The sequence below is a fragment of the Leopardus geoffroyi genome, chromosome E1 (assembly GCF_018350155.1).
Source record: "Leopardus geoffroyi isolate Oge1 chromosome E1, O.geoffroyi_Oge1_pat1.0, whole genome shotgun sequence".
Classification (NCBI taxonomy): Eukaryota; Metazoa; Chordata; class Mammalia; order Carnivora; family Felidae; genus Leopardus; species Leopardus geoffroyi.
In genome coordinates, this window is record NC_059330.1 from 60048771 (window position 1) to 60186115 (window position 137345).

The following is a 137345-nucleotide window of genomic DNA, read 5'->3' on the forward strand; positions in this document are numbered from 1 at the left end:
CTCACAGGAGCGGCGTGGACTGAAGGAAGCCAGACACCGAGATTAAGGAAGAAGCAAAGGAAATCCACGCGCCACGAGGGGCAGATAAAAACTGCAAGGTCCCCGTGGGGCACCTGGGAGGCTCTGTCGGTTGAGCCTCTGGCTTCGGCTCAGGTCACGATCTCGCGGTTCGTGGGTTCCAGCCCCGTGTCGGGCTCTGTGCCGACGGCTCGGAGCCCGGAGCCCGCTTCGGATTCTGTGTCCCCCTCTCTCTCTGCCCCTTTCCTGCTCGTGCGCTGTCTCTCTCTCTCTCAAAAATAAAAAACATTAAAAATTAAAAAATATACACCAGGAAGACCCTGAGGTCGCCCCACAGGGTGGGACTTGCTCTGTCCTCACCCAGTGCACCTTAGCGTACGTGTGCTGTCCCCTGATTAAGACAGGACCCCTCCCCCCAGACCTCAGGCTGGGGGGATGCCTGCTGGACAAGGGTACCCACCTTCGGGTCTGGGGAAGCATGGGGACGTGGATGCTGTCAGGGCTTGGGGGGCATCGGTGACGCTATTTGAAGCTTGGCCTCAGACACCTCCCTCTACCTCTCTGAACAGTAGTTTCCCCAACTGTCAAGTGCGTGAGGACCTGCCGGCCGCACGGGCGTGTAAGGAGTTCTCAGCCCTCACCCCCTCTGCTCCAGGGGGAAACCCGGCTCCGGGGTGAGGGGCCAGGGCCAGGTCAAGGCAGGAGGCCAGAACCAGCGTCTACAGACACGCCTGCACTGGTGTGCCCACGCGTATGAACGTGTGTGCTCGTACGTGCACGAGCGTCAATGTATTAATTGGAAATCGGCGTTGGGGAAGGGGAGACGGAGGCCTTGGCTATCACAAAGGCTTAAATTCTGTGTGTGTGGCTCACAGTGTTACTGCGGACGGCCCTGCTCTGCGAGATGCGTCAGGGGACAGCAGCCCTTCTCCAGAGAGAAAATCAGTGGCCGCTCAAACCCAGTTGGAAGTGCCCCGGATTCCAAACTGGTGATCTCCAAAATCAATCAGGCGTCACCGTGACCTAGACCTCTCTGCCCACCTGTCCCAGCGGGTCTTGGGATCCTGGTCCTTTCCTGACCGGCTGGTGACTGCTCCCCAACAGCACATGCTCCCTCCGCCGCGGCTCTGCCCAGAGAGGAGCCCACACCCTCACCTGCCACCCAAGATCGGAGGAGCCGCCCGTGGCCAGGGACAGCATGGGGGTTGGTGTCGTGGGACTGTCAAAAACCAATGACCACAAACCGAGGCTTAACGTAGAGGAAATGTATTCTCCCAGCTCTGGAGGCGAGAGGTCCAAAATCCAGGTGTGGCAGGGCCTCGCCCCCTCGGAAAGCTCCAGGGACACATCTTTCCCATCTCTTCTGGCTTCTGGGGGCCCCACGAGTTCCTCGGCATGTGGCCGCGTCCCTGCAGTCCTGGCCTCTGTCGTCACACGGCCTCCCTAAGTCTCCCTCTGCCTCTCTCTTACAAGGACACGTGTCATTGGGCTTAGGGCCCACCCTAATGCAGAATGACCTCATCTCGAGGTCTCTACCTCAGTTACATCTGCAAAGACTCTTTTTCCAAACAAGTTCACTTTCATAGGATCCTGGTGGATTTGGCTTCTGGGGGCTACCATCCAGCTACTGCAGTAGGGTGCCCAAAATATCAGAGAGTCGGGGACAGAGCTCTCCCGGCCGTGTGGTTGCAAAAGTGGGGTGTGGGGTCTGAGAGCTGTGGGCAAGTCTCCAAGCTCCGTAACCCAGACGCCACGTGAGAACAAGCCCACGTGGGTTAAGGCCCTTATGATGGTGGTTCTGACGGTGAGGACACAGGCAGCCATTGTGCACGGACACTTGCCCCCAGGCTTCTCCGTTGTCACTTGGGACCACCCCACCGTCTGCCTCTCAAGTCCCCCCCTACAGAAGGTCCTCCCCGGGATTGTGGGGGACGTGACCTGCCCGGCTCAACCGGCAGTACGTGGCACACCTGGGTTTGGGCCCGGGTCTCCTGAGACCAAGGAGGCACACGTCAGCTTGGCGGTGGTGGTTCTGCAGCCCTCGGTGAACCAAAGCAGGTGCAGGTGGGCTGGAGAGAGCTTGCAGGAAGTGAAGGGTCATGGGGGACTTGGGCCCCACGAATGCTAGGCAGCCCCTTAGAAACAGGAGGAAAAGGGAGCTCGGAAGTGCCCCCAACAGGCTCCATTTCTGGGGTCCAGGTCACAGGATGGGCCTGTGGGTGTCTGGTGTGGTGTGGGCCCTGGGTGTGGCCTTGCATGGCGTGTGACAGGGGACGGGGCACTGGTGTGGGTGCACAGCGGGCTGCAGGTGGCCTAGGCTGCCAGAGACACGTGGGGCTCAGGGGGCCGACCTCCTCTCTGCGCGGTTGGCCGGGGCCTGTCTCAGCCTCTGTCCCGGAGCGGCGCAGAATGGCTGGAGATGAGGCCAGGGAACCTTCGTGACATTGATATGCCACTCAAACCTTTGACCTTTGTATCTCGGGTTTATATAATGCGAAACACCCAACAGGAGGAAGAAACAGGCACTGGCCTCTGCCTGGCCCCCTACCTGTCCCCTCAACCTTGGGGCCGGGCCTCACCCTTCTCTCCCAGGCACCCCCACCTCTGGCTCAGCCCCTTCCCCACCAACCCCAAGGCCGGCCTTGCCTCCACACTCCAAGAGGCCTTTCCAAGTGAGGAAATCACCCAGCACCTGAGCCCAAGTACAGACAAGCCCACCTGCCCGGCCCTACCTCTGTCTGAGGACAAGGGGAGCTGTGTGCTTCGCGGCCACCGGGGACCGAGAGCTGGGCTCAGCCAAGGACGGGGGCAGCTGTCCCCGCTGAAACGCTCCACAGAGGCTCCTCTGAGGTTGCTCATCAGAACCCAGACCCTGCGTGTCTCTGGGTTTTCAGGGCTAGAGCTCTGACTGAGGTGAATGGCCTGGGTCCAAATACTGGCTCCCCCTTCCCGCCTGCGTGGCCTTGGCCGGGAATGGGGGTCACCCGCTGGCTGAGGCTTGGCCCTCAGGAAAGCTCCATTCTCCCTCCTGGTCAGCGGTGATGGCTGGCGCCCCTCGGCCTAGCTGGCAGCCATGCCCATTTCTCTTCCTTCCCACCCCCCACTGCAGATTCACTGTTTTCACTCTGTTGGGGGGGGGGTCTCTCCTGCCCCCTCCCGGGGGCCCCAGGACTCCGGGCACCCCCTCACCCCAGTGTGTGTGAAGTCAGAGATTCCTTGCAGCCAAACTCTCACCCAAGCAGCTCCGCTGAAAATGCTCCCGCACCCCCACACCCAGCCACCCTCAAGGGGCCTCCGGCCCATGGCCCTTGATCCTGGAGAGGGGGCAGGGCAGATCCACCGACAGCCCACAAAGCAATCACTGTGGTGAAAACAGGGGCAGGCTGGGTGAGGGGCTCCAGCCCCTCTGCCTCCCTCAGCCGGGAACCCTCTGCAGGCAGGGTGGGGCCACGGCATTGGCAGGGGGTGCAGGGGGCCCAGGGATCTCACTGGGGATCCAGAAGGAAGTGAGCTCACCCTCGCCCACACCTGAGGCATCAGGAGGCCCCACACATGGGTGTGCCTGCAGCAGAGGACCCTGACCCCTGGGTGAGCCTTTCCCCAGGCCCTCGACGGGGTGAGGGAGGCTGGCTCAGCCCTGGAGGACTGGGCCCCATATGCCCCGCCGTCGTGCGGTACCTGGCGCCTTCAGCCTTGGCCGTGGGCCTCCCACGAGCAGGGGTCTGACTGCCCAGGGCTCACTGTCCTGTGGGTGTTCAGGACACAAATGCCCAGTCACCGGTCACATCCCACCTCTGGGGAAGTGGGAAGGGCTTCTGGGGGCTGGTCTGCGTCCCCCCTGGACTCTGTGCATTGAGGGACCGGAGCCGGAGCAGGCCACATCTGCCCTGGGTCCGGCCGGTGGTCTCCACGGGGCCTGGGGGTGGTGGGTGCAGGGCAGACTGAGGCTCCCCAGGGCGCACAAACCATCAGGGAGCCCGTGGGGCAGGGATGGGGCGGAGAGGCTCCGCAGAACCGCGAGCACCCAGCGGGGGCAGTGAATTCACGGGGCGGCCAGGAGAGGGAGCAGGGTGTCCCAGGGCTTCCCAAGAGCCTGGCGAGGGGGCCGGGATCTCGGGGCCTGGACGTGTGTTGGGGGGTAATGTTGATCATCTCGGTTTTCCGTGATTACAAAATGAATACATTTCAAAAGCGAAATTTGAGGAATTTAGGAAATGGTAGAGAAGAGCCTCCCCAAGGCTGCCTGCGCAGGGGGAGGAGAGAGGCGGCGGGTGGTATGGCCTGGACCGGGGACGCAGCAGCCCTGGGCGCTCCAGTGCCCCTATCGTCTAGCTCGCTGGGCCTTCGCCACCCGGCCTTTTACTAAGAGAGAACAATGCAAACTCACAGGGAGGACCCCATTTCCTGGCCCAGACCCCCGATTCGAGGCCTGCGAACCACCCTCATCTACCACCTCCCCACCTCAGTCTGCCCTTCCTTCCTCCGGGAAGCCCCTCCTGACTGACTCCCACCCGAACTTCCTCTGAAGTCACCACAAAGTCCTTGGGTTTCCAGCCAAGGATGCTTGGACTCTTCTCCCTGCTGAGGCTGGGTCGCCTGGGTCTCCCCATCGTGGGGGCTGAGATCTGGCAGGGCTGAGGGATGCCCACGTGGGACCCACTCTGCATGACCAAGAGCTCTCCAAAAGTGAGGTGCATGCCAGAGCCAGGCCAGGGCTGGGGCGCCATCGGGTTGGGCTTCTATTCCCAGATGGGCCGGACTCAGGAAGGGGGTTCTGTGGGGAAGGCTGAGTCCGTCTCAGAGTTACCTCCACCTGGATCCCCTCACCCAGGGCCACCCTCTCATCTTCCCCAATGGCCGCGGCCGTTGAAATCTAGAAAAAATTGGGTTTAACAACCCTGTTTTGAGCCTTGGACACTGACACCAATTTTTACCCTTCTCCTGCAAGCCCCCGGCCCCCAAGCACAGAGCTGGGGGAAAACCATGCCTCCGACACCCACTCAAGGGTTAACTGAGGCCAAAAGCAGCCACTGTTGTTCCGAGGCGCGCCCCCAGCCCTGATCCCTGGTCCCGTGGTGAGCACGGGAGTGTGGGTGCGGACAAAGCTGTGTTCATCCAGCCCTGGGTTTGATGATAGCCACACAAGGACCCCATTCTCCGGCGTCTCCAGCTGTGTCCCCTCCCCCAGTGAGCCTGACACCCCGGGAGGGCCCCCAAGGGCACAGGCTCAGCTGCTGGGGCTCTGGCGAGATTCACAAGGGGCCTGCGCTGGGGAGCTGGCTCTGCCTGAACAGAGCAGACAGCTGCGAGTCGGCCCATCACGTCTTCCGCGGGAAACTGCCTGCGTTTTTACAACTGATTTTTGAACCTAAAAGTGGAGGTTCATATCCAGCCTGTTAAACATAATCTTATTGGTTTCAGTCCAATGTGACCTTTTGGAATCTGGCTTCCAGATTCTTGCCATATATTAGCAGGTCTTCCCAGCTGTGGAGATGTTGACCTGCCTTGCTGAGTCTTGCTTCCAGTGACTCGGAAAAACAGGCCGGGCTGGCAGCGCCTGCAGAGGGGGCTTCCCAGGGAAAACGGGGCCCCGGTGGCGTCCTTCTTGTGGGTGCTGTGGCCCACAGCGTGGCGTCATGAGACCCATGTTTTTCTGCTGTTCATCGAGAAGCATAAAGGGCTTGCACGGTCTGCCATGTCCAAGAGTCTTGGGGCTGCTCGGGACCCACAGATCAGTCAATCTGGTTTTGCAGAGTCTGGGGCCCAGATATGCAGCCCTTGGGTGAGAACAGACCAATTATTTACTGTCCGGGTCGCAGTTTGCTCATCTGTAAAATGGCATGATCATCACGCCACCTGTGTCCCAGGCGGTCCAGAGGACTAAATGAGTGTCTAGGACACCACCTGGAACCCAGATGTCCATGTTCTCATTGAGGCCACAGAGGCCGACCAGTGGAGTGGCCCAAAAGGCTTGCCCTCTGGATCCTGGTCTGAGCTCCCAGCCAGGAGTGTGTCCATCCCCTGGGGCTGCCCCTCACTGGCCAGAGGGCAGCTCAGTTAGGCTGCCAGGTTGCCCCACTTGGTGTGTGTGTGTGTGTGGGTTTGTTCTCTCTTGAGCACGTGGCCCTTCTTTTCTGCAACTCATTCTCCTTCTGAGAAGCACACCCCCTCACCGTCACTTGTTGAAAGCCGGATCCTTGGCCCCAGCTGTGTACCCCAGCAGGACTAGGCATCTACTGAGCCCCGGCCTCCTGCAGGCCTCCAGCGGCAGAATTTCGCCCCTGGGCTGGAGAAGGGGATGGAGGGGGGTGGGGGGTGGGGAACAGCGCCCCGCGCCCCCTGGCGTGACCTTCTCCGCACGGACAAAGGCCGGCAGGGCGGGCGGCGCCTTTAAGGACGCGGCGCGGCGGGGTCGGTGCCAGGAGGCGCCGGGCGCGCCCCGGGGGAGCAGCGCCGGCAGAGGGGAGCGGAGGGGAGCGGAGGGGAGCGGAGGGGAGCGGGCGCTCGCCCGCGGCCAGCCCCGCAGCCACCCCAGGCGCGCCCCGCGTGGTCACTTGCCCTTTTCCCACTCACTCGGGCGGGGACTGGGCTCTGCGCGGTGGGGGCGGGGAGCTCCTCGCCGGACGGGGGCCCCCCGGAGTTGGGGAGCCGAGCGAAGGCCAGGGGCGCGTCGGACCGGGGTGCGAAATGCGGCGGAGAGTCGGAGGGCCGCCGGGGGTCGCGGCGACGGTCTGGGTGCTCCCCTCCTCCCCCTCCCCCCCCCCCCCACGCCCGCCGCCGACCGCGCAGAGCTCGGGAGGGAGCTCCGGGCGCGGGGCCCCCGGAGCGCACCAACTCTCGGCGACCCCTCCCCGCGTCCGGTCCCGCAGCCCCCTCCTCGAAAAGCGAGTAGAGCCGGCGTGGAGGGTAGAGATTAGATTCCGCTCTTCTCCCATCAATTTTCCGTTTAATGTCACCGGGCCCCATTGTGGGAGAGGGAAGCACGTCACCCAGGCCATAAATTTGCGATTATGGCGCCTCCAGCCGCCTCCCCGCTCCCGGGACCGGGCGGGCTCCGGAGAGAGCAGGTCGGGACGGCGCCGCGGCCGCTCCCGGAGCGGGGATCCGGGGCGGGACCCCGGCCCGAGCCGCCCCGAAGCCGCCGTGCGGTACGTGCACTTCTCCCGACGCGGGCCGCTGCGCCCCGCGCCCCGCCGCCCGCCCCGCCGCTCCTTCCAGAGGGCTTTTGTTTCCAGCGCGGAGGTCGGGGCTTCGCTCGGCTCCCACCCGCCTCGGGCGGAGGCTCTTTGCCTCATAATGCCCGCTACTAAAAAATACTTGTGCAAAGAAAATCCATTTCGGTGGAAAGAAAACTCCCTGATTTGCGCCTGCGCTTCCCGGGGGCAGAGCGGGCAGCGGCCGCCGGGCTCTGAGTCCGCGTGTGGACACCGACCCTGCCCGCGGGCCCGCGGGGGCAGAGGCCGGGCCCGGCAGCGACTTGCTCCAGAAGGCCCCGGCGGAAGTGGCCGTCGGGCGCCGGCGGCGCAGCGCTGACCCCAGGTCAGCCTCCTCTGCCCATCCTGGCTTGCCCTGTTGGACTAGGGAGTTTTCGGGGGAGTCTCCCTTTGGGACCCTTTCCCGGAAGCTTCCCACCCCCAGTGACCACCTGCAGCCGATATTGATGCATCATGAATTGGGACGGAATATATGTTTGTGCAGGCCAAAAAAAAAAAACAAAAAAAACCAACGGATCTATTGAATGATTTTTAATTAAATGGGTCTACTGCCCTGTTAACAAAAGAGGCGGTGGGCGGGCGTGCTCAGATCAGGCCCCAGTGGTGGTCCTGTGGCTGCGCCTTGGCCAGCCCCACTGCTTGCCTCCGAGCACGGAAGGGGAAAGGGCTTTGCCACAGGCCCCGGCTGCTCTATGGGAACTTTGAAGGGAATTAATTTATTTCTGGTCCATATACGCTGCAGGTAAACAGGCCAGCACAAGAAGGAGGGGAGCGGGCGGATCTGGTGCCTTCCCAGCCCTGGTTTCTAACCAGAGGCAGGCCAGGGAGGGAGCCTCCAGCCTCGGGCATCTGGCTGGGAGAAATGTCCCAATGGCCTCTGGACAGGGGGTGTGGGCTGTGGCTCAGAAGAGGAAGTTGGTGAGGTGGGCCCACCGCAGACAGCTGGGTCTGGGGTGTGAGTGTGGAGCTTGGCCAGCAACAACTTTACAGCAGGAAGAGAACAGGAGGGCTGGGCATGTGACCTTGCCAGACTGAGCCGTCCAGGCCTTCGTTTTTTTGTGTCAGAAGCCAGTGTGAACAGGCCGTAGGCAGGGTCTTTCCCAGAGCCCGGTGCTGGGGCAGAGGTAGGAAGGGGCGACTAGCAGCGGCTGGGGCTTTTCCACCTTTGGGAATGTGAAGAAACCCAGCAGGGAAGCTTGCTTCGAGGTACCGTCCGCCCTGGAGCCTGGGGTGGGAGGTGGGAGGGGGCAGGTGCCATTCCCCCCCCCCCCCCCATCTCAGGGCCCTTCCCTCCCCTCCTGCCTGAGCTCCGTAACTGGTGCTCCGAGGAACTTTGTTGGACTTGAGTTCGGCATGGGGGCTGATGGGCTGCGGCCCTGAAGACGGGGTCAGCCTGGCCCCAGACTCCTCCTCTGGGTTTTACTGCTGACCTTGCCGGCCCGTTGCAGCTCTGCCTGGGCCAGCTGGATTTTATCAGAGGAAACCCTGACACCCCAGCCTGTACCCCTGTCTGAGGGCCCTCCCACCAGTGTGAGACCAGGCCCCCGGGAAGTCCGGCCCCAGAGACCCTGTCCAGACATACCCTGACAGCGACATGTGTAAACACACCCAAACACAGCCGTGAAGGAGGGCTTGCAGCAGCTGCTTACCGGGCACTTCCTCTAGCTGGTCTGGGAGGCCTGGTCTGGGAGGAGGCAGGTGTCCTTCCAGGGAGCGTGTACGGCCAGCCTCCGGCGTCTGTGACGGTGTGTGTGCCCGGAAGCGGCACGTAGCTGACCCCTCGCCAGGCCCCACCAGAGTTTCTGTCCCCCAGCAGGACGTGTCCAGCCACTAAGCCACCGGCCTCCATTCCCATGGGGCTGTGCTCTGTTCATCAGTAGGGTCTTAGGGGAGGGCAGCCTTGCACACACACTATTGATTCCTTTACAGATTTCCTGGGGGTTCCCCTGCCTTTTTCCAGCTCGTATGAGATAGTGGCCGGGGGTGGGGAGGGCAGCAGGCAGTGGGGGGCAATGAGGGGCTCCCTCTCCCCTGGGGGGTCCCAGGCCTCTCCCCAGCCCCTTCATCCTCCTTATCAGGCCACCAGTCATGTTCCCACTAATAAAACATCTGGGGGGGGGGGAGGGGAAGCTGGCTGATGGGACGCTTCTGCCCTTTTATGAAAATCACTTCAATTTAACCCAGATGGGTCTCCTGTTACCCTCACACAAGCAGCACCCTGAATTATACTTTACGTGTGAACACACTGGGTTATATTTAGCCGCAAATTACGCCTCTTGTGTTTAACAAGCACCTTCCCTGCGCCGAGGGGGCCGGGCAGCCTCCTGACCTGCTCGGACCAACCAGCAACAGACTTAACCCCCCAGGAGGGAGGGGCCCTGGGAAGGCCTGCTCACCCAACTTCAAAGTCTGGCTCCCCAGCAGCTCTTGCTGCCTTTTGAAACTCCCAGCCACATCCCCAGGTCTGTCTGGGAGCCTGTCTGTGGCCTGCAGGGGTCAGCTGCGCCTGGGAGGTGGGGGAGGTTTCCGAGTGAGCAGGCCCCTGGCTCAGGAGCTGGGATCTGGGAGGGATTCGGCCCAGGGCACAGAGCCTGGTGATGCTGGAGGAAGACTTCCTGGGGGAGGCGTGGCGGGGGACCATCCCAGCCAGACCTGGCCCCAACTACTCTTGTTTCTGTGTCTGCTGCCTCTCTCCTGTCACCAGGCCCATTGTGACTGGAGGCACTGTTTTCTGCGGGAACAGCATCCTTCTCTGGGGGACGGGAGTCCTGGGGATTTTCATCTTTCTCTCCACTCCAAAGTGGGCTGCCCCAACAAAGCAGAAGCCCCAGAAGCTGAAGATGTGGCAGCTAAGGCCACCCTCCAGTCCAGGCACAAATTCCTGGTGCAGCACCTTGGAGTGGACCTCCTGGGGTCCCACCCACAGCCAGGGAGCACCTGGGAAGGCAGGGATCCCAGGGGAGTGCTTAGTGAGGGAGCCACATTTGGGGGCTTCTCAGGTGGGCTGGATGGGCTGCCCTTCCCCCCACACCCCTGCTCCCTCCAGCGCACCCCCCCACCCACCCCACCCCATAACTGGTAGAAGACCTCCTTCTGGAAGATGGTGTTGGGGCCCAGCCCTGCTTCCTGGAGGCTTCAGTGGTGCCTGGGGAGCTCCTCCAGCGAAGGCACTTCTGGGAACAGGCCTGATTTTTTTACACCCCTCATGTACTGTCCTTGGAAAGAGAGTGGATGTGCACCGCTCTCCCGCTGAGGGAGGGTAGGGGGTGCTGGGTCAGCTCACCCTCCTTCCCCCTCATGCCCAGTGCAAACCTGTGGATACAGGGCCCCCCCTTCAGGCAGGCCTGCTTGCCTGCCCTCTGGACTTGGCCCCCTGAGCCTGGCAGGGGGTGGGGGCGAATTAAGAGTCAATTTTTGTCAAGAAATTATTCCTAATTTGCCCTTTGACTAATGGCCCTGGGAACAATGGAGAGACACCCGGCACACAATTACGGAGCGCGCAGCTCTCTCTCTGCTGTTCTCTGGCCCAAGTAGGCATTTATTTGGAGCAGGGACTAATTCACAATTTTATGTAACTCACCCGACACCCCCACACCCTTGTGTTAAAAAAAATGATTATTTCATGATTTCAGGCAGAGCAGGATCGTGGTCTTTTGGGAGCTGGGAGCACTGTAGATGGAACTCCATGGCTGGGGACAGGCTGCGGGGGGATGTGTCAGGGGCCCCCAGGCTGCGTGGGGCAAGGCAGGTTCTCCAGAACGCTGGGCCACGTGTAAACATGGGCCGCTATGGGAGATGAAGCGTGTGCACGTATGTTTTGTGCACATGGGAGTGTAACGTGCTGCGTGGTGCTCAAGGGTGCAGCCCTGAGTGTGATGTACGCGCACGTGCGTGTGAGACGTACGCGTGTGCACAGGGGCGGTGTGTGCGCGAGAGTGTAGTGTGGATGTAAGTGTGCTGAGAGAGCACGCCCAGGTGTCAGAGAACAGCTGGCTTCTCGGGCATCTGTTTACCTTCTTCCCAGGCCAGAGGGCAAGCCAGGAGGGGTGTCTGGCAGGAGAGGCATGTGGACGCAGGGGTTCCTGCAGGGAGGAAGCACGTGGAGGCGAAGGACGCCTCTGGCCGTGGTCCAGGCTGGGGCCAGGCCCGCAGGCGGCCAGGGTGTGGGGGTCCCTTCCCTTGTGAAACCGCAGGCGGCTGCAGAGCCCTGGACACCCCGGCTCAACCTGGCCTCCCATCAGGACCCCTTCATTTCTCGCGTCTGCCCTCTCCCTGGGTCTCTCCCGCCCTAGTGGAAGGCGAGTCCTCAGATCCCTACACCATGTTTCTCTAAAATTAAAAACATTTGTTCGCTCTGGGCAGCAGGGAGAGTGAAAAGGAAACCGGAGGTTTCCTCGTTGCTGATAGTGCTTCCAGCCAAACAGGCCCCGGCCCGAGCCTCACGGGGGAACACGGGCAGCTTATTTTGGTGGTAGTTGGGGAGCTGCCTGGCGGCCCGGTGCCCGAGCTGGGAAGCTGCCAGACCCTGCCGCATCCAGCAGGCCTATCTGCAACTATTTGCTGTAACAACTGTTTTGAAACAGCATTGGGGGGGGAGGGGGGAGCCCACTAGATTTGTTTTAAGTGATGCTGGGGGAAGTAGGAGGGGGTGGGGTTGGGGGGGGCCATAGCTAGGCAGGGAAGAGTGAGGCCTAAGCACATCCAAGGCCTCTAGGCCCTCCCCAGGCCTGCCGCCTGTCTCTGGATGCAAGTCAGCAGGGGCAGGGGACAGCACTGGGGATGGGGGTCCTGAAAGCCAATTCTCACCCCCTGAATTAGTAATCTGGTGAACGCCAGCTGCAACCCGCAAGGGCAGGGAGGTCCCAGAATCGTACAGTTCTCTGCGGTCTCGAGCAGCCTGCAGGCCTCCAGTACCGCTAGGGTGGGGCCCATCGGCCAGGCTCCAGGACCTTCAGACAATCTTCTGCCCTCCGAGGTGGGGAGCAGAGAATGGGGATTTCCCAGCGGGTGCCTTTCTGCGCAAACTGCGGGATCCTGGAGACTGGAAGCCCCTTGGTCTCCCCCACAGGCGGTCAGAGGGCAGGAGTCCCCTCCTGGCCCATGGGCATCGGGCCGGGGGCGCAGCTCTGGGAACTCAGAGAAACTCCAGGGATTCCGCCGGTCGCCAAGGTGTTCTTTCCCTTGGATGGAGAATCTTTTTCTTATATGTATTTTGCTCACGTATATATTTCATTTCAAACGGAACTTTAAAACTCAATCTTACATTAAAAAAAAGAAGGTTCCTGGGCCGGGAAACAACTCATTGGAGAATGTCAGCAATGGGGTACTCCGCTACCAAACCAGAGTAGGCAACGTGCTGTCAGCTAGGGGTGCTTTGCCGGGGATCTAGACTTCAAAGTCCCGGCTGGAGAACTGTGCCGAGGGGCTGCGGGAAGCTGGTGGGGGTCCCAGGGCTCACGGACCGAGCAGCCTCCGCGCACCAGGCCACCGGGGCCAAGGACGCAGTGTGAGCCCGGCGCGCTCCGGGACGGCGCGGCAAGCCGCTTCCAGCCCGAGCTCCGGCCTCGCCTGGCCCTGCAAGGGGTTCCGGAGCCCAGGCTGGAGGCCGTCCCCGCCGACCCACTTCTAGGTGAGAGCGATTTCTCCCCAACCGGGCCGGCTTTCCAGGATGTGCGTGGGAAGCGGGGGGCCTCCGCACGCACCCGTAGGGGCGGGACCCAGAGGAAGTCCGTCTCCCCAACACACGCCGGGGCCGTCACTGCGACTCCATCCTCCAGAAGCCACGGGCCGAGCCCGGTGGTCCGCGTCAGCCACCCCCCACCCCGATGGTAGCGCCAAGCCCGAGCGGCCCACACCCCCCCCCACCCCGGTCCGCAACCGGGACCTAATTCAATCGCCCACGGCCTAATGAATAGCCGCGCGCTAATCGGATCTCCAGGCGCTTTATGGATTTATGCAAGCTGCCTCTCCTCCCGCGGTTGCCGCGCGCCGCCTGGGGTCGTTTCCGAAGGCGTCGGCCTCGGGACTGGCCAGAGGCTCCGGCAGCTGGGGTTTTATCTCTGCCGCTGCGTCGGGGCATCGCCGGAGCCTCAGCTCGGGACCGCGCGCCCTGTCCCGCGCTCGCCGTGTCCCGGTGCTTACCTGCCAGCCCCGGGCTCTCCGGAGCCGCCCCGCCGGCCACGCCGCCCGAAGCGGGCGCCCAATCCCGGAGCCCCCGCCCGCCGCCCAAGCCCCCACCCCAGGTCAGAGATGCCCGCGGGGGAAGGCCGGCCCGGGCCGTGCGCCTGCTTCCCCTTTCTCTCCGGATTCCTTTGATCCGCAGGCTCTGCGGCGCACCTCGGCTCCCGGGCTGCTGAGGTCGGCCCGTGGGGGTCCTGGAAACTGTCCCCAGCTTATCTCCTTTCATCAAGCGGCCTTGGGCGCCTTGAAACCGCGGAGCCAGTAATTGCTTTTTTCAGGAGGCCCTGTGCGGACTGGACAACAGCCAATCAGCGCCTTGTTTACACTCGGTGATTGACAGCCTGCTGGCAGCGTGCCAGCCAATCCCGGCGGTCCCGCGGGAGCGGGCGGGGGGGGGGCGGGAAAAGGAAGGAGACAACAGAAGGCCTCAGGCTTAACCCCTTCGTGTCCCTATTGGAATGAGCCGGTAGAGAATTTCCAATGCGTGTGCATGAGTTTGTTAGCATCTAGTTTAAATATCCTTTTTTTGTGTCTCCCAGAGGGGGAGGCAGAGATTCACAAGGAGAAAGAGGAGTAAATATGTATCCATCACTACTAAAACATCACCTTGACTCCCCGGGAATAAATAAATACAATGTTGTTGGGAAATCAAATTCTAACAGAAATATTTGTTGGGAGAATATTTTTAAAAGTGCTTTAAATCCAATAACGATAATTGTTCAGTGGCTCTTATTAATTGTGGGGAGAATTTAGTTGATATGCAGGAGACTGGCTTTGAGAAATGCAAGGTTTTCGCATTGTGCATTATCAAGGTGAACATACTTTAAAAATCTAGTTACAGCTGAAGAAAAGGGCAATCTTTGTCTCAGCTATGAATTCCGGATTTTCATTTTGATTGGTGCTCCGTTGCAAAGTATGGCCAAGAGAGATAAAAATGAGAGCTGGTAGATAGATAGCCAGAGATGCAGGACCATGTCCCTGAGGTCCGATCCGCAGGGCAAGGGACAGGAGGGGACCAGGCAGGTGACTCTGGGGCTTGCGCTGCCCTGGCCTCGGGAGTGCAGGCATTCCTGAGGTCGGTGCGACCAGGCCAAGGTCCGGATGATGGAAGGACCAGGCAACCCGAGAAGGCTTCTATGCTTGGAGCTCGGGCCTACTTGTGCGGGGTTCAGCCACCTGCCAGACATCCCAGGTATTAAAAAAAAAAAAAAAAAAAAATCTGCTTTAACGGGTGGTTGTTTCTTTCTCCCGGCCTCTGTTGCACCAGAAGCCAAACGTTAGACCTGCTGAATTAATTTTAAAAAAAGAAAGAAAGAAGGAAAAAAGAAAGAAAGAAAGAAAAGGAAAAGAAAAAAGAAAAGAAAAGAAAAGAAAAAGCCTCCCCCTATGCGCGGACACGCGCTCCCACTCGCCCTTGCTCCCTCTCCCGCCCTGCGCCACCACATTCCCATTCAACAGCAACGATCTGCGCAGAGGAGCTGCGCAGTCGCCAGGCTTGAATTAGGCGCCATCGGGCTCAGTAGTAGCCCTGCTGCTCCCTGATTGGCAGCTCTCTGGCCCGGCGCCAGCCTATTGGGAGGCCTGTTTACGCCGAATGAGTGGCACGAGCTCCCGGCCGCGGAGGGCTGCGCGGCCAATCAGCGCGCCGGCTGCTCGGGGCTGAGTGGCACGAGCTTATTAGTATGCAGGGCCCGTGGCTCGCCGCGCCGGGCTGCAGGTTTGAGAGCCGCTCTGGATGGGCTCGCTAGAGTCGTTGTGGTGGAAGCGGTGCATTTACAGTGCAACAGTCAGCACATTGAAAATACCAATAGGAATACAAAACAAAGTCACATTTACTGATTTAATTGTATTGCATTCAATTGTATCCAGGAAACAACCTCCAGTAAGTAACTGAAATTGCTTTCATTTTTTTTTTTGTTTTTGTATTTTTATTATTATTTTATTTTTTATTTTGGCTTTGGGGATTTACATTTTTTTCTTTTTAGCAAGAGAAATTCAGGGTTGTGATGTTAAGAAATATATATCTTCCCTTTTTAAAATTCCGTTATAATGTGGAGTAGGTTTTTTTTTTTTTTAAAGATGGTCTAAATAGGAGAGCGATTTTTTTTTTTCCTCTGAAAAATCTTATCGATCGGTTTAAAATTCCCCCCGTAATGCGTCCTTGCTTTGCTCTGAGCGCTTGTTGTCTCGATCGACACCCAGCATTAAAAATAAATAATCGCGACAGGACAGGGACAGCCAGGCTGCGTCCAGCGCGAACCGCGCGGGCGGCTCCGGGCGGACCGTCGGCGAGGACCCCCGGACGCCGCCAACGAGCGCCGAGCTCCGGCTGCACCACGAACGAACCCCGATTGTTTGCCCCCCCATCTCGCTCCCTCCCCCGAGCAGCCCTGGGTCGGCCCCGCCCGGCCGCTCGGCGGCGCTGGGAACGGGCCGGCTCGGGGTGGCCTAGGCGGCCCGGGCCGCTGACCAGAGGGGCTTTCCGGCCGCCGGCTGGGTGCGGGCGAGGGGCCGGGGCGGGGAGGGGTAACGCGAGTTCTTCGGGTTTCGCTTTCCAGAGCCTAATTCATTGCAGAACATTTCAGAAATTCTTTTCCTGGGGGGTGGGGGGCGCTGAGGATGGATGAGGGGGGCAACGAGGCCGGCGCAGCGGGGCGTTTTCACCGCGCGCGTTCCGGGCAGCGCGCGGGGCTCCGGCCACGGCCAGCGAGGCGGGGTCTGCGGGCGAGTGCGCCCCGGGCCGCGGGCTCTAGTGCGGCCGGGCCCTCGGTCCTCTCCCGGGGGGGCGGGCGCGGCCGTTTCGCAGGGAGCGGGTTCTGCGGCGGCGCCCGAGCAGTCCGCGCCCCGGTGTGCCCCTGGCCCCAGCCCAGCCTGCAGGCCCCACGGCGCGCGCGCGCGCGCGCGCTGGGAGACGGGCGCCGGGGGAGGCGCACGGGAATGGGTGCTTTTAACCGGGGGGCGGCCGAAGCGACGGTGGGATTTTTAGTCCTTTAGTTACAACCAAAGCAAACCTAAAGGAGCCCCGCATTCAGGAGAGCGTGAGCCACGCAAAGCGGGGACGGCGGCTCTGGGGACCGAGCCCCGCCAGCCCAGGGAGGAGCCGAGCGTTCCGAGGTTCGGTTCTTTCCAAAATGCCCTTGTCATCGTTTCTCCGGCCGGCGCGGGGTCCCCCGTTCTCCGCCGCTTTCCCTCCCATTTCCTTCCTTAGACCGGCCAGGCCTGTGGCTGCTGTGCTGTCCTCTGCTTCGGCCTCTCGAGCAGCTGGGGGGAGGGGGCTTGGAGCCCTGGGACTGGCGGGTGACGGCACGGGGCCTTCGGGCCCTAGCCGCGGCGGCCGCGCCTCCCCGCCCCGCTCCCTCCTCGGCCTGGGTTCCGCAGGCCGCGGAAGCCGCTCGCTGGCGGCCGAGGCGGCGCTGCGCGGCCTCTCCTCCGGAGCAAAGAACACAAAGAAAAGTCCTTCCAATCCAGAAGAATCTCAGTGGCACGGACGGGCGACGATAATTCACCCCCAGTCTGCGTAAAAAAACTGGCGGGCTGGTGAACCCGCGATCTGCCGGCCAGGGGTGGAAGGTTAAAAGTGCTGCTAGCAGCCGAGCCCGCGTCCCGAGAATCGCGAGCAGCTCGCGCTTTCTCGGCAGTTCTGAAATCTCGTGCTGGAAAAAAAGAAACCCCCACAGAACAAAAGCGTAGCACACACGACTCCCCGGAGGCCGCCGGGAAGCCTCGCACCCCCGCGGGCGCAGCCGCGGGCCCTCGGCGCCTTTGAAGCTGCAGGTTCCCGACCTCCCTCCCCTCCTTCTCTCCCTTTGTCACTCCCCAAGCCCCCCCCTCCCCCCCAAACCCTGGCCCGGGCCGCCCCTCCCCTGACCCCGGCGCGGGCAGCCTCCTCGCCGGCGCTGCCCTGGCCCCGGCGGCTTGGCGCTCGCTTTGCAGGCCCGAGCGGCGGCGAGTCGAGTTATTTGTTAGACCGGGGGAGAGAGCTGGCGATCCCTAGAGGCGAGGGAACCCCAAACCTCTTTGTATGAAGTTGAGAGACAAAGAGAATTCTTTGTCCAGGTCCCGTTTATTTACAATGCAAAAGTTCTCCGAATAAATATTAAAAAAGCTTATCAGCTGAGCAAATATGTATTCACTTAATACATTGTGTTTTCGGTTATAGATTAAATCAAACACCAAATAGTCTGCAAATAAGACGTTGTAGAATTCGTAGCATTAAATATAGCAATTTAAAATGGTATTCACGAGATGGAAAACATCTTATTCGTCCTCTCCTCACGGTGGGACAGCTAAAAAAAACCCCAAACAAACCAGGTTTCCTGCAGGGCTCACAATTAACATTGAGCCTACCCATCTCCCTTTTGTTGGAGGTGATAACATTAAAACAATGCAGGTTTAGGAGGTTAAGAGCGATATGCAGGGTGGGAGAGCTGCACACGCTCACTCACAGTGGTGCAGTTTGTCCCCGGCTCCGTGGCTCCACGCTCAGCCCCGCAGTGCACTCCCTTGGTTGGGTGGGGGTGGAAAAGAAGGGAGGTGGGGGGTGTTTCTAAGTGTCCCTGCCGGGAGGTGGAAACCCATAACTGAGTCCCAGGGTCTGCTGGGGCCTCAGCTGGGAGGAAGGGTGCACGGGGCTGGCCGACTTTCCTCGCCCAGAGGGCCGAGCTGGCTGCCACAGACCCTGCTTGCCCCGGGCTGCCGGCCGCCGGGAGACCCGGGGCAGGCGCTGCAGGGAGAAATTCTATGGCCGATGTGGGGCGTTAAGAGAAAACAATTTCTGACTCTCAAAGCACCCCCCCCCCCTAAAGTCCCCAGTCCGCAGAGGCAGATCCTGGGCGAATTTGGGGGGCGGGGTAATTGTTCCAGCCTCGCCGGGAAGCTCCCGGCTCGGGGACAGCAGGCCGGGCACTGCGGCGTGGCCGCCCAGGTGACACGGCAGCGGACGCAGACTCCTGGGACTCGGGGAAGCTGGCCCGGGGTCCCTGGCCCAGGGTCCCCGCTTGGTGCTGGGGACGGGGGCCTCCTCCCGTTGAGGGGGGAGGGCGGCAGGTTCTAAAGAATGGGCCGAAAGACGCATGGGGGGATGGGAGAAGGGGAGAAAAGGAAGGTTATAAAAAAAAAAAAGTCTTGGGTTACAATCAATAAAATTACTCGCTTAATTAGCATGGTTATTCGGTTAAGCGGAATGTAGTAAAAGCTGGACCTCGGAATGATGGGGGAGAGGAAAAAGGCGAGCGTGGACCTCGGGCCTTTTCCTCCGAGACACCTCTGGGCAGCGGGGGAGGGGAGAGGGTGTGCGTGTGAGTGAGTGAGTGTGTGTGTGTGTGTGTGTGTGTGTGTGTGTGTGCGTGTGCGTGATGGCTTCGCAGATTTGGGTTTTTATCACCCAGCGGAGCCAGCAGCCTTTTGCCGCGGCGCCCTCGCCGCAGGGACCCGCGGGGACGCGGAGGGGAAGCGGCGAGCGCTGCAGCCGGGTTCCCCCAGGCTCCTCGGGGCCGAGCGTGGCCGGGACGGTGCGTGTGCGCGCGGGGACCGGGCGGTCCGGGGGCCCCGGCGCGCGCGTGAGCGGCGGGACACGAGCCGCGTGCCCCGGGCCCGGCCGCCCGGCCCGGCCCGGCCCGGCCGCGGCTCCGGCCGGCGGGCGGGGCGAGGACCCCCAGGCGAGCCGAGCCCCCCGAGTCACCGAGTCTCTTGTGCTTGCCTCCGCAGACTATGGACCCGCACGGCGGCCGCCGGCTCGGCGCGCGGCCGCCCGCCGAGGAGCCCAGTCCGCCGGCGTGCTGACCGGCCCGCCACCCCGCCGGTGACCCCGGACGCCGCCTCCTCCGCGCCGCCCGCGCGCCGCCCGCGCGCCGAGCCGCCCCCGGGCCCCGGCCGCGCTGCTCCCCGGAGGCGGCGGCGGGCCGGGGCCGGGGCCGGCGCCCGGCATGGATGGCCGCGACTTCGCGCCGCCGCCACATCTGCTGTCGGAGCGCGGGAGCCTGGGCCACCGCAGCGCCGCCGCCGCCGCCGCCGCCGCGCGCCTTGCCCCCGCCGGGCCCGCCGCGCAGCCCCCGGCGCACTTCCAGCCCGGAAAGTACTTCCCGTCGCCGCTGCCCATGGCTTCGCACACAGGTCAGTGCCGGCCCGGGCGGGCGCGGGAGAGGAGGCCCGGCCGCGAGGTGGGCGCGGGCCTGGGGGAACGGGCGCGCGCCCCCTCCGCGGCTCGGAGCGCTTGCGGAGCAGCCTTCGGTTTCATTTCCCTGCACGGGCACCGGTGGCGGGCCCCGAGCGGGGGCCCCCCCGAGCCGGATCATCGCGGTTTAGAGCGGCCTTCCCCGGGGTCTCCGGGGTCTCGGAGGGGCAGCCCCGGAGCCGGCTAAAAATAAAGCCTTTCCCCTCCTGCCCCCCTCCCCCACCCGTTCCTGCAGAAGAACTAAATTCCGCGGAAACCTCATTTCTGCATTCTGCATTCACATCCTTAAGACATTCTGGGGCTGGGACAACGAGGCACTTTCTGCGGGAACAAAACGGCTGTTGTGACTGGGGGGCGGGGTGGGGGGGCGCCGCGGCCTGGCGGATTAGGGCGGTGTGCGCGCGGGGTGAGCGTTAATAGGGACTGCCGGTGTAAGACGAGCAAATCCTGTTTCTATATAAAGCCTTGAAGTGTCAGGGTGAGAATGGGTTTGCAGGGGCTGCGTGTGCTTTCACAAGTGCCTCTGGTATCCTGCTAAAGCCGGACAAAGCGTGGCCAGAGCGCGGCCCAGGCTGGCGGCCCGCGGCCCTGGGGGAGGGCAGCGCCGGGCGCCGGCCGGGCTGGGGGTGGCGCGGGACTGCCTCCGTATTTCGGTGCAGGCGAGTTCGCAGCGAATTTGCTCCAAGAGGAGGGAACTGTGGCTGCCCGGCGTTCCCGTCCTCTGGGATCCCCTTCCGGAGAGGGCTGGTCCTTGGCAGGGCTGACCCAGGCCTCCGGAGCCACCCTAACCCTTCTGAGGTGGCTTTGATATTACTGTTGAGCAAGGTCAGGGGAGAAGCAGAGCCCGGCAGCCAGTAGCCGAGGGGCAGCTCCCTCTAGGAGACCCGGGGGTCACTGGCCAGCGGCCACAGAGTTTGCAGGAATGGTTTGGGGCTTGGTGTGGGGGTCTGCTGGTCACCCTTGAAGGCTGGCTTGCTTTTGTTTACAGTTTGTTCTAAACATCAGAAATGTTGTTTGCCGCTTTTTTTTGTTTGTCAATTTGGCAGTAACAGTTATTATTGCTAGCTTGATGAACTGTGAATACTAATAAAATTATATCTGCTTTAATGGGATTACAATTAGCGTGTGGATTAAAGCGGATGGAAGAGTCGAGCTAGAAGGGAAAAAGTCAGAAGGGAGGGCAGTCAGAAAGGAAAACATAAATTTCCTAAAAAGAAAAAATATGAAAATTGCCTAATTACTAATGGGCTTTTAGCATTTACAACATGAAGAGATTCGGAAAGTTAGACGAAGGCAGGGAGTGGAGGGGCTGGGCTCCTGTGCCCTCCTGGAATCAGCCCCGTGCCGTTTCCTGCCCCAGCGCGAGCCTTCGGCAAGGCTGCCCTTTTTTTCTCTTCCTCGCTGTTTCCTCTTTCTATCCATTTCTTTCTTCCCTCTCTAGATTTATAACTCAAAAGAGGAAAAGTACTTGCTTGGGAAATGGGTGATTTAAAAATATCCGGCCAGGCTGTCCCTGAAGTTAAGTGTCCCTCCTGCCCCTGCTTTGGAGGTGCTGCCCACCCGGCTCAGCCCACACTGGGGGGCTGCGGCCCAGGGCTCCCGGTGGCAGCAGGGACAGCACACCCCCCTACTAGCCCCTTCTGCAGGCTGCTGGCTTGCAGCCCCTGCCGAGGGTGGGAAGGCCGAGCCTGCAGGCTGGGGGATGGGGAGAGAGCAGCTGTACTCACCCCCCCCCCCCCCATATGCCAGGCCCACTAGCCTAGCAGGTAGGTAGTAGCATCACAGAAAAAAACGAGGGTCTGGAAGGGCCCCTGACACTGAGGCTTCCCCAGGGCTATCCCACTCTGGGGAGGCACAGCCAGGTGGGATTCCCCGTCAGTTCAGATCACCGCTGCCTCTTCTGCCCCCACTCATCCGCCCACAGCCTAGCCAGGTCCTGGTCAGCCACCATGTCCCTTTTCTGCTGTTTCTGCCAGATGGAGGCACCACCAAATCAGGTGGGAATGCGGCGGGGGTGGCCCGAACCATTGTCTTGCTCTTTTCAAGTTTGACCACGTGGTTCTTGGAGCAGAGGCCGTGCTGGGTTTGGGAGATACTGGGTGGGCGCTGGCCGGGTGTGTGTCCTTGACCTAGACCCAGCCCGCCTCCCCATACGCAGGGTGCTCTAGAGGGCGCTGGAGGTCCCCAGGGCACCCTCAGAGGGGGGCTGAAGGGCCACGTGTTCCCTGTTCCTGGAGGCCATTTCCACCCCCCTGGGGGACCAGAGAGACCTATTGTGCTTGGAGGTGTCCGACCCATTAGTGACGGAAAGGCCGGCCGAGCGGGCATCCAGCAAGAAACATCTGCTGCTGAAAGCCTTTTGAAATTGCTGAAAGCCAGAATATTGTATTGGTTTTTAAAATTTAGCTACATCAATTTTTTTTTAAAGGAATTATACACCAGATCACTTTGCTCTGGTCTGTATCTATATATGATCTAGTTTAGAAAGAAAAAAGTATAATTAAGTTAAAAAAATTTTTCCCCATCTTGTGCACGGATTTCCAAATGGCTAGTTTGGCGGATTCTTCTTCCCATTTCCGCAGATGGCCTCGGATCCGCAGGCCAGGCCAAGGCTGCCGCAGCCGGCCGCCCCTCCCCGCTCCGACCGCCCCGCCGAAAGGAGAATTGTCTGAGCTTCTTGCTATGTGCAGGTCTGACGGGGGAGTAGGGTCCAGTCACCTCGGCCACCCTGGCCGGGCCCAGGGGCTCCGGCCACCAGGCCGCCACCCGTGCTGCCCCACCCAGTGTTTTCAAAATGTCAGCTTGAGGACCCTGACGGGACGTCAGGTTTCTTCCATTGTTTTTCTAAAAATGGAAGTGCCTGTAGCTTTAGAATCGGGCTGTACGGTTTTATGGTAAAGTGCTGTTCCAGTAACCTTGTCACCAAAAGGTGCAATTAAAATGTTTGGAATCATTATTTTTAGTGCAGTGTTAGATTTTGTCTCTAATACAGATGGTCCGGAGGCAAAGCTGTGAAATCTGGGGGGGTGGGGGGGGGAGGAAAATCAACAACGCATCAACCCAAGATTTTTCATCAGCACTACTGCCCGGAGCGATTGGGGACCGCGCCTCTCTCGGAGCATTTAAAAAATTGGCAGCCTGGCCTGGGAGAAGCGGGTCTCCACCGCCTCTTCCGGCCGGTCAGCTCCAGGCCTCCTGTATCCTCCTCTGCCCATACGCCCTCAGGCCCATCAGGCCCAGCCTTCAAGAATCATCGGGCCTCCAGCCGAGGTAGGCGGAGGTGCCGAGAGTCTTGGTTTCAGTAATCTGGCTGTGGGTTGGCTTCTCCTCTTTACCTCTACTCTCTCTCTCTCTCTCTCTCTCTCTCTCTCTCTCTCACTCTCGGGGTATAAATGGTATAAATGGCCCGGCCTGGAAGCCAGGTGCCTGGGGCCTGGGGACGTTGGGAATAAATCGGGGCGGCAGGTCCCTTCTGCTGGGAGTGCCGCAGACTCCTTCCCTGCTGAACGGGCTTCTGATTGCCAGCCTCGAAAAGAAAGGAAGCAAAACACACTAGAGGAAAAAAGATAATTTCCTAGTGTGAAAAGACCCCATCAAAGGTTCCCCCTCCCTCATCATGTGATATTTTTTTGTAAAGAAAAAAATACATTTTCGTAAATACCTCATTAACTCAATGACACGACGGAGTGTTTCTGCAACAGTTACCAACATTAAGTAGGTGTGAAAAGAGTTACTTTCTGAAGACTCTACCCATCCTGCTCTGAAAGTGACAGAACCAGACATGAAAGCTGCCGCCCAGCCGCAGAGCCCCGGGAATCCCGGCGGCCGCGTAGACCAGCCCGGCTGTGGCCGCCCTGCCCGCCCCACCGAAGCCATTTTTGGAATGTGGGTTTTTTCTCAGTGGGGCTTGTGCTGCCCATGTCTGATTATTGCCTATAAGGATATTCCTATAGGAATATTCAGGTCACGTGAGTAATAAAGCAAATTAGCCAGCGAGGCAGGGAGCGGCCTCGTACAGATAGCACATCTCCCCTGGAAAACACACGCCCCCCCCCCCCCAAACGCTCCCCGGTTATTCTTAGAAATCTCCCTCCTCTGCTTCGAGACTGGGTTCAACAGCCCGCACAGACAGGACCGAACGCATAGGAGTCTGTTAGAATAACACGGATGAGGCTAAAAATACCCCTCAGAAACACACATAAAAAAGCCAAATCCAACAACAGAACGGGCTAAAAATATTCCAGGCTTTGGCAAAGAGCACAGAGTTAAATAAATTATACAAGAGCCATTCATGGGAGCAAGTTGACTTTCTCTCTTACGGGAACTTGGTTCAAGCTAATAAAAATAATAATTTACTGGCCACTGAGCTTTGCATGAGTTTAAATTTAATTGGTGGGGCTTCTGGCGTTTGTCACTTCTTGGCGATTAGTGGGCTTGTCCTAGCCTGGGGCAGGGTTGGGGGGGGGGGCGCTGGGCCTAGGGTCCCTGGAAGCACAGGACGCTGGAGCAGGGCCTGGGTGAAAGGGTGGGGTGCCCAGGAGGCCGGAGGAGGAGGGAGGCCGCGGGGTGGGGGTCGGGGGGGGCGGTCAGGGGAGGCAGAAAAGAGACAGGCAAGGTGCGGCTATTTTAATTTGATAAATGATCGTACACCTTTAAGAGTGTGTTTTAACAATCAAGATACACTCCAGCAAGTTGATAGGATGTTCGCTGTCAACTTACATATGTCATCAGAGCGGGCTGTGAGCGTAAATAATGTTCTAGAGCGTGCGGGATGCGTCGCAGCCTCTCCTGGAGCCCGCCAGGTAGTACCCCTGTCCTCTGGCCGGCGCTTCTCTCTCCTGGTGTCTGGGGTCAGTGGCCAGAGGAGGGCAGGAGGTGGGGGGGGGGGCACTTTGGTTGAGGTCTTTCCTCTCTAGGGAGTTCCCGGGTCTCCCCGCCAAAATAAGAGCTGGGTGGGCTTGCTAGAGAAACCAGCACGCAAGGGCCTGGGGCGGGAACTGCAGCATTGGCTGGTATCTAAATTCAGCCGTTCTCAGGCATGTTAAATTTCCCGCAGGGATTAGGGTCAGGTAGTCCCCTTTGCACCCTCCTCTTCTTCCGTGGTTCCTCGGTGGAACACCCCCAGAAATCCCTGCAGGCCTTCCTGATCCCTAAAAGACTACACTTCCCAGGATGCCCCTGGGTCAGCTCCAGGGAGTGGGGGGGGGGGGGGGTTCCCTAGCACAGAGAGAGTTCAGCCAGTGCCCCTGGGAGTGAACTCTTTTCAGGTGGGTGGAGAGGGGCCCTGGGCGCCCCCGTCCCCCGCCCCCCCAGCCATCTTTCCCTGCATCCTGGAAGAGGCCTCTGGATATGGGCCCCCAGCAGATGGGAGCTGCCCTCCACCCCCTGGATCCTGTGTGGCCGCTGTCTTGATTGGCGTGTCCAGAGTCCCTGGGGGTCCCCACCAGGCCCCCTGATTTCAGCCCGCTGCCCGTGCCTTCCCTCGGCGTGGTCTTCTCAGAGGGGTCCGGTCTCTACGCGAGGGCCGGCGCGGAAGGGACGTGAGGCCTCTGCCCCGCATCCGGGCTGCTCTCTGTCACCTAGTGCCACGAGAAAACCCCTCACAGCCGTGCTGTCGTGGTCTCACGTCCTCAGACAGCAGCTGCCTTGCCTATCAGCATCCACCCTGAGCGACTTCTGGCAGTTTCTAAGAAGAAAGCTTCCCCCAGGACAGGCCCCTGTGCAGGAAAGCCTGGCTCATCGTCACCTGTCCAGAGAAGGTTCTCAAACCAGTCGCCGCCCGCAGCCCACTGGAGAGGTGACCCTGCTGCTGCCCGTTCTTCCTGGGGCCTTCGCATCACACGACATTCTCCACGCTGACGTGGGGCTTTGGGACGCAGAGCTCACAGCCTGTCTGGCAGATAGGCGACTTGCTCTGCTCTTACCCCCCTCCCCCCGCCCCTGACTCATCCACTAGGGACCAGCTCCCGGGTCTCCGGCCCCCATTAACCTCTGGGGTCTCCGTTGTCGCACCAAAGACTGGGTACCACAAGCAAACCACAAAATCAGAGCCAGCATGCGGCCTCTAGAAAATGTCCCGCAGCCTCCCGGCCGCGCCGACCGAGCTCGGGCCTCGGGAGCCCATGTGCGTGGGGCTGCCGCTCTGCCTTGGCTCTGACGCTCTGCCCGCTGACGTTTTTATGGGATAATATACCGTTTAGATCACGCAGGTCTATTTGTCAGTGGGCCGCCCCTGTTTGTTGTAATATATAATATTACTGCCTCCTGTGGCCCTGTGAACAGCTGCCTCCGGAGGCCAGGCGACCGGTGGGAACGGGGCTACGCCCGCGGGAGGTGGGGGGTGCTGGATTTGCCGAGGGCCTGGCGGGGAGGCGTCCAGCGCCCAAGCTGGGAGCCAGCCGGGCTGGCATCCGAGGGCCGCTGCAGCTGTCTAGACGATTAGGTTCCAGATTGGATCAGCCAGGAAGAGTTTTTCATTCTGACCTGGGGTGGGGGGAGGAGGAGAAGGGAATAAACAGGTGGGTTGGGTTCCCTGCCCCCTGTCCGCTCCCAGGCCCCCCAACAAAGAGTCCAGTGTCTCTCGATGCAAATGCTTTTGAGGCTCGGTGGGGGGACCCACTGTGTGCCTGGAACCGGATGGAAAGATGAAGCCCCCCCCCCCGCCCCCCTCAGGGCAGGAACTTGGTTTTCCACTGGAAATTTCCAGAAATGGGGGAGGGGAGGAGAAGATGGGTGTGCTGTCCGCAGGAGCCTCTAAAGCAGCAGGCTGGGGTCCCCGAGGGTGGTCTGGGAGCAGTGCCTTCTTGGGGCACCCCGTCAAGAAAGTGAGTCCTGAGGTGAGTTGAATAAGAGCTCAACCAACCCCGTGCCGTCCTCCCAGGAAGGTGGGTCTCGGCCGGGTCCCTCGGCCTGTCCCTCCGGGAAGCCAGGGGCTTTCCTCCGGGGGATGTCCACACCACAGGCAGCGCTGGGGGAGCGACCCAGAGAAGGCCCTCTGGGGGCCCCAGGAACGGAGCCCAGGGTGGGGACAGCGGTGCTGGCAGTGGGTGGGGCTACACTGCCCGCCCGGTGTCCACCCAGCAGCACTGAGTGACAGACTCCATCCCAGGCACAGCCCGTGTCCCCTTTGTGGACAGAGGCAGAGGCCCACCCTGCGGACCCCAGTGGGCCAGCCAGAGGGTAACTGGCTGAGCTCACCTGTGCCCCCAGGGCCCGGATGCAGGCCGCACCCTGCTCACCTGTGCTCAGGCCACCGGACAGGTCTCACGCTCACCCACGAATTCTGCGCCCACCCGAATTCTGCGCCCACCTGCCCAGTGACCTGAATGTGTGCGCTGCTCTGTCTCCCGCCACCTGCTCCTGGGCCCTTGCCGGGGTGGAGCCCCTTCGGGGCCCTCACTTACGGGGCTTGGACCTGGTGAGCTGCCCACCTCATTTTAGCCCTTCCTGCCCTCTCGCTGTGGACCCCGGAGCCCCTGGCCCAGGCCCCTGCCTGCCGCAGGCTGTTCTCATGGCCACTGCACTGCCCCACGCACCTCTGCTTCCCTACCCCCCACCCCTCCCGGAGCCACCCTCCAGCCGGTGCCCAGGCCTTGTCCCCCGCCCTTGTTCTGATCCGCAGCTGGCCCTAGAGGGTCCCAGCCTCACGCATTTCCAGAGCCCCAAGTGATTCTGCCATGCAGCTCTGCCCAGGCCCCCCAGCCCCGAACGTGCCCCCGGCTCTGCTCGGACTCCCCCTGTCCTACTCCGGAGGGCCTTCCTGCGCCTGCAGCCCACCTCCTGCCCCACGTGCTCCGTGGCCACCCCAGCGCAGCCGCCCTGACCCGTGGCGGTGGGGGTCCCTTCCCCAGTGGACGGCAGGGGCCTGAGTGTGGGGTGTCTGTGTCCTCTGTCCCCGCGGCCTGCCAGAGCTGGGCCACCCAGGACGGGGGAGGCCGTAAGGGGGGTGTGTGCCGTGCTCGGGCGGCACGTGTGTGCCCGTGGACACGAGGTCTCTGTCCTGCAGTGTCACCCCCACGCTGGAGAAGAGGGCAGACCAGGACCCTCTCTGGGGGAACCGACCTGGGGAGATGTGCCAGGGCCTGCACTGGCCCTAGGTCTCCTCGCTAAAACCAAGCTGCCCCGCCCCCACACCCGAGCACGACGCGGGGACGCTTGTGCTGGCGGTGCCCTCCACATGTCCCCAGCCTCTGCAGCCACCTCCCAGGGGCCAGGGCAGCATCTCCTCACCTTCCAGGAGCATCTTGTGTCATTGCAGAGGCTCCCAAGCTGTGCCACATTCTAAAAGGTGTCGGAGCTGAGCAGGTTGGCACAGTGAGCTCTCCCCTGTGTTAGTATCACAGCTGGCGGCAGGGGTCGGGGGCAGAAGCCAGAGGCTTCACCTGGGTCACAGGGCGCTGGTGGGAGGGGAGGACATGCCCCTCCCATCCCTGGTGGCCATGTGGGTGGCTGCGCCCGGCAGTGGGGTCACGGGTGGGAATGGGGGGGGGGCAACCAACCAAAGGAAGATGAGAGCTGTGGAGGGAAAAGGGGGCAGGGAGAAGGCAGGGGTCGTGGGTCTCACCCCCTGCCACCGTGGTGTCTCCGTCCCGGGCAGGCAAGCCTTTCACGCTGTGCCGCTTTGCTTCCTGGAGCTCGAGCCCTGGGAGGTGTGCATGGCGGGACTGGCCGTGCCCAGGCTTTCTGACAACCGGCAGCCCCGGCTCTGTCCCTTAGGAGCCCGTTAGAGCTGGCTGGACACATGCTTGTACACAGTCCTGCCCCAGGATGTGCCCGGAGGCCTGGAGACAAAGTGACAGGGCCCTGGGTCTTGCAGGAAGGGCTGCTTCCCTGGGGACAGTCAGGCAGACCTTCACGGGTCATAGTCCCCCCGGCCCTTCTCCGTGGTGTCTGTCTTGAGGTCCTGTGGTCTTGGGGCCTTAGTCTGACCACAGAGTTAGACAAGGGGTTCTGGGGGCGCCCGAGGGGCTCAGTCGGTTAAGCGTCTGACTCTTGGTTTTTGTCTCAGGTCATGACCTCACGGTTGGTGGGTTCAAGCCCCGTGTCAGGCTCTGTGCCGATAGTGTGGACCCTACTTGGAATTCTCTCCCTCCCCTGCTCCTGCTCCCTCCCCTGCTCCTGCTCCCTCTCTCTCTCTCAAAACCAATAACTGAACTTTAAAAAAAACTTTTAAAAAATGCATTCTGGCTCTTGCGCCCCGGCACTGGGGAGGTAGAGACCCAGGTCTGGGCCAAGCGGCCTGCAGGTCCTAGAGCCCGCAGCGTGGTGTGGGTGGCCCTGGGTCGGTAGATGGAGGGGACACTGGGGATCTCTCTCTGGAGCCCACAGGGAACTGTCCAAGGTCAGAGGCAGGATGGCCCCGGGAGGCTGGGCAGATGACCCAGGGCAGGCCCCGGGGCCCGGAGGTGCAGGGCTGCTCTCTGCCTGGGGCAAGGGAGGCTCTTGGGGTCACCCTTGGGCTCCTCAGCCTGGGTGCCACTGCATCCTGGAGGGGCCCTGCCTGTGAACCGACCCTGAACCCCCCAAGGCGGGTCAGCAGGGAGAGATGCATCTGTGGGCACCTCTTCCCTCGTGAGTGTGCAGAGATGCGGGTGGTCGCGGCCCAGGACTCCGGCCTGGGGCTGTGAGTGGACCTGCGTCTCTCCTCTCCCGGCCTGTGTGTGTCCCGGGCCTCCCCGAGCACGTGTGTACCTGGCAGGGCCTGAGCAGGACTCCACAGCCAGCCTCCTTTCTGCTCCCCCTTTTCTACACCCCCAAACCCTGGCCCCAGACAGGCACCTGGGCCCAGACTTGTAGTCAGTTTGGGCCAATGAGAGCAAGACTCAGCAAGACCCCGGGGCTGGGGACACTTGCCAGGGGGGGAGGTTGGGTGGCGGCCACTGACTGCCAGACGGGGAGGGTCACCCAGCCACAGCTGGCTGGCTCTGTCCTCTGCCACTCAGGTCCTGACTGAGCACGAGAGGCCTGGAAACTCAGGTTAGCGCCTCCCTCCCTCCCTCCCTCCCTCCTTTCTCCCCGTCCTCCCTTCCTCCTCTGGCTCTCCAGCCGGGGGCTGCCCCGGGGGCTGCCCTCGTCTCTCTCGAGCCGAGCCTGTGTGCTGACCTGACCCAGCACACCAGCTGGACTGCAGGCCACCCCAGCCTGCGGCTCACTGAGGTCCTTCCCCACAAGCCCCCCTGCACCTGCCCCTGCAGGCCCTAGTCACTCTTCCCTCCCAGCCCCTCGCTCCTGTCCCTGTCCTGTCCCTGTGCGTGTGCTCAGGAAGGCACCTTGCACTCCCCTGTGGCACTAGCCCGGGTGCCTCCTCCCTTGCACTCCCCAGGGCCCTGGCGGCCAGCAGTTGGTGGGTTCAGGACCCAGACATGGATGAGAACGTGGTGAGGGCAGAACTGGGGCCCCCAGCTGCCTTCTTTTTTTCTTTTTCATTCATTCATTCATTCATTCATTCATTCATTCATTCATTTTTGAGAGACAGAGACAGAGCACAAGCGAGGGATAGGCAGAGAGAGAAGGAGAAGCAGAATCCGAAGCAGGCTCCAGGCTCCGAGCTGTCAGCACAGAGCCTGATGCGGGGCTCGAACTCACAAACCGTGAGATCATGACCTGAGCTGAAGTCGGACGCTCAAGCGACTGAGCCACCCAGGCGCCCCAGCCCCCAGCTGCCTTCTGGCCTCAGCGGCTTCTTGTAGGAAGGTGACAGCAGATCCCTTTGTCCCCGGCCTGTGGGCCTGTGGGCCTGTGTGCCCGGCCCTCCTCACCCTGCACAGGTTGGGGAGGGGGAGGGGCTGGACTCCGGAGCCTGCAGGACGTGTCCTGTGTCCCCATCCAGGCAGCCCACCACGTGCCCCAGCCACCCCGGCCAGCAGGTCGCCTGTGGGCAGTGAGCCTGAAGCTGGTCCCCTTTTTGAGACTTTTTGCATCCCTTTGGGTCTCCTAAAAATAAGGTTTTAATTTATTTTAAATTAACATTAGAATTAAATCTAAATTAAGTTGTAATACATCTTTAGGCCAGCTCTTGAGAAGCCCCAAACGTGTGTGAATACAGATAAGACCGAGAAAAGTTGGAAAGGTGCACGTGCGGCTGCCTCGTCCTTCGTGACCTGTTGCAGATTTGATGACAAGTAGCGGAAACCCAAAACGATGGAGTCCAAAGGGCCCTCGCTTGAGTGGGAGTTGGGCCAGCACGAGGAGGGACAGGACGAGACACCTCGCAGGGGCCTCGCGGCCGCTTGCGCCTACGGTGCTCCGGCTCTGCTGGAAGGGAGGGGGGGGCACCACTGTGTGGCCGGGCCGGGAGGCTGCCAGCTGGCCAGGGCGGGGCTGGGGCGCTTCCCACATAAACCCGGATCTCTGGCTTGTCTGCAGAAGCAGATCTGTTCCCTGAGTTGCCGACTCCCCTCCTGATCCTCCCTTCCCCTTGCTGAAGGTTCCTTCTCTGCTCCGGGCTCCACTGTAAATGCGACAAAAACCCTCTGCACTTGGGTTCCAGGGCTTCTCTGTGTCGTAGTTAGCTCCCGCCGTGTAACGGATCATCCCAAACTTGGCCGCTTACGACGGCAAACGTTTATTGTCTCTCTGTGTCTGTGGCTCAGGATTCTAAGTGAAGGTGTTCGCCCGGGCTTCAGGCATCTCAAGGAGCTCCCCCTCCCCCCCGACGTGGCTGTCACAGGCCCCAGTTCCCTGTCGACTGCTGGCTGGTGACAACGGTTCCAAGGGTGGTGAGCAAGGCGGCAGCCATGGTCTTTTTATGACCTGATCTCCAAAGGGCGTTTTCTGTTCGTAGAAGTGAATCTAATCCTGCCCACGCTCAAGGGGAGGGGGTTCCATACAGGGGTCAGGGCTCGTGCAGGGCCCCACTGGATCTGGACCCCTCCTGAGGCCATAACTGCCCCAGCATGCCAACTACTCCCGGGTCCCCTCTGCGGCCCGGGCCCTCCTCCTCCAACTGCCGGCCAGCCGAGGCCCCCGCATTCCCGGGCTCCCTGCGTGTGACCCGGCCCAGCCGCTGGAGAACTCCCTCCCTCTCGGCCCCTGCCCCCTCCTTGCTCCACAACCCTGTCGTCACTTGGTCACGGGCTCTGGCCCGTCCCCTTTAAAAGCCCCATCCCTGCTCGTCAGAGGGCCCTCAGACAAGCGTGGGCCTGCTTACCCCGCTGGCCGGGCGTGTTGTCCACAGAAGCACAGCATCGTCTTCCCAAACCTGTGAGACGTCTGCTCCCAGGGATGCCACCAGCAGGCCAGCAGGCTGGCCCCCAAAATAGCCTCGAGGACGGTGCGGGTCACCGGGAGATCCAAGGGCCACTGTTGGAGGCCAGGGTGCCTGGCCTGCGGCTTCCTCGGATCCCAGGCGGGGCCTGGGTGAGGGCGGGCGACCCCGCACTTTGCGGGCACTCGGGAATTGTTTGTCTAATGAATGAGCCTGGTTAGAGTTTCACCCTCCGGACGGAGCCCGGGGTCCAGGCTGTGGCTTGGGTGACAGGGGTGTCGCACCGCCAGGTCTGGGCAGCACTTCCTGCTGCTGTTCCGGAACCAGCCGCCTGCTCTGTGCAGGTGCAGGTGCCCTGGGCTTACCTGGGCCGCCCCCTGGACCACCTGCAGGCAGTGCAGGCCCTGGGTCCCCCTGAGGGGAGGGGAGCTGGCCCCGGGCTGGCCACCGCACAGGCAGCCAGGGGTCATGGCACATTTGTGGCCTCTGACCCTCGGAGGCTGTGTGTGAGGTGTCCTCTGGGGGGCCTTGTCCTGTCTGGGCAGCCCAGCGCAAAGCCCCCTCCCCTCCTTTGCACAGGACACTTGCTGGGAGCCCGGGGTGTGAATTGGGCGAGGGGGACCGCCCTCAGGCTCGGGGACGAGTCTCCTGGGGCAGATGGGGTCCAGGTGACAGAGGCTCAGTGACACCACTGGTTTGCCCTTGGTCACATTGGGAGCAATGCGGGAGCACAGGCCTCCGGGCCAGAAGCCCCGGGCTGGTTCTCTGCCCACGTGCCTCCTCCCTGGACTCGTGCAGCCCGCCGCCCCCCACCCCAGCCCCGGCCCCGGCCCCGGCCCCAAGCGGCTGGGCAGCCAGGGAGCATTGGGCAGGGTGCCAGGTGGCAGGTGAGCTGGGATGGGGGGTTGGCTGCTGGGTTTTCTGTCATTTGGAAGCCCCTGCTGGGCTGGCCCTGGCCTGGTCCCCCACGGCCTCCCCTGGGCTGGCCTTCAATCTAGCCCCATTCCAGAGGCCTCCCCTCCCACCTCAGGGCTACTGCTCTGTCCTGGGGGCCTCTGGATCAGTGGGGTGCAATTTCCCCACCCCCACCTTGCCCTGCACCCCAAGAGTCCCCAGAAGCACCATCGTTTTACCTCTGAGGAGTGAGTTTTCCTTCTACTTATGCTGTTCTTTTTTTTTTTTTTTTTTTTAACGTTTATTTATTTTTGATAGAGATACAAAGCGTGAACAGGGGAGGGGCAGAGAGAGCGGGAGACACAGAATCCGAGGCAGGCTCCGGGCTCCGAGCTGTCAGCACAGAGCCCGACGCGGGGCTCGAACCCATGAACCGTGAGATATGACCTGAGCCGAAGTCAGACGCCCAACCGACTGAGCCACCCGGGCGCCCCGTATTCTGACTGTTCTTAGAGACTAGAATATCTCATCTTGACACGTGTGAGGGAATGGGGTGCTTCGTCAAAGTGGCCTGGCTGCAGCAAGACACGGCGAGGGTGCGGAGAGCCCCCGGTGCACACCCGTCCCCTCCCCGGGCTGCCCTGCGAGCCCTGTGGGCCAGGAGGGGTCTACACCCCCAACCAGGAGCCAGCAGGGAAGGGGTGCGGAGGGACGGCCCCTCAGAAGGTCGGGCTGCCCAGAGGTCTCGGCCAGGAGAGGCCCGGGGCCTGGGTCACTCGGGACCCCGTCTGTTGGGAACGTTGGACACGGGTGCCGGGCAGGCCCAGATCCAGGCTCCCCCCAGGGTCCCCTTGGGGATTTGGTCTCACGCAGGCGTCTCTTGGACGAGTCATATTGGCTCTCTTGGCAGGATACTGCCAGGCCTCCACGCGGCCAAGGGCATCGGCTTGGCGGGAGCCCCTGCTCTGACCCCCGCCCCCCCACCCCTGCACGGTGGTGCAGTCTGAGAGAGGAACGGCATCTCTGGTTCATTAGACCCCTGCCTCTTCTCCACCTCCCTCCCCCGGCCCTCGCATCCCACACCCTGCAAAGCATTTGCGGGCACTGCTCTCAGGACTTCTGTTCCTTTCCGCGTCCCCAGGCTCTTCTACTGTGGACATTTGCCCCGGGTTTCTCTCTGGCACTGTGCCCTTCCTGCCAGGTCCCGTGTCCCCTCCTTCAGGACCCCCCTGCCGTGAGCAAAGCGCTGTGGGCCAAGAGACCCTTCTGGCCCTGAGGGCAGCCTTGCGCTGACTGGGCCTGAGGCAGGACCAGCTTCTGAGGGGCGTTGGGGTCAGGTGGCCTCACCCTGCTGTTCCTCAGCCCGTCCCTGCTGCTTTCTGATCTCTGTTCTCCGTAGGGTTGAGCTGCTGGGACCCTGGACTCACCAGGGGCCCGTGCCTGGCAGCGGGCCTCTCCCTCGGGGCCCCGATGGGTGTTTAGTGCCTGGACGCGCTGCCGGGTGCCGAGTGGAGGGCTGGGTCGGGCTGGGTTTCACGGAGGAGGCCAAGTGCACACTGAGCCTTGAGAAAGAGGCGGGAAGGGATGTATTCTAGAAGGGGCAGCCCTAGAGCATGAGTCCCCACGTGGCTGGATCGAACCAGACCTAAAGGAGGTGGCTGGGAAATGAGGACAGAAAGTCAGTACTGGCAAAAAAAAAAAAAAAAAAGGAAGGAAAAAGAAAAGGGGCATGTGGGTGGCTCAGTTGGTTAAGCGCTGACTCTTGACAGGCTGGTCCATGCAGTGACCCGTGGAGATCTCGGTGCCCCTTCTGGCCCCACTCCAGGACCTCGCAGCCCGAGCCAGCCCCGTTCTGGGAGTCAGGCCCTCGGTCCCCGGTCCTTCTCAGGCACGAGGGAGCAGAAGCTGACCTGGGTCCTTGCAATGGCCAGGCAGAGCTCTCCCAGCCCAACATGGTAGCCGACCGCATGGCCGGTGGTAGTGACCCCAGTGCTCACGGCCGTCCCTGCCCGCTGCCCCACGGCCACAACTCTGCTGGAGCTCGCTGACGCACACTAGTGTCTCTCCCGCTTGGCTGTGGGCACCAGGTGCCTGGTCAGCCTGTAGCCTCACTAGGTGTCTTTGGGAGGCGTCTCCAGACCCCTCCACGCCCACCCGAGCCAGCCCAGCTTCCAGGCCTTGTGTCTGGACCTGGGCTGGATGTGGGGTGTCGTCTAGGATGTTCCTCACACCGGGGAGATGTGGCGTCCCCAAGGGCCCCATCCTGAAGCTGCCAGGCTCCGGGCAGGGCAAGAGTCCTGCATTTACTTGGGGCAGCAGAGGGGCTTACGAACCCAGGCTCAGTGATGCTTTAGCTCGGCTCTGAGTGCCGAGAGAACCGCCTCTGTGGCCAGCAGGCTAGGGTGATGGCGTGGGGAGCCTGTGCCCCCGACAGCTGCGGCGCACATGCCTTCCGCTCCGGGGCCAGCACCCAGGTGGGCGTGCAACAGGGGTAGCCTCTGGGTGGGGGCGAGGGGTGGCAGGAGAGGGACAAGTCATGCACCTTGATCTGGGGGCGGTAGGAGGGATAAACAGGTGGAGAAGCGGATAGATGGATGGGTAAATGGAGGGCAGGATGGACGGAGGGAAAGAGGGAGAGAGGGATCCACAGGATGGGGGATGCACCTGCCCCCCACCCCTCAATTTCTCCGGCTGTGCTGGCCTCGGGGCCTCTGCCCAACGCAGCCAGTGGCGGTGCCTTCGCGAGGCTGGGGTGGCAGGAGGAAGATCATAGTCTTTGGGCCCCAGTCCACTGCCAGGCCACACAGGACCCGGTGTCTGGTCCTCCTGGCTGGCAGCGCAGACTCTCCGCCCCCAGGCATGGAGCCTTCCCATCGGGACCCGCCCATCGCGGTCTCCATCCCGTGCCGGCAGGACCAGATCAGACCAAACCCCGAGAGCAGACCTGCTCGGCCCTCTCCACGCCCCCCCCAGCCCACTCGCCTGCCCTCCGGAGTGTCCTGGAGGGGGACGTGCTGGCTGCCCCGCCGGGGAGAGTGTGCAGGGGAGGAAGGCCGTGTGAAGAGAAGCGAGGGGGCGGCCCTCGGCCGCTGCTGCCCAGACCCCCCGGCCGAGGGGCCCTCTGAGTCACTCTCAGCCCCGAGTCCGAGGGCGGCCCCTTCTGCCCAGCCAAAGGGCTAAATTTACCCTTTTAATAAGAACCAGACTTATATCTGATTTTCCTTTTCTTTTATTAGTTCTGGGCTGTTGGTGGTTGGGCCTCCCCTGTCATCTTGCTTCCACGTTTGTCGGCTGGGTGGCTCAGCAACCACAGAATTTTCCTATTATGGCCTGAGAACTGCTGCCTTTGGGCCAGCCGGGGCTTCTGGAAGGTTCTCCTGGGCCAGCGGAGAGGGGCTTCCCATGTGACACACGCATGTTTCTGGGCTGCCTCCACATCCTAGGGCTGGGCCGACCAGGAGGTTCACCCACGGCTTCACAGTCCTGCCTCCTCCACCCGTCCCTCCTCCCTCCCTGTGCCCGTCTCAGGTTCCTCTCGTCCGGCCAGCGTCTCGGAGTCGTGGACGGCAGCCGGGATCCTTGGGAGGAGCCCTCAGGGACTCCTAGGGGCCGTGGTAGCAGCAGGGCAGACCCGGTGTCTGGTGGGACGGAGTGAGGGAATGGGCCAGACAGGCCAACATCTGGGGGCGGCCAGCTTGTGGCCGGAGGGGACCGCCCCAGATCTGGACGATGCGTGGGTCCTGGATAGCCTGCCCTGCGGGGGGGGGTGGGGGGGGTGTCACAGATCAGAGGGGACTTCATGCCAGTCTAAGCTGCTTCTCCACCGCAGAGCGGGGTGGGCTGCCTGTGGGGAGGCAAACTTGGCCACGTGGCCGGCCAGCTGTCCCCCAGAATCCACACGACTCCTGGAGCCACTGTCAGGTCCGGGTGGCTGGGGGCTGAGCAGCCGGCCTGGGGAGGGGCCTGCTCCCGTGCAGCAGGGGCTCGGGCTCGGGGGTCTCTGGTTTGGTGCAGACGACAGGCGAGGGTCCCCTTCCAGCACAGGTGAGCCGGAATGTGCTCCCACTGCCCAGGGCGGGGGAGGAGGTGGGCAGGGTCCTGCGGCCTGCGGCCCCTCCCACGTCACCCCGGGAGCACACGGAACCAAAGGTCGGGGGCCTTTTCCGGGGCCAGTAAGGGGACCAGTCTGGTGGGGGTCTGACCCTGGGAAGCGGGTCTTTGAGGCCCCCCTCTCGCAAGAATCGGGTCAGCCACCTCGTGCGTGTTCGGGGCCGTGCCTCAGACACGTGTGCACATCTGCGTCCTGTGTGCACGCCCGTGGCCAGCACGTACACCCGTGGCCACGAGTGCGCTCCCGGACACGCCCCGTGAGCGCCCACACATGGTCACTGTGCTGCCTCTGTGCACGCGCACACGTGTGCCCGGGCCAGCGGTGGGTTCCAGCCGGGCCGGGACCGTTCTTGGGTGGATCTCCCCCCCCCCCCCTTGCTTCCCAGCCTTTCCATCTTAGTCCAGGCAGGACCAGGGCTGAACGCCGATGGACACTCTCCTTCCTTGTCCCCTGTCCTAGAACAGGAGGGGTGTGGCCAGGTCCCTGGGGCGGACCTCCTGCCTCCTCTTCTCTGACAGCTCCCTCTAGGCCTGGCTCAGCTCAGGAGGGGCACTCTGGCCCCCCAGGCGGACTGCCTGTCCCTCCAGTGTCTCAGCAGCCTCTGGTGTCCTGGGGGAGACCCCGGGTGCCCCCCCGCGCGCCCAGGTGGGCCCTGCAAGGCCTGAGGGAAGTGGGGAGCCTGAGCAGGTATGAGCGGGAGGGTGGGAGCTGGGGAAGCCCCGCCAGTAGCCAGTCAGCTGGGCTTCAGGAGCCTCAGGAGCCCTGAGAGCCCGGGAAGGGCTTGCATCTCGGAGGCGGCCGGCAGCCATCTCGGTGAGGCCTTTCCTTCACAGCCCGTGTCATGGTTTCCAGAGAGGGAGGACGCCGTCCCCGTGGCTCACGTCAGACACAATAAGTGCCCGTTCTGCCCAGCTCTCGGAGGCCCTTCTGTCCACCTGTCTTTCCCCGACTCCCGCTCCCTCTGCCCTCTGCCCTCAGCCTGGGGTCACGGTGAGGAGACAGGCTTCTCAGGAACCCCCACCACCGGACAGCCTGGTGGGGAGATGCGGGCGGGGGGGAGGGCACGGTGGGCACCTGGCACCTCAGACTTGGGGTGCACGGCACAGGGCCACCCGTGTTGCCGCCAGTCAGGCCCGCGGGGGTCTCGGTGGCCCCTAGACGGTAGGCTCTCCCCCGGGCAACACCTGTGCTCTGGGGCAGGGGCGTCCTCAGCACCTTGGCCATGGCAGGTGGGCCTGGCAGACAGATTGATGGAGGAAGACCCCGTTCTCCAGTGTTGCCCGGCCACGTGGTGCCCCCTCTCCAGCGGGCCAAGGCCGGACTCAGTGGTCGCTGGAGGTTCCTGGGGTGTCCGGGGCATTCCAGCTGGGGCAGCTGCGAGGGGCCGGGTCGTCTGGGCCTCGGGGTGTGGGGTCAGATGGGGCTCCGGGGTCGGGGTCGGGGTCGGGGCCGTGCCCAAGGACCTAGGTCGCCAGAGGGTGTCAACCAGGCCTCCCGGGCATGCTGGCTTCCGGAGCGGTTTTCTCAGCCAGCCGGGCGCCCAGGCCAGGCCTCCGTGGTGCTACAGCTGGGACTAGAGCCCCGTGTCTGGCCTGGGCTGGCGGCACGGCGGGCCATGCATGACGCTCAGTACACGGCGGCTCGCCTCTGGCCCTGCTGAAACGTCACACAGCTTCGGGTCCCTTCCCCGAGCTTATCGTGAACGTGGGACGTATCTGTGACGGGAGCTGACAGAATCTCAGGGCAGTGGCCACCATGACCGCTCATACTGGACGGGGCAGCCTCAGGATGGATAGGCCTCGTTCAGACCTCCGCTGAGGCACTGGGGACCCGGGGTTCAGACTAACGATGCCCCGTTCCTTGGTCAGCCCCGTGGTGGCCCGTTGTCTGGGACTGCATGAAAGCAATTAGTGTGAGGCTTGTAGAGCCCCTGGTCTGAGAGGGGCAGTGTGAGTGGCTCCAGGACTGAGGACTAGAGCTCCCAGCCGGGGCGGGGGCGTCCAAACCAGGAACCCCTCTGGCCTTCCCTACTGCTCAGGCTCCCACCGTCCCTTCCCAGGCTGGTGACCGCAGCGCTCCGTGGGCAAGGACCTTGCCAAGAGGAAAGAAGCCTTCAGCCCAGTTCCCGGCCAGACTTGGCCTCGAGGCTCCGGCCCTGGCCCTGGCCCAGGCCGCCTCTGCTCACGCTTTGTCTGGGGCTGGCTACTGGTTGGCGGGAGGGGCTAGGGAGCTGGTAGCCAGGTCTGCCCCAGGCCCCTGCTGGCCAGGCACGCTGCCAGCTACAGACTCCTTGGAGGTGGAGGTGACGATGCGAGCCGGCTGGGGGTGGGGGGGAGGTTCCAGGGGCCATCAGCCCTCTTCCTGCCACCCGGCCCCGCAGCCCACCTGGCAAGGCCTGCGGCACCTTTGGCTGCGTCCACACCTCTAGGCCAGGACGGTGGGGAAGAGACCGAACCGTTCAGAGCAAGGACCGTGGAGCCCGCCGCACAGGGCCCAGGCAGGGGGGACGGGCCTGCAGGAAGCGGGGGGCGGGAATGGGAGCCCCTGGCGGGACCCAGCGCTGCAGACCAGGGTTGTAGGAGGGAGAGGCCACCTGGGTCCCCGCAGGAGTCTCCCACAGCGGCTCAGGGCACGGGGTGTCTGTGTGTGCAGCCGGGGCCGGCCAATGCCTCTGTGACGCTGTTGGGCCCAAGAGCACTTGTGGTGTGGGGGCGATGGGGTCTCCAGCGCCCTCTGCTTCCTTCCCTGTGTCATCCTGTTTGCATGACAAGCCCCTTCTGTTTTCCAGCTGAAAGGAAAAGAGTGGAGAAGGTTCCCCAGGTGGATGTCTGAGTCAGCCACCAGGCCAGCGGGGCAGCCCCTCAGTTAGCAGGGTGGGCAGGGGCAGCCCCGCCACGGGCCGGGGAGGGGGGCTGGGCCGGAACAGTGTTTCAGCATTTCCACTACGTTCCCCACACTGTGGGGCAGGGGTCCCCTCCCTAGACGCAGAGAAGCCAGCTCTCTGAGGGCCCCCGAGAAAGTCCCCTGCGTCAGGAGACGGGCGGTGTGGGGCGAGGTGGGCCCCAGGCTTGGGGTCTCTGGCCGAGGCGGGAAGTGTAGCCTGTCTCCGGTATGTCCCCTGCTCTGCAGAGCTCAGACCAGGGGCCGACTGAGCTGAGGTGCCACCCTCCTAGGCCCCCGTGCGGTGGGACCCCCTTCTGGGATAGGGTCAGAACAGAGCACCCGTGAGTGTCCCCACCCAAGTCCAGGATCAGTGTCCGGAGGAGGGCATGAGGTCCTGGGACCCCCAAGCCAGATTTTAGCCTAGAGGTCCAGTATTGGGCCTCAGGCCCTGCTCCCCACCCGCTGTGGCCCCAGATGGCTGACCCTTGGGGATGTGGCAGGGGGGTTCCGCAGAGGCCAGACCTCTGAGGCCAGAGCCTCAGGCCCGGGAGACCCTGCCCGGGACCCCCCTGGAAGCTTCGGCTTCCCTGGACCCCAGGGCCAGGGGGCCCCGTGGGACCCTGAGCTGCATTTCCTGCCCAGCCTGGAGCCTGGCCCGCCGCTTCGCCCCCGCGGTGTGGGAGAGCTCAAGGTGTGGGCTTCTCAGGCTGAGCTCCTGGAGAAATTCATTATCCAGACCCGGCTTTTGGACTGGGCTGCTTCCCAGTGTCCCGGGAGGAGCAGGGTGGGAGGGACCTTCCTGGGAGGGTGCGGGGGTGGGGAGGCCTGGGAGGGCTGGCCTGGGCGAGGCAGGAAAAGGCCTGCTCATCCTCCAGGCATGGCCCCCCCCCCCAGGTCCCTGGGGCCCAGCAGGGGCCGCCCTCCCACTCCTGCCCCTCCACCCGCAGCCCCCGGAGGCCAACACTTCCCTTCCCAGCCCAGAGTCCCCTCCCCTGGCTGGACGCCTGTGGTCTGGCCGCGGCCCATGGCAGTCCCAGCCCTGCGGTCCGGGAAGTCCCTGGCCCCCGGGCACCTTCGTCCCCTGCCCCTGGGTCTTCCCAGGGTCTCCCTGCATCCTGACACCCACCACAGAGGTCGGCGGGTGCTCCAGCCCCTGGCCACACTCACACACCTGCCTCTGTGGCCGGCGCCCAGGAGAGGCCCCACTCCTCCGTCTGTCCCGTTCACACGCTGGAGGGGAGGGAAGCTGCCAGGGTCCCCACCAGGGCAGCCCCTCCCTCTCCCCTGCTCTGGGCCTTGCCTCCTCTCTGCTGAGTCACCCGGTGTCTGGGAAGCTCCCAGAGCCAAAACCGGGCTGGATGAGGAATCACAAATTCACAAAATCCCCCTGCCTCCCAGGCAGGGAAACAGCTGCCCTGACTCACCTAGGGCAGGGCCTGCAGCCTCCGGGGACCCCCTGAGAACTCCTGCGAACCCCACCAAGCCCCTCCCTACACCCAGCCTGATGGGGTGCTGAGCGCCCAGGCCGCTGCTCCCCATCCCTGGGCTGGTCCCAAGCCAGGCTCACTGCCTGTGAACAGGGGTGACGAGATGGCGGGGTGGGGGCCAAGCAGGGCTGTCCTAACCCCCCACCACCCCCAGGGGCTGCTCCTCAGAGAGCGGTCTGTGTCCGCCTGCGTCCTTCCTGCGCAAGCTGCCGTCGCCATGGAAATCCAGGGAGGCGCGCTCAGCCTGGCCTTGGCCACTGGATTTGGGCAGGGAGAGGGGACACAGTGGCGGGGGTGCAGGTGGGCACGGAGAGCCGGCTGTCAGCGCCAGCGCGGAGTGTCCTGGGGGACAGATGACTATGTGTGTCCGCCTGCCAGGCTGGCCGGGGTGTGACCCTGAGAGCCCCGGGGGGCTGACAAAAAGCAGGTCTGGCTTCATCCTTGTCTCTGCCTCTGCCTCCGTTTCTGTCCCTCTCACCTGGGTGGGGCTGATGAGTCCGTTGGTTGGACCTGGGGAGAAGGTTGAGGACCCCCACTGTGGGGAGGGGCCGGTCCCCCCAGTGCTGCCCAGAAGGCGGGCAGAGGCTGCGGGGCCCACAAGGCTGGAGCAGGGCCCCTGCTGATGCTGGGCCTTTCTGGGAGGTGTGGGTAGAGCGCTCTGGCAGGTGCGCCGGTGGCTGTGGGGCCCTGGAGCTGCCCGCCACCGTGGCCTGGGAGAGTCAGGGGCTCGGCCTCTGAGGAGAAGGCCCACCGCAGAGCCAGCCGCCTGCTGCCCTCGGGCACGGCACTCGGCATCCCACTGATCAGGGTGGGGGCGGGGGGCGGTGCTGGTCGCAAAAGTGCCAACAGTGGCAGGAGGGCACGGGACCCCGAGCGTGTCTGTCGGGAGCCCGAGTGGGCCGTTTCTCCTGCTTCTGAAGACAGAAGCCCCGGGGGTTTGGGGCTCGAGAGTCACCCCTGGAGACGGGCTCCTTGGCAGGCTGGCCCGGTCCAGACTCACCCTTGCCCCCTGTGTCCACAGCCAGCAGCCGCCTGATGGGGAATTCTCCGGCGCCCTCGTTCATGGGCAGCTTCCTCACCAGCAGCCTGGGCTCGGCGGCCCCCGCGCACCCCAGCGGCCCCACCCCCGCCCCCTCGGAGCAGGCCTACCGCGGCCCCCACCCCGCCACCTCCCAGATCTGGTTCTCTCACTCCCATGAAGGTGAGTCCGGGGCCAGGGGCCGGGGGCCAGGAGAGGAAGCCCCCACGCACGGGGGAGGTGGTAATTGGTTGGAAACGGGGGGCGGGCCCCACCAGGCAGTGGTCTTGGCCAGATGTGCACCGCAGATGGGCGGGGGGGGGTGGGGGGGGTGGGGGAGAAGGAGGTGGGGCCGAGAGGGCTCTGGGGGAGCCAAGGAAATGTGGAACACAGCTGGGCAGGCCGGGGCCGGGCTGCACCCTCTGCCTGGGGCTGCGCCCACCTCCCCAGACTCAGAGCGGTATGGGCTCCAGATGTGCCAGCTGGGAGGGAGGTGTGTGGGGGGGGAGAGAGCTGTCAACATGCTCCTGCAGCCACCTCGGGGGCCTCGCCCAGAGCAGAGCCCCTCCCGGGCCCCTGGCCTCCCCTCGGAATGCGGCCCTGTGCACGCAGGCCTTGCGGCCGCCCAGCAGGACAGCCCCGGGGGCCCCTCGGGGACTCTGGGGCTCCCCTCCGGTTTCCCAACCGCCTGCTGTCTGTTCAGCCCCCTCGCACTGGGACGTGTGCGGCAGCCCGGGCCCGTGGCTGCTGGTATCCGTGCGGCCCGGGAAGGGTTAAGCCCGGCGGCGGTGGCTGGCACGCGGAGAGGTAATTGCAGTTGGCAGCGGGCACAGAGGGCTCTCCGCTCCTGGCACCGGCGCCGCCGTAACTCAGTGACTGCTGAGCGGCAAGCGTTGCGTTTGCAGAGCGCGGACCCACACGCCGCGCCCGCCGTCCGTGTTCCAGGCAGGGAGATTAGCGCCCGGCGCTGCTGGAGAGCCAGAGAAACCTCTTTGTGCAACAAGAAAGGGGCTGTTTTCCAAACAGGACAGGTGACAAGTGAGGGACAGTTGTTAAAATAATCTAGGCTTTAAGCGCTGCGCAGGGTGCACATGTTGGGCAGGCGATAAGCAGCAAGAGGTCTTCTTCCCGCTGGAGGGAGGCCGGGTGGACGGGGCAGGGTCCCCGGCCCAGACTCGCCCCCGCTGCCCGCTTCCCACCCCCGCACTCTTAGTAGCCTCCCCAGGGGGGACCCGCTGGGGCGGGCGGGGCTGGGCGCTGGGGCGAGGCTTCCCTGGCAGCGGTGGGTGGCCCCGCGCGCTCAGTGCCTCTCCCCCTCCCCGCCCCTGCAGCTCTTCCGCCTCTCTGTCCGCCAGGCAAACTCCCAGCCCTGGCAGGAGCATCTGGGAAGGATGTCTGTAGGAGGGAGGGGTGGGGGGGCTGCAGCAGCCACGTGGGACCACCTCAAAATAACGAAGTAACGGAGGAACGGCCACGGCCCCACCCTGGCCCCGCCACAGGTGCATGGGCACACCCGGGCTGGCTGACTTAGTTTCCCCTCCGGCCCGCCCTTGGGGACCTCAGCAGCGCGGAGGGCGGTTTGTGGGCAGTGCCACCTGCCCTGGGGCCCAGGGAGAAGGTGTCCCTGTCCTGCCCCTCTGGGGGCTGCGGGGAGGGTGGGGTGGGAGGCAGCCTGCAGACGGCGTCCTCAACGGCCTCCCGCCACTCGCTTCCCCTGAGCCAACGGCTACATTGGCGGCGTGGCTTTTGGCCTTCAGGGCTCCCCACCGCCCTTAGCTGCAGCCCCAGGGGAGTCCGCTGGCCGGGTGGGGGGGGCCCGTGCGGGCCTCCTGCCTGCCTCCACCCTGTCCTGCATCCCGTAGAACCTTCTTTGAGGCAGGGGCAGCCTGAGCAGGAAGAGGGTCCGTTGCTCCCGCTCAGACCAGCCCTGGATTGCCCCAGGATTCCACGTCATGTGTCCATCCACCTGGACCTCCTCAGGCTGGACGTGCCCACAGCCTAGTGGGGGAGGGCGTGCCTGCCGGGCCGATGGGCTTAGTGGACAAGCACAGGTGGCCAAAGACAAAGGGAGACAGGGTGTGGTTCTTAGCGCCCCCCCCCACTCCCAGCCCCCTGAGCACAGGGCTTGCAGGGAGCAGGGCCCACCCGAGGCCGAAGAGGAGCCTCGGGAGAGGCAGGAGCCCTGAGGGGGAGGGCACCCCCGACCTGCCAGGTCCCACCTGGCGGTAGCCGGGATCTATATGTCCTGGCGACCGTGCAACCACATACACCTTCCAGGCCCGTGCCTCAGTTTACCCCCTCGCCACCTCCTTCTCTCTGCCCTCCGTGAAGCCGCCCCGCCTCGGGATCTCCTTCCTGCGGGGGTTCCCTGCCCTCCGCCCTCCGCCTGTCTGCCTGCTGTAGCCTCGCTCCCCGACAGGCCACGTGGTGCCGGCTGCCTCGCTGTGAGCTTGGAGCGTAAAGGCCGGCAGGCGGGCGGGCGGGCGGGGCCGGAGCGAGTGGCAGCGTTTGCTGGCTGCCTGCCCTGGCAGCGTGCCTGGCTGCTAGTTTGACTGGGTGCCAGCTGGCTCCCCGCGTGCAGGGGCCTGTTTCTCTGCCGTGTGTGTTCGGAGAGAAGGGGGGTGAGGCGGGCGGGGGGCACGCGACACGGCCGGAGCGTGGGGGCCGGCAGGCATGGTGGGCTGCCTGGGCGGGCCGCTCAGAGGTCTGGTCTCCCCCGCGTCCTGCTTCCTCCCACCACAGGGCGGCAGGTGCCCAGCAGAACCTGCTCCCCACCCCCTCCCTTACCTGGGGTGGCCGGGGCGGGGCCTCTGAAATGGCTCTATCTTAAGGAGGGCAGCCAGGCCAGGCCCCGGCAGTAAGTGGGGGCCGGGTCAGGGGAGATGGGCCCACGTGCCCCCCCCAACTCCAGGCAGGACTCCCCACCCTCCCACCGGTGGACCTAGCTTGCCATCTGGGGGGGCAGCCGCCAGGACAGGGGCCCAGGCTTCCGCTTCCCTGGCAGAGCAGCTGGGGTGCAGGGGAGGCACCCTGGAGCTGGAGGAGCCGCCCTGGAACATCTGGCCGGAGGCAGAGCCTGTCTGCCCAGCCCCCAGGCCTCCTGCTCCCCCCCTCCAGGCTCGCCCAAGTGAGGGGTCCTGCCAGAGACTGGACATTCCCCTCCGAGGCTTCGGGTGGGAGTGGGCGTCGGAGCTGGCCCCGCGGCAGGGGTGAGCTAGTGTCCAGCCCGCCTGCCCTGGGGGGGTTGGGGCAGGGGCGGGGGCACAGCACAGCTGGTCCCATTGTCATGGAGTCCGGCCCCCCTGTCCCCACCCCGCCCCCAGCTGCCTGGCTGGGACCACCCACAGGGCCGGTGAAAGGGGATTCTGTTCCTGGGGGCTCCGCTGGGGAGGGGTGGGGCCCCCTGGCTGCTGTGCGCCACAGCCCCGCTACTTGTGGTCTCTTGTGCCACCTGGAGGGGAGCCTTGGGTGGCAGCGGGACGCGTGCCATCGCCGGCTGTGGGCCCCGCTGGCCTCTTTATCCGAGGCCCTACTCCTCCATCCAGGGCTGGGCCCGCCTCCAGGAGCGCTGGGGGCCACACCAAAGTGTGGTTGGATGTTCCCCACTGCTCCCGGCCCCCGGCCTCCCCTCTGCCCCCTCTGTCCCCTCTGAGACCTCATGGGAACTTCTGGGAGGGAGCGGGAGCCTGGGGTCATGTCTGTGTGAGGGACACAGGTGTCACCTGGCATCCACCACCTCCGTGTGACCTCAGAGGCCGTCCTGGCTGCGGAAGCTTCATTTCCCAGAACCGTCTAGAGGGGCTGTCTGATGTAGGTCTCTGCCCTGGACCCCAGCCCCTTCCCCCAGGCCCCGTCGTCTCCTTCTTCCTCTCCTGGCCTCAGTTTCCTCGATAGCTAAAATTGCCTCTGATTCTGCCCCCACAGAACCACCGATGGTCGCCCTCCTAGCGCACCCCGTCCTGGGCTGGGTACGGTGGCCCCAAGGCTGCGGTACCCCTCGCCCTGCCTCCCTGAGTCCTGCCCATGCTGGACGGAAGGAGGAGGCAAGTGGGGGCGGCCGGCTGCTCTGAGATCTGAGGACAGAGTGTGGGGAGGGGCCCGAACTCCCCAGATCCCAACACAGAAATCAGGGCTGCCCTGCGGATAGGCCATATCCGGCCAGAGGGAGGTCCGTCTCTTGTGGACCTCTGACCCCTCCAGAGCCTTCATGGGGCTTTTGTGGCCGGCCTTCTCTCACCCCTCCCCACGCCCTCATGCCCTGGCAGGTCTCCTCCGTGGCCCCAGCCCACCACCGTTTCCTTCACCGTTTCCTTCCTCTTTACATACCAACTGGTTGCTGAGGGCACGGGTCCCACCTGATCCCTGTGAGGCTAGTCCCCGGCGGGCTCACTGTACTGGGCCAGCCTGCCTAGCCCTGGCTTGGTTCTTGCAGCCACAGGTGGCCCTGAGGTAGGGATGCCAGGGCCAATCCCTAGCTCTAGGTCAGGCCAGGTAGCACGCCTGTGGTGCTCAGGAAAATGATGCTTTGTCCTGCTGCTGGCCCAGGGATGGTACCTGCCTCGTTAACTTCAACGAGCAACCCCGCGATATGGGGGGCGGTTGTTCACCCATTTTATAGGGGAGGAAACAGGTTCGGGAAGCTGTGTGGTGGGTTTTCAGTCCAAAGAGTCTGACCGGGGGCCATCTGGTCCTCTCTTTCTCTTGGCTGCCCTCTGAAGCCTGTCTCCCTCTGCCTTCCTTGTGTTGGGAGTAGATGTTCCCCGTTTCCAGCTCCTGCTGGTCAGCCAGGCTCTTGGCGTAGAGGCTGCTCTGGGACCCCGGCCGGGGTCCCTGCCCAGACAGCCGTGGGCGGGGCAGCACCACGCTGGACCAAGCCCAAGGCCCCTGCCCCTCGTAAGGGTCATCATCACTGCTCAAGAGCTGTATCAGCCTTAAGTCCACAGCGCCCGAGAGGCTGGGAGAGCCAGCGCACCTCTGAGCCTCAGTTTCCCCATCTGCAAACCGCCCTCACCCTTCAGACCCAGCGTGACACAGTCAAAGCCAGCAAGTACGAAGCATTTGCCGCCGACCGCGCTGTCTGGCCTGTTCCCCGCGGCAGCCGTCCGCTGCTGGGCCGGGGGCCGCCGTTTGCAGTGGGAGCGTGTGTGGGGGCAGCACTGGCTGGGCGAGGGGGAGGCCCCTTGTCGCTGCCTGGGCACATGGACATGACTGCACGGGTCCGAGCAGCCAGGATCCCCCAGGTGCAATGACCTGAGTGTGGCCAGGACGCCCCACCCAGGGGGCTTGGAGCCCTCCGGAGGGCAGGGTGCAGAGCCTGGGCCAAGAGGTCTGGGCAGGGCAGGCGGCAGCCCCCCTGCATTTCCCGGGCAGCCAGTTGCATGGTGGGATGTCAGCGAAGGTTTTGGGGGTGACGCCGGTCTGCCCCCAGCTCCTAGCTCTGAGGGGCTGTTGTCTTTCCCGGCTGGAGGCCTGCAGCGATCTGGGGCCCCAGCCCTCCCAGGCCTCCCCTCCTTCCGAGGGCTCTCCCCTAAGCTGTGCTGCCCGAGCCTCCCTCCTTCCTGGGAGCACGTGTCAGGAGCCCGGGACTGTCCACAGGCCGCCCGGATCCTGGCCAGGCTGCCCGCTGCCTGTGCTCCAGAGACGCCTGCAGGAGCCTGGCCCCTTCCCCCAACACCTAGTGCTCCTCCGAGCCTGGGAAGAGACCGAGGCTGCCAGGCCCTGCGCCTTGGGCCGCGGGGGGCAGTGAGTATGCGGGGAGCGCCTGAACTGGAAACTCAACAGGTGGGATGGAAGAGGAATCCACACGAGCCTGCGCTTGGCCGCCCGGCTGCGGAAGGCTGAGGCCTGGGCACTCCCCGAGGGCCGAGCTTCCAAAGCCCGCCCCCTCCCAGAGAAGGGGTCTCACGCAGGTCGTCCCAAAGTCCAGGGGGACACCCAGGGGTCTGGCCACCAGGCGTGAGGGGGCCTGTGGACAGAAGCAGGGAGGACCAGGGGAGGGGCTGTGGCAAGGTTAGCGCTCCTCCCCGGGCAGACGTGATTAGCCGATCGCCGCACTCGAGCCGCCTGTAGGTGCAGCCTCAGAATCCTTCTTAACCCAGTTCTGGCCTGTCCCGATCATCTGGTAGACTTGACGCCACAATGGAAACCCGCTGACGTCCTGAGTGAAAGGGGCGTCTCGTGGGAGGGAGCCGGCGTCCGGTCAGTGTCGGGCATTGGGCCATGACCCCTAGCCTGGTACCTGTGGCAGCATCCTAAATTGTAGCAGTGCGTCAGGGCCCCAGGAGCAGGGGCCATTTGCCCAGCCGTGTCCCTGGGTGTCTCTGTGGAGGTCATCGTGGGTGAATAAGTGTGGGATCCTTCAGGGCTGGCAGGAGGTGGCGGGGGGGGGGGGCGCTGCTGGGCTCCATCTGGGGGAACTTACCCCTGCTGATCCCCAGAGAGGGCCTGACCCAGGGGAGATGGGCTCTGATTGGTCAGATGGGCAGTTGAGCTGCTGGGAGCCCGCCCCGGGTGGCCAGTTGGGCCTAGTGGTCGTGTTGTGGGGAGCTGCCCTTGGGAGCTGATGCTGGGATCAGCTGGCAGCTACAACCTGAGGCTCGATGGCCGGTGAGAACTTTCCAGCAATTGGAGCCTCAGGATAGGGGAGGGAGTCATCCTCCAGGGAGACAACAGTGGCCCGGGGCACAGGGGCGTCTGTTGTCGAAGGATCTTGTCCTGAGAGCCGGGCAGGACGTTGGCGGGGTGAAGGTGGTTGGAGCCTCCCAGAGTCTGCTGAGCGTGCTGCCTCTGTGTGGAGCTCTGTGGGCCTGGGCTGGGGCTCCCTGGCCTCCCCGCCAGAGAGCCCTGGTCCTCTGGTTGGCTGGCCCCACACCGCAGCCCCCCCCGCCCCAGACCTGGCCAGGAGCATGCCTGCCCTCCAGCCTCCCGAGAGACCCAAGAGCAGTCCCCAGCGGGCAGGATGCCCATTTCATCACACCCATCGGGTGATGGCCTTGACCCTCTAGGGTCCCCCATTTTCACTTATGTCGTGGGGTTGAGTGTCCTGGCAACTCACAGCAGCGGGCAGGGTGGACGGTGTCATCGGTGAGACATCCACTGAGGCCCGGGACCCCTCCCCAGAGCTCCATCAAGAGCCTCAAGAGCCTCCAGGGCCTGGAAGGCAGTGGGAGGCCAGGGACAGACCTGGGGCCCGGCTCCCCACCGTGGGCCGTTGCTTAACAGATTTGCCACCTGTCAATTAGCTCCCACCTCAAGGATTACGAGGGTCTGGAACGGGGTCCTGGACCACCATATTCCCTGCAGGAATGTGGGCTCCTGGGCTCCTGGGCATCCAGCCCCTGCCCCTCTCCCTGCACCCCGAGCCGTCCTGAGAACCACAGCCCCCGCCCTCTGCCGTGGCCCCGTCAAGGACCCACAGCGGCCCTGCCTCATGCCTTCTCATGACAGCTGCTGTGGTTTGTAAAATCAGCTTTATTTCCTTCAGTTCAGAGAGGATGATCTCGGCGAAAAGAAAGGGACCTTTCTATGCTTGGCTGGGAGGCCCGCTCCACATCCCCGTCTAGTCCCCCCACCCATGCCCCTTCTGCTGCTTTTTCCTTCTCCCCCAACTTCCTCCCCACAGCTCGAATCTCCCTGTGGGATCCCCGAGGGCAGGGCCTCAGGCAGCTGGAGGTGGGAGGGAGTCCCCTGCTCCCTGGCCTGGACTGCCACCAGCTCCGCTCAAAAGGAGAGGGGCTCGGACAGGCACCGTAACACCGAACACCCACCCCCCGACCCAGGGCGCCGCAGGGAGGGGCTCCCCGCTCAGCCAGCGGACGCCACGGGTGGGCGGCAGGCCTAGACCTCCCGAGGGGTCACGGGGAGGCGGGGGGTGTCCACGCCCGGGAAACGGGTTCTGGGAAGGAGGAATTTACAGACTTCTGTTTACCAAAACGAGGCCCCGTAAAACATTTAACAGCGGCCAATTAAAAGGGGACAGCTGCGGTGGCTTACCACCCCGGCCCCCGCCCGCGCGGCACACACAGGCCCCGGCCCCCCGCCCGCCGCCCCCGGCTGCTCCCGGGCCCGTCCGGCTCTCAGCTTTTGTCAAGTCTCCCAGGAGCTGAGTTTAATCTAGGGAACAGCTGTTCCAGATGCGTCTCCCCACACAAACTAGGCCAGTTGGCCAGGCAGGAGGGGGCTAGGAGGGGACAGGCCGGGGCGGTGGCTGGCACCTTTCCCGAGCCCTCACATGTGCCTGGGGACATGAGCCCTAAGCAGAGAGCCATCCAGGGACTTCTCCAGCCTCCAGATGGGGGCTGCCGGGAACGTCCCTTGGGGACAGGGTTCCACAGCTCCACCTCCGAACCAAACTGCATCATCTGGGTCTGAGGGACCGAGCCCGCTGGGATCAGGGTGCAGGCCACCCCATTCGGGCTGGGGGATCCCAGACGGCCCCCATTTGGTGCTGACCACTTTCCATTCCAAGCTCTGCCCCTGCGGCTGCATTCTTACCTCTGAGCTGAGCTACGCAGCCTGATCCACGGTGGCACAGCGCACCCCCCGCCCTGCCCCCAGCCTCAGGCCTGCCAGGGGCCTCCCGGGCCCCTGGTGCTCGCTGTGGGCTCCAGGGCTGACCCCCGCTGCCTCCACCGCCGCCCCCGGCACTGAGATAGAGCCCCCACGCCGGCCTCCACACTCCACCCTCCGCCTCTGCGGCCTCTGTACCCAGGCAGACCAGCCTCAGGCCGGGAGTAATGCCCCAGGCCCCGTGGTTCTGGCACCGCCCCTTCTGGAAAGGTGTTTCCCAGAAGATACTCCGTGGGGTGCTCAGCCACCAGCTGTTACAAAGAACGTTCCACTCGAACAGCAGAGGGCTTCTGTCGTAAATGGACTCAGGGAAGCAGTTCATGGGCAGGATGAAATGGGGATCTCTGCCCCGGGACTCGTCGTCCGGACTCCACTGTGACACTAGGAGGGGTGCTGGTGCCCGTTCCCCAGGCATGGGGCTCACGGCTCCCTTTTATCAAGGGCGACAGGCCACACACACCAGCCTGGGGGGCCAGCCTGCCCTCCCCGCCCAGGACTGCTGTCCGCAGGGCCCCACTCGAGCTCCTCCTTGTCCCTGTGGCCGCTGCTCCCCGGGGAAGACCCTGGATGGCTGTTCCCTCCTCACAGCCAAGGCCACCTTGAAGGGTGGGAAGGCGCTCCTGGGAGCTGATTGCTCCTGGGACAACCATGGGGTGAGAGAAACTCCTACAGAGCACGTCCAGAGCGTCACCTCCAAGCAGGAGTCTTAGAGTAAGACTGTCTCCTGCCTGCCCCAGCTGTGGGCCCCCACCCCCGCCCCTCCCTGCTGGGCCACGAGGGGGAAGGACCAGCGGTGAGGAGCCCCAATCAGGGCGGCTGGTGGCCCTGGACATCCAGCAGACACAGCTCCCCCAGGCTGTGCTTATGCCTGTCTGTCCTCGTCCCTTCTGGGGACAGGGTGTGCATCCCAGGTGGCAGGAGCCCCCAAGGTCCAAGGCCAACAGGTGGGGCCGGCTCCAGGGTATGGCTGGCGTTCCTGTGCTGGGCAGGGCCAGGCCCCAAGGACGGTTTAGGCCCCAGAGGGACGGAGAAGGGCCTGCCTGGCATGACTCAGACCCCAGGAGGGGTGTCAGGGCTGGGGGCCAGCTCCCTCTGTAGATCTGCGTGGAGGCCGGGCCGCTGGAGAACCCGCCATGCTGGCAGCCCCAGCAAAATGCGAGTCGGCACCCCCTGACGGCGCCAGCCCCAGGGTGCAGGCTGCCCGAGCACTTAGGTGCCCGTTGGATGGCGTGGGCCGAGGTGGCACGTGGCCCTGGCTGTCCTGGCTGGCAGTTCGGCCTGTGCAGCAAGGGCCTCCGTCCAGCATGTGTGTCCGCTGCGGCCCCGTCCTCCCAAGATGCCTCTCCGAGAGGAGCTTTTGTTGCCCTGCCTCAGAGCTCCCGCCGTGTGCTACTGGGGGAGGGACCGCAGGCGCCCTCTCCCATCTTCCTCTCTCCCAGCCCATCAGCAATTCAATTTGTGCCGCACCAGAGGGATGGTGTTAGTCGAGTCAGAGTTAATATGATGTATTGATGGGTTGATTTCCCACCGGCGGGCTGTATACCAGGCTCTGCGGGGCGCCGCTCGCGGGCCGCCCACCGCTTCTCCCCTCCCTGGGGTCAGGGCGCATGCGGGCCGGGGCCTCGGGGGTGCCTCTGCAGCCAGTGTCCTTGCTCCTCCAGCTCCAGGGTACCCCAGATTTTCGGGGAGTCTGGCATCCACCTTCCTACCCATGAGCCACTTGGATCACCATGGAAACAGCAATGTTCTCTATGGGCAACATCGTTTCTATGGAACCCAAAAAGGCAAGTGCTGGCTTGGGGCCTCGCTGGGGGTCTGGGGCGCAGGGCATCCGGGAGGGCGGGGCCGGGCGGGGCTGGGGGCTTCTGGGGTACCAGGTGAAGACGGCCAGCCTGGGCAGACCCTCCTCTCCGGGTCTCAGGCCACGGCGGGGTAGGGACCGAGGACAGGGAGCCTGCTTCTCAGGCTCCCGGAGGATTTAAAGTCTCAGGACCATGGCCAAGAGGCAGGTCATGTGCTGGGGTTAGGTGCACACCCTGAAGACACAGCCATGCTGTCTGGACGTCTCCGGCTCCAGTGGAAGATTCCCAAACGACCGAAGCCCCTAAGGGGTGGTGCCTAGCCCCTCGGCACCTAGCCTTGACCTGTACACATGATTTCCCGATCCCCACCGCCCTGGGCACCTCAGGGGGGAAGGATGCCATCGGGCGGGGGTGGGGGGGAGGAAGCCCCCAGAAGCCTGCACTTCCTGCCTCACCCAAGCTGCACACCTTGGGTGCAGGGCCTCAGGTCAGACAGAGGCTGCAGGCTGTGTTGGGGCATCAATGTGCCCCAGCAGGCAGAGGAGGGGCTCTCATTCCATCGGCAGGAGGGGGCCCCCAGGAGGTGTCTCTGGAGAGGGGACACCGAGGTCAGGGCTTTGCTGATGAGAAGGCAGGGCTGACGGGACCGTGGGGAGGGTGTACGTGCACACGTGTGTACGTGCATGCGTGCCCTCTCGGGGATGCACACGCACTCTCATGCAAAAGCCCAACCTCAAGGTCATGGATCCCATCGGGGAGCCCACAGGAGATGTGGCCACCGGGGGAGTGGCTGGGGCCTTCAGTGCCCTGTCTCCTAGATTTTTCCTGGATGGGATCACATCTCATTTGCATTTTAGGAAGGTTTCTCTGGGGTCGTGCCAGTAGATGGGCAGGGAGGCTGTTGGGTTCCTTACCATGTTTCAGATGACAAGTGATATGGACTTGAATTGGGGCATGGGGGTCCCACTGGGGGTGTGAAGGGGACATGCAGGTCAAGAGGTCCTAGGTGAGCCCCATTCATGGCCAGGCTGTGGGAGGGGTGCACCTGCGGGGGAGCAGTTCAGAGGGGAGGGGTGAGTTCGTCTTCCACACAGAGGGACTTTCCCAGGGGTATCCAGGAGGTGGCTGGACACACATGGTGGGGAGAGGGGCCAACCTGGGTGAGGACACACACAGCTCCGGGGATCCCAAGGAGCCCCAAGCCTGGGGCCCTCAGTGGAGGCAGAGGAGGGGACCACAAAGCACCCAGCAGGGTCTGGCTGATGGACAGGACACCAGGCTGGGCTTCAGGACCTAGCAGTTCAATCAGAGTGTGCTGAAGGGGACCTCAAGGGAAGGAAGGGAGGCCCCCAGCAAGGTGACCCCCAGTGAGGCAGTTTTGGGGTGGAGCCTATGGCCAGTGCTCATGTCCTCCTAGCCCTGCCCCAGTCCTTTCTCCCAACAAGCTTCCCACTCCCGGACATTGGTGTGCCTTTGGGCCGGGCGGGGCAGCTGAGGTCCGGAAAGCTTTGGCCTTGACCCAGCCGAGGATGGGCTGGCTGGGATTGATTCGGACAAGGGTCGGCCTGTGCCAGGGCCAGGAAAGCCCGCCACCCCCTGCCCCAGGAGATGGGTAGGTGAGGGATGCTCCCCGGAAACCAAGTTTCCCGCATGTGGGGCCAGGTGCTCTGCTACCCAGCCAGAGGACAGCCCCCACCGGCCCCAGGCGGGGTCCCCCAAACTCCCACCCGTGCAGCCGTTTTGACAGCATTTGTCAGGGGCGACAGCCCGACCCGGTGACCCCGAGCCCAGAACTGCCCTTGCAGTAATGGGGCGCTCGTGGCCTCTCGGCTTTCAGTGCTGTGGTGGAGCCCCACCCAAGAATGTTTTGGTTTCGGAAATCAAGCTAATTAGGTTTCACCCAGGCTATTCCTCCCCGGCGCCCCGCCCCCTGCCCCCCTCCCTGCCAGTTTTAATTAGCAGGAAATTGACAAGGAACTTATGTGCATGAGGACAGTTTTACAAGTTCCAAATGTTTCTTTGTTCCCCCTTGTCTGCCCCCTCGGGGTACCCCAGGTCCACAGAGACAGGAGCCCAGCTTTGGGAGCAGCGGGCGACCCCAGGGCCAGCCTGGGACCCACATAGAGAGCGTGGCCCCAGGCTGGAAGGGCTGGCCAGCCTGGGCTGGAAGGGCCAAGGCTGGACAGCAGGCCACGGCCCGGCCCAGGGAGCTGGGGGTACACTGCCCCCTACTGCCCACCACCCACCGCCAGCCTCCATGGGCCCAGAGCTGTGGGGGCTGCCAGCTGCGATCACTTCCTCTTCTCCCTTCAAAGCATCCCCGGATCCCCCGGCCTGAGGCGCCCACAGTTAACATGCAGAGAGGAGCTGGGGGCCTGCCAGGGTGTTCAGGAGGTAGGCGAGCGGGGTCCTCCGCCCCCAGCCCATCCTCAGACTTGGCCTCACTTTCTCCTGGGTCTTAGCCCTTACAGGGGCCTAGTCAGAGACGGGCATTTCGCAGTCCACAGTGCACGGTCCCGCTTGCAGTGGCCGGGTGTCCGGGCACAGCCAGCGGTGTGGTGGCCACATCACACCACATGCTGTGTGCCACCGGCCACTTAGACAGCCCCGAACCGTGAGTCAGCGACCTCCCCTGCTTTTAAGGTTCTGATGGCCGATTGTGAGGCCCTGGCGTTGCCTGGGGCGGGGGAGATGCCTGTGGCCCCGTGCCCCTCCCGGCTCTAATCCCTGTGGGTGCCGGGCAGGGCAGGGGCCCCGGGCCATTCACAGCTCCCACCTCCCGGGGGGCCGAACGCGAGTCAGAACCTTCCTAGGGAGAGGGAGTTAGTGTTTACCCGGGGACAGAACGACGATAAAGTTCTGGAGACGGATGGTGGTGGCGACTGCACGGCACCGTGAAGGTTCGCAGTGCCAGCCGACGGCGCACTTAAACACGGTTAAAGTGGTAGACCCGACGTGAGGTCTCTTTCACAACTTTAAACCTTCTCAGACGGTAACTGCCAGCAGGCGGTGGACAGGCTCCTGGAGCCTGTGTCTTGGGGAAGTCCCCCAGCCCTCCGGTGACCGCGCGCTTCTCTCGGCACGCAGATAACTTCTACCTGCGCAACCTGCCCCCCCAGCCCACCCTCCTGCCTGCCAACCACAACTTCCCCGGCGTGGCCCGAGCCGCCCCCGGCCACCCCATCAGCTCCTGTAGCCGCGACCGAGGCGAGGCTGGCCCCCTGCAGAAGGGTGCCAAGGAGTTCGACCGCTTCCTCATGGGCAGAGAGCTGGGCAGAGAGAAGGCCGGCAAGGCTGCGGAGGGCAAGGAGAGGCCGGCAGCGGGGGAGGAGGACGGCGGCAAGGAGCGGCACAAGCTCGTGCTGCCCATGCCGGCAGACGGCCACTGCAAGGACGGCGGCGGGGCGCCCCGGGGCGCCTGCGAGGGCCGCCCCAAGCACCTCGCCTCCTGCCTCCTCAACACCAAGGTGCTCAACGGCGAGACGGGCAAGGCCTCGCTGGCCAGCTGCGCGGGGGGCATGCTGGTGCGGCCCGGCGTGGGCGTCGCGGCCTCCGGACGCTGCACCAAGGAGGCGGCGGGCCCCGCAGAGCCCGGGCCGGCCTTCAGCGAGGGCCTGGAGAGGCGGCAGACGCGGTGCCAGGCCGCGTCCTACGCGGTGCCGTCTGGCCTGCCCGCCGGGCCGCCCCCGCCCCTCAGCACGGCCACCGGCTCCTTCCCCTGCTTGCAGCTGCACGCGGGCCCGGACGGGCTCTGCCCGCTACAGGACAAAGTCCCCCGAGACCTGAAGGCCAGCGGGCCCACCTTCGTGCCTTCCGTGGGACACCTGGCCGACAAGAGCCGCCCCTTTCAGGCAGCCGAGGCCTGTGCGGTGGCAGGTGACGGCAAAGACCGGCACCTCGATGGGGCCTTGGCCCCTGAACACGCTGTGCCCTATGGGGTCTCCTATGCTCACCTGAAGGCCGAGGGCAAGACCGAGCGGCGGCCTGGGGGCTTCGAGGCGGCTCTCAACCCCCGGCTAAAGGGCCTGGAGTATCTCAACAGCACAGGCCCCGAGACCCCCTTCTCCGGGCTCCCCAAAGGTGGTCTGGACAAAAGTGGCTACTTCGAGCTGCCTGCCCACTCACAGGACTGTGCCCGGCCGAGCCACCAGGACCCGCTGGGTGGGAAGGTCGCCCAGGCCTGCTGCACTTTAGATAAGACCGCCAGCAAGGAGGCCCCCTCCGGTCCCCCTGGGGCCCAGAAGGTGGCCCGGATCCGGCATCAGCAGCACTTGGTGACCCCCGAGGTGGAGCCAGGGGGCAGTGGGGCCGAAGCCAAGCGCACGTCCCTGGAACTGGCGTCTCTGGGCTATGGTGGGCCCCACCTACCCCCATGGAGCATCCAGTCGGGCCAGGGCACTGCCATGGCCATTGGCGAGGAGCATAAGGCTGGCACCTACCTGGACCCCTTTAGCGGCAGCCTGCAGCAGGCCGCACTCCTGCCCCAGGATCTGCCCGCCCCACCCGATGAGGTCTCGGCCATGAAGAACCTGCTCAAATACAGCAACCAAGCGCTGGTCGTCGGCCAGAAGGCACCCTTCGTGGGCCTGGGTGGCCTCAAGGCCAGCTGTGCCCAGCAGGATGTGAAGTTCCCCGCCTCCAAAGGCCCAGCCCAGGCCCCGGGCGAGGCAGAGAGGCCCGACTGTGCCCGAAGCCGGGAACACGACACCCCACACAGTGACGCGGAAGTGAGGCAGCCTCCCGTGGGCATCGCGGTGGCCTTGTCCCGGCAGAAGGACACGGTGAGCCGGCCCGAGACGGCCTACGGCACCAACACCGGGCGGCAGGGCCGGGCAGCCCCTGCATTCAAAGGTAGGCCCCTGCGCAGGGAGGGAGACAGGGAGCGTGGCCGGCCTGCTCTCCTCTGCCCATCCGGAGCTCACAAAGGGCGGGCCCTGGACTCACCCGCCGTCCCCGCCCCACGTCTTCGGTCCCGTCCCTCACTGGGCTGACTGGCCCGCCCCCATCCCTCGAAGCCACCACTCCCCACACCTGCCTTCGGCAGAACCCCCGAGGCCCATGGGGCGGGAGACCCTCCCTCGGTTTGTCACCCCCTTGCCCTGCTTGCTTTAGCCTCTGGCTCTCCGGCCGCCCGAGCCCCTGTCCCTTCTGCCATGTCCGCAGCAGGAGCTGGGCCCCGCTCCACCCACGTGCTGGACCTGGAGGCTGAGGAAGAAAGGGCACGCCTGTCCGAGGACCGCCTGGGGCTCGCCGGCCGGGAGCTCCTGCTTCAGTGAGAACAGGGCTTCAGCTGCCGCGGGGGCGGGGGAGCCGGTGGGGGGGGGGGAGGTCAGGCTTTGTGGCCTGACTCAGGCAGGTCTGCCTACCCCCACCCCGGGTTTGCTGGGGTTTCTGCCTGTGTCGAGAGGAGCTCTGCGAACTTTTCCCTCTGCTGTCGGGGCCGCTGTGGGGGTGGAGGCCCCCGATACTGAGGCCCTCCCTATCCTGTGGTGTACCTGGGACCTTCTGAGCCCCACTCTCTCCTCCAAGGTTGATGTCCACAGGATGGGGTGGAGGAGGTGGGTAGGTGGCCAGGCGGTTGGGCTGAGCCCCCTCCACCCTCGGTGATGCACAGGGACAAGGACCGCCTGGAGTTCTCCCGGATCCACCCGCCCGGCAGCTGCCCCGGAGACCTGGCCCCTCATCTCATGATCGCCAGCGGCTCCTCGCTGCAGAACAGCCAGCTGGGCGGGGACCCAGCCCCCCACCCCCACCCTGCCCACCCCCCGTGGCTGCCCCGCACCCGCAGCCCCTCTTTGTGGATGGGGGGGCATTCCTACGGTCAGTGCTCCCAGGGCAGGTGGCGGCGGGGGGGGGGGGGCGGTGGGGGGGGGGAGGGACAGCCAGGATGCCTGGGGCAGGGCATGCGTCCTGACCCGGCTGGACGGTCCTCAGCCTGGTGTGGGAGGCCCAAGAGTGTCAGGACCCGGTGCTGCATGCGCCCTGGTGACCGGGCCTTGTCTCCCCAGGCCTCGGGCACCCCGCCCTGCACCAGAACTTGCCCCCCGGCTTCGCCGCCTCTGTGCCCGGCTCCATACCCTCCGTCTTCCCCCTCTCCCAGGACAGCCCTGCACAGCTCGTCATTCTGCCCTCGGAGCCCACGCCCCACACAGCCCCCCACGCGCTTGGTAAGAGCCTCCCGGGCCGGCTGTTTGTATGGGGAGGGGGGTGTGGGAAGTGGGTCTGGAGAAGGGAGCAACCCACACGGCCATGGGGACAGTGAGGCGGAGCCACCCGCCCATGGCCCAGGCCCAGGAAGCAGGCGCGAGGTAAGTGAGGGGCGGGGAAGGGGCCGGCTCAGGGGGGCTGGGGACACGGGGCGCAGGGCCCCGTCCTGGCCCGTCTGTCTGATGGTTCCTCTGCCCTGCCCACAGCTGACGTCATGGACCAGGCCTCACTGTGGCCCCCCATGTATGGGGGCCGGGGCCCCGCCTCCCACGTGCAGCACCCCGGCCAGCTCCCCGTGTACTCGCGGTCCCAGCTCCTGCGCCAGCAAGAGCTCTATGCCCTACAGCAGCAGCAGCAGCAGCAGCAGCAGAGGGCTGCGCCCGTCCAGGTACCTGCCCCAGGGCACACCCAGCGGGGACCCAGGGCTCCTTCCTCCCTCTCTGCTCCAGGCTTCCCCACCCCCCAACGCCCTGAGCAGGGGGTCGAGCCGGCTGAGCCTCTCCCTCCCCGCCAACAGCGGAAGCCCGAGGACCACCACCTGGAGCAGGAGGAGCCCACCCAGGAGAAGACCCTGAAGTCCACCCACAAGCCAGTTGCCTTAACCCCCACAGCCAAGGGCACCCCCTCACCTGCCACCATAGGCCCTGCCAAGCTGTCCCCTTGCTGCCACTCGCCTACCCCGAAGCCCCCTGCCAGCTGCCCCACACCGCCACCGCCACCGCGTCCCGGAGCCTCGTGCACTTTATCCGTCCGCCCCTCGGGCAGCCCCGGGCCCGGCTCCAAGCTGCCCAGCTCCGAGGACAAGAGTGGGGAGGGCCGGCGGTCCGGAGCCGACCTGAGCGCGTTGGAACCAGGTGAGAGTGGGCAGCGCTGGGCTGACCTTGGCCCGCCCCCTTCCACTCGGAGGCTTTTCTCCACTTCCGGGTGGGCAGAGCTGAACTGAGGGGGCTACCTGGTTTGGCATCTGCAAAGGCCTTCCAGGTAGGGCCCAGGGCGCTGTTCCTTGTCCTTCCCCGTCCACAATCCTGGATGACCCATGCGGCGAGCACTGAGGGACCCCACCACCTCCTCCCCAGTTCCTGGCAGACGGGGCGGGGATGAGGGCTGGGCTCAGCTGACCGGCAGTGGGGGCTACGGACAGTGAAGTGCCTGGCCTGCGGGGGCCGGTGGCAGGACCTGGGCACAGCCGCGGGACCGGCTCCCGTCCCTGGCTCCGGGTCTCGGCGAAGCGGGGCGAGGGAGCTCCTCCTGGAGCCGTCTGGGCCCCTGCCGCCCACCGCCCGCCCGCCGCACCCCTTGGCTCTCGCTGTCCCGGAACGAGGCCCCACGTTGACGCGGCAAGCCCGTGTGGCGAACGTAAAACCCGCCCCCGTCCCACAATAAGGAGACTGAGCCAACAGAAGTTGTGTTTTTGTTTTTGGGGGGTTTGGGTTTTGGGGTGGGGAGTGTTGCTAGCTTTTTTCCTCTTAGTTTTTTTGTTTTTTTTTTTAATGCAGTTAATGGGGCATGCTTCCGACAGGCTGCCGGCTCGTTCTGGTTCTGAGAAAGCCTGGTCCAAGTATCTTGTTTTAAACCATCCCCCTTCTGGTTAGCCACAGCACGCCGTGCCCCAGAGGGCCCCTGCACACCCCTGTGGACCCCTGGGGCCATGGCGGGAGCTGAGGTGGTCACAGCCGTCTGGCCAGGGAGAGCGTCCTGGGCTGGGCTGGGGGCACTCGCTCCAGGGACCTCCTCTCCTGCCCTCAGGTGCCCCCTGAGTGTAACGTGTTCCCTGTCCTCATCCCACCTGTTTCGAAGGCAGAGGGCAGGCTGGAGACCCTCCCTCCCAGGTGGCAGTCGGGGATTTGAGGCCACCCTCTTGGCACAGGGCCACTCGTGCCCCCAGCTGCCCTCTCCTGACAACATTCCCTCTTTCACAGACCTGCCTCCCGGATACACGTGCCCTGTGGCCAGCTCGGGCTTCTCCCTGTCCCCCAGCGTGCACTCTCCTGACCTCTCGGACCCCAAAACTATGCAAACCGCAGCTCCCAGGGTCCAGCCTGAGCCAGCGAGGACGTTACTACCCGGGGAGCTGCCCGCCCAAAGCCCCCAGAGCCCACAGGAGCCGGGGTTGCCCTTGGGGGCCAGGGAGGCCACCCAGGACCTTGCCGCCACCCCCCACCCTGCCGAGCGGGGACCCTTGGGGAAGGCAGCAGACCTCAGCCCACTGGAGGGGCTTCGAGAACTGCGATGTGGGGCCCTCCTCGAGGGAGGGGGCCCCGAGGCCATCGGCCAGGCTCATTCTACTCAGGGAGGGGCTGCAGAGGAGGGGGCCGCGGTGGAGAGGGGCACGGACGTGGGGCCAGGGCCTTCATCGGGGGCCAGCGCCCCGGCCCCCCAGCAGCCGAAGAGCCCAGGTGGCCTCAGTGAGGCCGGGCCGGGCAATTGGCAGGCCCCCAGGGAAGCAAAGCCGGAAGAGGGGGCTGAGTATCAGGAGGTCGAGCTGCAGGAGGAGGAGGGCCGGGGGCCAGCTTCCAAGAACAGCCACCTGCCCAGGGCACTCCCGGGCCTGGACGCCCTGGTGGCCGCCACCATCGACCTGGGGGACCTGCCAGGTGTCAGCCCGCCGGGCCCACAGCTCGCCGCTGCCCCTGGGCCCCCACGCACAGGCCCCTCGCCCTGTAGCTCAGGGATTCATGGAATTGCCCTGCTCAGCGAGCTGGCCGACCTGGAGATCCAGCAGCAAAGGAGGGAGCCCGCCTTGCGAGGTAAGCACCACCCTGTGAACGCTCTGGAAGATGGGCCCTCGGGGCCAGGACTGCACCCTGACCGTGGTTTCAGAAGGACAGAGTCTGGGTCAGCATGCCCCGTGTATGTTGCAGTGTCCACAGCGCCCCATGGGGGCCTTACAGTTGTCCCCATACGCTGTCCCCCGGTCACATTACGAGGAAGCCAAGACCCTCGGGGGATGAGGTGGCTGAACTGGGGCCTCGCCTCCGGGAAGGCAGAGGAAAGCCTGTGTGGCTCCTGGCCCGAGGCCTGCCAGGTCTCCGCTTAGGACGCACCGGCTGTTGCCTCCCAGGCCCAGGGGAAGTGGTCCAAGACTGACCACGTGTCCCCCGCAATGTCACCAGGGCCGGGGTGCCGGTCCTTCCTGTCCCGGGGCTGAATGCAGGTTGAGATGCTTCTGGGCTCCCGGCCCCAGAGGGGCCCCAGGGTGCGGGCACAGGGCCTGGTGCCACCCCATGGTGAGCCCTGGACTGGAGCCCGTGGGGACCCCACACAGGCCAGCCAGGGCAGTCGCCCCAGAGGGGCCCCCTGAGGAAACCCTCGCGCGGGAGCACCCCCAGCCAGGCATCGTGCGCGCTGATATTTATAGACAGAGCCCAACAGAGTTCTCTCAGCTTGCCCACTTGTTTTCCTGACGCATAAAGCGCTCTGCTGCCAGCCACAGGCGCCTTTTGTGCTCTTTGGAGATAAAGCAAATGTTCTCGTAAAGTTAATTTCCCCAGAGGCCTCTGTGTCACTCCTCCTGCCCACCTAGACGGGCCCACCGCTGTGCCGAGGGCAGTTTGCTGGGGAGCACCCACCGTGGACTCCCAGCTGGACCCCAGGAGGGCCTAAGTTAGGGCTCCTGGCTGTAGGGTGAAGGGGGGAGCCCTGGGCCGGGCCCGGGCTGCCCAGACCCACCACGTGAGCGTGGCTGGCACGAAAGTGCCGAGCGGATGCCGGGCCCAGTGTGTGTGGCCACCCAGTGTGTGCATGTGAATGCCTGCTGGACCGCGGCCCATTCATTGAAAGAACGCTCACGTGGAGACCACGTGAGTCCCCTGTGGGCGTTGCAACTGCATCCCAGGCCAGGCGCCTCAGTCGCCAGGGTGTGTGGACCGAGGAAGATGCATGGCCAGGTCGCCACTCCACCCGCCCCTCCTGGAGCCCCCAGGCCCTCACCCTCCTCTCCTGGAACCCGCAGGCCCCCACCTTCCCCTCCTGGAGCACTCAGGCCCCCACCCTCCCTTCCTGGAACCCGCAGGCCCCCACCCTCCCCTCCTGGAGCATTCAGGCCCCCACCCTCCCCTCCTGGAACCCCCCGACCCTCACCCTCCCCTCCTGGAACCCCCAGGCCCCCACCCTCCCCTCTTGGAGCACCCAGGCCCCCACCCTCCCCTCCTGGAACCCCCAGACCTCCACCTTCCCTTCCTGGAACCCCCAGGCCCCCACCCTCCCCTCCTGGAACCCCCAGGCCCCCACCCTCCCCTCCTGGAACCCCCAGGCCCCCACCCTCCCCTCCTGGAACCCCCAGGCCCCCACTCTCCCCTCCTGGAACCCCCAGACCTCCACCCTCCCCTCTTGGAGCACTCAGGCCCCCACCCTCCCCTCCTGGAACCCCCCGGCCCTCACCCTCCCCTCCTGGAACCCCCAGGCCCCCACCCTCCCCTCTTGGAGCACCCAGGCCCCCACCCTCCCCTCCTGGAGCACTCAGGCCCCCACCCTCCCCTCCTGGAACCCCCAGACCCCCACCCTCCCCTCCTGGAGCACTCAGGCCCCCACCCTCCCCTCCTGGAACCCCCCGGCCCTCACCCTCCCCTCCTGGAACCCCCAGGCCCCCACCCTCCCCTCTTGGAGCACCCAGGCCCCCACCCTCCCCTCCTGGAGCACTCAGGCCCCCACCCTCCCCTCCTGGAACTCCCAGACCCCCACCCTCCCCTCCTGGAGCACTCAGGCCCCCACCCTCCCCTCCTGGAACCCCCCGGCCCTCACCCTCCCCTCCTGGAACCCCCAGGCCCCCACCCTCCCCTTTTGGAGCGCCCAGGCCCCATCCTGTCCTCTGTCCCAGTTAACTGACCAGTCTGTGCACTCTCAGATCCAGAGCTGTTCCCTATGAGCCCAGTGACCGCCTTGCCTGAAATCAATTAGGAGATTGGCTGTGATCTCAGATGAGCAGCAAGATTCACAGAGGGAGAAAGTGGGAGAAGTATGTCCCAGAAGCAGGGGTCCCAAGGGACAGCAGAGCCTCCTGTCCCTTCCTCCCCAGAAGGGACCCCCTGAACCCCCTCCAGGCCGGGCACGGGATTTGGTGGAAGGCCCCTGGGAAGCAGAGACGAGGAGGTTGGCAGGTTTGCAGCCGAGTTGTGGTGGGGCAGGAGTTCAAACCCCAGGACATTTGCTCATGGGCAACCTCACTGACCTGGGTGCTCAGAGCCCCTCAGCCCCACCCAGAAGACTTCAGCTGCAGGACCCTTGGCCTGCCCCCACCTGGGCTCAAGTTGGGGGGGGGGGGCTCAGTGGGGGCACTGCCTGGCCCTCAGACCTCCGCACCAGATGCAGGGACTTGAGCCCCAGACTGAGCCCTGGGATGGGAGAAGGGCGGGGAGTCAGACCCTGTGTCTGCCTGGCCTTGGATGGGGAGGTCTGTACCCAGGAGCCCAGCCCTGAGACACCAGAACATCCCGCCCTTGGAGAGCCACATGAGCCTCCCTTCCACCCTGGATGTTTGGGGAGCCCAGGCCCTGTCCGTCCTGGAGTGTGGATGCCCCTTTTTTCCTGAGTGAGCCTGAGATCCAGGTCTGCAAAGCTGCGGCTTGTCTGGGTAGCCTGGCCCCAGGCCCTTCCAGGGACAGGAGTTAGAGACACCCCAGGGCATCGGGGTGGGGCTGTCTCTCTCTCCACAGCCCCCAGGGCTGCAGAGCTTTGCAGGGTGTTGTTTGAAGCCAAGAAAAGCCCTCCCCGCCTCGTCTCCAACCCCCCCCCCACCCCCTCACCCCCCCCCAAGCTCACCCACGGGGTTGTACCGGCTCAGCAGGCTCAGCCTGAGGACCGGGGCCGGGCCGGCCGGGCAGGGGAGCAAAGGAGCTTCCTGGTGACCACAGTGACCCCAACAGATAGGACACCGTGTGGGACTTGTCGCTGAAGTAGGGCTTCTGGACAGCCCTGCCCTGGCTTCTAGAGGGAAGAGCAGCCCATGCCCTAGGAGGAGAGAGCCCCTTAGCCTCCCGCTCCGGGGCCACCCAACACAGCCTCCTGTGGCCTCAGCTCAGAACCGGCGTCCAGAAGTTTCAGCTCCTGGCACCCGCCTCGCCGCCTTGTCCCATTGCTGAGGCCGGCTCACCCTGATGGCCGCGTCCCCCCTTTGCGGTTAACGAGTATTTCGCAGGGAGGTGCTTGGAAGCAGTTCTCCCTGCCTCTTCACGCATTCTCTCCGTGCATTTTACCTGTTTGTGGCAGTGTGACTCGCGGATTCTTACTCTCTTTGGCCGGTTGTAATCTGCACTCTCACTATTTAACCGGAGGATTGGAGCTGGGTCAGATTCGGCCCCTGCAGCTGGCCCATGTGCCCGCCACCGTGTCCCCCTCACCTTCTGAGCACCTCCTGTGTTCCTGGCTCACCACACACCGCCCCTGCCCCTGGAAACAGCCATTTCTCCCAGGAGCCAGGCTCCTTTCCTGGGAGGTGGAATTAGAAGCCACGCTCAGGGTGTTAGATGTGCTCACTGCCACTGGGGTATCGCTGCTCCCCGGCCACCTCGGAGGAGCTGTATGTCCTGTAGGTCCTGAAAAGCACAACTGCCCGTGGACGGCTTTAGCCCCAGCAGCCGTCTGACCCCGCAGGGCTCCCCCTGGCCGGCTCCCCTTCCCTGGCTGTGGCTCCTCGTGGGAACAGCCTGCCCACGGGGGCCTGACTCCCCACCTCCGCCGGGCCTCACCCCTGGATGGACGCTGCCCTCCACTGGCTCAGCTCGGACCCTGCACTGGGCCGTTCCTCTCACCCCACTCTTCATGAATCTGGGAGGGGCAGGAAACGCACGGGCACTTTCTGTTGAGGCCGAATAAGCCACAAGCCTCTTATCGGATGGATTGGGTGCTTCCCCAACTGGCCTGGCCCACAGTAGCCAGGGGGGACTTCTCCTCTCCCCGGAGCTGAGGCAGGGTGCTCGGTGCCTGACCCTGTGCCCATCTTGCTGTTTCCCACCACCTCACCCTGGTCCTTGGTCCTCGTGGCTGGGGGAGCCGGGCAGCCTGGAGGGTCTGGGCCATACCAAGATGCAGGCGGACAACAAGAGACCCTGTGAGGGGCGGTACGTGCCCGCCTGCCGCACACACACTGACCCTCGTGTCCCCCGCAGAGGAAAAGGACGTGCTGGCATTCGACCTGCAGCGCCTGGCCACGCTGGCCTCAGCCTGGTCCCTGGTGGAGGCCGCTAGCCTGGACAGCCCCTCCTCCTCTGCCCAGCCCCCCGCTGCTGACCCCTGCAGGGCTCCCACGCTCACCCCCCGCATGCAGATTCTGCAACGGAAGGACACCTGGACCCCCAAGACCAAGCCTGTGAGTGGGGGGGAGGGGGGGCCCGGTCGCCCCCGGTGCTACAACCCAAGGGGCACCCTGAGCACCCACGCCGGCCACCCCCACCGTGGGGCCCCACCTGGGCTCACAGGCCCCTGCGCCCCTGCCCACCAGGTCTGCCCCCTGAAGGCCGCCATCGACCGGCTGGACACGCAGGAGGTGGAGATGCGCGTCCAGCTGGCAGAGCTGCAGCGGCGCTACAAGGAGAAGCAGCGGGAGCTGGCTCGCCTCCAGCGCAGACACGACCACGAGTAAGGCCCCGGGCGGCAGCCGGGCGGGGCGTGCGCAGCAGGGGCCGGGTGGGGGCCCCCCCCCCCGCTGTGCAGGCCCGGGACCACTACCTCAGGGTCAGGGAGCCACCCCACGCACACCCGGGCTGAGCTGGGCTGGAGGCTGGCGTCCAGGATGGCCCCCGGAGGCCGTGGGAGGAAGGCTGGCACGTTGGGCCATGTGAGGGCCCAGCTCCCCGAGTGTCGGGGGGGCCTGCCCTGCCCCTGCAGCCCTCCAAGGCCAGTGCCCTCTGCTGAACCCCTGTCGGGGGGCCAGGGTGGGTGCAAGCCTCTGAGCACCCCCCATCCCCGTGGCCTGCAGGAGAGAGGAGAGCTCGCGCAGCCCCGCGAGGCGGGGGCCCGGCCGGCCGAGGAAACGCAAGTACCCCAGCTTGCTGCCCGCCCTGCGTCCTGGGGGCCAGCTCCCCAGGGGCGACGGCAAGAAAGTCAAGTAAGTCCCGGTGCGTGGGCCGCCGTGGGGCGCGTGTGGCGGGGCTGGGGTGGGCCCAGGGTGCCCTCGACGCCCCTGTCCGCACGCTGCTGGCCCTCCCCCCTCTTCAAGCTCCCGTGAGGACCCAGCTCCCCTCTCCCAGAGCTGTAGCCACGGACAGAGCCCGCTGCAGACCTCTCCCCTTCCCTCTGCCCCACGCTGGGCCCGGCGCGCGGCCACACCAGGTCCACACACCTGGCCGTGGCGTCACCCCTGCCCGCGCCCGGCCCCCTCGGGTGCCAGGCGGCGTTGCGGAAAAGCCTCTCTGTCTGCACCGTGTAACGCCGTTGGTCACGCTGCGGTGCTGCGCACGCTGTCGGCGCAGTGTTATTATCCATTACCCGCCCGGCGCACTCGTTGGCACGCTCCCGGGCCGGGCATAATTGTCCTTCCCGGCTACAAATTGCCTCTCCCGGCAGACCTATTTGCATAAATCCAACGAGCTGCTCCAAACGCGATTGGCGAGCCTGCGTGCGCGCTGCATCAATCCTGATGATTTGGTAATAATAGTTAAATCGGCACTAAATGGTTCCTTCAATTAAGACAGAGGCAAAAAATTAATCTCAGGGCTTTATGTCACAAAACATTAGCAAATGCAGAGAAGGTTACAGGGAGGGGGGTTCGCATCGCCTGTGGGCGGTGGCGGGGATAGGCCATATGGCTGGGGAGGGGGGGGCGTCTCCCCGAGCTGCCCCTCCCCCCGCTGCCCAGGTGTCCCCAGCCAGGGGACTCCCAGGCTCTCCCTTTGAGAACCAGCCAGCGCTGTCGGGGCCTCTGGCCAAGGTAGGGCCCACCGAGCCCGGAGTCTGGCCAGTGGCTGCATCAGAGAGTCCTGGCGAGGCTGCCCCGAGCTGCCCTCAGGCCCCCGGCCCCGGAAACCCCGGCCTGGTACTTGGCATTACAACACTTCCTCCACCGACCCACGAAGCCCGGCCCTGGCTGGAGGGTAGCAGCCTCAGGACAAGGAAGGACGCACAGTCCAGGGCCCTCCCTCCTCAAGGATCCGGCTCCCTCCTGAATCCCGGGCTCCCCCCCCCCCCCCCCCCCCCCGCTGCGGGCCGTGCCCTGCGGTGGTTGCCGACAGCTGGGACCAGGCAGGAAGTGGAAGGTTGGGGGGGGTGGGGGGTGGGGGCAGCCTCACTGCACAGCCAGCTTCCTGCCTGGTCCCCTCTCTGGGCGGGAAGGTGAAAGGTGATGTCTGTCCTCACAAAGCCAGGGTTCTCAGGCTCTGTCTGTGACTCGTTTTCATTAACACCATGTGAATGGGGGAGGGGGCAGGTGACAGGCCCAGCCCCGCCCACACCTGTGGGACATGGGGAAACCGAGACTTGGGGTCAGTAGACTCCCAGGCCCCCCCCCGGGGTGTGGGTGCTGGGGTTCAGGCTCCCCTCCCTCAAGAATTGGAATTAAGAGCAGGTGTCTGAGCCCAGCAGTCAGGGTCCCAGGAGGCTGGGAGGCAGACCCTGGACAGGAGTGTCTCTGGCCACTGTGCCCTGACCTCCTTCTGGCAGTGGCGGAGAGGGAGGCGGGGGACCCCATTCTCAGGAGCCTCTCTGACGCCGTCCTTGTTCCAAACCGTGGTGGCCGCTGGTCTTGGCACTCACCGAGGGCCAGTCCTGGGACCGGGACCGACCTCCCCCACCCTTGCAGAGAGCCGTAATAGTTCCCGTCCCTGTTTCCCAGGTGTGAAGACTGAGGCCACAGCTGGGACACACAGTGGTCCAGCTGGCCACAGAGCCCTGGCCCCTGAGCTTTAGGCCGCCCCTCCCCGGTCAGCGAGAGGACCGGCCGGCAGGCAGGCGGCTGGGGCTCAGCACTGGCTCGGCCTCCGGGCCGCCTGGCAGCACGGCGCGTGCTCCAAGGAGCCCGGCACAGGAGCGCAGCCTCGTTCGGGAAAGGGCAGAGCGAGGACGGGGCCAGGGTGCCGAGGCGTGCCTGCAGCTGGCCCATGCCCACCTGCGCCCCCATGCCCCCAGGGCGGTGCGGTCCAGCCTGAGCCTGCTGTGTGCTGAGCTGCGGGGTGGCGAGGAGCCTGCGAGGAAGCAAAGCCGACTGGAGAGCAGCGTCTACGTGGGCCTGCAGCCGGCCTCTGCGGTGAGCACTGCAGCGGCCTCACCCTGGGCTCTGGGGCTCGGTGAGCCTCACGGCAGAGGCCGGCCCTGGGCCTGCAGGTGTGACTGGGGCTGGCGATGCTCACTCCAGCAGAAAGAATTCTAGGTCACGGAGTCTTCAGCAGTGAACCCAGTGTCAGGTGCACCCCGTGTGCAGTGGGTGGCCTGGAGGCAGCTGTCACCCCACCTGAGCATGTTGTCACCTTGCCCCGCCCTCCCAGAACAGACACCCGGGCCCTCGACGTCCGTCCCCCAAGCTCAAGTAGGGTGGGCGGTCTGGGAGGTGCCGTGGAGCGGGGGATGGGGGTGCTGGGCTCCAGGGGCCGAGCCCCGTGCCCCCTGGGCCCCTTCAGAGGCCGGGGGCCGAGGAAGTGCCACTTGTGAGCCGGCGCTGGCAGAGGGCAGGCTGAAGGCCGCAGGGCTGAGCGCAGCCACCGCCTTCCCGTTCACAGGAAAAGGTCCGGTGCAAGAGAAGCAGCGGCCAGGGCGAGCTGGCGTCTGCCATGGCCCACAAGGTGGCCCAGCTGAAGCCGAAAGTGAAGAGCAAAGGGCTGCCCGCCGGCCTCAGCCCCTTCAGGCGGAAGGAGGCCGCCCCAGGGGGACGCATCCGGAAGAAGCTGTCCAGAGCCAAGAGCACCAAGGTGCCGGGGGCCGCCCGGCACACGCAGCCGGATGGCGGTGGCGGCAGCAGGGAGACGCCCAAGTTCCCAGCCCAGTCGGCGGTGGCCCCGGCACACGAGGCAGGCGAGTGGGTCCGAGGGCCGCAGCCGGGACCGCCAGGCCCAGACGGCCATCAGAGCCAGGTGGCGGCTTGTGGAGTGTGGGGGACCCGGGGACAGCCTCCCCGCTGGGGCAGCCGGGGGAAGGAGACCCTGCCCTGCGGCTCCCCGTGGGGCCACGAGAGCCACCGGAAAGAAAGAGGCCTCTGGATACATCCCGGAAAGGGGGCTAAAAATAGCCCCTCTGCCGGCTGGAGGCGGCTTTCCTGCAGGCTGATCTGGAGGGGTTATCTGGCCTCCAGCAGGCACACGTGTCCAGAGACAGGAGCCTGGAGAACTAGGTGCTTCCTCCCCACCAGGCCTCGCCCCGCCTGCACCCAGCTCGCGCCTGAGAACAAAGGGAGGGCGAGAGGAAGCAGGAAGCAGGAGGGCAGTAAGGGGCCGGAGCTGCCCTGAGGAGGGGGATCCCCAGGCCCGCGGGCTGGCGCCCCACTGCCCAGGGCGTAAGAAAGGAAAATAGAGACAGGGAAAGCAAGGTCAGAGAGGGGCTCCTCCCCTAACCCGTGCTCGTCCACACACCCTCACCAGGAGGCCGGCCCAGGTGCCTGCCCCTCCCCACCCCCGCCCCCCAGCCCATCCACGCGCACGCAGATGAACAGATCCCCCGCCCCCAAAATGGTGTGGCTGTGACACCAAGTCATCTGGACGCTCTGCCTTCCCCAGGCGCCGGCTATGACAGCGAGAACGGCATAGATTTCTTGGGGGCAGAGGCACCCCCCAAGGAGCCCGGGCTGGCGCTGCATGGGGGGGCCAGTGTGGCCGTGCTGGGGCCCTCACCCTCTTCCGTGGTCAAGATGGAGGCCAACCAGAAGGCCAAGAAGAAGAAGGAGAGGCAGGGCTTACTAGGTAACGAGGAGGCCAGGGCGGGCTGGGGCCAGCCTGGCGGCTGGGGGCCCAGCACCCGGGACGCCTGTGACGGCCGCCCTCTCCCCGCACAGGGGCCTGCCGCCTGTCCAGCCCAGAGAGCGAGGTCAAGGTCAAGAGGCGCACGGTGAAGGCCAAGGTGGGCACCAAGCTGGAGCGGGCCCCAGGACGCAGGCCCCCAGGCGCACCAGGCAAAAAGAAAGCCAAGGGCAAGGCCAAAGGTGGCCTGCGGGCGGAGCCGGGGACCACCCCCAGCAGGGACACCCTCTTCAGCCCCGCCCGCGCCTTCACCTGCCGTGAGGAGGGCAGCAAGCTGGCCAGCGAGCGCCTCAAGAGGGCCACACGCAAGAGCACAATCCTCCAGCCGGGACTGCGGGTAGGCTCTGCGGGCACCCCTGCTACGGGGCACCCCGGCCGCCCTGGGCTCCGCGGGCGGGCATCAGATACAGAAGGAGCTCCCACCCTGTCCCCCTTTCCCGCTCATGTGGCCCGCCCGGGAGTGAGCCTGCCCCGCACCCCTGAACTCACACTCCGGGTTCAGCCTGCACCACGCCCGGCGGTGGCTGTGAGCAGGGAGGCTGGGGCCCCCCTCACCGCGGTTCCTTCCCTCCCGCCCCGAACAGCGGAAGAACGGGGCCCTGTCCATCGCCCTGTCGCCACGCAACGCCAAGGCCATCCTGGGGAAGGGCAGGAAGGTGGGCAAGGTGAAAAGCAAGGCTGTCGGCAAGCAGGTAGCGTCCCCACCCCCCCGGGCGCCCAGTCGGGGTTGCAGACCTCTCCCGCCCCCACCTCCAGAGGGAGTTGACCCCTCTGGCCCCCCCAGGGCAAGGGCCGGGCAGTGAGTCGGCTGCTAGAGAGCTTTGCTGTGGAAGACGACTTTGCATTTGACGACAACGGCAGCTTTGAGGAGGAGGAGGAGGAAGAGGAGGAGGACGAAGCGGAGGAAGAGCCCGCTGGGGCCAGCGGTCCTCTGAGCGCGGAGCAGAGCGCCGCCCTGGGTGAGTGGCCGGGGGAGGCAGCCCCGGGGGTGGGGGCGGGGCCGGCGCTGACAGCCTGTCCCCTCAGCTGGCTCGTGCACCATCCACAAGGAGGATCTGCAGGACGGGCTGCCCGTGCTCATTCCCAAGGAGGACAGTCTGCTGTACGCGGGCAGCGTCAGGACCCTGCAGCCCCCCGACATGTGAGGCCCGGGTGCGGGGAGGGAGGGCGGCGGGCCTGGGCCAGGGTGGGCGACCGCGGCCCGCAGGCCCCTCTCACGCTCCACGCCCCCCTCGCCCCTCAGCTACAGCATCGTCATCGAGGGCGAGAGAGGCAACAGGCAGAGAATCTACTCGTTGGAGCAGCTGCTGCAGGAGGCGGTGAGGGGACGGCCCCCATTGGACCCGCCGCCCCGGGGAGGTGGGCCTGGCTGCACCCGCCCCTCCTGGGCCCCCCCCCCCGCAGCCCCTCCCCCGCCCACTCACACCCCCCCCCCAACCGGTCCTCCAGGTGCTGGATGTCCGGCCACAGTCCAGCCGCTACCTCCCACCCGGCACGAGGGTCTGTGCCTACTGGAGCCAGAAGTCACGTTGCCTGTATCCAGGCAACGTGGTCCGAGGTAAGCCCCCCGAATTCCCCACAAGGCCGCCAGCAGCCCCCCATCCAGGCAGGGGATGTGGAGCCCCCGGGGGCGGGCAGGTGGGTGAGCGAGCGGGCAGTGCCCCAGGCGGGGGTGATGGACGGTGGTGCTGTGGCCGCTCAGGCCGGGCCGCGGGAGGCGGCGAGGCGGGGGAGGGGGGGGGGGGCGTCGGTTTCCTGGCTGCTGGGGCGGCGCCAAGGTCGACCGTGACGGGGCCCTCGTCCCCAGGTGCCTGCAGTGACGAGGAAGGGGACCTGGACTCCGTGGTCGTGGAGTTTGATGACGGGGACACCGGCCACATCGCCGTCTCCAACATCAGGCTGCTGCCTCCGGACTTCAAAATCCAGTGTGAGTGCCGGGGCCGCGGGGGTGGGGCCTCCCCGTGGAGCCAGCGCCCAGGTCTGGAGGCACAGCGCTGAGGCCGCGCGTCCGCTCCGCAGGCACCGAGCCCTCGCCCGCCCTGCTGGTGTCCAGCAGCTGCCGGAGGACCAAGAAAGCCTCCTTCGAGGCCCCTCCCCCCGGCGAGACCACCGCCCCCAGCCTGTCTCCCAAGGCGCACGAAGGCCCCGAAGCCTCCAAGCCCCCGGGGAAGAAATCCGTCGGCAAAGACAAAGCTGGTACTCGTGGGACCACCCAGAACCCTGGCGTGGGGGTCCCCCTCCGGGTGTGGGGGACCGGGAGGCACGGAGCCGGGGGTCCCCCTGACTCTACCCGGCCTCCCCCCCCCCCCCCCCAGGCAAAGCGGAGCTCCTGACCTCAGGCGCCAAGCCCCCGCCCGCCGCCCCCGCCGCCGGGGCCTCGGACCACTTCCTGGGCCGCCGGGGCAGCCCGCTGCTGAGCTGGTCGGCGGTGGCGCAGACAAAGCGGAAGGCGGCGGCCGCGGCGGGCGGCAAGGGGCCCGGCGTGCTGCAGAATCTCTTCCAGCTCAACGGCAGCGCGAAGAAGCTGCGGGCCCGGGAGGCGCTGTTCCCCGTGCACAGCGTGGCCGCGCCCGTGTTCGGCAACGGTTTCCGGGCCGACTCCTTCAGCAGCCTGGCCAGCTCGTACGCGCCCTTCGTCGGCGGGGCCGGGCCGGGCCTGCCCGGGGGCGCCCACAAGCTGCTGCGGGCCAAGAAGGCCGAGCGGGCAGAGGCCGAGAAGGGCGCGCGGCGGCGGGCGGGCGGCGAGTTCCTGGTCAAGCTGGACCACGAGGGCGTGACCTCCCCCAAGAACAAGAACTGCAAGGCGCTGCTCATGGGTGACAAGGACCTCGGGCCCAAGCTGGGGCGGCCCCTGCCCAGCCCCAGCTACGCGCACCCGGCCCTCGTGGGCAAGGACAGGAAGGGGCGGGCGCCCGTGCACCCGCTGCCCATGGGGCTGGCGCTGCGCAAGTTCGCGGGCCAGGCCGAGTTCCCGCTGCCTTGCGACAGCGACTGTCACAGCTCCTACTCGGACGACGAGGAGGACGGGCCCGGGCTGGCCCCCGGCGTGCCCTCCCGCTTCCTCGCCCGCCTGTCCGTGTCGTCCTCCTCCTCAGGCTCCACCACCTCCTCCTCCTCGGGCTCCCTGTCCACCTCCAGCCTCTGCTCCTCGGACGACGAGGGCTCGTCCTACAGCTCGGACGACGAGGACCCGGCGCTGCTCCTGCAGACCTGCCTCACCCACCCCGTGCCCGCCCTCCTGGCCCAGCCCGAGGCCTTGCGCTCCAAGGGGGGCGGGCCCCACGCGCACGCGCATGCGCAGCGCTGCTTCCTGTCCAGGGCCGCGGTGGCCGGCGGGGGCGCGGGCACCGGCCCGAGCGGCGGCAAGTCCAAGCTCAAGCGCAAGGAGGCCCTGAGCTTCTCCAAAGCCAAAGAGCTTTCCCGGAGGCAGCGGCTGCCCTCCGTGGAAAACCGGCCAAAGATCTCAGCCTTCCTGCCTGCCCGGCAGCTCTGGAAGTGGTCGGGGAACCCCACACAGGTAGGTGGGCCCGTCTCCCCAGCCGGGGAGGGAGAGGGAGGGGGAGGGCAGGGAGGAGCCCCTGGTGCCCAGGAGGCCGGCCTGCTCCCTCTCTCGCTTCTTTCTTTGGGTTGTCCTATTTAATGTCGACCAAACAAAAAGAAAGAAAGAAAATCAAAGGAAAACGAGGAAAGAGAAAACCTTGCCGCCTGGTGGGACAAGGCAGATGACCACAGCCACTATGTCCCCTCCAAGTCCTTGTCTCTGCCTGTAAGATCGCGTACAGGATGTTTGCACTGGGGCAGACAGCCTGTTTTTGTTATTGTTGTTTTTAATGTTTATCTTTGAGGGAGAGAGACAGAGGGGTGAGCTGGAGAGGGTTAGAGAGAGGGAGACACAGAATCGGAAGCAGGCTCCAGGCCCCGAGCTGTCAGCACCGAGCCTGACGCGGGGCTCAGACCCACGAACCGTGAGATCATGACCTGAGCAGAAGTCGGACGCCCAGCCGACTGAGCCCCCCCAGGCGCCCCAGCCTGTGTTTTGTTTCTCGAGCTGCAAGTCCACTTGGTTGCACGTCTTTCCGTGTCCGTAAACAACACAGGCAGCTCTGCGCCTTTTGAGCACCTCGAGCACCTCGTTGCATGGACGCGAACGTTGTTCTTTGCCCACACTCTACGTGTGGACGGACGGTTGTCCGGGGCGTTTTGTCCTTGCAAACGTGTGTGCGCTGGACGCCTCGTGCTCTCTCCCCACCCCACCCCCGCCTCAGGTCCACTGTTCCTTTATAGTCAGTTTGGATCTTGACATCCTGACCGGTGGGCAGGGTAGGTCTGGGTGTGGCCACCTCGTCCCGGACCTCTGGCTGTGCTGGCCTTCCTCCAGCCGCCACGGTGCCCCGTGTGGACCTGGGGTGCCCGTGCACACATGCTTGCACACACGACATGCCGTCTGTCCCTCCTGCGTATTCCCTCCCCTTGTGTGTGTGTCCCCGTCATTCTGTCCTGGCTGCCGCCTGGGCCCCCTCATTGCCCTCGGCCTCTGGTTGTGTCCCTGCAGAGGCGGGGCATGAAGGGGAAAGCCAGGAAGCTGTTCTACAAGGCCATCGTCCGGGGCAAGGAGACGCTGCGCATCGGGGACTGTGCCGTCTTCCTGTCGGCCGGGCGGCCCAACCTGCCCTACATCGGCCGCATTGAGAGCATGTGGGAGTCCTGGGGCAGTAACATGGTGGTGAAGGTCAAGTGGTTCTACCACCCGGAGGAGACGAAGCTGGGGAAGCGGCAGAGTGACGGGAAGGTGAGAGCTGGGGCGGGGCGGTGCCCTGTAGGGCCCTGGGGCAGGAGAGCTCAGGGCAGGTGGGGAGCCTGTGGGGGGCCCTGGGGCAAGTGGGGAGCTTGGGAGGACTGGGCAACAGGGCAGCCTGAAGGGGGCCCGGGACAGGTGGGGGGCATGCAGGGGGCCTGGGGGAATGGAGACCTGGCGCGGGGGGGGGGGGGGGGGGTGGCAGCCAAAACGGGAGGAGTAGTCTCATTCGTGAACACCCCCTCCCCGTCCCCGACACCGCGGGGCCTCCCAGCCCAGGGCCACCACCGGGCCTCACAGGAAACGACACAGGGTCCCTCCCTGGCCTCCATGGCTCCCTGTGAAAGGGGTGGTAGTTTCACCGTGGGGGGCACGCAGCCCCCCCACGGCCCGTAGGAACACACCCCCACCGCCCTCTGGTGTGCAGGAGCCCAGGTTTGCAGGCGGTGGGCACGGCCCACAGGCTGACCGAGCAGCCCTCCCCTGGGGGCGCGTCCCAGCGCTCCTGCCCACCCCCCCTCCCCCCCCAGAACGCGCTGTACCAGTCCTGCCACGAGGACGAGAACGACGTGCAGACCATCTCCCACAAGTGCCAGGTCGTGGGGCGGGAGCAGTACGAGCAAATGACACGGAGCCGGAAGTGCCAGGACCAGGACCGGCGGGACCTCTACTACCTGGCGGGCACCTATGACCCCACCACGGGCCGGCTGGTGGCAGCCGACGGGGCGCCCATCCTGTGTTGAGCCCGGCTGCGTGGGCAGAGCCGGGGAGCCCCCCCCTCCCCCCGCCAACGCCGCAGCCAGGAGCAAATATGCAACCCCCCCGACCCCGCGGCGGGTGCCGGCTTCGCATCACTGTCCCTGGCGAGCGGGCACTCCCGCGTGCGGCCCGTCCCGTCCGGAGAGTCGTCCAGCCTGGGCCGGCCCAGCCGGCGCCCTGGATCCCCATCGGCCGTTCCCGAGAGATTAGAATCCAAGCCATATTTTCCCTAGTACCTCCGACTGTCTCCCACCAGGGAAAGCAGAAATCAGGTGTGTTGTCTATTTATTTCTCTATGTAAATATTGTATTTCTGCGGGAAGTTTTATGGAAAAAAATAGTGGAAAAGGATTTTTTTCCCCACACGCGTGACAAGGGTGTATGTGCACGTGTGTGTGTGTGTGTGTGTGCGTGTGTGCGCGTGTGTGTGTGGGTGTGTGTCTAGGCTTTGTTCTGGGGGGTTTTCGTTGAAAATGCACTGTTTTGCTCAGCCTGGCTGAGTTCCGACAGGGGCGTCTGTGGCGACAGAGGCAGCTGAGGGTGGGGGTGGCCACAGGAGGGGGACCCTCGGGTACACCACCCATCTCGGGGGCTGAGATGGAAGTCACACTCGACTTTATTTCCTTTTAATCCACCTCCTAGGAAGACCGTATTGGGGGGCGGGGGAGGGGAGGAGGGCGATGGTGAGGGTCCCTGGGGAGAGAAGGGATTCCAGAAGCTGAGATAAAAATCAGGATCAGCGGGTCCCCCAGCCCGGGATCGTGACAGCAGCCATAAATGTATCTTACCTCTGTTAAAAACGAAACAAAAATGAACAAATATTTTTAAGTATCGATACAAAAAAGTGATGTTTTCATTTTATTTCCTGAATATCCCAAGTTCTTTCTGATTTCTGTTTTGATGGCCAATTTGCCTAGCCTCCACTCAGAGCAGGGACGGGATTGGCCCCCACCAACTTACATGGAGGTTTCTGGGCCTTCTCTGTGGCCACTGGGAAGGCAGACAGCATGACCAGTTGGTGCCTGGGGTGCGGAGCGAGCAGGGGTCCCTCCTGCCCGCCCGAGCCCACACCCTAGCCAAGTGCAAGGAGCACCCCTCCGGGGCGCTCACCCCTCCACCCAGTGCTGGACGGGTGGCCCAGACTCTCAGCGCCACCCCAGGAGCCTCAGAACACTTGTCACCTCTTCACTTCTCCTGTGGCCGAGAGACAGGGCAAGCCAGACGCGGCCCAACCACCCTTGTCCCTGAAACGTACTGAGGGCCACATGTCCTCATGTGCCACCACACCCACTGGGAGCCCCAGGAAAGCCCCCCCCCCACGTGAGTCACTGATCCTTAGGACGAGTTTTTGTGTGACCACAGACCTGCAGCCCAGGTCCCCGGGAAACATGGGGTGTCGGCAGGTGCCCGGCACCCCAACCCGGCCCCTCTCCGCCCCCTTCCTTTTCAGCCAGGAAACCATCCCGGCCCCACCTCCCACTCCCGGCTCCGTGGGAAATGCAGGGGCAGGGAGGGGGGGGGGGGTCCCCTGCGCCCCGGCCTACCTCTCCCACCCCATTCTCCCCTTTGTCTCCGCACGAGTGCAATATTTCATTCCTGGCGGTCACCCGGGAGGCGGTGCCCGAGGGCCTGCTCGCGGCTGGAGAAGCAGAAGGCTGCCCGGAGGAGAAGACCTGCCCGGTGCCAGGGCGCCGAGTGGGGACAGCTCAGCCGCAAAAGTTCAAACCCCAGGCACCGAGCGAAGGAAACCCTTTTTCTCGGCCCTCGTGTCGATTCTCTGCCCTCCTCCCCCGCCTTCTCTTCCTCTTCTCTCTCCCTCTATCTGTGCGCGTGGGCGGCGCGGCCCTCCCTCTAACCGTGGTTAGACCTGGCGAAGCACGACTATTGTAAATGTGTAAACTAAGATGGTTGGATTTTTTTTTCCAATGTAAACACTAAAAACAAACAAACAAAAAACAAAACACAAAGGTTTTATGAACAGCAAACTCTATGTAAAGGCATTTTAGTATTAAATTTTTTATTGATAACTCGCTTAAGAATAAATATATGAACTATTGTACAGGTGTTCAGTGGTCCGGAATCCTAACTGTGCCTCGCCGCCCGTGTGCACGTCACACGGCAACTCCCGGGAGGCCCCGGAGTCTCGCGGGTCCCGGCGGACATGCCCAGGCCCCACGTCCAGGCCTGGGCCAGGTCTGTCCCCGTGTCAGCCAGAGCGGAGCCCCTGGGCACCGAGCCCCGCACCCATGACAGGACGGTGCTGCCAGTTTCTGGGGTGGCTTTGGCCTTCGTGGCCCCCCCAAGATGTAGGTTCCCCTCTTTACAGGTCTCACCAGAGCTGAGTCAGATTGTCCACGTGACCAGGGCAGGTGCCCCAGAAGAGAGGAGGGAGGGTCGGCCCCCACAAGGCACAGGGGGAAGGGTGGCCTCCAAGGCGCCGTGGCCAGCTGGGGGAGGGGTGCCGGCACACTGGAGAGCAGACACCCGCCTCAAGGAGAGCGTGACGTTACTCGCTCGACAGACATTTTCTCAGCTGATGACAGTGTAGAGAGGTAATAAACAGTGCTCCAGATTAAGTGGAGAGCTGAAGTCCCCAGGTTGGAGGGTGTCAGGAAGAGGGGTACCTCTGGGGCAGGGAAGCCACCCCAACGAGCTCCTAGCTAGAGACAGCCCTGCCCACCGAGGTTGCAGGCCTGAGGTCTTTCCGGAACCCTACCACCTAGCCGGAAAGGAGGCACACTCTGTTCTCCCCCCACCTTCAGGGTCCCTGGGAAGGGAGGTCCCAGCTGGGATTAGAGACCTCAGTGAGGGACTCAGACCAGGGCAGATATGCAGAAGGAAGGTGAGTGCGGGGAGCGGGGCCGTGACCCAGACGCCTGCCCCCCGCCTCTGTGGGTATGTAACTCCCACATGAGCGTGCGTGCTCGGGTGCACACACACACACACACACAACCACCAACCACACTGGGGCTGCCCTCGGCCGGCCCTGCTGACAGCCTGCTCCCCTTTCTTGTTTCCTCTGCTGGACCAACTTGGCCAGAGAGAGCAGAGGGAACGTGACCCCTCTCCGGGGTGCAGGAGAAGGTTCAAGGCCGTGTGACCCGGCCAGGGCCCTGAGCACAGAGATGGGATGGAAGAGGCCCAGGAACTCTTCTGAGCCCACCAGGCGGAGGGGTTCCTGAGCAGGAGGCCCCTGGCCGTGTAGAGCCGGGGCGGGGCGCAAACCTGTTCTGAGCGGCCCCAAACGGAACAGTCTGCGCTCCCGGAGCCAGCTGTGCCTGAAGGCGGGCACATCCTACCCCTAGACTCGGTCCGGGAATCAGGCCCCACTGTACGCAGGTCAGTTGGCGAGGTTCCAGCCGTGGCAGCCCGTGGCCCCAACTCTCCCAAGGGCTGCATGAGGAAGAGGGGCAGAGAGGGCCCAGAGAAGACCGTAGAGGCCAGGCTGAGTGCTGGGACTGGATAGGACCGGGGCGGCAGCTCTGGGGGGAGGGGAGCCTGCTAACCTAGGGTTCTGGCTTAGGGAGCCTCTGTGGGCAGGGGAGGAGGGACCAGGGCGGGGCCAGAGGCTCAGGAGACCCCGGCCTCAGTACCTCCAGTACCTTTGGTTACGTGCGGCGGCGGGAAACGGGGGGCCAGGGCCAGGGCAGGGAGGAAGGCCTGGGGCCCCTGAGCCAGGATTTGTAAGCGCACCGCCTCCTGCCCACACCAAGACCTGCCTGGCAGTGCAGGGCACGGGGGGTACAGTGTGGGGAGGTCAGCAGACACCAGAGATCACAAGGGAAGTTATGGGGCAAGAGAGTGGGGAGGGGCCGGGGTGGGAGGGGTGACAAAATACAGAAAGGGCGGCACTGACTTGGGCCCAGGAGCTGGATGGGAAAGTGCTTCCTGCTGGCAGGTTGTGGGTTCGAGTCCTCCAGCCAGCACCGGCGCCAGCAGGGTGCATCGGCCAAGGTGGGGATGCCGGACCAGCAGCCACAGCTCTCTGACACTGTGGGCCCTGAGAGAGGCCAACGGCCAAGGGCGAGAACAGCCGTGCGGCCAAGACAACCTCCCCCAAGGACTACACGGTCAGCGCCAGGGCTGAGCCAGGCCTGGTAGCTCCAGCACTGAGCTCCCTGCTGCAGCCAGACCGACAGGGACATCCAAGGACACAAAGGAACCACCACCCCCGGAACCGTCAATGGGGGCTTCCTGGAAGAGGGGATACCTGGGCCGTCCCGGAGGAAGGGCAGGGCAGGCGGAAAGTAGCTGAGGAACACTGCCGGTGGCTGGGAGGCACGCGGGCCTGGTGCTGGAGCCAGAGTTCCGCACAGGCCAGGTCGTGACCCCAGCGCAGGATGGAGGCTCCCGGACAGCAGGACGCACCCAAGGCCGTAGGCAGAGGGTCCACAATCAGGTTGAGACCACTGCCTCTGCAGCCCTGGGTCAGGGTTAGAGGGGCCAGCCCAGCCCCGGGGAGGGGAAGGAGCTGGTGCCCAGAGAAAGGCCTGAGGTGGGGGCCAGGAGCACGGGGCCAGGCCAGGGGCTCAGGGGGGTTGAGGGCGGGAAACCACGGGAGGGGACGGGAGGGGGGGTCGCCACGGAACCGGGAACGTGGGCAGGTGACCTCAAGGACACAGCAAGCAAGGACCACCTCCTCCCATCCCCCAGCCCCTCCAGCTGCCTCCCTGTCGCCTCCCATTTCCCACCGTAACTCAAACAAGGTGGCCCTTGCCTTCTAGAACCTCCTACCCCACAGAACAGGGCCCAAGTGAGGGAAGGGGGTGGACACGAGTGGAGCCCCAAGGGTTAAACGTGCAGGACTACACTTTGATCAAGACAAACGAGCCATTATGTGAAGCCTCGAAGCAGGATAAATGATGGCACCAGGTGGGGGAGATCAATACAAGTGATGTTTTATCAGGCAGAAATGACAACCTGGCTGATCGCAATTCGTTTTTAATACCACAAACCAATTGGGGACGTGGGGCTGAAATTGTTTATGCCCCGGCCCCAGGGCTGGGTGGGAGCTGGTGTCAGACCCGGGCCGCAGACAGGTGAGAGGTTGGCTCCGCGGCCCGGCCGGCGAGGGGGCATCGGGCACACAGCCAGCTGTAGGCCGCGGGCCACAACGGCCCCCGCGAGAGGCAAGGAGGGACCTGCCTTGGGGACCCCGGGTACCAGCTAAGGAAGTGGACGGAGGTGGCACTGAGGAGAGTGCCCCTGAAAGGCTCCTTTGCTTCCTGCCGGGAGTCCGGGGGTCTCGGCCCCCTTGCTGCCACCCCGTCCCCAGTCCCCAGGGCTCCCAGTGAACGCCAGCACATCTCCAAAGCTGCTTCTCCTCTAAAAGTCAGGCCTCCTGTGCCCTTCTCCGGGCACCTGACTCGGGCCCCCTGCTCAGACCCGGGACAGTGGCCGGTGACGAAAGCAGGGCCACTCCGCGCACCAGCTCCAGGCAGACAGGCTGGGGGTCGCTAAAGGCTGAGTCCTCTCAGTGCCCACCCCTGGCAGGGGCACCAAGAGGCCGGATGACTCGGGCCTCCAGAGAGAAGGACAGATGGAGGTGGGCAGGATAAGGCGGCAGGGGTGAGCCTGGGCCTCAGAATACTCATCTGTAAAACAGGGTCCCTTGGGGCACCTGGGTGGCGCAGTCGGTTAAGCGTCCGACTTCAGCCAGGTCACGATCTCGCGGTCCGTGAGTTCGAGCCCCGCGTCGGGCTCTGGGCTGATGGCTCGGAGCCTGGAGCCTGTTTCCGATTCTGTGTCTCCCTCTCTCTCTGCCCCTCCCCCCGTTCATGCTCTGTCTCTCTCTGTCCCAAAAATAAAAATAAACGTTGAAAAAAAAAAAAAAAAAAAACAGGGTCCCTGACTCTTGCCCACCGATGAGAGTCAGGTGAGGTTCACAAGAGGTGGCAGAAGGGATTTCTGGAGCCACATGCGGGCAGGGCCCTCCTCTGGGCCCCACACCGCTGCCCCAGGGAAAAAGGACAATGGCCGAGCCAGGGCTGGGCCCTTCACATGCCTAAGCACCCTGTCTCCTCATCCTCTGGACAGCAGTGACAGGACTTGGGGTTGGGGACACACACCAGGACCCAGGCTGGATGCAGTGGAGCCAGACTCTACCCCCACCCAGCTTGAGGGCCCCGCTGTCCCTCACCTGGCGATTCCTCAGGGCCCAGGAAGGTGCCACAGCAAATCCACCAAGGATCCCTGCGGCCTCCCCAGAGGCTCAGCCCAGGGATTCACAGGGGCTTCCCTGGGGGTGCATGTAGGGGGCTATACCCCCTTCTCTGACAAATGATCACAGAACCACCTAAGTGTCAGGGATGCACCCACCTGCCACCCCTGAAGGGTGCAGAGGGCCCGGTGGGGTCCCAAAGCCACTGGACAAGCCGCCCCCTCCCCACGCTAGTCTGGGATGCCATGGCCCCATGCAGCTCCCTGACCAGCCCCAAGGATGGCAGAAACATGGGGGTTGCAGCGACAAGTGCTCTGCGACAAACAGCACCAGAGGAAGACGAATGAGGCAACACCCAGGCCTCCGGGCCAGGTGAGCAGAGAAGCCTCCAGGGAGGAGGCTTCTGAGCAGAAGCCGGGGTAGGAGATGTCAAAGCCCCTTCTCTGCTGCCCCTCCTCCCTGCGCCGGGTGCCACGTCCCTGGGCCCCAGCTCCTGGGATCTGCCCTGTCGGGAGACTCACACTCTCATGTGTCCACTTGGACACAGGGCCGCACGGCGAGTCTCCGTCAGATCGGCGAGGGACCAGAACTCCAGGAGGATTCAGACGGATTGGGTGGCTGTGGGCAGGCTGCACAGGGCCCCCTCCATCGCCCTCCTTACCGGGAGCCCAGACCAGCTCCCGTGAAACAAAAAGCCAGTTGGTTACTCAAGGCATGGCAGATTTGGTCACACGTGGCCAGCCTGGCCAGGACGGCGAGAGGCCGCTGCAGGACACGGCAATCGTCAAGGCTGTAACTGGCTGGTGGAGCGGGGTGGGGCGGGTGGGGCGGGGGGGGGGGGGGCAAGCCCGCTGACCTGGCTGGACCCCCGACCCACTGTTCTGTAGTCTTGACACCCACCTCTGCAGAGCCTCCCGGCCCCAGCCCACACCCTTGGGAGTCCTGAGAGGGCCCAGTTCAGGCATAAAGGGGACGGGGCAGCCTCCAAACTGCCCCCGTTTGGCACGGTAGTGAGGGGATGGAGTCTGTGAGCCGAGTTCTCCAGCATTTACATCAGATGTAAATGTGTGAAGTTCAGACACGTGTTCTGACTCCATTCAGCCCACTCGCGTCCTGACAGCTGGGGAGAGGCCCTCCCAAACGAAACAGGAAGGAGCAGTGCCTGGAAGCAGCCGTGTCTGGATGGCACCCAAACACTTGCCCTGTTACTGCCTTGGCGGTGAGCTAACAGAGCGAGCTGCCTGCAGCCCAGAGAAGGGCTCGTAAGGAGCACACCACAAGGCCACGGGCACCTGACGCCACTGCAAACTCAGAACACTGTTTGCTTGGTTCCGCATTCCCCTGACATCGCCCCCCTTCTCCGGCTTAGTCACCCTGACTTTTCAGGTGCTCTCTTCATCACATGCTGCCCCAAATTCAGTCGGCGGGGGCCCTCTCCCATGGGCGTCTCCTGTCTGATTTTCCAGGGCTCCCGAGGCAGACTGCACCTGTCTGCAGGAAGAAAAGGCAAGGTACTCACCCAGCACCCAAGGTGTCCAAGGCCAATGCCTACGGTCCAGAAAAAAACCTTCACCGGTCTTGTCTCCCTAGACGGAGAGAGACAGCAGGCCCCTCCTGATACCCAGGGCTGGTGGGGAAGCTACAAACATCCTGGAACCAGCCACCCTGCCCATCAGTAAAGGGGTTTCTTAGTCCCTGCTAAGACTGATCTGCTCCTGGGCGCCTGGGTGGCTCACTCAGTTAAGCATCCAACTTCAGATCAGGTCGTGATCTCACGGTTCGTGGGTTCAAGTCCCACATCGGGCTCTGTGCTGCCCGCTCAGAGCCTGGAGCCCGTTTCGGATTCTGTGTCTTCCTCTCTCTCTGCCCCTGCCCGCTCTCTCTCTCTCTCTCTCTCTCTCTCTCTCTCTCTCTCAAAGATTAAAAAAAAAAAAAGAAAGAAAGAAAGAAGATGTAATCTGCTCCTGGCAGGAACACAACTTGTTTGCATCTGAGCCATCCATCCATCTGTCCTTTCCACAAGTACATGCTGAAGACCTACTGTGTGCTGGGCCCTCTGCCAGGCACTGGGATGCAGAGCTGAGGGGATCTCAGGAAGTCCCCACCTGCCAGGAGCTCAGAGGCCAGTGGAGAAGATGGCCAGCACAGGAGCTGTGCTTAGCTGAGCTAAGCAGGGCCCCTCCTTAGTGAGGCCAAGAAGTCCAGTTCAAGGAGCCCAAGGAAGGGAGTCCTCTTGCTCTGCTCCCAGGAAACCCAGCCCCCAGCTGAAAGTACTTCTAGGGGCATGTCAGCAGCTTCCTTTAAGTGGTTTCATCCAAAGAAAAACATCCAAGCTGAAGCGGCTTTCAGAGGAGGGCAGAAGGAGGGGTTGGTGGGTGGGAACCACCTTCCATCGCATCATCTCAGAAAATAGTGACGTGGAAGACGACCTCTGGGCCCGGGTCCCTGACCCTGGGGGAGGCTCGCCCTGAGACCAGTAGGAACCATGTTCTAGCTGAGCCTGCAGGCCGGGGCTCGGGCTCCAGATGGCAGTGGGGGTGGGCTAACCCCGAGCCCTTCCCGCAGCGATGGAAGGGTTCAGAGGCCTCCTCACAATTTGGTTTGCTGAGCGGGGAAAGTTAAAACCACCCTTTTTATTTGGGAGCCTTTGAACAAGTTTAAGATCTTGCCCCTTGTCAGGAAATCTGTTTTCACTTATAGGAAACAGACTTAGGGGCCGGCAGTGAGCAGGGCGAGTGTCGGGAGCCCCCGCACTGACAGGGTAATTGTATTTTTCACCGCCGCGCCCTTCAGCCGCCCCTCCGATGCTGGGCGAGGTACCCGGGGGCCGGGGCTCCCCACTGGACGCCCGCTGGCCGCCGGCTGGAAGCGGGTTTCGGGGGGGTCACTACGGGAAGGGCACGCGAGGCCGCCGCCAGGCACCAACCTGTGCGGCGACAACCTCCACCCGAGCCTGCGGGGAGAGAGAGAGCGGGAAACGACGCCGCCCCAGGCCCGCGGACCTGAGAAAGTCCCGAGCCCTCGAAGGCCTCCCAGCGCCACCTGACGCAGCCATGCCGGCCGCCATGCCGCCCCTCGCTCACATGACCCCAGCCGGGCCAATCAGGGTGCCTGGCCCCTCTGGCAAGGTGATTGGCTTCGGGTGGGCACGTGGCCCAAGCTGAGCCAATCAGAGTCTGCCCCTCGGTTCGCAGGCCAGCCTCGGAGGCCAGCGAAGGCCTGCATCAGGGCCAGGTGGACCAGAGAGCCTGAGCTGGTGACCGACTTCCTGGGGGACCCAAGTGAAACCTGGGTCTCCTGGCTTCGTGCTGTGCTCAGGGAGGCCTGCGTACCTGACCCCTGGGGGTCGGCAGATAAAAATACAGGACACCCAGTTTAATTCGACTTTCAGATAAACAAGGAATAACTTTTAGCGTAAGTATGGCCCGTGAAGTATTAGGGATATACTCATACTAAAAAATTATTCGCTGTTCATCTAAAATTTTTATGTAAACTCTACCCCTCAGCGTGGGGCTCAAGCTCACGACTGGAGATCAAGAGTCACAAGCTGTGGGGGCAGCTGGGTGGCTCAGTCAGTGAAGCATCTGACTTCTGCTCAGGTCATGATGTCACAGTTCGTGAGTTTGAGTCCCACGTCGGGCTCTGTGCTGAAGCTCAGAGCCTGGAGCCTGCTTTGGAGTCTGTGTCTCCCTCTCTGTCTGCCCCTTCCCCGCTCACACTCCATCTCTGTCTCTCAAAAATAAATAAATATTAAAAACATTAAAAAAAAAAAAGTCACAAGCTCTGCTGACTGAGCCAGCCAGGCGCCCTTCATCTAAAATTTTAACTTACACGACATCCTGTATTTATTTGCTACTGCGGGGCAGTGGGTTGACCTTGAGACCCAACTGTCAAACCAGGCGCTCCCTTGCCCACCTGAGCATAAGCAGGTGCACCCAGCAGTTGTCCATCATGGAGCAGAAAGGGTGCCCACAGAAGAGGCCGAGCAGGCCCTAAGGCACAGGAGGCCGCTGGAGCCGACTTCCTGCTGCAAACTCACGGCCTCTGTGAAGCCCCCTGATCTGCTGGCCGAGGAAGCAGCGTGGGCTCACCCGTGTGCCAACACCAGCCCCAAGTGGACCACGGTGCCATTACAGCCCTGCCTTACAGGACAGTCCTTCCAGAGGACAGAACTTTACAGGACAGTCATCCCAGAGGCCCTGGATGTCCAAGGCCAAGGTCTACACAGAGTCCTGGGCAGTGTCTGTCCATCTGGCCAGACATGAGGGACTTGGAAAGAGCAAATGACTGACAGATGACTCAGGCAGGTTCAAGAAGGAGAGCGGACCGACATGGTGGGCTGTGCCCAGAAGCGGGCACCTGCCTGCTCATGTGAATCTCATCGGAGGCCCCGCTGCAGAAGAGCTAGTAATGGTCAGGCAGGCATGTGACCCGCCCCGCCGTCAGTGGGCAGGCAGGAAGGATATGGACAAGGACCCCACCATGAACCTCTCCTCCCTGTAGCTGACCTGGATCCCCTCGGACAAATACCCAGTTGTCAGCAACGACAAGAGACCTCCGATCCCAACTGTAATACCCTAGGGGACCAGGCAGCTGTGCAGCGGCCAGTGGGTTACTTTGGGTCCTTCCATCATGGCGTGTCCCCTCCAGGAGTAGGCGCTGCTCTGGATTTGGCTGTGTCATGGGCCTTGTGGACCCCTCGACGTGCTCAGGAAACCCCACCCAGTCCCTGCAACCAAGGGACTCCTTTCTGAGCACAGGTACAGCAAGGAACGCGACCACCCTTGAGCCACGCGCACCCGGGCACGTGTGCCCAGGCTCGGGGGTGCAGCCCACACACCCGCAGAAGGGGTGTTTCTTGCTCAGCCCTGGGCCTGGGTCCGGGAGCTGGGGGAGCAGGCCAAGCATCTTATGTCACACCAGTGATCTTCGGTTCTGCTTTCTGTCCTGACTCAGAGCTAGGCTGGTCTGCAGTGTGTTTCCCAGGGGAGGACACTGCCAGCCCAGAAAATAGGAGCTGGGGCCACACCGAGTGAATGGGGAAAGAGGGTGTGGAGTACCCGTCTGGCCTCCAGGACGCAGGTGGGACTGGGGACCTCAGGAGCGTTCCCCCGGGCCATGCTGATGTGCTGGTGGGAGACCTTTGCAACCCCAGGCGGGCAAGGGGCACAAGGGCCCCGACCCCCTCGGCAGTAAAGGTTGGGTCAGCCCAGCAGGGAAAGAACCCACCCGTCCGAGGCACTGGCTGGAGGCGAGGGCAACGTGGAGGGTCAGCAGCAGAGGGGTCACAGATACCGACGGTGGCTTGTGACCCCGTGGGGAGAAGCAAGGACATCATCTGGACTTGTCTGGGGTTGAACGCTCTTTATTCTCTCCTCCTTCCCTCTTCTTTCCTCCTGCTGTGCAGCGTCAGACGTGCTGGCAGCAGGTAGCCCTGGCATCTCCTCCAGGCTGCAGACACCGGGCAGAACCTGACCAGAATTCAGGGAGGTGGACACGCCCCAGGGGACTGTGGCCCAGGTCGCCTCCCACCGTCACAGTCAAGTGGCCCAGGTCGACCTCTGTTGGGAGGGAAGTATGCTGTGCCAGGCAGGGCCCCCCGAGTGGGGGGTGCGAGTGGAGGGACAATGTGTGGCTTCCACGGGGCCAGAGTGTGGGCCTCCCGGCCATTTCTTCCCATAGCAGATGTCCCCGCTTCCTGCAGGAATTGCCTTCACCGGATTGTAGAGCCACCACCCACCCCCAAGGCAGGGGGCAGCTCGGGACCCAGGCCTGGAGATCGCAGTGCGCTGACCCCTGGCCCCTTTCCTGGACGTGGAGAGAGAACCCTGTGTTCCTATTGGGTAAGCAAGCTGGGACAGGTGGCTGGGCCCTGTCTGGGTCACGCCCCGTCCCCCCCGCGGCATGGAGAAACCTGAAGAGAAGGAGGCCAGCGTGCAGAGAGAGCAAAGCCAAGGAACAAGAGACCCAGAGGCCAGCACCGCGCCTGGGGCCGGAGCCCTGCGGCCGCCTCTCCCCAGGCAGCCAGAGGACAGCCTCCAGGCCGCTGTGCCCCCTGCTCCCGGTGGCTCTGGTCCCGCAGGCGCTCTGGTGGCGGGAGGGGTGGGTGGAGGCCTGATGAGGGAGAGAGGGTGGTGAGTTTCTGGGGACCCACACCCACAAAGCCGCTGCACAAATACCGCAATGCCAACGCTTCCCACGGAAAACTGGAAGCACCCACGTGCCCATCTGCAGCCATCCGAGCAAACTCGGCCGCGCACTGGCGCGCGGGGCAGCGCACAGTGCATGCATCTGTGTGCGTGCGGCACTCACGCGGGTGTAGACACGGTCTGGCAACCGCCACCCCAAGTCAGCTCTCAGCTCCAAGTCCTGCGACCCAGGCATCAGCACACCTGCGGAGCAGAATTTGACTTTTGACCTTATGCACCTTGGAAATGTCTGCTTTTATTTTTATAAATGTGTGCCCCTTTGTGAGTTTTAAGGTGAATGTGCAGACAGAGAATACGGCAGGGAGTTAGCCTCAGTGACTAAGACTGAGACCGAGTTCTGGCCCTGGAGGATGCTGCCCTGGGGCCCAGGCAGAGAGCTGATCCGCTGTGGGGCGGGTGGGGGTGAGCAGAGGGGACGAGCGGGGAGCACATCAGGACTGAGAGGGGCAGCTCCAGGTCCTCTCCTCTCTGCCTGGGCTCCCATCCAGTGCTGAGGGCACGCTGGTCACCCAGAGGTTGGCCACCTGTCACTGTCCCTGCCTTGCCTCCCATGCTCTGGAAGATAGGAGGGGGTTTATGGTCACTCCCGTGTCCTGCTTAAAGAGGAGGCAGCGACAGCCTCAGTCAACAAGAGACCAGGAGAGAAGAGGCATCTTGGGTGAGGGAGTGATGGGGGCCTCATGGTCTTGAACCACCCCCACCCCACGCCCGGTGGGTAAAAGTTCTGGAAAATTCTCAGCAGGGCCTGCCTCTCTTGGCCTGTCAGCTGTGGGCCCTTGGACAGGCCACTTGCTCCCCTGAGACCTAGTTCCCTCATCTGTGAAAATGAGTTGAGGTGAGATGCCAGCAGGACAGCGTGGGGAGGCTCCAGCATGCCCCGTGACCCCACGGCCTCTGCCACCGGACGCTGCGGGACATATTCCGTGCAGGGAGGACGGGGATCCGATCCACTGGTCATTTCTGGCCTTCAGCAGCAGCCCCTGGTTTCCAGTTACTGATGTCCAGGGGCGAGATCGTACTGCCCCGCTTCCCTTGCAGCTAGATGCCACACGGGGACCAAGTTCTAGCCAGCGGGGTGCACAGCAATGTCATGTGCAATGGCAAGGTCCTTAAATACAGGCTCCTCTTCGTCCCTTGTGTCTTCCTGCCGCTGGTAATGTATACTGATGGCTGGAGCAGCCTCACTGGATCCTGAGGAGGAGGCCACAGTTGAGGATGATGGAGCCAACCGGCAGGAGGAGCCTGGGTTCTTGGGGCGCCCGGGGGCTCAGCTGGTTGAGCCTCCGACTTCGGCTCAGGTCATGATCTCACGGTGGTGAGTTCGAGCCCTGGGTCGGGCTCTGTGCTGACAGCTCGGAGCCTGGAGCCTGCTTCCGATTCTGTGTCTCCCTCTCTCTGCCCCTCCCTGTTCATGCTCTCTCTCTCTCTCTCAAAAATGAATAAACAGTAAAACAATTTTTTTTAATATTAAAGAAAGGGGCCTGGGTTCCTGATGACCCTGGAGCCTCCTAAACTCTCCCGGAGCCTTCATGTGAGAGAGAAAGAAAGGCCTCCCTGTCGAAGTCGCTGTTATTTTGGAGTTCCTGCGGAGAGCCTGGGTATGGCTTAGCCCACCCCTAGGCTCTTGGGGCTCCTCCTTCTGTGGCTGTGGGCCACACACCGAGGGCCCCCACCGCCAGCCCTCCCCTTCCTCCGGCCCCTCATCCGCATGCTGCTGGGACACCTCCTTCAAGAGTCCCCGGGAGGCTGTGATCTCTGAGGCCAGGTCAGCCCTCTCGCGGCACAGGGAGCTCATCACAGCCTGTAATTAGGTATTTATTGTGGGTTTCCTTGATTTTGCCTTGCTGCCCTGGACTGCCATTAACTTGAGGGCAGGGCCCCCGCCCGTGTGCCTTCACCCTTATGTCCCGGCACCCAACGCGGGGTCTGGGCACAAACGTGCACCCGGCACAGCCCCACCAGATGGGTGCTGGCCCTGCTGACACCACCGCCCTACCCACCGCCCCTCCTGGGCTCCCACAGCCCCTGCCGCTGCCCACCCTCCCCCGAAGCCCAGAGTCCCCTCCCCAGCGCAGTTTCTTCCGCACCAGTCCTGACCCCGCATGGGAGCTCCAGGCCCCGCGGCCATCCAGAGAGCCACAGCAGCCACATTCCGTTTTCTGAAAGCATGGAGACTGGGCTTCCAGAAGCAGCTCCAGGGCTCACCGACAGCCATGGCTTCACCTCCCAGAGCATCTGTCTTATACCCGGGACACGGCGCCTTGCTTCAGGTCAGCATCCTATTCACGGGGACATGAGGACGATCAAGGGATGGAATGTGTCCCCCCAGCCCCCAAATGGCAAAGAGTACAGGACAAATAACCCCGAGGGCTGGCGCGGGTACAGGGCCACCAGGACCGTCCCACACTGCTGGTGGAAATGGCGGTCAGGACCGCCACCGGAAGGACTGTGGCATCTACCGAAGCCGAACATCGGCCTCCCCGGCATTCCGCTGCCAGGCACAAACCTGGAAGACAGGCGCTAAAATGGCCACAGCACTGCTGTTCCTGAACTTTGGAGGCAGCTCCCGTGTCCGCGAGCAGGAGACCGGGACCGTGAACCGTGGCACGCCCATACGACGAAACAGAACAAGCCCCAGACAGACGCAGTGAGGCCACGAATGACGCGGTTTGTGCTGAGCAAGAAGCCAGCCTCGGAGGACAGGCAGGGTGGCCCCGTCAGTATGAATATAGAGATCAGGCTCCCAGATGCCACGTGATTTCACCTCTGGCTTCAGCTCTGCCCCTGGCTTCACCTTGTCCGCTGCTCCAACTCCTACCTGCCCCTCAGAGCCATCTCAAGTGCAACCTGTTTCCTTTGTTCCCGGTCTGCAAGGACTCCTCTCTCTCCTGAACCTCTAAGGAGGCCCTCGCTCAGGCTTCCTCATCCTAAACGCATGCGTGGCTGTGCTATTCGACCATGGACTTCGCTCCTGGAACACATCCTTTTCTCCTTGGGGCCCTGGGAGGGGGAGCCCTGGCTGGGCAGAGAAAGGCCCCTGAAAAGAGGTTTATTGGGCGAATAAATGCCCCCGCCTCAGAGGGAAGGAACAGTCTTTGGCCTCATCCAGGCAAAAAGCACGGTCCATTCATTCTCCAGTGTGTACGACCGCCGTGAAGAGAGGACAGTGAACAAGGCCAGTCCCCGCCACTGGGATTTAGTCCCCCGTGACAACTGTTAATGAAATCGGAGCAACCAGGAAGGCCTCCTGGAGGAGGAGAGGGACCTGGACTTCATTGCCCACAGGCACTGACAGGAGCGCTGTTCGTGCAGCTCCCTGCCTGTGTTCCACTCATCATTTGCCTGATGCCTTCGCAGGACAGGCTCCAAAGGCTTCTGCAGGAGGGAGGGACTCAGCTGTGCCCTCCCCCACCCACTTGGAGGCTACCTCCGCACAGGATGCACATGCGTTTCACTTACATCGTATGCCACTGCCCACGAAACAAAACAGCAACATTTCAGAGATGATTTCCTTCACACTTCAGAAAGGGCGCTGGGCACCTTACTGCCCCAGCTGCCCTGCACACAGCAGCCAGAAGCTGTCCAGTATCAGCGGGGACTCCTTTGCCCCTGCTTGGCTGGACTTAGCCAATGAGGAGCCCGCAGACAAGAAAAGCAGGCAGGAGGAAAGTGAGGTCAGTATACATATTCATTCTCCTCCGTGCCAGGTCGCAGCGTCCCTCTCCCCAAGGTCACAGCTCCTGCGGGCTCTGCCTCTCCCAGGACCACCGCTGCCCTTCAGGTCTGGAGCGGTAACAGCTCCCCTTTGTTGCTGGCCTTGGGTACCGGACAATCTATCTCTCCTTTCATTCACTGGACTTCCGTGTATTCAACCCTCAGTTCAAATACCCCCTCCAAGGGTGCTATGAAAATGTAAGACCATGTCAATTACTCCTATCAAAGAACATTCTTGTATGTTCCTTTTGGTGTAGCTTGGAGTAACTCATGGGAACCAGGCGGAGGCTAGCCCCCAAGCCCCCGCTGGGGCCACTGGTGTTTGTATCCCCCGGACATGACCGTGGAAGCATCAATAGCTGACTCAGTCAATGAATGAACTGATGCCACCAGGTCCCTCCACCACCCAACAGCAGACCACCTGGTCCTTCCTCCCGCCCCACCTGCTCCAGCTTCCAGGGCCTAGCCCCGTAACACCCTGAGCGCAGTCCTCTGGGGGTACAGAGCTGGGGTGGGCTGGGAGCCCTGCGCCCAGGCCCTCAGGGGAAGGGATGCTCCGTGGCCGAGCAGCGGGATCAGGAAACAGTGTCCTCAGCGGCCTCCTCCCTAAAGGGCTGGGTGGCTCTGAGGCTGTCACTTCACCTCCGCGTGTGCAATGAGGGCAGCCACCACCCCGGCCCCGCACAGCAAATCACCCGGAAAGCGGCACAGCACTTCGCGCGCTCCGGGCACTCGGGGGCCTCGGCGACGGCTGGATCGGCGCGGGGAGCCTTGCGGCTGGGGTCCCAGGGCCGGAGCGCGGGCGCGGTCGCCGGTCCCGTCTCCGAGGCGCGGCCCCGAGCCACACGCCCCGCCCGCTGCGGCCCGCGAAGGGCCGCGCGCGCCGCCCCACGTGGGGCCGCACGGGCTCGCGGCTCCGGCGCCGGATTGGTCTCCGTTCAGCCAATCATAGAGCGCCATCAGCAGCGGCCGCGACGATTGGTCGCCGCGGGCTGGCCGGGGGAGGGGGCGGGGCTCCCTTTTGTTCTTTCCTCCTCGGCGCCGCGGGCCCCGCCTCCCGCTCCCTGCCGCCCGGGTCCCCCCCACCCGGAGCCGGGGCCGCAGGGGAGCTGGTGGGGGGCTGCAGGCCGCCGCCCGACGTCCTTCCAAAATGGCCGCTCGGGGGGGCCCGGCCTCCCCCAGCCCCTAGCTTATTCACACGCAAGAGAAAGAATCAACCGCCTGACACGCGGCCTGTGCAGGGTCTGACCTTGGACAAGCCCTTTCCGTTCTCCGTTGCTCGGTTCCCTTACCCTTGCTTTCTCCCTGTCTCCTAGGAATTGTGGAGAAGAGGCCATAAAAAATGAGCTTGGGATCTTTGTAAAATGTAACAAGTGAATGATAGAAAGTCTCCCGATTTTTCCCGAGAAGGGGCACGTGGGGGAGGGCTGCGAAGGGGAGACTGGGTGTCGGGATTTGGCTACCCCGTGGCCGTATTCTGGGTGACAGCCCCTTCCCAATCATGGTTGAGGGTTCTTGTCCCAGATGGGACTGGGTGGGGGGTGGGGCAGAAAGAAGCACGGCCTGGCCAGCTGTGCACACCCTCCCTAAATCATCCCTGCTCTTCGCTCCAGGGGTCTCCCTCTGCTGTAGAAAGTGGTGACTCTAGGAGCCAGGGGCCCTCACACGGAGGGAGGGGTTCAGGTCCGAGCCTCCCTCCTAGCCCACCACCTTCCCCCCAGAAAGGGCCAGAAAATGCATCGGAAAGCATTTTCCAATGAGGCCGGGTTTGCGAACACATCGCCACAGGCCGCCAGAGGCACTGCAGGTCTGCCCGGACCTGAGATGCAGGAGTACCCTGTCTACACAGCGGCCTGGAATCCCCAACAAGCTAGGAGCTCAGAGCCTCAGCTCCTTTTCTTCCACCAGGTGGCAACCAAGGAGACCACCAAGCTATGGGGGAGATGCCAGGCGGGGGGGGGGGGGGGGGGGGGGCTGTCAGGCCCCAGGGAATCCTCAGTCCCCTTCACATCCCACAGTGACCTGAGCCCCCAAGCCCTACAGGATGGAGAAGATGGAACCCTAAACTGGTCCAGGAATAGGGCCTTGACCAAAACAGGAGTCATCTGCCTGGAACCGGGAGTCCGAAAAACCCGTAATTCCCTGAGAAAGATTCTAATCTGATGAGCATTCAGAATGCCTCTCGGCGGTTGTTGGAACAGTCCCTCAGCCATAGGTGGCTCTTTGGCTCCAGCTCCCAGCAAACAGCATGGGAGCCAGGGGCCTCCCCCGCAGTCTGGCTGTAGTGGCCCCTGGAAGGACTCCCAGCCCCAAGGCCTTGGCAGGTGTCTGCTGCCTCCCTGGGGGTGGGGTGCTGGGAGGCTGACATCTGCAGAGTGTTTTTACTGTTGGACAAATTGAATCAATTAAACAGGCCCCATCCGGGTGGCTGGGCGCATAGCGCACAGGAAGAAGCAAAGCAGAGGGAAGGGGACAGCACACCCTCCTCTTGGGCGTCTCCTTGGTGAGAGTTCGGGGTGGACATGGGAGTGGGATGCACCCTTTCCCTGCTGTTTGGGGGGCAAGGACCCTCTGTGCTGACCACGGGGAGGGAAGGAAAAGCCAGCCCAGGGGTGCTGGGCAGAGTCACCAGGGTGATGTGGAGGAGACTCTGCGAGTGGTGAGCGGTGCCTGCCCCCCTCTGCCATGCTGAGTGAGACCCACTTCTCCACCTAAGATTCAGGCACTCTGGGCTTCTTGGCTGCCTGCCCTACAAACTTTCGGGGCACCAGAGCTTCCCAACATCACAGGCTCCTTTCAGAGGTATTTTGTTGCTCTCCCACGGAGGCCTCCGGAAGCTGGGAGGCTCCACCTAAGAGGAGGCTGCCCCAGGAGGCCAAGGGAGCCGGCACAGGAAAGAGGAAACAGACTGTGGAGGTGATAGCTAGGGCCCCAGTCACCCACCTGGAGCGGAAGCCTCCCCCTCGGGCAGGCCGGGCCCAGAATGATTTAGGGGCTGGCTGCTCTGTGACCCAGCTGACCCGGGGCTGGCCACTGCTTGGGAGCCCATGCAGCTGCTGGAGCGCTCCCCTGCCCAAGCTGCACCCGGTCCCCCACTCCAGCAAGGGCAGCAGGGCTATCTCCTCAAACTTGCTTCCCCGGAGCCTGGGGCTGTTGGCTTCTCCTAGGGCTGCAGGCAGGGTCCCAGTGAATCAGCTGCCATTCCCCCCAACAGGTACTTGCCAAAGGGCTTCTGCTTATCACAGGCCACGGCAGTGATGCTCTCACTGTCACCCTGAACAGCCAGACCATGTCTGTCCCCTGATGTCAAGTGACTGTGTCTGGGCCACCTGCGGCAGACAGGGTCTTATCAGTAAACTCCCATGGAGGACAGAGTGGTCAGCCGGAGACCTTCATCTGCTGGCACTCAGGAGCCACAGGGCAGAGGCTGGGAAAGAGCTGCGGGGTTAAAGGGTTGGCTGAGGGTCCCGCTTTCCGGAACTAGCCTGGGCTAATTCCCTGGAAGATGAAGAGGAGACCCCTGCAGTCTCCACAGCCCACGCAGGGGAGGCGTTGGTGTGGCCGCTGCCCCCTTCCCAGCCAGGCCACTGGGAGGCAGCCTGAATTCCAGGCCAGCTGCTGCAGCCAGAGGTCCTGCCAGGTGGGGGAAAGGCATGGAGGTGCAAGGAGAGGGTGACAGTCACTCTCTTGGTTCTTGCTCACAGGTCACCTGCTGAGGATCCCCCAACTCTCCCTAGGGTAGAGTTTTGAGGCACAGAGGGGTTGAGGATGGGCCAGAGAAACCCGAGAGGGACACGGCTTCACAAGGGCGGGATTAGTTCAGGTTTGCTTGCAGAGGAGCCGCGCACCAAGCAGTTAACAGGGAGGCACATGGCCTTGGAAGGAACGCAAAGCGGTTACTCCGCCCACTAAGTCTTTGCTGCATTTTCGCCGCTACCTCGCCAGCTGCAGTGCAGCCTTGGGGCGGGAAGTGGCCGCCTGGCGGGTCTGGGGACCAGGTCTAAAGACTTCTGGCGGCCGCCCGCTCCTGCCCTCCGCCCACCATTCTGGCGTGAACCAGGAGATCAACCTCCCGCGCCGCCAAGGACCCTCCCGGCGGGAGCCAGCCGGTCGGCAGGAGCGGTCCCGGGGCGCCCTCCAGCGGCCGCGGCCCGGAAGGCCGCCCGACCTGCAGGACGCGCGGGCAGGGCGGGGAAGCTGGTCGCTCTCCAGCCCCCCCTCTCCCCCACCACCCCCCCCCCCCCTGCCCCACGACCCTTCTGCACCCAGTGGACAGCGCCCCCGCCCGTCCCCGCGCCCGCGTTCCTGATGGGAAGGGAGGTAACTTAGGAACCAAAGAGGAGGCTGCCCTGTGAGAGTAAAAAGCAAGACACCTTTTGGGGTGACTCTGCTCGGTTTCTGCTTGGATCCCCAAGGGGGCGGAGCTGAGGAGGAGTGGAGGGAGCACCGCGTGAGGAGCTGGGTCTAGTTTTATCCCCATCAGGTGCGGTTGTGTGCTTCCGGGGCCTCGTCTCTGTAGGGGACACAGCCTCTGGAGCGGTGGGCTTCCTGGTCAGGCCCTGTTCACAGCTCACCCGGCGGGATGGAGAAGGAGCCACACACACCTGCTAAGGCAGCCCACCCAGAAGTAGTCAACACCTCCTTCTGAGCTCAAATCCTGCCTCACCCAGGTCAAGAGCACTTTTGGAGCAGGGAGGGATAGCAGACACTATTTCCAAGAGTACTGCTTTAAATATTTCAACAGCTTTGCTGAGTTGTAATTCACACACCGTGCAATTTACCATGGTTTTGGTATATTACATCATAGCTTTTTAAATATTTATTTATTTTGGGGAGAGCGCAGGTAGGGAAGGGGCAGAGAGAGAGGGGAACAGAGGATCCGAAGCAGGCTCTGCGCTGACTGATAGGCTGACAGCAGTGCGCTGGATGTGGAGCTCGAACTCATGAACCGTGAGATCATGACCTGAGCCGAAGACGGACAGACAACCCACTGAGTGGTGCCCCACTCAGGTGCCCCTCATCCTTACTTTTTAAAATTGTGGTAAAAATAGATCGAACATTACATTTGCCATTTTCAAATCACTCTTACGTGTACCGTTCAGTGGCATTAAAGTACATTCACAATATTGTGCAACCATCTCCTCTCCTACCGGTTTCCAGGACTTTTTCATCATCCCAAACAGAAACTTTGTACTCATTAAGCAATAGCTCCATAGTCCACCCTACCCCACCCCTGGTAACTGCTAATCTACTTTGTCTCTAAAGTTTGCCTATGCTAAAGGTTTCACATAAGTGGAATCATCTAATATTTGTCTTTTCCTGTCTGGTTTATGTCACTTAGTATAATGTCCTCCAGACTCACCATGTTGTAGCAGAATGTCACAATGGCTTTTTATGGCTGAATAATATTCCACTGTGTGGAGAGACCACGCTTTGTTTATCTGTTCATCTGCTGATGGACACTTGGGTTGTTCCCGCATTTTCCCTGTTGTGACTAATGGTACAATGAACATCGGAATGCAAGTACCTGGTGGAACTCCTCTTTTCGATTCCTTTGGGCATCTAGCTAACAGTGGGAGGTAATTCCACCTTTAGCTCTTTGAGAGTGGACAGACCGTTTTCCGTAAGGGCTGCACCAGCATGGTATGAGGGCTGCTTTTTCTCTACATCCCCGGGCAACACTTGTTCCTTTCCTTAGTGTTACTCTCATAGTGTAGCATTAACTGTTTTTTTAATTTATTTTTTAAATATACATCCAAGTTAGTTAGCATGTAGTGCAACAATGATTTCAGGAGTAGATGCCTTAGTGCCCCTGACCCATTTAGCCCACCCCCCCTCCCACAACCTGTCCCATAACCCTCAGTTTGTTCTCCATATTTATGAGTCTCTTCTGTTTTGTCCCCCTCCCTGTTTTTATATTATTTTTGCTTCCCTTCCCTTAATGTGTACCATTAACTTTTTAAAAAGTAATATTTTCATTACAATTATATAGCCATTGAAGATAATTTATAAACTATGTAAGAAAGAAGAAACATTTTGTCTTTACCTCCAACCCTCCCTCCAACCGCTCATTTTTTGGTGATACTGTTGGTTTTTTTACAAGGGTAGGCTTGTTTGCTTTCTAAGGCCTTGTTTCTTGGGGGCAGGATGACAGCAAGGGGGTAAGCACAGGTGGCGGGGGGGGGGGGGGGGGTAACGACGACACTCTGCGAGGGTCGCCCAGCGCTGCCCCCGGCCAACGTGGCGCGGGGGCTTCGCGCTGGGCGGACTGCGCAACTGTGCAAAGGTCCACTACTGGGACCGCAGGCTCACCCGGGGCCTCACGGCCCGCACCGAAGGGCGGCAACACGACCGTTCAAGGAGAGGCCCCGGGGCCCCGGCAACCGCGCCACCGCAGCCCGCCTCGCCCCGCCGCCCGGCTCACCAGGAGCCACACGCCCATTGGCCGAGAGCACCGCAGCCCGGGCCAATCACGCGGGGCGGCGGCCCAGCGCCCAATGGGAGCGTGGTGGGCGGGGCAGGAGGCGCGTGCGCAATGGGCTCTACGTGCGGCCCCGCCGGCGCTTCTGGGGGCCCGCCCTCGGCCGACCCTCGGCCCCCGGGGAGCTCGGGGTTCCCGCGCCGGGTGCGACCGTGCCCTGTGCTGGGGGTGTGGACGCGCTCCTGCTTTCTGACGGGGTGCGGGCCGGAGGTGCTGCAGGTGCACGGCCCCTCCCCCTCCCCCGCCGGCCCCGCCAGCCTGCCCCGGGGTCAGTGCTCGCCCGCCCCTCCTCGGCCCCGGGCGCCCGAGCTCTCCAACCAGGAGTGGGAGCAGGAGGCGCTGTTCTGCCCCGGGAAGGTCATTATTGTAGGAGAACCAGCGCTTCGGTACAAAAAAGAGACGCAAAATTTACGAGACGGCCCCCTCGGAGCGCGGAGGGCGACATCTGGCTGCGCATTCTGCGGCGAGTTGGGAGGGGGTCCCTTCACCCGAAGACAAAGGCGTCCCTGGGCCCGCGAGGCCGCAGCGGCGGGGGGTCCTGTCGCTCCTCCTCCCGGGGGGCGCGGGAGGCGGCGGCCTGCAGGTGCGCCCCCCGCCCCCCAAGGCAGGCCTCCCTCCCTCCCTCCCTCCCTCTGCTCCAGCCCCTCGGCGGAGCGGCGAGAAAAGGCTTCGGGAGAATTTCCATTAAGTCGGCTCTGCTTCAGAATCTGAGCGGCTGCGACCCCCGCCCCTTCCGCGGAGACAACTTCTCCCGGGTTCTAAAGGCCCGCGGGGACCCGGAATCTCCAGCACAGGACCTTGCTCCGTCTCTCCTGCGGTCCGGTGCCCACGCGGCCGAGCGCTCGGATCCCCGCCCCCCCGTCCGTGGCCGGCCGGCTCCCGCCTCGGGCCTGCCCAGGTGTCCGGGGCGGGGCTCCGCACAAAAGCCGCAGGGACCCGCAGCTTCAGCACGTACACCCACCAGCACCACAGGTGACCCGGCCCCAGCTGATGGAGAGTGAGGGTGAGGCCCCCGGCCAGCCCTGGGCCTGCAGGAAGGGGAATGGGCTGAGTGACAGAGCCAAGCAGGTGCTGTCCCCACTCTAACGGGGAGCCCTTGGGTATGGGTGACACCTCGCCCCTGTGCACAATGGAAGCCACGCTTCCGCAACAAGCACCACCCCATGTCCTCTCCCCTCCCCTCTCTGTTGCAGAGAGTCCTGGGGGGGGGGGGGGCGGGGTGAGGCGGCATATCCGGCATATCCTACCTGCCCAGGGCCTCTGTTCCCCAAGGGCTGCCTGGGTGTGCCTCAGAAACCCCAGGTCCTGGCAGGGGTGGAGGGCTGGGGAGGCAAACCTCTGTAAATTGGCTCCCAGCCTCAATGCTCTCTACCCACACTGGGAATCCCACTCAGCTGCCCAAACTGCATTGCTACACAATTGACACCTGCTCACCCAGCCCTCAGAAGAGAAGCCAGAGTCCTCCTAGGAGCCCACAGCCCCACGCCATCTGACCACCTCCCTGCTCTGGCTGTTCTGCAGTCGCTGGAATACACTCAGTCCTGTACTCACCCCAGGGCCTTTGCACCATCTATGTCTCTGGGGACCTCTCTTTTCCATCTAGGTGCCCCATGTCCTCCTTCAAATCTTTGTTGTCAAGGATTGCCCAAATGTTGTCTTCTCAGGGGGACCTCCTCTAGCCCCTCTGTAAACTTGCAACCCCCTCCCAGCTTTTTCTCCGTAGCTCACACGCCCTCTGACATTCTCCAGTTTCCTGGTTTTTAAGTCTGTTTCCCTCTACTAGGTTTCGAGTTCTTTCTGCCCACTGTGTTTCCAGCTGTGTCCTGCATGCTTCCCACGAGGCCCTCCCTAAGTATTGGTGGACGATAAAGTAGTGAGTATAAATCCACTATAAATCCGCAGACCACCTTTCCGATCAAGGTCAACCCTTCTCCCACCCCACCCCAGAACCAGTGCGCGGCAACAGACTGGGCCACTGGGTATAACATTCTCAACACGTCAGAGGGTCTTTATTTAATCAGTGGAGAAAAACAGCACTTCAATAGAAAGTAGGCAATGGCTGTGAACAGACACCCCACTGTGGCTCCAGACAAAATGAAAAAGTGCTCCAGCCCCCCCCCCCCCCAAATCAGACATGCACGTCCAAATAGCCAGGAAGGGTCACTTCCCACCTCCCAGACTGGTACATGTTACAGGGTGGTCGTGGCTGGTGTTGGGCGTGCAGGGGAAAGGTGCCTGTGGTGGGAGGGCGGGCAGTGGCCCCGCAGGGCCCTTGCAGGTTCATACGGCCAGCGAGGACCCTCCAGGCTCCTTGGGTGCTGAAACCCAGGTGTAGCTCAGAGGGGTGTTCGGTGCACGGTGACTGCACAGGAGTTGGCCCCAGGGTAGCTGGTGAGACCTTCGCCCTGCCGGCTGGCCCCTCGTTCCTTCTCCGTCTTTTTCCCCATGCAGCTTGTATTGGATGCTCCGAGACACCAGCTGGGAGGAGAGCTGCCTCTCTGGCCGGTGGGTTGGCAAGTCGGGGTGGTAGCTCCCCTCACGATCTCCGTGGAGGGGCTCACGGCCACCATGCGACTGGCGGGAGGCAGCCAGGACAGCCCCAGAAATACTTATTAAAGGGCCAATAAATCACAGCTCTGTCCACCTCCCCACGCTCTCCTCTCCGCGTTGCTGCCTGACTTTTTTATATTGATGCGTTTAATTTATCTCTAAAAATGGGCAAGACTGCTTGTTTGATTTCCACAGGGGCCACGTGGGGCAGAGAGCTGACAAATTATCTCCTGACCCTGGAAGGCTGATGTAATGGGTCCCCGGCATTGAAGGCCCCGTTTCTGTCTCCCGGATGCTCCTTCGTTTGGCTCTGGGCCATTCCCCGTGCAGTGTCACCAGAGCCTGTGCTGTCCTTAGCAGCTGGCTCATTTGTCCATAATGGTGGACACCCATAGTCCAGAACACCCCTCCGGGCAGCAGTGCCTGGCCCTGGCCTCTCTTGTCCATGCCTCCCGGGGGGACAGGTAGTCTCTGGGCTGGGGTGGGGGGGATGCTGACCTCTCCTCGGGACCGACGAGGCTGCAGGGACAGTTTGGCTGTTCTTTTGCCAAAATCACCAAGACAGGCAAGACCTGAGAGAATCACAAAAAAAGGATTTGTTTTCAGCAAATTAATTCTCAGCAGAAAGAAACCTGAAAAGTATCCAAGGGAATTATTCGTCTAAACTGGACAGGTTGAGGCCATAGGAGTCTGAAGGCCTCCGAGAAGGGTTTCCAGAAGAATCCCGGCAGTAGAGCCACGTTCTGCTTTCCAGGTGTGGCCCTCAAGCTGCTTCAATGGACGTGAGGACGGACTTGAGGCATCTTAAGGACAAAACTGGCGAGGGCCCCTGGCTGGCTCGGTCGGGGGAGCGTGTGACTCCACCTCGGGCCGTGAGTTCAAGGCGCATGTTAGAGGCAGAGATCACTTAAAAAAATAAAACCCTTAAAAAATATGTAAGTAAGCAAATAACAAAACTGCTAATTAGTTTCTAAAACAAACACATAGATGGGGGACACAGGCACACCACAGCAGCCATCTATGGTGGGCCAGCTCTAAGACGGCCCCGATGGCCCCACTCCCGGTACCCATGTCCCTGTGCTCCCCTCCCACACCGTACCAGCCGAGGTCTGTGTGACCAATAGAATAGGGCAGGGGCGCCTGGGTGGCGCAGTCGGTTAAGCGTCCGACTTCAGCCAGGTCACGATCTCGCGGTCCGGGAGTTCGAGCCCCGCGTCAGGCTCTGGGCTGATGGCTCAGAGCCTGGAGCCTGTTTCTGATTCTGTGTCTCCCTCTCTCTCTGACCACCCCCCCCCCCCCCGTTCATGCTCTGTCTCTCTCTGTCCCAAAAAATAAAATAAACGTTAAAAAAAAAAAAAAAAAAAGAATAGGGCAGAAGCGATGCCATGACACTTCTGAGACCAGGTTACGAGAGATAGGAGGCCCCGAGTGCCTGGCTGGCTCAGCTGGAAGAGCGTGTGGCTACTGATCTCAAGGTCATGAGTTCGAGCCCCACATTGGCTGTAGAGATTACTTACATATATAAACTTAGAGAGAGAGAGAGAGATGAGGCCCTCTCTTGGGTCACTCCCTCCACATTGGCAAGGAACGGAGGCCTGCCAACAGCCACTCGAGCCAGCTCCGGTCTTCAGAGACCACTGGCCCAGGCCACAGCTTGACCACGGCCTCATGGGAGACCCTGAAGCAGGACCACCCCCCCCCCCCCCGCCCGGGGAAGCCATTTCCTGACCCTTGGATACTGTTGCCGCTAAGTTTGGGGGCACTTTGTTGCACTGACAGGCCGCCAAAAGAAACGGATGTAGCCAGGCATCTACCTTGAGCCCATCATGAAAATGGGAGAGGAGGGACCGGCAGGTCCATGATTTTCCTTTTCTGACAAGGAGCCGCAGGGGGAGCCTGAATTCAGGGTGAGATCCTGGGCCGGAGCCTCATGGCCCCCTCTCCAGACGCGGCCCAGGCCCTGCAGGGTCCCCTCCCCTGGGAGCTGGCCAGCTGTCTGGTCCCGCCAGCATTTTTCTCATGCGGTGCTCCCTCTGCCCAAGACGTCCTTGGCACTAGAGGGCGCCTGCTCCTGCCCATCGTGTGGGGTGGAGCCGGCCCACGCAGGCACTGCTCCCAACGTGGAGGGGCTGCCCTGCCGGAGGCGTCACCTGGCGGCACGGCTGTGCTCACCAACAGACCCTGCACCACAGTAGGCATACAGTGGGTGCTTACTGAATGTTTGCTGTGAGTGGGCATGCAACATCAACGTTCAGTCTGTTCTTTTTTAATTCTTTAAATCAATGTTTATTTTTGAGAAAGAGAGAGAGAGGGGCGCCGCATGAGTGGGGGAGGGGCAGCGAGAGGGGGAGACACAGAATCTGAAGCAGACCACACGGGACTCGAACCCATGACCTGGGCCGAAGTCAGACGCTCAAGGACTGAGCCACCCAGGCTCCCCGAGGTTCAATCTGTTTTTAATCAGAAAGTGGAGGGGAGAGGAGGGGACAAAGCACTTACTAATGCAGACGGGTGGACCCGCATCCCTGGAGCGGGCACTCCAGCATCAGGAGCGCCCCCCACCCCCACCCCGGACCCCCGGATGCGCAAACTGAGGCCCCGGGAGGCTGAGAAACGGGACCAAGAGGGCACAGCTGCGAAGCGGCAAAGCCCGGATTCAGACCCCACCGCCGGCTCTGGAGCTCGGCTCTGAACCGCTGGGGGCTTCCCGCCGCCTTCCCCCCTGCCACCCGCACGCCCGCGCGGGCTGCCTCCCTGCAGGTGATTGGCCAGACCGTGCGGGCCTCCGCCAATCGGAACACAGCTCCCTCTGACTCTGGGTCGGATCCCGCGGGATCCCCGGGAGCAGAGATGTTTATTTCCACGCGCGACGAGCTGGCGTGGACGCGCGGGGCGCGTCTGGGGTGCGCAGAGCCGAGAAACCCCGTGCGGCCCTGTTCACACTGCCTGGAGCCTGTGGTTCCCTGAAGCCTGACGCAAAACCATGGCCGAATATGACCTTCCACCCCCACCCCTGCAGCTCGGCCTCGGCCAAACACAGGCGACTTTGTATCTGGATGTAGTGATAGAAAAGACTCCAATTTGGGGGGATCACTAGCAGCTGCACCGAGAGTTTGGGGCCCAAGTTAGAGGGTTCAAGGGCAGGAGACCCCACAACCGGAGCACCCTGGGTATCTCTAGGCTGGAAGCCTGCTTCCTTGGGTTGCTGCCCACCTACCAGGAAAGGCGCTCGGGCTTCCTGCGGCTTCGGTGGGCTGCCCGATCTCATCTGCCAAACCGTCTTTTCTCATTTTGTTTCCCAGTGCGGGGTATCACCACCAAGAATCCGGACCGAGGACATAGCCTGAAATGGCTGCGTAAGGATTTCTCTAAGCCACCACGCATCGTGTGTATGCATGCATTTCTCTGCAGAGGCAAGTCCCCGGGGGGGGGGGGGGGGGGGGGGGGGGGGGGGGGGCGGTGGATGGCACGGCAATTAGGAATAAATTCAGCTGCAGGTAACAGAAAACCCAATTCACAGGCGATCCGACGCATAGGGGTTTATTGTCCTGGTATAACCAGAAATGTAGAAGTGGGGGCTGTCCTCGGCCAGGACCAGACTCTTTTAGTCTTTCTACTCCCACGCCTGTAGCAGGTGGGTCTGAGCTTTGGTCTTCACGGGTTGCAAAGTATTCGCCGGAGCCTCAGACATTGTTCACAGCCCTCACCACAGTGAAAGAGAGAGAAAGAATGGAAAGAAAGGAGGAAGAGGCTGGGCCGGTCACGTCTGTCCCCTTTTATGGCAAGAGAAACCTGTCCCAGAAGCCTCTGCAGCAAATTCTCCCCGAGGCCTTTTGGCCAGAACAGGCCACTGGACCTCCCACCACGTGAGGGACTCGAGACAGCCAGGAGCCAGCTGGCCACGGTCGGCATTAGCCAAGCATCCCACAACCCTGGGGCTCAGCAGTCCCAACAGAAGAATGGTTCCGTGGGCAAGAAAACAGTGGGAGTCCAGATCGGGCGGGCAGCAGGCTGCCACCGGTGGGAAGGCCCTGGCATGTTCAAGCAGAAGAGGAATCTTTTTTTTTTTTTAATTAAGATTTTATTTTTAAATAACCTCGACACCTAACTTGAACTTGGAGCTTGAACTTCCAAACCTGAGATCAAGAGTCTTCATACTCTACCCACGGAGCCAGCAGGGTGCCCCAGAAGGGGAATTTTTTTTTTTTAACGTTTATTTATTTTTGAGACAGAGAGAGAGCATGAACGGGGGAGGGTCAGAGAGAGGGAGACACAGAATCCGAAACAGGCTCCAGGCTCTGAGCTGTCAGCACAGAGCCTGACGTGGGGCTCGAACTCACGGACAGCGAGATCATGACCTGAGCCGAAGTCGGCCGCTTAACCGACTGAGCCACCCAGGCGCCCCCAGAAGGGGAATTTTTTAACAAGATATTGGGAGGCTCACAGGTTACCCAGGGAATCAGGATCAAGGACGGTGTAGCCGGCCAGAAAGCCCAACACCCTGCCGCAGGGCCGGACAGGTGAGCACAGCCCTGCTGCTGCCTCCGGGCACCTCGGCACAGAAGGCTACAACCAAGGCCACACGCCGGACGTCCACCGGGCCCACTGCCGGCCCTGCTGTCACCCCTGCCACCGCCCACGGCCAGCGCGGGTCCTATGGCCGCCTCTATTCACGGTGTGAGTCGAGACTGGAGGTGGACGCACCAGGTTGGTGGAGCCCGGGCCACTGACCTCACGTGAGAAGGAGGTTCTTAACCTATAGGACATAAGTCGGCACATTTTAGAAAGCAATTCGGCAATACACATGGATAGCCTCCAAATGGCCACCCCCTGTGGCCCAGCAACATCACGCTAGGTAACCTCTCTTAAGGATGGGGGTGGCAGTGGGGAGCCTCGACCACTCACGCCATCACAGAAGGGTTGATTTTAATCATAGCACGTGGCAGCAGCTGACGTGTGCAGGGAGGTGAGGGCGTGAAGCTCGGCCCAGCCATCTTACAGAGAATATTTAAGACGCCGGGGAAATGCTTGCATCGTGACGGCAAGTGAAAAGGACGGAATGTACCTGTGGTTGTCTTGGCAAAGTCTGACGAAGTGTTATTTACTGAGAGCAAGAAACCAATTACCCAGGCTTTTAGCTTAGCTGGCAGGAAGTCTTGTTTCAATAGAAAGTTCCCCCATGGAAATTAGGAAAAGGCTTAACATGCAAACACCCTCGGAGAAATCTCAAGGTTGGTTGGCTGAGAGGTCGGAAGAAGCGGACGCTCCCAGACAAGTTCACAAAGGTGCGTAAGTAAGAATTCCCATCCTTATGTTGGGGGCAACAGTAAGAAACGTGAAGCCATCTCAGCAGCCATCAGGGAGAAGCAGTTACCTGGCAGTAAATTTCCATAGCAGAATACTACACAGCCATGACGAAGGTAAAAGGTGTCACTAGCATGTTGATAAAAGAAAAATCTGGGGCGCCTGGGTGGCTCAGTCGGTTAAGCGGCCGACTTCGGCTCAGGTCACGATCTCGCGGTCCGTGAGTTCGAGCCCCGCGTCGGGCTCTGGGCTGACGGCTCAGAGCCTGGAGCCTGCTTCGGATTCTGTGTCTCCCTCTCTCTCTGCCCCTCCCCTATTCACGCTCTGTCTCTCTCTCTCTCAAAAAATAAATAAACGTTAAAAAAAATTTTTAAAGAAAAATCAGATCATGGAAGGATACATCCTTTACGTGTAAAAATATGCTACTGTGCACATTACCAAGTATAGAGGGGACTTCTGTCTCCCGCCGTCATGGGTTCACTGGTGTGGGATTTGTCCTCGTGCCATAAGCAACTAGGACACTGCCAAGAAGAAAAAAAATGTAGCGACTTTCTTAAGACATCCGGCAATAGACAGCCCAGGACTGAGATCCCTAAGAGAAGAAAGCAGAGATGTGAGCCGTACGACGACCTCGTCTTTCTGCCTGGCAGTACGCTCTGGACTGAGACGCAGAAGACAGAAGTCTCCTGAGTTGAGACACAGAGACTGGAGTGTGGCGAGGCAGACGCGGTCGGAATTAGCAGGGCAAGGTGCTAAGTGGGAGTCACTATGCAGAGAACAAGCTCCAGAAATCAGCGCAGAGGTTCCCTTACGGTTTTGGTGAATTTTAAACTGTGCTTGTGTACGAGGAAATCCCATGAGACTCACCAAAGAGCGGCTCCTGGAGAACTGTAGCTCTGAACAAGTCCCAGAGCTCACATGGGACAGAGAGACGTCTGGGCTCCCGACAGACCTCATTAAGCATCCAGGGCATTTCACGGAGGTTTCATAATAGCCACGTTAGTAGCAGGGCTAAACTGTCCCCGAATAAAAGGCTAATCCAGACTCACTCTAACAAAGTTTTAAAAACCTCAAAAAGGGGCTCCTGGCGGGCTCAGTCAGTAGAGCACGCCACTCTTGATGTCAGGGTCGTGAGTTCGACCCCCACATTGGGTGTAGAGATTACTTACAAATAAAATCTTTAAAAATAAATGAATAGGGGCGCCTGGGTGCCTTAGTTGGTTAGGCATCCAACTTTGGCTCAGGTCATGATCTCACAGCTCATGAATCTGAGCCCCACATCAAGCTCTGTGCTGACAGCTCGGAGCCCGGAGCCTGCTTCGGATTCTGTCTCCCTCTCGCTCTGCCCCTCCCCTGCTCACACTCTGTCTCTCAAAAATGAATAAATGTTTTAAAAAATTTAATAAATCAATAAATAGGCTTCAAAAAAGATCAAACTGCCTTGCAAGTAAGTTGATATCCTGTCAAAACAAACTTCAACATTTTTTCCCCAAACTTCAACATTCTTACAAAAAAAAAAAGACAACGAAACCCAGAGATTCAATAATTTAACTTTACAATGTCCAGCATTTGATGAAAAATTACCAGACAGGTGTAAGCAGAAAATGTGATCCATAATTAGAAGAAAAATCAGTCAATACAAAGAGACCAAGACAGGTGAGAGAGAGCGGGATTAGCGGATATTTAAAAATAGATGTTATATATAGATGTTCATGAATTTGAAACAAAACATGAACATAAGGAGGAGAAAAAGAGATGATATGAAAGAAGCCAAATGAAACGTCTAATGCTGAAAAATACAATACCTCAAAATAAAAATGAACTACAGGGACCTAAAAGCAGAGACACAAGCAAAACAAAAGATTGGTGAACCTGAGATCACAACAATAGAAAATATTCAAACTAAATCACAAAGAGAAAAAAATGTGAAAAATGAACAGAAACTTAGTGACCCGTGAACTATAGCAATCAGCCTAACATATATGTAATGGGAAGTGTGTTTTTTTTAATGTTTATTTATTTTTGGGAGAGGGAGAGAGAGAGAGAGAGAGCAAAAGCATGAGCGGGAGAGGGGCAGAGAGAGAGGGAGACACAGAATCTGAATCAGGCTCCAGGCTCCGAGCTGTCGGCACAGAGCCCGACGTGGGGCTCGAACCCACAGGCCGCAAGATCATGACCCGAGCCGAAGTCGGGACGCTCAACTGACTGAGCCACCCAGGTGCCCCAGTGGGAAGCTTTTTTAATGTTTTATTTTTATTTATTTATTTTTTTTTCAACGTTTATTTATTTTTGGGACAGAGAGAGACAGAGCATGAACGGGACAGGGGTAGAGAGAGAGGGAGACACAGAATCGGAAACAGGCTCCAGGCTCTGAGCCATCAGCCCAGAGCCCGACGCGGGGCTCGAACTCACGGACCGCGAGATCGTGACCTGGCTGAAGTCGGACGCTTAACCGACTGCGCCACCCAGGCGCCCCTTATTTTTATTTTTAAGAGAGAAAGAGCACCAGTGGGGGAGGGGGAGAGAGAGGGAGACCGAGGATCTGAAGTGGGCTCTGTGTGCTGACGGCAGCAAACTGTGTGAGATAACGACCTGAGCTGATGTTGGATGCTCAACCGATCGAGCCACCCAGGCGATCCTGCAATTGGAATTTGAAGAAATAGCGGCTAAAATTTTTCTAAATTTGTTGAACACTGTCAAGGCACAGATCCAAATATTTGACAAATCCCAGCAAAGTAAAGATAAATGAAACCACGCCAGGATACATCTGACTCAACATTTTGAAAACCAGCAATAAAAAGCGAAAATGCTTAAAAGCATCCAAAGGTGTGTAGGGAGTGGGGGAGGGGCGTGTTTTATTTAGGGAAACAAAGATAAGAATGACTACTGACTCATTGTCAGAAACAATGAAAACCAGAAGACAATGTAACGGCATGTTTAAATTGCTGAAAGGAAACAAACCCTATCAACTTAGAATTCTGTATCCAGAGAAACTGCTCCTCCAAAAGGAAGGCAAACGAAACTTTTTCAGAAAGACAAAATGGAGATCCTTTTTGCCAGCAGACTTGCGCTACAAGAAATATCAAAGGAAAAAGCTATATGGGGTGCCTGGCTGGCTCAGTTGGTGGCACATGCAACTTTCATCTCCGGGTTGTAAATTCAAGCCCCACGTTGGGTGTAGAGATTACTTAAAAAAGTAAAATATTAAGGGGCGCCTGGGTGGCTCAGTCGGTTGCGTGTCCGACTTCAGCTCAGGACATGATCTCACGGTTCGTGGGTTCGAGCCCCGCGTCGGGCTCTGGGCTGACAGCTCAGAGCCTGGAGCCTGCTCCGGATTCTGGGTCTCCCTCTCTGTCTGCCCCTCCCCCGCTCATGCTCTGTCTCTCTCTGCCTCTCAAAAATAAAGAAAAGTAATAAAAAAAATTTAAGTGAAATATTAAAAAACAAATAATGAAGGAAAAGCTACAAGCTGAAAGAAAGTCATACCAAATGGAAATAAAGAATGCCCTAAATGGGAAATGTAAGATTTTTTTTACTGTTTTTAATTCTTTTAAAGTTGACTTTACAGCAAAAATGAATAGCAATGCGTTGTCAGGTTTTAACACATGTAGAAGTCCTATATGGCAAAGCCAGCACAAAGACGAGAGAAAGGAGATGGGAGTGTATTATTGTAAGGTTCTTACATTGTATGTATACCAGTAAAATCATATTTGAAGGTAGACCGTAGTACGTCTGAAGGGGATGTGGGGACAGGGAGAGAGTGAATAAAAGCCAATAAAAGAAATAAAACGAAGTACTGAAGAAAATATTCAGTCACAAAATGCTATAACTTATCAATAGTTGCATTAAATGAAAATGGTCTAAATACTCCAATCAGAAGTCAGAGGTAGACATACTGGACGGAAAAACAAGACCAAAATAACTGATGTCTGCAAGAAACACATTTTGAATATAAATCGGCCGAAAGTTTCAAATGGAATATATTGGGCCATGCAAACAGTAATCAAAAGAAAGGGGAGCTGCCATACTAGTATCAGACAAAGTAGATTTAAGGATGAGAAATATCACCAGAGGTAAAGGCATATCAACTCTGAAGGTGCATACACCTAATAACAAAGCTCCAAAATACATGAGACAAAGTCTCACTGAATATTCGCAAGTAGAGTTGGATATTTCAACAATCTTTTCTTAGAAGTTGAGAGGACAAGGGGGCCTGGCTGGCTCAGTCAGTAGAGCACGTGACCCTTGATCTCTGGGTCATGAGTTCAGGCCCCACGTTGGGCGTAGAGCTTACTTAGTAAAAAAAAAAAAATCACAGGGGCGCCTGGGTGGCTCAGTCGGTTAAGCGTCCGACTCCTGATTTCGGCTCAGGTCATGATCTCACGGTTTGTGGGTTTGAGCCCTGAGTCGGGCTCTGTGCTGACAGCGTGGAGCCTGCTTGGGATTCTCTCTCTCCCTTTCTCTCTCCCTCTCCTTCTCTCTCTCTCTCTCTCTCTCTCAATAAATAAAAAAAATTAAAAATCACAAACAAGGAATTGAGAGGACAAGAAAACAATTAGTAAGGAACAGAATACCTGAACACACTATCAATACTCAAAACTTAACCTGATAAATCACAAGGGAAATTAGGACATATTTTTAGCCAGATTATGTGGAAAACACATCAAAAACCTAGAGATGCAGCCAGGACAGTGCTTAGAGGGTATATATAGTTTTCAATGTTTGTATGGAAAGATGATAAAGGTCCAAAATCAGGTATATAGGTTTTTATGTTAAGGCCTAGAGAAAAGAACAGCAGATTAAACCCAAAATGGAAGGAAAAAGAGCAAAAATCAATGATATAGAAAATGAATAAGTAACAGAGAAAAATCAATGAAAGCAAAAGAAAGCTCTTTGAAAACCTCAGTAACTTTGATAAAGCTCTAGCCGCACTGTTTTTATGGGCTGAATTGTGTCCCCACGAAATTCATGTGCTGAAGTCTGAACCCCCAGGCTTGAATGGAAAATGTGAAAATGTTTGATTTCCAGAGGAGATGTCGAAGAAACACAACCTCGGATTTCCACTTTTAGCTCTGACACCAAAATCATGGTCCACAGAAGGAAACATCGAGCTGGACTTTATTAAAATGGAAAGCTTTTGCTTTGTGAAGGACGCTGTTACTGAAATGAAAAGATAAGTCACAGACTTGGAGAAAATATTTGCAAATCACACATCTGATAAAGGTCTCGCATCCAAAATATATGAACTCTTAAAACTAATAATAGGAATTTAACAACACTGGGGGCGCCTGGGTGGCTCAGTCGGTTAAGCATCCGACTTCAGCTCAGGTCATGGTCTCACGGTTCGTGAGTTCGAGCCCCGCGTCGGGCTCTGTGCTGACAGCTCGGAGCCTGGAGCCTGCTTCGGATTCTGTGTCTCCCCCCTCTCTCTGCCCTTCCTCTGCCTGTGCATGCTCTCTCTCTCTTAAAAAAAAAAGTAAATAAAAGAATTTAACAACCCTGGTACAAAATGGGCAAAAGATCTGAACAGACTTTGCCACCAAAGACACACAGATGACAAGGATATGAAATTATGCTTAGCACCATTTGTCATTAGCGAAATGCAAAATTAAAACAAGATACAGCCACACTGTTTGGCTAAAATAAAAACCAACCCTGACACGTCAGTTTCTCAGAAAATTAAAAACAGGATTATCATAAATATGATTCTGAAATTCCAAATCTGGGTATATACCCAAAACACCTAAAGGCAGGGCCTCAGAGATATTTGCACAGCTAGATTCACAGCATCATTATTCATAATAGGCAGCAGTGAAGGAACCCGAATGTCCACTGACGAATGAATGGGTAAACAAAATGGGGTCCATCCATCCAATGGAATATTGCTTATTGTTTATCCTTAAAAAGGAAGGAAATACTTAAAAAAATTTTTTAAGTATTTATTTATCTTAGGGAGAGACAGAGCACGAGCAGGGGAGGGGCAGAGAAAGAGGGAGACCTAGAATCCGAAGCAGGTTCCAGGCTCCGAGCTGTCAGCACAGAGCCGGACACGGGTGAGGTTCAAACCCACAAACCGTGAGATCGTGACCTGAGCCGAAGTCGGACAGTTAACCGACTGAGCCACCCAGGCGCCCTGAAAGGAAGGAAATTCTAACACATGCTATAATATCGATGAAACTTGAAGACATTATACTAAGGGAAATAAGCTGTCACAAAAGGATACGATATGAGGAACCCTCTTATATGAGGTCCCTAGAGTAGTCACTCATAGAAACGGAAAGTAGGGTGGTGGGTACCAGGGGCTGGGGAGGGAAATGGGGAGTTGTTTAATGGAGACAGAGTTTTGGCTTTACAAAACGAAAACGATTATTTGGGGCGTCTGGGTGGCTCGGTCGGTTAAGCGTCAGACTTCAGCACAGGTCATGATCTCGCGGTCTGTGCGTTTGAGCCCCGCGTCAGGCTCCGTGCTGACCGTGGAGCCTGGAGCCTGCTTTGGATTCCGTTTTCTTCTCTCTCTGCCCCGCCCTACTCGCGCTCTCTTTCTCTCTCGAAAATAAAAATAAAGACATTGACCAAAAAAACAAATGAAAAGAATTCTAGGCATGAGTTGCGCAACAGTGTACTTAACAGCACTGAATGCTTAAAAGTGGTGTTGACGGTAAATTCTCTGTTATGTGTATTTCACTGTATTTTTTTCTAAAAAAAAAAAAAAAAATGAGGATACCAAATTGCTGGCAAGGGTGGAGAGCAGCGGAACCTCTCATCCACTGCTAGTAGGAATGCGAAATGGTACAGCCACTTTGGAAGATCATTTGGCACATGCCTACAAAGATGAACATAATTTTACCATTCAGCCCAGTGATTACGCCCCAGATAGTTTACCCACCTGATTTGAAAGCGTATGTGCACATAAAAACGTCCAGAGAAATCTTTGCGTTCGCTCTGTTAGCAGTTGCCAAAACCTGGAAGCAGACAAAATGTCCTCCAGGAGGCAAGTGGATAGATGAACTGGGGGACTATCCACGCACTGGACACTGGCAGGTGCTGCGAAGGGGCTGCTGAGCCAAGGCTGACACGTGGGAGAACCGGACGTGCGTGTTGCTGAAGCAAGAGAGGCCAGTGTGAAAAGGCTGCATACTGCTGCCTCCGTGAATGTGATTTTCTAGAAAAAGGAAAACAATGGAGACAGTAAACAGATTGATCGTTGCCAGGGGTTTAATGGGAGTGGGGGTTGGGAAGAGGGCGCACAGGGCATTTTTTAGGGTGAGGCAGCTGTCTTCATGGTCCTGTGACGGTGGGTACGTGAGACCACGCGTTTGGCCAAACCCATAGAATTTTACACCAGAAAACGTGAGCCATAACGTATGCAAACTTTAAAAAATGACCTCGTAGGTCAGGGGACCCCGGGAAGGAATGCAGACTGTCACAGAGAATCTCACTCTATTACCAAAGCCTGAAGCCGCCTGCCTGAGGGGGTGGGGAAACGATGCAGACCCAGGTCGCTTGGGAAATGAGTGGGGTCTGTAAGGGCAGAAGGACTGTCACAAGGCCTGCACCGTAGCCGGTAAAGCTGTTTCGGCTGGGTGCCCGTCAGCAGTTCTGAAACCACGGCGTGCGCGCTGGGACTGAGTGATTGAGTGGAGGGGCGGTGGGGCGGGGAGCCAGGTCTCCCACTGCTGGGGTGGGAGTTGGCAGATAAGCAAGGGGCTTATCTGACCCACGTGCTGTGGGTTAGTGGTGGAAACATCGGTAAGAACTCATGTTTAGTTTAATATAAACACAGGTGGTCGCATATAGAAATGTGTGTGTGTGTGTGTGTGTGTGTGTGTGTGTGCAGATTAATACACACACAATATATCTCCTTGCTCTGTCACCAGGGAGGGCCTACAAGCAAGGACATCCCGGTAGCAGTGAGCACACCCAGCACCCAAATTTTGGTCTCTAATACCATTCTCCAAGCAAAGGAACCAGGCTCCTCGGAGAAACGGTTGACTCTAGGACTGAAGCAGGAAACGGACAAGACCAGCCTGGAGCATCCGGTGATGCTGGGAAAGGAGGCGCCCCAAAATAAGCCACAGTGATGGGCCTAGTCCCAAAAGACACAGGAGCACTCCCACCGAAAGAGCTCCCAGTGGCCAAAGACGGGGCAGTTTAAACAACAAAATAAATAAGGTGCTGGATTAGAATCCGCAGGACCCACGGATACCGAGCTATCGATTGCTATAAACGTACGCCTGAATAAATGGAGGGAGGAGAATGCACAAATCTGGCGTGCAGAATTCTGAATAATGTATGTGGAGGCTTCCCCCTCGAGGAGGTGAAGCGTAAGTGGAGCACGACCCCCCAGCCCCGAAGTGTGGGCCGCACGTAGTGACGGCCTCCCAAGGAGAACAGTACCGGGAGGGGGAATGAACACACCTCAGCCAGGCGGTCAAGGTCCCGCCCACGGTGATGGCGTCACCTTGACAGCACGGACCCCTGACATGAAGAGAAGGGCGCTCTGCCTCTGCGGTCTTCCCCCCCCCCCCCCAAGCCCATCACGCAACATCAGACACATCCCAGCAGAGGGACGGCCCCAGCACCCCCAGAACTGCCGGGCCACCGGAAACCAGGGACGACGTGAGAGATGGCTGAGTCCAGAGATGCCTGGGGAGACGTGAGGAAGGGGCAGACAGAGGATGACAGGAAAACCGAGGGCACCTGAACGGGGTGGACTTTGGTTGACAGCAGCGAGCCCGTAGTAGTTTGTGATTTGTGACACAGGCAGCACGCTGACGGGAGGCGCTGACGGCGGGAAACGGGGTGGGGTGGATGAGAACTCTGTACTCTCTTTGCAACCTTTCTGTAAATCTGTAACTGTTCTAAGATTACAAGTGGATGAAAAAGAAACTAGGGGCTCCCGGGTGCCTCAGTTGGTTAAGCGTCTGACTTCAGCTCAGGTCATGATCTCACGGCTCTTGAGTTCGAGCCCCGCGTCGGGCTCTGTGCCGACAGCTCAGACCCCAGAGCCTGCTTCGGATTCTGTGTCTCCTCTCTCTCTGCTCCTCCCCTGCTCGTGCTCTGTCCGTCTCTCTCTCTCTCTCAAAAATAAGTAAATTTATTTTTTAAAGTTTCAAGAAAAAAGAAAATAAAGGAAGGCTGCCTGGGGGGCTCGGTTGGTTGAGCAATTGACTCTTTTTTTTCAACGTTTATTTATTTTTTTGGGGACAGAGAGAGAGCATGAACGGGGGAGGGGCAGAGAGAGAGGGAGACACAGAATCAGAAACAGGCTCCAGGCTCTGAGCCATCAGCCCAGAGCCTGACGCGGGGCTCGAACTCACGGACCGCGAGATCGTGACCTGGCTGAAGTCGGACGCTTAACCGACTGCGCCACCCAGGCGCCCCTATTGAGCAATTGACTCTTGATTTGGGCTGAGGCCGTGATCTCACGGTTCATGGGACTGAGCTCCACATTGGGCTCTGCGCTGATGCACAGAGCCTGCTTAAGAGTCTCTCTCTCTCCCTCTCTGTGTGCCCGTCCCCTGCTCACTCTTGCTCTGTCTCTCAAAATAAATAAATAAACTTTAAAAAAGCTTCAAAAAACTAAAAAAAAAAATAAATAAAAGAAAGAAAGAGAGGAAAAAGAAAAATACGGGAAGATAAATTTAGCTCAGGGGGTAGCATAGAATATTCAAGATAAACTTGTCTTTTCCTTTTTAAAGCTCAGGGAGAAAATGAAGGATCCTGCCTCGGAGCTCACAAGCTTTTCTTCGGTGCTTGTGGTAATCGCTTTCCTTCACATGTGTCTGTCTTTGCCTTTGCACTCAGACATAATGTGTTATTTTTTAAAGGTTATTTGATAGAGAGAGACAGCGTGCAAGCAGGGGGAGGGGCAGAGAGATCCAGTGTGGCTCCTGACTTGGTGTGCAACCTCACCAACCGTGAGATCATGACCTGAGCCCAAATCAAGAGTCGGACCCTCAACCGACTGAGCCACCCGGGCACCCCGTGTCATTTTTTAAATACAGAAATATATGTCTGTTTCCCAGGGGCAGAATTTCTTCATGATTCAGGCAGTGCAAGCCTTTAGGGGTCTTTTCCTCATGCGGAGGAGAGCAGGGGCCCTGACAAGGCCAGTCCAAAGTGACCAAGTGTTGCGGTCACAGTGAGTGACCAAGAATGACGGGGCTCTCAATACCACCATGACGCCTCCTGCCCAACAAAGCAGGATGGGCGGTGGGAAGCTGGCCCCCTCGTGTCCTGCTGGAGCGGGCCAGCCCCTGGAGCCATCCCTCCCGTGCCCCGAGTGAACATCTCAGAAATGCAGGGCTCTCTCTAGTGCCCCCCCCCCCCCCACCAAATCACAGCTTATCATCAGCCTCTGCTTTGGGGAAAACAAGTCATGGAAGGGGAGGGGCACGACGCCAGAACCCCCACTTCTCAAAGCCCCTCCTCTCCAAGCGGCCCTGGGGCCGTGACCAAAAGAACGGTGTCGCCAGACTTTTTATTGAAATAGAAACACCCGGAAAGGCACACACTGAAACTGCTCTTCACCAGGAAAGTTCCAGAGGGGTCTGCAGGCTGACCTGACCACACACGGTGCCTTCACAGCCCGCCCAGGGCCCGTGCTGAGGACACAGGGAACCCTTAGGCATCACGGGTGATGCTGTGAGGTTTGGAGACTGAGTGCCACCCCCACGTGGTGCCGCGGCCCCTCCCTTTGCCGCTTATGAAGCAGGTCCCCCCCCCCACACCGAACAGCCCTGTTCACACATCAGCAGAGTGCGAGAAGTCACCGGTCCACACCACTGGGGAGAAAGAAAGCCACTGTTGGGAAACAGCATGTCTGCAGGCAGCGATGAGCCTCCACTAAGACGTGGCCTGTGGCGCGTCTGGAACCCAAATTTAACCGGGCGTCCTCTAGCTCTATCTGCCAGATCTGGCAGCCCCCCATCTGTCTGCTTGACCCCTCTCCCCCGAGAAACAAGGTCACGCCAGACCTCCTTCCCGCGAGCGGGGCACGGCCTTGGTGAGCAGGCCCCCCCTTGCAAGGGGACCGGGCCACACCAGGCCGGGCCGGGGAAGAGGGTGGGCCAAAGCCCCCTCAGGAGGGGGAAGTGGGGTGGATGCGGGGGGCTGGGCTGTGGACCCCCCTCTCTCCCTCCTCCTGCAGCCTCAGCAGGGGTCTCTGCACCACCCCCCTCCCCGCCCCCCGCCACGCGCTCTCCCTCCACACGGCAGGTCCCGCCAGCCCTGTCTCGGACCCCGAGCCGAGCTTCTTTGCCAGGATCCTTCTGTGATCACCACACCTGTGTCTGTGGAACATTCTCAGGCCTGTGCCCGGTTGGTTTCAGCCTCGTGCAGCCCTGAGGGCTCGGCCGGTGATCTGCTGTGTCCTGTTCCCGCCGGCAAGGCTTCGTGGCCTTGTCTGTGCCACTGCGCCGGCCCAAGGCTGCCCGGACCCGAGGGGAGCAGCCCAGAGAGGGCACAGGGGGCCTGGCAGGGGCCTCCCCGAGCCGCCCGCAGGGCCATCCCCACCCTGGCTCCTGGCCAGGCCAGGGAAATGGAGCAGCGTGCAGACCTCGGGCCGGGAGGCATCAGAGGGGCACAGCCACGGCGGGCATCCCAGGCAGGCTCCGATCTTACGCAAAAGACACCATTAAGACTTTCACAGGAGTTGCACTGAATCTGTAGATCACTTGGGACAATACTGACATTTTAACACGATTTTCTCCAATCCATGAATATGGGATACTTCAACCTACTTATGTGTTTTAAAATTTTTTTTTTTTTTTTTTTTTTTACAATGTTTTATAGTCTTCATTGCACAAGTCTTGTATTTCCTTGGTAATTCCTGAGTATTTTATTCTTCTCGATGCCGTTATAAACAGGATAAATTTTATATTTTGTATATTTTAGCGCAATTTAAAAGAGAGACAGGGCTGCCTAGGTGGCTCAGTTGGTTGAGTGTCCAACTCTTGATTTCAGCTGAGGCCGTGATCTCACGGTTCGTGAGTTTGAGCCCCCTGAGCGTGGAGTGGAGCCCAGTTAAGATTCTCTCTCTCTCTCTCTCTCTCTCTCTCTCTGTCTCTCAAATAAGCGCGCCTGGGTGGCTCAGTCAGTTAAGCATCAGACTTTGATTCAGGTCATGATCTTGCGATTCGCGAATTTGAGCCCCGCATTGGGTCTGTGCTGACAGCTCGGAGCCTAGAGCCTGCTTCGGATTCTGTGTCTCCCTTCCTCTCTGCCCCTCCCCCCCCAATAAATAAACATTAAACAAATTTAAAAAATAAAATAAATGGTTAATTACAACGAAGATAGATGATAGGTAGGTAGACCGATCGATCGATCAATCTTACACTCCAGGGATGGAGACAAGTAACACAGGCATCGAAATGGTGGGGTAGGTGCACGGGGGGCAGACTGGGCTGTGCAGGGATACCATGGATGGTCGCACAGGTGGTACACTGCACAACTCCAGAGGGTGCCGCTCACATCTACTATGATGTTGTATCGGGCAGGAGAGGCTCGTTATGCTGCATAACACGTGACCCCACAATCTCTTTGACTGCTAGCAATAAAGATTTCTTTCCTGCTCACTCTGTATGTCCATCCAGTTTGGCTCTGATGGCATCTCTCCAGCCTCCAGGCTGAGGCAGGAGCCTGTCTCTGGAATACTGTGGTCCAGGGCCACTCCGCTGGCTCCTAAAGCTCCTCCGCTCACATTTCATTGTCTAAGGCATGCCCCAAACGTGTGCCAAAACCCACAATCAGCGGGGTGGGAAGGGTATCTGTCCCCAGAGAGGGGCAGCCTCCCCCAAATGTTAGAGGACCCTTGGGAATCACACACCATGACAGGCCTCCCTGGAGGACAGCCCTAGGAGGGGCCCCAGCAGGGAGAGGAGAGGGAAGGAAAGCTTCGTGCAGGAAAGTACACCCGGATGGCCACCGGCCAGTGGGGGGGGAGGCCGCGAGGCCCTGGGGGCTCCACATGTGGCAGGGACCCCCGCAGCAGCAGCCCACAGGCTTCTCGGAGGGAAGCTCTCTGAGTTGGATGTTTGGGGCCTCTAACCAGAACAGGTTCTGGAAGCCATAGTCTCTCACCCACCGGAGACCAGCCTCGCCAGTGTGAATCCTTAAAACGGTCCCTGTCTGCTCCTAGAGCACCGGTCATTTGGGATGAAAGGACCTCGGACTTGGAATTGCAGCCGATAAACATAATGTCCTTCTTTTGCGTGGGGACAATGACTCCAGGTTGGAGCGGTCACTGACCGCCTGCTGGGCACGTGGACGCTCCTCACACTGCGGGAAGCTTGGGCACCCGCGAGCCTCCCGCCCCACTCAGAGCGCACCCTTCACCTCTGCCTCACTGTCAGGACACCCAAGTGGCTCCGGAAGGAGCCGTTCAGGGGCGCACCGAGTCCCCGGGGAACACAAGACACTTCTCCAAGGAGCCATCCCTTCCAGAAGCTTCCATTTGTTAAGCTAAACGGCATTTAAGACAGCCTCTGAGGTTTCATCTTCTGGACGTCATCCACTCACATGCTTCCTTTCGCTTGTCGGCAGACTTCCCTGCCTTTGCCTCGCTGGTCTGCAGCTCCTTGCGTGGTCTGGAGATAAACCCCTGGTTCTCCATTTAGGGGACGCTGCACCCCAAGTACTGGTCTGACTTGGTTGATGGCGTTCTTCCTCGAAGAGAGCTTTTTCTCTTGTAGAAGCAGCGCAAAGCTGCCCCGTCTTGCTTTGCTTCAAGCGGATGGTTTCAAAAGCCCTCTCAAGCCCCATCTCCCTTCTCAAAACAGCCTCTTGGTGGATTCGGGGCTACTGAGAAATGAGGCTAACGACAGGTTTCCTGGCTTAGGTGTCAGGGGCCTCACTGAGCCTTCATATCCATGGGGAGGGGGCACTGCTCTCCTGTTTGGGGACACAGGGCGTAGAGGGATGAGCCCACCCACCCAACACCAGAAAGGTTGAGTCCGCACGATGGAGCCCAGTCCGTTCTGTTCCTGGGACCCAGCACGCTCAGAATTACACTTAGTCCCAACTCAAAGTGGAAAGCTGCCCAGAGTAAAAAAGGAATTTGAGGGGCGCCAGGGTGGCTCAGCGGATTGAGTGTCACTCTGGAGTTCAGCTCAAGTCGTGATCCCAGGGTTCTTGGATCGAGCTTCACCTTGGGCCCAGCATGGAGCAGGGGGGCCGAAGATTCTATCCCCTTCTCTGCCTCTGCCCCACACCCCCACTCACTCTGGACAAAACAAAAACAATCTGAATGGCCGCTCTGAATGGTCACAGGAGGGAAAACAGGATGAAGGCCCGAGTTTGGCAAGTCCCACTTCCGGCTGAGATGCTCCACAGCCCTCAGTCATGTGCTCTTGGGTCCCCTTGCTCCAATCCTAACAAAGCCCCTCCCAACCGGCAGAGCCCCGGCTAGGAAGCACCACAATCCTCCCTGCTGAAATGTGCTCCCCAGCAGCAAAGGCAAAAATGGCCCATCTGCCAGTTGAAATACTCTTCTCCGTTTCAAAATTAAGTCCTTCCAAATTCCTAAGCTTCTTCAGTCTAGTTAACCGTTACTTCCCTGAGCCATCCTGCAAACGATAGACAATAGTTTGAAAATCTGAAAAACCTGAAGACTGAGGTGTGCCATTAGAAGAACCAGACCTGTCACTGAGTCCAAGGATTTACAGATGAAGGCTCGTTAGCCTCCTTCACACCTAAGACTAGTTCCTTGGTTCAGTAACCCCAATGTTTCATGGGTTTCGGGGCCGCTTCACTGAAACTGGTGGAAAAAAAGCAACCCCCAAGCCCACGATCAAGGAACCTGCCCCTTGGGAGGCCTCCAAGTGCTTCCCAAGTACCTGCAACACCGTTTTCCCCACAGCCACTTGCAGAGTTCTCCTGCACGGGATCCTTCGCGCAAAAGCCCCCAGACGGGAGGGCAGGGGATCCCAAATCCCAAGCTGCTGTGTGCTGGGCTGTTCACTAGACCTTACAAAAATCCTCCCAACTCCTGGTCTGCAGGAAACCAAGCTGCTGCCCAATTTCAGCCAGTTCTCCTCCCAAACCACCCGCCCCTGCCCCACCCACCCCCCAAACAGAAGCCAGGGTGCTTCACGGCAGCACTTTATTTTCCTCGCACAAGGACGCGTTGCTGGGGCCTAATGTTCTCACATGACAGTAGAAAACCAAAATTTGTTGTCATCTCTTCAAGAATTGAGAATTGTGTACAAAAACCTTACATAAATTAAAAGGATGAATAAATTTACAGTTGTAAATGCAAACCGTTTTCCAACTCAAGGCAATTAACAACCCACGGTGTTCTGGCAGGAAAACATCGGGTAAGAAAGGAAAGTGGGTCCCAAGGCTCGGACCTTCCCAACCCTGTCAGACCGGCAAGACAGAAATGACAACTGGTTCAGGACTCTTGCCAGCCTCTAGAGAAATCCTGGAATAGGCAGCTCTTAGACATTAATACCCTGCACAGATCGAGAATATCATGGTCTCGAAGATTCTCAAACCAATGGATTTCTCTTCCACGGACATGTTCTCAACCTCAGCCACGAAGTGACCGAGCCGCACGTACTAAGGATTTAAATCAAAGAGATGTACAGGGTATTAAACATATACCAAGGGAACAGTGAACTTGGATACAAGGTCAAGATCAGCAACAAGTTCTACAATCCAGTGCTGACATCAGATACAAGCTTCAAGGACAGATTTCTTTTCAAAGGCTTATTCCAGTTTCACGAGGCCAGCAGGAGGCGCACACACTTGCCAGGGCAGACCTAGACTTCGGGATTCACTCGTGCAGCAGACGCTACGCATCTGCCCGCAGTCCGTTTAGAAGCATTTGCGGTGGACGATGGAGGGGCCCGACTCGTCGTACTCCTGCTTGCTGATCCACATCTGCTGGAAGGTGGACAGCGACGCCAGGATGGAGCCCCCGATCCACACGGAGTACTTGCGCTCAGGGGGAGCGATGATCTGTGAAAACAAAACCGTGGCTTTAGTTTAGGCCGCAGTCTTCACACAGCGGGGCCCCGGGAGGCCCAGCCCACGGCCGCACTAGACTCACCTTGATCTTCATCGTGCTGGGCGCCAGCGCTGTGATCTCCTTCTGCATCCTGTCGGCGATGCCAGGGTACATGGTGGTCCCGCCAGACAGCACCGTGTTAGCGTAGAGGTCCTTCCGGATGTCAACGTCACACTTCATGATGGAGTTGAAGGTGGTCTCGTGGATGCCACAGGACTCCATACCTAAGAGACAATGCTCTCCCTTAGAGGGCATCCGCCCCTCTTCCGGGCCCAAAGCGACGCAGCCCGAACTCGCGGCTGCCCAAGACACCTACCCAGGAAGGAAGGCTGGAAGAGCGCCTCGGGGCAGCGGAACCGCTCGTTGCCGATGGTGATCACCTGCCCGTCGGGCAGCTCGTAGCTCTTCTCCAGGGAGGACGAGGACGCGGCCGTGGCCATCTCCTGCTCAAAATCCAGGGCCACGTAGCAGAGCTTCTCCTTGATGTCACGCACAATTTCCCGCTCGGCGGTGGTGGTGAAACTGTAGCCGCGCTCCGTGAGGATCTTCATGAGGTAGTCCGTCAGGTCCCGGCCAGCCAGGTCCAGACGCAGGATGGCGTGGGGCAGGGCGTACCCCTCGTAGATGGGCACAGTGTGGGTGACCCCATCCCCAGAGTCCATGACAATACCAGTGGTGCGGCCAGAAGCGTACAGAGACAGCACGGCCTGGATGGCCACGTACATGGCTGGGGTGTTGAAGGTCTCGAACATGATCTGGAAAAAGGCAACGGGCTCCTTAGTCAGAGACAGGGACCCGGAGCCACCCCATGCTCACACACCGCATGCTGGCATGCCACAAATGTGATGTGTAGAGAAAAGAAAAAAAGGTTGCAGGCAGAAACACAAATAAGAAACCTTGAGACTTCAGGAAGGAAATGCCAGGAGAAGAACAGAACCCTGGAAATATCGAAAGAAATACTTGAATTTCAGAAAATAAGGCGGAACAGAAAATGGCTAATGAAACAGACGACCGGCCGCGCCTGGGGCAGCGCTTACCTGAGTCATCTTCTCACGGTTGGCTTTGGGGTTCAAGGGGGCCTCAGTGAGCAGCACCGGGTGCTCCTCGGGGGCCACGCGCAGCTCGTTGTAGAAGGTGTGGTGCCAGATCTTCTCCATGTCGTCCCAGTTGGTGACAATGCCGTGTTCGATGGGGTACTTGAGGGTCAGGATGCCCCGCTTGCTCTGGGCCTCGTCGCCCACGTAGGAGTCCTTCTGGCCCATGCCCACCATAACGCCCTGGTGTCGGGGCCGCCCGACGATGGACGGGAACACGGCTCGGGGGGCGTCGTCCCCAGCAAAGCCGGCCTTGCACATGCCAGAGCCATTGTCGATGACCAGCGCGGCGATCTCCTCTTCCATTGCGGTCTGCGTGAAGACGCGGCCGGCTTAGACACGGAGGGTCCGTCTGCCCGCCCCCCGCCCCCACCGAGCCTGGCGGGGAGTAACTGCCCGGAACTGGGACCCGGTCTTTCTCGGGGCGCCCCTCACTCGCTCGCGGCGGCGCGACCGGGCCTCTCCGCACTGCGGCCCTGCCCCGCCCCACCCCCCCACCCCCCGCGCCAGCCGTGCACCGGCCGTCCGCACCACACCCCGCCCCGGCGCGGACCCCGCAACTCCCGAGGCAGTGTTGCGGGGACCCTGGGACAGGAGGCGTGGCGTGCACCTGCGGCGCCAGACTCGGGGACCCGGGGCCCGGGCACGCAGGCCGGCCTCTTACCGGTGGAAGTGGCGGCAGTGGACGCGGACGACAAACGGCGGGACGACACAGAGCACGGGCCGGCTGCGGCGAGTGAGACCGAGCGCGGCCTCCCCCGCCGCTATTTAAGCGAAGCGGGACGCGCGCGCGGGCCGGCGGCGCGCGCGGCCCCAGAACATGTCCATATATGGCGATCTTTCCGAACGCCGGGCGCCCATTGGCTCGCCCGGCCGGGACACGTGGGGCCCCGCGCCCGGCCCCGCCCCCCGCCCGCACCGCCCCCAACGGCCCCGCCCGCGCCACCCCCGCGCGCTCGCGACCCCACGCCCCAGACCTGGTGCGGACCCGCGCGCGCGCGCGCGCGCGCGGGCCGAGCGGGTGGGTGCCCCCCACTTGGGGTCGCGGGCAGGGCTGCGGGTCCGACTGGCCCGCCCCGGGACTGCCGCGCCGTGGGGGAGGGCCCGGCTGCGCCCCGAAACTGCCTGGCCCAGAGCTGGGCCGCGCCCCAAGCCGGGGTGTGTCCCCGCGGCCCGGCCTCACGGGGGGCTTCGCCCCCGGCCCCGCGCGCCCCCTCCGAGCTTCCCCCCCAGGCTCCGCTGAGAGCGTGGACTGTGAAGGCCGACGCCGGGCTGGGGGAGGGGCGGGGGGGGGCGGCGTCCCTGTCGGTCGCTCTTGCGGTGCTCTGGGCCCCGCGGCCCGGAGGAGCCCCGAGGTGTCGTGACCTCGTTTCGGTGACGGGAGTTAGGAGCCGCGTGTCCCCCAGCGTTGCCGGCCACCGCGCAGGCCCCTCCGCCGGAGGATGGGGCTCCCTGCCTGGGGTCTCTGGAGGTGCAGAGACCGAGGCTTCATTCCAGCCGTAGCCAAAGCTTCCCGCCCCTCAAACCGCAGGCCCGATTGTCCCCTTAAGCGAGCTACACTCGGGGTTTGGGGCCATTCCCCCATCCACTGGGGAGGGGCTTTGTTTTGTTTTAAATTCCTGTGAGCGCTATAAGGAAACTGAGGCAGATTAGGGAAGTTTTGACCTTCCGAACGAACGGTCAACTCTCAGCGGGCACCATCTTCTCGGCTTTATGACACTAGAGAGAACCAGGGTGGGAGTGGGTTTGCTGATCCCCGGGAACAGGAAGCCCCGCTGCTCTCCCGACCCCAGGTCGCCTCCAGGCCGGCCCCGCCCCAACTGCCCTGGAATTGTAGGTTCTCCTGGATACCGGACGCGCCCTTTTCTCCAGCAGCCTGAGTTGGAAGACCTGTCATTGCCAGCAGGGTCTTGGCCGCACCTGCTGGCGCCAATGTTTTCTGCCCAGAGGGGAATCAAAGGCTGGGCTTTCTTTGGGCTGATTTGTAAGCTTTCGGAATTGCTCAGTATAGAATTAAAGGTCAGAGGAGGCGTGGGGAAGAGCACAGGCCAAGAGTGGGGGCAGCGGGGCCAGGCAGAGTGAGGCAAGGGACGTAAGGTCCCCTCCCCCCCCCCCCCCCCCGGGCGCTCAGCTTGACCCGGGCAGGTGTCTGACGGTGGGGGGGCGGGGCCAGGCGCCCCAAGAGCCCCGCGAGCTGAACTGGTGGCCACATCTGTGGCTAAGGACGCTAGGCCCAGAAGGTAAGGCAGCTGTCCAGCTCACCTGAGGACTGCGGTTCCCGAACGCCAAGGCCTTGTCTATGGCCACAGGCCTAGCTGGGTCTCCGACTCCCGGGCGTTTTGGGGGCGCAGGGCAACACTGCTGTCCATCAGGTGTGTGCCCCACCCATGAGAGAACCCCGGGGCTTGGCCTCCGTAAAACCTATCCTTATTCGCGCCCTTGGGCACAATCACGGCCTGCTCAACCCTCAGGTGGGGGTGTCAGAGATGCGAGGAGGACTTCCACTTGGGGGTCCCAAGGTGTCACGCACAGGCCACGGGGAAGGTGGGAAGGGCGGGAGGTCTCCACGTCCCGGGTCCGCCCACTCCGCGAAGGCGTCCAGGCCTCTGACTCGGGCTGGGGGGGCACCTGCCCCTCCTCCAACGCCAGTTCCCTCTAGAGCTCCTTTGTCTGGTGTGTTTAAGGGGCGGCCACTTCTGGGAACAGACGGGGAGGGAGCGGAGATCCACAGACCTCGGTCCCCGCCCCCCTTCCTCGTTCCGCACCTTGCAGTCCGCGGGACGCCGGGTGCCCGGCCCCGAGGTCGTGGAGGTTAGCGGGGCGGGGCCCAGGAGCCCCGACGTCCCCCCCCCACACACACACGCCCGCGGCGCCGGGCGGCGGGGGGAGGGGCGGGGCGCCACTTCCTCTTCCGCGGCGTGTCACCGGCTGGGCAGGCGGTGGCGGGGGGGGGGGGGGGGAGGGGGGCAAGGTGCGGCCGCAGGTGAGCGGCGGGGGGCGGCGGCGCGCGCGGCGCGGTGCGGCCATATTAGGCGATCTCGGCGCCGCGGGAGCCCCGCCCGCCGCCCGGGAAGCCGCGGCCCGGGCAGCCCCGTCCCCGCCCGCCGCCGGCCCTGAGTCACCGGCCGGGCGGGGGTGGAAGTAACGGACGGGGGGCGCCGGGCGCGCTCCTCGCCTTATTTAGTCAAGGAGGCCGCCGATTGGCCGGCGGAACAAAGGGGCGGTGGCGGGCGGCCGGGGCGGGAGCGGAGGGGGCAGCGGCTGGCCCCCGCCCCCACCCCCGGTCCCCACCCCCGGCCGCCCGCGACCCCACAGCTCCGCTGCCGGCGCGGCCCCCAGGATGGGGGTGGGGCTACCCGTGCCCGCGCCCCCCCCCCCCCAGGTCCGGCGGCTGCAGGGGTGCGGGGGATGCGGGGCTGGGTCGCCTCCCGGCGGGGGAGGAGGGGAGTGACGGCCCTTCTGGGAAGCACCGCCGGGAGCCGGGAGTACGTGGACGCGGAGGAGCCCTGCCCCAGGTAGAACTGGGCCCGCCGACCCCGGCGGGGGGGACGGGGGAGCGCCGCCTTCTGTGCCGTGATTTTTTTGTTTTGCAACCGGGCGGTACGAGGCCTCGCCCAAGGTCACCTCAGGGCTGTGCACTTGGAAGCTCGGGGCCGCCCCCACCCCGCCTGGAGCGGGAGAGGGCCCGGCGTCCCTGGGGAGGGGACCGCGCGGGCGCGGCAGCCCCTGGTTCGGGCGAGCGGGGAAGCTCTGGGGAGGAGGGAGAGGGCCAGCAGTTGCGCCCTTGCCCAGAAGCGGGTGTGTCCTTTCCATCTTGAGGACAGAAACTTGGGCCTCAGAGAAATGATGTGATTTTTTTTTTTTTTTCCCCTAGTTCAGTGCTGGCTTTGGGCGATTTATTGTGACTTTGCTGCATTTCATTTTATCCTCCATGCGTTTAATGACTGAGGAAATAGCGGGACGGGGAGGTGGGGTCACCTTGCAGGTAACTGTGGTGGGGCTGAGACTTAGCTCGAGGCCTTGCCTCCGGGTCCTGGGCACTGCCTGGCAACCCCACGTCGCTGTCATCTCCCTGCTCTCTTCAGGGATGGTCCCCAGGACTTCTGCACTTGGTAGCGTGGCCACCAGCCCACCTGCACCCCCTACTCACCCTGCTAGCCTCCCACCTCTAGCCACCTCCCAACTAGTCATTACTTGTCAGGCACACAGGGCAGGTGACTTGGTGATGGGTCGGCGCCCCCAGCCTTTGGCCTGGCCATTCCCACCTGCGAGGAATGCCTCGCCTTCTCCATGCAAATGCGACGTGGGATCCTGGTTTGGATCCTGGGACACAAAAAAGGAAGGCAGCGGAAGAAGCAGTGAAATCTGAGTAAAGTCTGGAGTTTAATACCAAGTGCCAAAGTTCCTCGCGGTGACAGCTGAACCACGCCTGTGTAAGTTGTTACCTTAAGAGAAACTGAGGGGGGAGGCTACAGCAAAGCTCACGCAATCTTTGCTACTTTTCTGTAAATCTAAGATTATAATAAAAACTTCATTTCAGAACATCTAAGGAAAAGCGAAGTTTCCCTACCCGTAGGTCCCTGTCTTGTTCTCCCAGGCCTGTGGACAGATCAAAGGCAGGATGATTCTTCTTCTGCCTGTGTCCGCAGGGCGCTGGGCAGTCTCCCGTGGAGAGGGGGGCAGGCTTGGGCGGCTATGTCTGTCTGTCTGTCGGGAGCAGTGGTCTTGAGGGCTGCCGAGGTAGACAAGGCCAGGTTCCTGCTGGCGTGGCCTGCTTGCGTCTGAGTTTCAACTCCAAGGGCAAGGTCAGGGCCACATACTTCTGGCCTCGTGCCCAGTGGGGGCCGTTCTGAGGGCACTGTGTCTGCTGCGGCACACCTGGAAGCTGGGGCTCCAGATCCTCTCCCTGCAGAGCCTTCTGGTGGCTGGCCATTTGGTCACGTGCACCACTGTGCGGGAGCCAGGCGCCGCCGGCTTATCACCGCCGCTGGTCCTGCAGCCGGAAGCTGTGAACCAGGCCTCTGCATGTGCCTGGGGAGGTGCCCTGAAACCATACCGTTTTGCAGGTGGGGAAAACAGGATTGCAGGGTACGCTCCCCACACGCAGTGTGGAGAGACAGGTGTACAGAGACAGCCAGGCCAAGAGTCCCTGGGCCCCTCCCTCCTTAACCTTACCCACTGCTCCAGCAGAGGAGGGTTCCAGGCATTTCAAAGACGGTGGGCCCCCGTGGAGTTTATCAGAGCTTCTGTCTCCCCATCCTGATGCAGCAGGAGCCAAGGAGGCCCCGGGAAGAGCACTGGGCGAGGAGTCAGGACCTGGGTTCTGAGCCAGGCTCAGCCTGTGCCAGCCGTGACCTCCCGCTGCCTCCTTCTGTAAAGAAGTGGGCTAGTCGTGCAGCCCATCAGAGGCTCTGAGGCTGGCGGCCCTCTTGCACTAGACGACAGGTCTAGGGACCCGAGGCCACTGGGAGGTGAATCTTCCCTCCGCCCCAGGCCTCACTGCAGTTTTCTCAGCCTCGGGCTTTGACGTCTCGGTGTTCAAGTTTTGGTTAAGAAACACTCAGTCGGCGCCTCTGTGTATCAGACCCAAGATTCCTGGGAACAGCGGCCTTTGATGGAGCAGCTGGCTCCTGGCTCTGCTTCTGAGGGCACTCTTCCAGGCCTCACTTCCTGGGCCTCAGCAGGTAGAGTGGCAGCGCTCCCTATACCACAGGGTGGGGGTGCGGAGCCCGATACCGTGGCCCGGCAGTGGTCCGTCTGCTGCCTGTCACCTTTGCCAAGAAAAATTATGTCGTGGACGCACCGCGGGCCCGCCTCACAGCTGCCTCCCCAAGAGATCACCGCTCGGTCTCTGCACGGCCCTTACTCTCCGGGAGCTGCACCCACAGATTGCGGCGGGACCCCGAGGATTCAACCCAGGAGTCCGGGCCTCCGGCTGCTTCGCAACAGCCCCGCCTCCGCACGCAGCTCAGGCCAGACACCAGGTGCCCACCAGCGACACAGCGGCACGCGCCGCACGCCCCTGACCTGCTGTGCGGTCTGTCCAGCCGGGCTGCCCGCCTCCTGCTTCCTCGGGATCCATGTTGCAAATCAGCTCGCTCTGCTCCCCGGGCCTGCCACTGCCTCGAGACAGAGCCTGAGCCCTTACCCTTGTGCTGGAAGCTCTCGGGTGGCCCTGCCTGACCCCCCCCCCCAACCCCTCACCTACTGCCTCTCTTGTTCACTGCCCTCCAACCTCAGTTGCTGGCTGGCTTTTCCTCTACAAGTTCTTCTGGTTGGCCGCCACTGCCCTGCAGGCCCCCAGACCTTGCCCTGGCCTCAGGTCCAGTCCCCCACCTCCTCCCTGAATACTGGTTATTCATTGTTTGTCTGCCCCCACCCTCTGCCCCAGAGTTTCCCCGGGGAACAATGGTGAAACTGGTGTCCCCTGCGACCGGAATAACGCCTGGCACCTTTGTGGCTGCAGGACGCCTGAACGGAGGCGGAAAGAATGAAGACGGAGCAGCCCCTGAGGGACCGTCATAGGGGGGCTGGGCGAGCTGTCCCCTACCCTGACTCCGGGATATGGCTCTAGGGCTGAGAGGGAAGGGTCGGCCTACCCCAGCTGGTAGGCTCGCAGGGCTGCAGGGGGCAGTGCTGAGATGGTGGGGTAGGGCACCGAGAAAAGTGCGGGCTCACCCGCACCTCCCGCTCTGGCCCCGGCCTGTGGGGAACGCGCCCGGCCGGCCGAGCTCTCCCGACTGGGCCAGGGCCCCGCGCGGCAGGTGTCCCTAACGGCGGAGGCGGAGGGCATGGAGGCGATCAGGGCGGGACACCGGCAGGAGGCGGCTGCCCTGGGCGCCCCGTCCTCCCCGCCACTGTCGCGAGGGCTGCAGGGGGCGTGGACAGAGTGGGCCAGGCTAGGGTCGAGCCAGGGCTCCGGACCAGTCACCCGACCGCTTGTTGCGCCCTCGCTCCTCCGCCCAGACTTCCCGGGAAGGCTGCGCGGCGCGCGGGGGCCTGGCCGGCGAGGCGTGGGCGTGGCCCCGCCAGGCCCCGCCCACCCTCCTGGGGCTGGGTATCGGGCGGGGCGGGATGGGGGGCGAGGGCCCGACGCTTCGGGGGAGCCGAGGAACCTCCCCCCCCTCCCCGGTGGGTGGGGCCGCGTGTCGTTATGGGCCGGGTGCGGTGCCCGGCCACGAGACCACAAATTCTCGCGCGCCCCTCCCCGCGCCCGGGCCCGGCCTCGCCTCCGGGAGCCGAGTCCCCGCGCCCTTGGGGGACCGCGCAAGTGACCCCGCACGGAAATCCAGAGGGCGGCCGAGGAGCGCGGAAGAGGCTAGCCCAGAGGCCGCGCAAGCTGGGGCTGGAGCCCGGGGGCGCCCTGACCTGTCCAGACCCGCACCGTCTCCGGGGATGCGCGCAGGGGCCGCCCGCAGCCCTTCTGCGCTCCCGCTGTTAGCGGCCCTCAGACCTGGCGTCTGAGGCGCCGTCCGCCGCACCCCCGCGTCTCCTCTGCCTCGGCGGGGTGCGGGCAGGCGCGGCACCCTGATTCCTAGGCCCGCATCAGCGCGCACCTCTCCGGGTGGGCCACGGGCTGGGAATCGGGACACCCCCGAGGGGCAGCGAACTTGAAGGCCTGGGCCAGGAGACGGCGCCCAGCTCCGAGGCGGGCCCGGTGTGATTCCCAGGTGGGCCGCCAGGTGGGTCCCGCTAGCGGGGTTGGGCGCCTGGGGCTTAGCGAGAAATCCAGGCTGCACCGGTCTGCGCCGCCCTCTCCCCGCTGCGCGGTGGGCCGAGCCCTCCCCAGCGCAGGGAGGGACCCCTCCAGCCACTGACGGGGTTGGGGAGGCGCCGGGCACTGCGGGCCAGCCGCTGAGTCACTGCCGCCAGGGAGTGAGGGGAGTGGCCGGTGACCTCAACCAGTGCCGACGCGGGGAGAGAAGGTGGGATTGGGGGGGGGGGGGGGGTCAGCCGGTACCCAAGGCAACGGAAGGGGGAGGGCCGGGGCCTCGACTCAGCCAGTCGGGGCCCGCCCACCATGATGCCCAGGTACCTTGTGTCCAGGAACAGACAGCGGCCACAGGGGGATACCAAAGCCAGGGCAGACCTGGACCTGATTCTTGGAATACACAGTGCTGGTGCCCAGGGGATGGGGACGCAGGGGTCCAAGCAGCCATGCCCCGTCTGCTTCCTGGGCACACTGGGTTATTTTGACAGCTAGGCCACCCAGGCAGACGGCCAATGATAAGCAATTCAGAGAGAATGGCTTGGGGGCTCAGAGGCTGAGGCAAGTCCCAGGTCCCATGGCCGGAAAGGTGGGGCCCGGAGACAGCCAACTCTTTACTCCCCCTGCTAGCTATGGGAGGCCCGCCCGTGTTGGAGGACAGAGCGGGTGAGTCCATTCCACTTGTCCAGGGGCTGTCCCAGGGCTGTGAGCGGCTGGGCTAGCCCCAGGAAGATGGCAGGGGGCGCTGGAGTGCCCCACCAGGGCAGTGGGGAGCCACAGAATGCCCTGGGGTGGGGTAGCGTGGAGGAACAGAGGTCGCCCTGAAGGTGGAGTGGGGGGGTGGGGCGTGCAGAGACAACATACTGCGGGGAAAGACAGATGATGCTCTTGGGCATTCGGGACACCTCCGCCTCCCTCGGTGACCGGTGGGTTGGCCCCACCATACCACCGGGGACTGTGGGAGCCCACCCCAGGAGGGGCCCCTACCCATAAGCACCTGCAGCGAACCTGCAGCTTAGCTGTGCTGAGTACCTTCCCAGACCCCTCTCTCCAGGCCCAGCTTTACACCAGGGCGGACGGAGTTTGGTGGGCCCCCTGGCAGGGCGGGGTACCCGCACAGGCCTCTATTTTACCCTACCTGGGAAGGGTAGTTTGGGGAGTGAGGAAAATTCATGTTGAAAATGTTCCCTTTGGGGCGCCTGGGTGGCTCAGCCGGTTGAGCATCTGACTTCGGCTCAGGTCATGATCTCACGGTTCGTGGGTTCGAGCCCCGCGTCGGGCTCTGTGCTGCCGGCTTGGAGCCTGGAGCCCGCTTGGGATTCTGTGTCTCCCTCTCTCTCTGTCCCTCCCCCGCTCACATTCTCTCTCTCTCTCAAAATTAACTAAACATAACCATAATAATAAAGAAAATGTTCCCTTTGGATTTTGAAGCCTTGACTCTGTGTCTTGTTTATGCTGTTGTTTTTGGGGAATGAGTGTCATTTGAATCCTGATCCAATGTTCAGGATTGTTTTGTGTTTTCTCTCTGAAGCTTTAGGCTTCTCTGTTTCTGCTGATCTGAGATCTCTGGGTGTGCTTCTGGTGAAGTCTCTTTGTCTGGACCACTTCTAGGCCCTGGCCACTCAGTACCCTTCGGTTCTGATGAAACGTCGAAATGTCTTGTGTCCCTTCTATCACAGTTTGTTTCTTTCCTGCTTTATTTTTTTCAGCATTTCTGTTTTGGGATTTCTGTTATTGGGCGTCTTATCTCTCAGATGAATCCTTTAACATTATTCCTGTTTCTGCACCCCCCCCCCCAACTCTCTGGGACATTTCTTTGCCTTCTTCTGACCCCGTGATGGAATTCTTTATTCTAGTTATTATACTTTTTAACCTTTTTGTTTTGAGATAATTTCACACTTACTGTTTTCACATTTTCCACACTTGCCTGATTGTTCTTTATCTCTTCTCATTTCTCAACAGCTTGGGAGTTGGCCTCAGACATCCCGCCCTTTTCTCCTTCATATTTCAGTGTGTTTTTCCTGAGAACAGGGACATTGTCTCACGTAGCTACAGTGCAGTGATCAAAGCCAGGCGATTTAACGTGAACAGGACACGTTGATCTAAGCCACAGCGTATGTTTTAATGATGGCTGTCCCAACAGTGACTTAACCCCGGATCACCCATGTCATTGAGTTGCCATAAAGTCAGATAGTATATCCCCACGACCCCTGTCTTACTCTCTCGCCACTTAGAGCATCACCCAAAGGTGCGGAGAGTTTTACAAAAAGTAGAGCAGCACAAAGGTCCGAGCTGATGCCCCTGGGAGCCATCTGACAGAGGACGGTGGGCACGTGCGTGGCTTTTCTCACGGTAGGACGAGGAAATGGTCCATTGCTGTTTGGTCCCAGAAGTCCTTTTGGCTCTCTGGCGAGACTTCAGGCACACAGTAGGTACTTACCGTGTGTCTGTGCTTGTCGGCGTGCGGGGTGTGGGCTGAGCCTCTGCGGACGGACGGCAGCTACGTGCATGTGTGTCTGTGGCTCGCTGTGTGTGCGTGGCCGCATGTGAGAGTGCCAGGCTGCCCTGGTCACCTTCAGAGTCACGGGCTCCTGACTGTCCCTGCCAGGTGTGTGTCTGGAAGCCCAGGTGGACGGTAATTACCCCTGTCGCTTCTTGGACTTGATCTGGTCCTGATTCTGACCCCGTGCAGCCAGGGATTTACTCTCAGATATTCTTGTGAGTGCTCCCTTCCAGTTCCAGAAATATGCAAAGGCCCTGGGGTTTGGGTGCTGGAAGACAGCAGTGGTCACAGGGCATCCGGACTTGCTGAGAGGCCCGCAGTCCTGCCCTCATGGTCCCTTCAGGGACGCTCAGCCTTGTGGGGGCCCTGGACTTCTGGCCGGGCTCAGAGGTCTCTCTCTCTCTCTCTCTCTCTCCCTACACCCCTCCAGAAATAACCGCCCCCTCCCCAGGACTTGTGCGATTTGACAAGAGACAAGAGCCGAGCCGGGAGACCACACCGGCTTCCTACCCAGACAGCGGCTCTCCACTTCGGGGGGTCGGGGTGGGGGGCGCACGCCGGAGAGGAGCCCATGAAAACCAGTATTTCAGTAGCTGCCCTGCCTTCAGGAGGAGCGGGGTTGGGGTAGGGCTGAGGGGGAGGGGCGAGGCCGGGGGCTGGACTTTCATGGGGAGCAGGCAGCACACGGGCGGGCACCCCCTGGCCCCCTCCCCACACTCTCCATCCCAAGGACTGCCCTGTCCTTTCTGCCCTGCAGAAGGGAGCCTGTCACCCTAAACCGCCTGCAGGCCTCCCGTAAACCAACCCAGGCCCCGCCCGTGTAAATGGAGCTCCAGAGCCGCAGAACTCCACCATGAAAGAATCATGAGGCAACCGAGCCTTGGGCCGGTTTTCAGGAACCATGCAGGAGGCCGGGCCTGGGGCACCTGCCAAGCTGGCCCCCCCAGGAACAGATGCTGGGGCTGCGAGCATGAAAATCAGGGCCTTGGGCCAGGCCCAGCAGCCTCGAGGCCAGCGGGATAGCCCTCGCCTCGCCTCGCCTCGCCTCGCCTGGGGGGGGCCGGGACCAGAAGGGGGCCTGGTGGAGTGGCCTGGCCCCCGGAGGGCACGGTGCCCGGAACCGAGTAGGACAGGAACTCTAACCAGAGCAGCAACTGTCCCGGGGCTGAGGCGGGGGCACTGGAGAGCCGGTGGGGCACTGGGGATTTCCTGGAAGGCATTCCCAGAGACTCACTGCCCTGTGGGGAGGGCACAACCGGCCTTGCTCTAGCAAGGGACCCGAGACCCGGGTCCGGGACAGGTGTGGCCCGTGGAGGTCCCTCAGGTGGTAGGGCTGCCCCGGTCTCCGTCCTGGGCCGTTTCCCGATTTCCAGGGCTCCAGGCCAGCCGAAGTGGGGACCCACCCCCTCCCCCGGCCTGTACACACACGGGGCCTGTGCCAGCTCACGCCACCAGCATCCGCATTGCCTGGGCACCCGGCCTGGTACACGCACCGGTCGCCATGGCAGCAAGCTGTGTGCCTGCAGGAGCCCGGGCGGGCCTTGCGCATCCAAGGCCAGTGGTCTAGATACGTAGGACCGAGAGTCCTTTTCCCGGCCGCCCCGGGAGGGGCCCGACAGGGTTGGGGAGGGAGGCCCTCCAAAGCCACCCCCCAGCATCCCAGGGAAGGGACGGCTTCCTGAGATCTCCGGGGTCGATGCCAGGGGCTGGGGGCTTCAAGGCCCTCTCTGCTCCTGGCCACAGCCCGACCTCACTAAGTGGGGCCGGCGGCGGGGGATCTGTCCCAAGTTTGTCTGCTGGGAGCTCAGAGCTGAGGCAGTCCCTGCTTTGCAGGCCCAGCTTCCGCAGCAGGGTCCGCCCAGCTCTGTCCGTCTACAGCTGGCCACTCCCTGAAGGGGGCGCGGGGTGCCGCTCACACGAACAGCCCTTAAGCACCCATGAGGGAAAGGCACCTGTCCTCGAATGACACAGGTCTGCAGCTGGTGCATCAGTCGGGCTGACATCCATCCTGGGGCCTCGTCCGCAGGTCGCAGATGAAAGCCCAGGTCAATGGACACACACGGGGGGCACACGCCCCCACCCCCCAGGAGGGCAGTTTCAGAGGTGAGCGGGGTCAGGGGGCTTTGGAGGCCCCCGAGGGCCTCCTGGACAGGCCCCAGACCTTGCGTGCCCCCAGACGGTGGCTGTGTGGACACCCCCTGGCGGGGGGCGTGGCCACAGGGTGGCACGTGTTTCCGTGAGGAGTGCTCCCCGTGGCCCGAGGACACCTCCAGCCCACCGCAGGCGCTCACAGGGAGTCTCAAACCGACTCCCTTGTGCTGCACGCAGCCTGATCACCACCCGGGCGGCCATGAGTGGGCCCTGAGGCTGGGGTCCAGGGAAGCATCTCCGGGGCCGGGGCTGGCCCAGCAGCTGCCCGCGGCTCACTCTGCCCCGCCCCGTCCGTCCGTCCGTCCGCGGGCACCTGCACACGCAACGTCCACAATGGTGCGCATGCTGCAGGGTCTCAGCACATCACACAAGGTCCAGACCTTCCCAAACATTCACAGTACCTACTGTGTGCCAGAGCCCCACAGGGGATCCGGAAAGGAACCGTGACCCCCGGCAGGCATCTGGGCCTTGGGGCCGGAGGGGGGTGGAGGGTGGATCCATGCAAACTACCTGCCTCCAAGGAAGCCGGGCTCCGAGGCCCACCTCTCAAGAGTCCCTTTGGGGCCTGAAAGGTCACCCCCTGGCTTAAACTCTGGGTCAGTGCCAGGCAGCCCCACCCCACGCCCACCTCGGGCTGTAGGGCCCCAGAACTGAGAGGCCACAGCCACTTCTGGCCCCGCCACCAAGAGGCCTCCTGGAGCCAGGCCCACTTAGCGCCTGGCAGCTGGCCGCCCTCCCGCTGGGCACGTGACGCCCGTGAGCACCCTGCCAGCACCCGTCAGCACTAATGAGGCCTTGGTGCTAATCAGGCATCCCGCGCTCCGTCAGAGCTGGGAGTTGGGGGGACCTTGGGCACGCCCCGCAGCCCGCCCCCCCCGACAGATGAACTGAGCAGTGCTGCTGGGCACGTGTCCCATGGGTGTTCCCAAAGCCCTGGGAGGTGGCACAAAGTGAGATCCAGCGAGGAACAGGTGTGGACAGCATCATGGCTTGGACCCCCAGACCACGGACATTTCCCTGGCATCGCGGCTAGGCCCGGGCCCCCGGGGCTTGGGAAGATCTTATGGGGGCACTATCTCTGGGGGGAGGGTACGTCTCCCTGCCAGTGGGTACCTGGCACACAGCCCAGCCAGGCACACAGTTGGTGCCCCCTCGATACGTGTGGGTCGCAGAGATGGACGATGCCAGCCCCCAGGGAGGGCCAAGACCAGCCTCACTTGACCAACCCACGGCGCGCACCGAGCTATTGTGAGGTTTTGTGTCCAGGTCTGTCT

General features: G+C 61.9%; 2 protein-coding genes and 3 long non-coding RNA genes across 8 annotated transcripts; 2 read left to right on the forward strand and 3 right to left on the reverse strand.

The window, feature by feature from the left end:
* Positions 1-9766: 9766 nt before the first annotated feature.
* On the reverse strand, positions 9767-14736 carry LOC123604127. Its single transcript, XR_006715234.1, has 2 exons — positions 12039-14736; positions 9767-11314 (listed from the first exon to the last, which is right to left on the reverse strand). It is a non-coding gene; the product is annotated as an uncharacterized LOC123604127 (long non-coding RNA).
* Positions 14737-15098: 362 nt separating this feature from the next.
* On the forward strand, positions 15099-78249 carry BAHCC1 (BAH domain and coiled-coil containing 1). Of its 4 annotated transcripts, none has more exons than XM_045489854.1 (28): positions 15099-15294; positions 19119-19523; positions 42186-42365; positions 52412-52534; positions 55640-57403; positions 57716-57824; positions 58167-58372; positions 58561-58719; positions 58966-59147; positions 59277-59613; positions 60679-61506; positions 65863-66062; positions 66195-66331; positions 66672-66800; positions 68816-68933; positions 69403-69694; positions 70393-70575; positions 70668-70969; positions 71217-71324; positions 71417-71591; positions 71659-71773; positions 71876-71951; positions 72082-72190; positions 72440-72559; positions 72652-72828; positions 72948-74149; positions 75185-75421; positions 75958-78249. In XM_045489854.1, the coding sequence occupies exons 2-28, from the start codon at positions 19337-19339 to the stop codon at positions 76168-76170; spliced, it is 7968 nt and encodes a 2655-aa protein (XP_045345810.1). In that variant the 5' UTR covers positions 15099-15294; positions 19119-19336; the 3' UTR covers positions 76171-78249. The 4 variants fall into 4 exon arrangements, with proteins under 4 accessions (XP_045345810.1, XP_045345811.1, XP_045345808.1 ...); XM_045489855.1 differs by having other exon boundaries at positions 57719-57824; XM_045489852.1 differs by having other exon boundaries at positions 58966-59613.
* A 10520-nt stretch (positions 78250-88769) lies between these two features.
* On the reverse strand, positions 88770-92858 carry LOC123604129. The gene is made up of 2 exons (XR_006715235.1): positions 92014-92858; positions 88770-89745 (listed from the first exon to the last, which is right to left on the reverse strand). It is a non-coding gene; the product is annotated as an uncharacterized LOC123604129 (long non-coding RNA).
* A 28834-nt stretch (positions 92859-121692) lies between these two features.
* Positions 121693-124536, reverse strand: ACTG1 (actin gamma 1). The gene is made up of 5 exons (XM_045489856.1): positions 124374-124536; positions 123653-124021; positions 122932-123370; positions 122658-122839; positions 121693-122566 (listed from the first exon to the last, which is right to left on the reverse strand). The coding sequence occupies exons 2-5, from the start codon at positions 124013-124015 to the stop codon at positions 122423-122425; spliced, it is 1128 nt and encodes a 375-aa protein (XP_045345812.1). The 5' UTR covers positions 124016-124021; positions 124374-124536; the 3' UTR covers positions 121693-122422.
* A 1747-nt stretch (positions 124537-126283) lies between these two features.
* On the forward strand, positions 126284-128253 carry LOC123604131. Its single transcript, XR_006715236.1, has 2 exons — positions 126284-127224; positions 127911-128253. It is a non-coding gene; the product is annotated as an uncharacterized LOC123604131 (long non-coding RNA).
* The last annotated feature ends 9092 nt before the right edge of the window (positions 128254-137345 follow it).

Excerpts from the sequence above, each read along its gene's own strand:
- BAHCC1 (XM_045489852.1), top strand. The coding sequence starts at position 19,337 with ATGGATGGCCGCGACTTCGCGCCGCCGCCACATCTGCTGTCGGAGCGC. Across the intron at positions 19,524-42,185 it reads GCCCATGGCTTCGCACACAG|CCAGCAGCCGCCTGATGGGG; the intron begins GTCAGTGCCGGC and ends CTGTGTCCACAG. Across the intron at positions 72,191-72,439 it reads TCCAGGCAACGTGGTCCGAG|GTGCCTGCAGTGACGAGGAA; the intron begins GTAAGCCCCCCG and ends CCTCGTCCCCAG.
- ACTG1 (XM_045489856.1), bottom strand. The coding sequence starts at position 124,015 with ATGGAAGAGGAGATCGCCGCGCTGGTCATCGACAATGGCTCTGGCATG. Across the intron at positions 123,371-123,652 it reads ACCGTGAGAAGATGACTCAG|ATCATGTTCGAGACCTTCAA; the intron begins GTAAGCGCTGCC and ends GCCTTTTTCCAG. Across the intron at positions 122,567-122,657 it reads CCAGCACGATGAAGATCAAG|ATCATCGCTCCCCCTGAGCG; the intron begins GTGAGTCTAGTG and ends TTGTTTTCACAG.